Raw genomic sequence first — 127,583 nt, 5'->3', positions numbered from 1 at the left:
TGTTGGGATTAGAGGGATGCACCACCATGCCCAGCTCAGAGCTGCTGCCTCCTCCTCCTCCTCCTCCTCCTCTTCTTCTTCTTCTTTTTAGTTGTAGATGGACACAATACTTTTATTTTACTTGTTTATTTTTATGTGGTGCTGAGGAACGAACCCAGTACCCCACACATGCTAGGCAAGTGCTCTACTACTGAGCCACAACCCCAGTCCTCAAAGCTTCTTAATGTGTTGTGACCTTCGATAGAGAATGATGGAATATATACCTTCCCAATTGTTTTGGTCACACAATAGTCCCTGAGCAATGCTTGTTTGTTTCAGTGTTTAATTTTCTTTTCCAACATCCAGTAAATAATTCTACTTCTTAAAAATCTTTAAAATTTACTTCTTTGTATCCAAAGACACAACTGAGCTCACAGAATCCCTTGCTAATTGAGACCTTAATTGGTCCACTTGTGTATTAGTCAAGGTCCCAGGAGAAAACAGGTAGCACACTCAAACTCAGTAATTTAAGAGAAGTTCATTAAGAGATAGGGCAGGGATTAGGAACAACACAGTACCCGTGGGGCTAGTTATAGCAGGAATCATTAGTTCTCAAGCCTGAGGGGACTTGTAAGGGGACTGCTTGCTGCCATGAGGAGAAGTGATTGTTTGGAAGGAGCTGCCTGTAGGAGCAGGAGCAGCCACAGCTTTGGTAGAGAAAGGCAGTCAATTCAGAGACCTGGCAGAACAAGTCCTAACCTCCTCCAGTTTCTTGGTGGTGCCTCCCACTGGCCAAACCTAAGGGGAAGCTGGGGGGAGACAGTGATGCACTGTCCATGTGGCCAACTTCCCTGGGCCGAGGAGGGGGAGGTATAGAGTGAATCCTAAGGGACAGGATAACAATCTGTCTTAAGTTTTGACTCCTCACGCCCAATCCGTGTGTGTGTGTGTGTGTGTGTGTGTATCTCACTAGGGATTGAACTGAGCTACATCCTCCACCCTTTTGGTTGTTTTTTGAGACCAGATCTCACTAAGTTGCTGAGGCTGGCCTGGAACCTGCAATCCTCCAGCCTCAGCCTCCTGAGTCACTGGGAATAGGTGTATGCCACCATACCTGGCCCATGCTCTATATTTCTCTTTCTCTCTCTCTCTCTCTCTCTCTCTCTCTCTCTTTTTTTTTTTTTTTTAGAGAGAGAGAGAGAGAGAGAGAGAGAGAGAGAGAGAGAGAATTTTTTAATGTTTATTTTTTAGTTTTCGGCGGACACAACATCTTTATTTGTATGTGGTGCTGAGGATCCAACCCGGGCTGCACGCATGCCAGGCGAGTGCACTACTGATTGAGCCATATCCCCAGCCTCAATGCTGAACCTTTCTTGCTCTTTAAATTAATTTATCAATTGCTCCCCATTATCCTTGAAATAAAACCAGAAGTTTACTAGTTCTTAAAAACTGTCAGTAATCTCTTCCCAATTCTACTTTCAGTGAACAAACTGATCTGTTTGGTAGGTTAAAATCAGCTCTGGGCAAGAATTTACACTATAGACTTGGCAAAACTACCCATCAAGGCATTTTTTTTTCTTTTAATGAGCTGAATATATTGATTTTTCCCCCCAGGAGTAGTACTGGGGATTGAACCTGGCGATGCTCTACCACAAAGGTATATCCCTAGTCCTTTTTATTTTTAAACAGGGTCTCATTAATTTGCTGAGGCTGGCCTTGAACTTGTGATCCTCCTGCTTCAGCCTCCCAAGTAGATAGAATTAAATGTGAGCACCCTTGTGCACAGCTCCTATATTCTCTGAATACTATTTCCCACTAAAAGTAATCATTGCTCCTCAGAGAAATGGCTGATTCCAGGTCTGGGTGAGAAATAGAACATAGAATGAGATGAGCTGGTTCTTATATTGGAAAAGAAGGAAACTAAGATTTCCAGGGTCAGGTAAAAAGAACTCAAGAGTTACCATGTAGGTATTTCTGCTGACCAAAAAGTGCACAATTTGAACATTCAAAAATATGTGTTTAATATAAATAAACAAGAATATATATATTCATGTTTATATATATATATATAAACATGAATTGAAAAGCAGAAAAACATTAAACATATTAAATGTCTGGGAGCTCATAATGATTTTTAAAAAACAAAACCTCATTGGTTATCTTTGGAAGATGGATGCTAGGGAACCACTTATTCTGAAAACTAGTAAATAAAGAGAATCAAACATTTGCCATCTTTTTCTGTATGGATGTTTCACGAGATAATGAAATAGGTGATGAGAGGAAGGTTCTTTTTATAAGAATTCTGATCAATGAAGAAAGAATGACAGAGTTTCACCACTTTGCAAACCCTGATGAAATCAGAAATCTAGGTGGTCATTATTTGCTGAATCCATTTGATAAAAGATGAAAAGCTGATGAAAAATAAATATATATTTTTTACTTATTTTGCAGTATTGGGGAATCAAATCCAGGGCTTCATACTTCTATGTAGGCAGGCACTCAACTACTGAGCTCTAGCCCTGATGAGAATTTTTATAATGAACAGGTCAAACTGGCAATATCTAAATCCAATAAACAGTCTTTACATTACATACAAACTGTGGCTGAGTGCAGTGGTGTGTGCCTATAATCCCAGCAACCCGGGAAACTGAGGCAGAAGGATTGCAAGTTCAAGGCCAGCCTCAGCAATTTAGCGAGGCCCTGTCTGAAAAGAAAAAAAAAAAAAAAAAAAAAAAGGGCAGGGTAGGAGGGGCAGCACTGGGGATGTGGTTCAGTGGTGCTAGTTCAATCCCTAGTGCTGCAAATAAATAAATATAAAACCAAACAAAAACTGTTTAAACAATTTTAAGATAAATGGAAAAATCTCAACACTGACTGAATATTTGATATTTTTAATTTTTTAAAAAATGTATAATAGTATGAGGATTTTCCCTCATTTGTAGAGTGGAGCTTCAACACCAATCACTATTAACATTTTGAACTGGATAATTCTTTGCTGTGGGTGCTATCTGGTTGTACTCTAATGTTCAACATCATCCCTAAACCCTCTACCCACTAGGTATGCTAATAGCACTCCTTTGTGAGACCAGTGAAAGCTATCTCCAAACACTGCCAAATGTCTCTTGGGGAGTAAAACTGCTCCTTTTTTTTTTTTTTTTTTTTTAAATCTTGAGTCAGGGTCTTGCTAAACTGCTAAGGATCTCATTAAGTTGCAGAGGCTGGTCTTGAACTTGTCACCTTCCTGCCTCAGCCTCCAGAGTTGCTGGGATTACAGACAAAATTGCCCCTGTGTCAAGAAATAGTGTTAGAAATATATACAGAAGTATTTATGATTAAAATGATATTATACCTGGGATTGTCAAAATAACCCAAGAGGGTTATAGGCAGAAGTAGAAGTGAAATGAGTCTGACCATGTTGACAATTGTTGAGGCTAGATGGTGGACACATGGGAGTTCATTATACTGTTCCCTCTGTGTTTGTTATTAGTTTTCCACAATAAAAGTTAAAAAGTATAGTGCCAAAGGAGTATTATTTTCATTTCCCCAAAGCAGCATTAGCATATTGTATAAAACAAGCTGATTTTAAATCATATGTAACTAATTTTTAGTTACAGATTATGACAGAATGATAAAATGTTTTCCTCATGTAAAATTCATAGCCACTTTTCGCCAGTTATGGTAGCACATGCCCATAATCCCAGCAGTTCTGAAGGATGGGACAGGAGGAACTCAAGTTCAAGGGTAGCTTCAGCAACTTAGCAAGATGGTCTCAAAATTAAAAAAAATAAAAATGAAAAGTACTGGGGATGTAGTTCAGTGGTAAAGTCCCTGGCACCCCACCTCCAAAAGAAAAAAAAAAAAATCTTTTAAAAGTCTTGGTCAAGACCCTTGTCTACTGCTCAAGTCCAAGAAAGGAATAATGACTGGATAATAATTCCTTTTCCAATTCTGATAATTTTCTTTTTTCTTTTGTGGTGCTGGGGATAAAACCCAAGGCCCCACTTGTGCTAGGCAAGCACTGTGTCACAGAACTACAACCCAAACCTTCATTTTTGCTATCAACAAAATTGGGGATTCTAATCAGGCTATCCTTTTTTGTTATAAAAGTCATTAAGGGTCCCCCCCACCAAGGAGTCTTAAGAAATAAGTAACATTGCTATAATAAAACACCAACACCTCAATGTTTTTCAGGGCTTATATTTATAAACATGAAAAATTGGTCATAAACCTTATCTCATTCTAGTAAGAATATATTTATTCATAAATTTCTTAAACTTTTTTTTTTTTTTTCCAGTACTGGGAATTGAACCCAGGGCCCTCAGACATGCTAGGTTAAGTGCTGTACACTGCATTACAACTACAGACTTTTTTAAAAATATATTTTTAGTTGTAGTTGGATACAATACCTTTATTTTATTTATTTTTATGTGGTGCCGAGGATCGAACCCAGGGCCTCGCACGGTGCTAAGCAAGCCAAGCTAAGCAAGCCAAGCGTTCTACTGCTGAGCCACAACTCCAGCCCCTTAGTCCTTTTTATTTTTTTATATTTATTTATTTATTTATTTTAGAAAGAGTGAGAGAGTGAGAGATTGGGAGAGAGAGAATGTTAATATTTATTTTTTAGTATTTGGCGGACACAACATCTTTGTATGTGGTGCTGAGGATGGAACCGGGGCCCCACGCATGCCAGGCGAGCGTGCTACCGCTTGAGCCACATCCCCAGCGCCGCCTTAGTCCTTTTTAACAACTATTTTTTTGCTTGCCAAGTTGCTGAGGCTGGCCTCGGAACTTGGGATCCTCGTGCCTCAGACCCCCAAGTTGCTGGGATTACTTTTTTAAAAAAACATTTCACTTTTAAAAAACCATTTATCTCAAGAAATGAATTCCAAATACTTTTTAGAATCCTTTGTTAAGACAATACACTGTTACTATGATCAAACATGTACTAACAATAATTGTAATGATGCAAAATATTATGATCACAAAATAAGTTTTTAGCAATTATGACAAGATGATAAAAAATGGTTTTGAAATATTACATTAGGGGACTGGGAATATAGTTCAGTGGTCAAGTGCTTGTCTAACATGCTCAAGGACTTGAGTTCCATCTCTAGTACCCAAACAAAACTAGTATAATATGTTTGCAATGATACACTCATATTTTTTAAGTTGTCACACTTAAAATGTATAGAGAACATGTAAGTTTTCCCAAATTCTTTTCAGAGCTAAATGGGCAACAATTGTACAACCAGCACTGCTGTGATGGCACTGGGGAGCCCAAAGATTCTGATCTTCACTTCCTTTACCAGTGTCACTCCCAGGTTCCATGAAACCTTCCTATTTTGATCTTCCCTGTCTTGTTTTCCTTATTGAATGTTAGCCCTGGATAAACACCTCACTCCCTTGAAAGAAAATGTAGAGCACAAATCCTTAAAACCTTACCTGAATTTTCAATAACAAACATACCATGCAACACTATCTCGGTTCCAGAAAAAGAAAACCAAAGATAGGGATAAATTCCTAAAGGTCCCCCAGCAGGGAAAGACAGGCTCTTCCTCAGAGCTGTCAGGAGTCATTGCCAGCCACTCACACAAATCATCACCTCCCAACTCTTCACATAGGCCTACTTAAAGTGTGATTCAGTTTCCCTCTAATTTCATACTAATTTTCCAACAGTTTGGCTGGTGTTCAAAGACAACAGGATGCTTACATACATGCATTTTTATGTAAGGTTGCCTTTTAACTAGGCCATTTTTTCCTTTTTATTATTGCTGTTTACTTTTTGTCCCCAACAGCCCCCAGCCTTCTCTGGTGACTTGCTTTTAACTTAGCAGAAGCCCCCACCTGGAGAAGCGCACCATGACTGCATGCTCAACACCTGGTGTACTGCTGTCCGAAGAATAATGTAAGGTGGGCATGAGGGCACATGCCTATAATCCCAGGTACTCAGGTGACTGAGGCAGGATTTCAAATTCCAAGGCCAGCTTGGGCAACTTAGCAAGAATCTGTCTCAAAGAAAAAAATTTAAAAAGATGGTGGCGGTAGGGGATATAGCTCACTGGTATAGCACCTCTGGATTCAATCACTAGTACCTGCAAAAAAGGTAAAAACTTGCTGCAATTTAAACCTTTGGTCATTAATTAGCCAATCAGAATTTAAGTGGCATTAGTCTGCCCCCCACATTTTTTGACCTTTTTTTTTAGTTGTAGATGAGCACCATACCTTTATTTATTTATGTGATGCCTCACACATAAAGATAAGTGCTCTACCACTGAGCCACAACCCCAGCCCATCCCCACATTCCTTTTAAGACTACTTTAAGTGTAATAAAATTTAAAAGGCTAAATTTGCACATTAAAAATCACTTAAGGAGCTGGGCATTGTGGTACACATGCTTGAAAATCCTAGCTACTGGGAGGTAAAGACCAAAAATCCAAATTCAAGGCCAATTTGGGTAACTTTGCAAGACCCTAACTCAAAATAATGGAGGGCTGGGGATTTAGCTCAGTGGTAGAGTGCTTGCCTAGCATGTGTGAAGCCCTGGATCCTGGTAAACTTTACTTTGAAATCTAGTGCTCAATCTATAATCCCAGCTACTGGGGAGGCTGAGGCAGACAAATCAAAAGTTCAAGACCAGCTTCAGCAATTAAAAAAAAAAAAGGCTAAGGATGTAGAGGGGTTGCTTTTGTTGTGGTTTTTAATTATTAAATCTCACCCTAGTCAACACTGTTTAGCAGGAACTGCTAACAATGAAACCGAGAAAAATAAACATAAACAGGAACAAATGACCTTTTATTTCATACAGAGATACAAAGGCAATTGTGTGTAGCAACAATCTGATGGGCAGTTCAAATTCTTGGGAGGAAGTAAATTCATGGTAAATGTCATGATGGTTGGTCAAAGAGAAGGTCAAAGAAAAAGTGAGATGAGACAGGGAATGCTACCGCTAATAAAATAAAAGTGCTACATGGTGTCAGTGTTGCGACTTCAGAGCTTGTTGGAGTGATACCTGTGCTATTAAAACAGTAATTCTACACATCTGGCACCAAAACTCCTGAAGTGCATTTGGGTTACTTTGCATTAGAAATTGTTATTTTAGGAACAAAATATTTAAAATAATCAAGTTATCCTATTTTATTAAAGGAGTTGTAAACTTTGTTCATTCCTGTCTTGGAAGCAGGTTTTGGGACGTATTTGGGATGGGTATCCTCTTTTAAGGAAACAGGGTTGACACGCTTTTTTAGTTCCAGTTTTTGAGGTGATGCTGGTTGTAAGAGCATCTTCTTTTCATCTGAGGAAAACATCTGTTAAAAAAAATTGTCTTCCAAAAACAAGGACAGGGCAAGTGGCAGATCCTTCCACTTGACACTTCCCTGTGGGCTATACCCAGGCTGCACAGACCGTCTGTCATGCAAAACACTTATCCAAGACTTAACATTTGTCATAGGGACACACCATATAACTTTCTATTCATCAAAACAGTTTATTGGCCTTAAATATACATAAGTAAAAATTTAAATGTTAGTTCATAATATGTTTTATGATTAAAAAAAATACTGAACCAAAACTTCAGAAAAAATTGGGAGGCTCAGTAGCATGATTTCAATATTTTTTCAGGATAAACAGATTAAGTGGGGGCGGGTAGCACTTATGACTTTTTATCCAAGAACCAAAAGCTTCCTAAACTCAATGTTTAGAATTGAATTGGTTTTAACTAAGCCTAGAAAATTGGGGTTCATAAAATAAAGGCACAATTGTCAACAGCAAGAGAAGAGAAAGAAATGGGAAGAAAATTTTATTTGAATCTCAAGTATAATATAGTTTGCTGGTTTTTATTTTGGCTATTTAAGGCAGGATTATCTCTCTGCAATACTGCAGATAAAACCTAGTGTTTTAGCTATAAGAAAGTTTCAAGAGTTCAGATATACAGATAAAACGATTTTAAAAAACCTTTTCTCAAGAGTATTCCAAAGACTTTTGAAGCATTATATAAATCTTTAAAATTCCTATCACTCACATTTTAAGAAATAAATCTATGCTTTAATAAGGCACTCTGAAGACAAAACAGTTTAAAAAATAATTACCTTCTACCCTAAGGCTAACCCATTCCTTTTGGATGGAGAAGACTTTGAATTAGTTAATCTCTGCACATGGGTGTACAAAGGTGGGCACTCAGCCCACTCTGCATCTACTTAGACAGCTGAACATTATCAGTGGGACTCTCTCATCCAATGGAGAAGGGGTTGTACTAACAACATTGCCCAAATTTGATAGTGAAGTTTAAACACAATATTTTTTTTTTTCTAAACCTGTTTTATTTGAACAGAGAACAGTGATTTGTATTAGCTCCTGCCTACAAAGAAAAAAAGAATGGAAGAGAATTAATGATCCCCTATATCTTTTGATTTTACTGGTGGGACAGAAATATAAAGGAGCCTTACTTTTCTTTTTTTTGGTACTACTGGGGATCGAACCCAGGGGCACTTTACTACTGAGCCACAACCCCAGCCCTATTTTGTATATTATTTACAGACAGGGTTTCACTGAGTTGCTGAGGCTGTCCTCCAACTTGTGATCCTTCTGCCTTAGCCTTCCAAGTTGCTGGGATTACAGACGTGCACTGCCATGCCCAGGAGAGAGCTTCACTTTTAAATGACAACCTATAACTGTTTATAACCTGACATTTTGTGTATGTTATATGTACCTGTTATTGATGCTAATAACTTCCACTTCTAAATAACAGTAATTTGAACTCCACTATCCTTATTACTAAGTAAAACAAACACCAAAGCTTACAAAATAGTAATACCACTTCAAAGGCTATAACAACAGCAAGGGATTTTGGTGGAGTTTCCACTCTTTCCTAAATGATGAAAGAAAACAAAGGAAGCAGAAGGGTCATACTAAGTCTGAAATACAATTTCACTATAAAAAAATGGGCAACAAATGTCTCTTAGAGTGAAAGAAGATAAAATGGGGCATTGGGAGAGTACTGAAGTGGGCATCATTGTGGGGTGAGCCTCTGCTTCCAACGAGTAAAGAAGGATCCTAGAAAGAAGCGGTGAGGTGTTTCTTTCCTTCACCCTTCTGGGCTGGCAGCAAATGATCAATTACTTCCCGTAGAACTTTTTGTTGAGAAGGAAGATCAGGAGGTTGACATTTACTTTAGCTCTATCAAATAATTTCATGACGGCAACTCCTTCATACTGTAGCTGCAGCAGGTCCTAAAAACAAAACAAAACAACCATTTTGACAGTCAATCAAATCTGTGGAACAAGAAAGGACACAATGTAGTGAGGGATCCAGAAGGAATAAAGCATGCCTCGTGTGCCACATGCAAAGCGGGGTGAGATAGAAGTTTCTAGATACAGAACTATCTGTCCCCTGCATAGCTACCCTGGGAGCTGGAACATATAGACAAGTTGGCCAAGGGACCTTCTGGTTAATCTGGCAATAGGGAGACATTCTGTTTATATTTAAAACACACCAAACATGAAAAGAAAAAGTATGTTCAGTTATCACACATATACTTCTAAGCCCTTTTTATTTCAGGGGGCTAGGGATGTGGCTCAGTGGTACAGCACTTGCCTACCATGTGTAGGACCCTGGCTTCCATTCCCAGCATTGCAAAACTCTTTGTATTTCAGAAGTTAAAATGACATTTTCCCACTTCATTTCATTGTGGGTCACCAGGTTTAATAAATCTAGAAAAGGTAGAAGCATTGCAAGACATGATGAAATATACTAATCATTGAAAGTGAGGCAAGAGGGGCTGGGGTTATAGTTCAGTGGTAGAGCGCTTGCCTAGCGGATTGGAAACACTGGGTTCAATCCTCAGCACAACATAAAAATAAATAAATAAGTAAAGGTATTGTGTCCATCTACAACTAAAAAAAATATTTCAAAAGAAGAAAGTTAGAGGGGCTGAGGATATAACTCAGTTGGTAGAGTGCTTGCCTTGCATGCACAGGCCCTGGGTTCGATCCCCAGCACCAAAAAACAAACAAACAAACAAACAAAAAACAAAGAAAGTGAGACAAGGCTAGAATGTCTTCATAATATCTATCAGATTCTTTTTTTTTTTTTTTAACTAGGGATTGAACCCAAGGTCTCTTGCATGCTAATGTGTGCTCTACCACTGAGCTATGCCTCCTGCCCATTAGATTCTTAATTAATTTCTGTTTCACGTGAGCAATTTTTTCTGTCTTGAAGGCAAGAGATAAACATTTATTAAGGAGCCTACTCTGTGCTGGCATTGTTTAGGCACATTATATGGTATGTTTTTAAGTCCTCACAAAAATCCTACGAAGTGAGATCACACCAGGTTTGAAGATGATCTCCTAAGGCTCAGAGATGCTGAATGATGTGCTCAGCAGAACACAATTGGTCATGTTGACTCCAGACCTGATTACAAAGCTGCTGCTTTCACTACTATTGGTGTAGTCCTCCCACCTGTACACTGTAGAGGAGTGGGAATGCGAAAGCAAGGGTCAAAGGGCTCAAAGGAACCCAAAAGTTCAAAATTCATCTTTTGAATAAATCTTAGCAGTTCCAGAGAGTGGGGACCATTGTGTCACCTATGCCTAACATAACACCTGGCACCCCACATCAAGTCTGGAACTTGAGCAGGAATGAATAAACTACCTTAGGCAGACTGGTAGGCCTATCCTATATGCATTTGGTGAAAATGAGGGAAAAAGTGGATCCTTTTTGTGTGGAAACAGTTAGATATTTGTATTACAAAATCATTTCACATTTGTTTGGCCAATATACTTTGAGAGGCTACTGGCTTCTGAGAAAGAAACAAAGATGACTAAGATATACTACCTGTTCTTAAGGAGTGGCACAGTTTTGGGGGTTGGGAGGGAAATGCGTCAACATGTACTATAAACAAAGGATGTCTCTCAGGGCTACTAAGGCAAAGGGGTGACCAACTATTGCAGTATGGCTGGGGACAAGTATTCATTATTACATGGAGGAATACAAGGGATGGGAAGGGGAGGAAGGGCGCCCAAGTAAAGGGAGCAACATGTTCATGTGCATGTTTACAGCAAGGCACCCGCCCAGTTGACAGAGTGTAGCACTATGAGAAATGGGACAGTAACAGCCTATAGAGCCTGGGGTGCAGCTTGGTGGCAGAGAGCCTGACCAGGATGCATGAGGCTCTGGGTTCGATTTTCAGCACAGAAGGAAAACAAAACAAAACAAAATTTATGAAGTGTTACACACATTGCTAGAAATCCTCTCAATGCCCTAATATATTTTTTTAATATCTTTATTTTTATATGGTACCGAGAATTAAACCCAGTGCCTCACACATGCTAGGCAAGCATGCTACCACTTGAGCCACATCCCCAGCCCCCCTAATATTTTTTAAATGTGAAAATATTAGATTTTTAAAGTAAAAATCAGGGAATCCCTGCTGAGTTCTTTTTGAATTTAAAATGGGACCCAATTTACAAAGACACAATTTACACACACCTCATCAGAAAACATCTAACCCTACCTAGCAGGGTGCAGTGGTGCACGCCAGTAATCCCAGGGACTCAGAGGCTGAGTCAGGAGGATCACAAGTTCCAGTTCAGCCTCAGCAACTTAGTGAGACCCTGTCTCAAAATCAAAAATAAAAAGGACTGGGGATGTAGTTCAGTGGTAAAGAACCCTGAGTTCAATCCCCAGTACCAAAAAAAAAAAAAAAGACAAAAACTAAACTTTAAGTACTAATATCAAATCAAAGAAGAAAAAAAATTCAAACTATACTGTCAATCCTTACACCTAAGCCTTTCATTCAAGTCCAAGGTACCAGCTCAATTTATTGGCAACACTTAGGTGGAAGATTCCTTTAAACACTTCCTGAAGATTTACACATCTTGGAAAGCTCTGCAGAGTGCACAGGCCAAATTAGACACATTGAGACACTTGGCTTCTTTTGGCTCTTTCCCAAGCTCAGCTGAACAGAGACAGTTTTCCTCCAAAGGGGTCTTCTTTTTATCTCCTTCTCCCACCTTGATAAGAATATAACTTACCTCACAGAGAAGCTTTTGGTTCTACCTGTGCATACCCACCTGATAGTGTAGCATAAATGTCTCCATTTGAACTCCCATGAATTTGGCTTTCACTTCAAAGTCTCCAACTTCTTCTGTTGGATTGATTTCAAAGATAACATTTTTAAACCTGTTGAAACATAACATATGGGTATGCTTTTTATGTTCTCATAGAACAATATTCTGCGAACTGGGAAAAGGGATGAATTCAGTCTTCATGGGTGAAAAGGGGCAGAGGTACAGGTTCAAAGTCCTGCTACAGGTGAAGGAGCATGGACTGCCATTGCTCGGTACCCTTTGTTTTGGGACCTGGAGGGAAGAATGGTGACCTCTCTCCACAGCATTTGCATTCTACTCAAAGAGGAGCCACTGGGGAATACCACAAGAGACCTGTGAAAGGGTGACATCAGAGAATTCCTTTGGTCTTCCACATGGCCACTGCTGAAACTTGGTTGATAAATGGAAAACCAGGAGGAAAGTGGCTGGAGGGAGAGCATCTGTGTTTGGGTGCAGGATGCATGCACATTTGAGGATTGGGAGAATCGAGTAAGTAAAGCAAAAAGAGTTAGTAAAAGGAACAAGAGGAAGAGGAGGTTTTCTGGAAAGGGTAGGTGCTGTATATTTAAATGCACTGAGAATGACCAAAGTAAAACTGCTATTATTGTATTACTCAGTCTAAATACCCACAATTTTAAGGAGATATTTTTAACTATTAAAATAAAAAAAACATAAACTATTAAAATAAAAAAAAACATAAAAAATCATCTTATTCATTATTCAGTGGTGGCAAGGAAATAGTGAGAGAGGTACTCATATATACTTCAGACACTAATGGGAAATATTTTGGCAACATGTGTTAAGAGTTTATATTTTTCCTTCAACCTTATAAATGAAATCAGAGTGCACAGGCTAAATTAGACACACTGAAACACTTGGCTTCTTTCGGCTCTTTCCCAAGCTCAGCTGAACAGAGACAATTTTCCCCCAAAGGGGTCTTCTTTTTATCTCCTTCTCCCACCTTGATAAGAAAATAACTAGAAAACGGTATGACAGCTCCTCAAAAAATTTAAACTAGAACTGCCATCTGATATAGCAATCTCATTTTAGGGTACATATCCAAAGAATTAAAAGAAGGATCTCAAAGAGATATTTACATACCCACATTTGTTCCAACACTATTCACACTAGCCAAGAGGTGGAAACGACACATGCATCCATCAACGGATGAATGGATAAACAAAATGTGGTAATACATACAATAGAATATTAGTCAGCCTTAAAAAGGAAGGAAATCCTGTCACATGGATGAACCTTGAGACATTATGGTATGTGAAATAAGCCAGCAACGAAGATAAATAGTGTCTGATTTCATTTATGAGGTAACATGGTCAAATTCACAGAATAGAAACTAAAATGGTGATTGCCAGAGACTGGCAGGAGGAGTAAACAGGGAGATGCCATTTAATGGGTAGAATTTTGAAAGATGAAAAACTTCAGAGGTCTGTTGCACAACAATGTGAATACACTGAACACAGATAAACTGTACCCTTAAAAATGGTTGATAGCATTTTTTATAACAAAATAATTTTTTAAACTTATTTAACCAGAAATTCCATTTCTATACATCTACTATTTAAAACAAATACTAGAGTGGTGGCATGGGCCTCTAGTCCCAGTTAGAGGGGAGGACTGCTTGAGTCCTGAAACCTAAGATCAGCCTGGGCAGCATAGCAACTACTACTCCCCCCACCCAATATAACCAATTTAAGCAGTTTACAATAGGCTAAATTAGAGAATTTTATGTAGCCATTAAATGAGATGCTTTCAGTTGGTCACAGTGGTGCATGCCTATAATTTCAGCTACACAAGAGGCTGAGGCAAGAGGATCGAAAGTTCTGAGCCAGGGCTGGGGATGTGGCTCAAGAGGTAGCGCGCTAGCCTGGCATGCGTGAGGCCTGGGTTCGAGCCTCAGCACCACATACAAACAAAGATGTTGTGTCCGCTGAAAACTAAAAAATAAATATTAAAAAATTCTCTCTCTTGGGGCTGGGGATGTGGCTCAAACGGTAGCGCGCTCGCCTGGCATGCGTGCGGCCCGGGTTCTATCTTCAGCACCACATACAAACAAAGATGTTGTGTCCGCCAAAAACTAAAAAAATAAATAAATAAATATTAAAAAATTCTCTCTCTAGAAATAAAACAAAAATAAAAAAAGATTACTTGATAATAAACAATATCATATTAATTTACATTAAGAAAATAAGTAGGGGAATGTGGCTCACCTAGTATGAGTGAGGCACTGGGTTCATTCCTCAGTGCCACATTAAAATAAAATAGAGAATGTGTCCATCTACAACATACATATATATGTGTGTGTGTGTGTGTAGGTAGATTAAGTGGGGCAAAATAGATATTCTTCATGTGAACAGGGGAACAGAAGAAAATATACTAAAATGATTTTCAGTGGTTATCTCTCACTTATGGGAATAAAAATGCTTTTACTTTTCCTTTTTGCTTTATCATATTTTCAAAGTTCAATAATGAATATATATATATACACATACATATGTATGTATATATATATATATATATATATATATATATATATTTATTTATTTATTTATTTTTTTAGTTTCAGGTGGACACAATATCTTTATTTTACATTTATGTGGTGCTGAGGATCGAACCCAGTGCCTCGTACATGCTAGGCAAGCGCTCTACCACTGAGCCACAACCCCGGCCCCCTGAATATATATTTTAGAATAAAAAAAACATAAAAGTTTCAATTTTTTTTTTGTAGTTGTATATGGACAGCACACCTTTTATTTTATTTATTTACTTTTATGCAGCTAATGATTGAACCCAGTGCCTCATACATGCTAGACAAGTGCTCTGCCACTGAGCTATAGCCCCAGCCCAAGTTTCCTTTTGAATAGATACAAGAAGAAATAGCTCAGCAGTCTGAAGTCAATGGGGCTAACTAAGCAGATGCTCTCAATAAATAATAAATATTTGTGTTTGTGAATGATTCTGGACCTTCAGGAAGACATAGGGTCAGATCCACAAAGCAAGCTGGTGCTTCCCAGAAAAAAAAATGAAAATTCTACAAGTAGAATAAAGTGTTTTACTCTTGTTTGTTTGGTTTTTTGGTACTAGGGACTGAATCCAGGGCTTCATTCATGCTAGGCAAATATTCCACCACTGTTCTACATCTCCAATCCTTTTAATTTTGAAACAGGGTCTCCCTAAATTACTAAGATGCTGAGATTGACCTTAAACTTGAGATCCTCCTGCCTCAGCCTCCTGCGCAACTGGAATAACAGGCTGGTGTCAACAAGTAAATGCTTCTTATTATTGTTATCTTATTTTTGGTCTACACAGAAGAAATGGATTCCTGCTTTAAAAAGAAAAAATTAAGATGAGGCACACACAGAAAAAAGTGTGACTGTGCTCTGAGACAAATGTTCCAAAAGAAGAGAAATACATTTTCTTTTATGACAAATTAATTTTGTATGAGGCCAAACTTTGCACATAAAAAAATTAGGTGTATATATTTCTTTATACGTATATTTATTTGTATATGTATATGTGTATTAATACATAAAAATACAAAGCGGCCACCAGGAAAGAGAAATAAAAGCAAGAAGAAGTGATGAATGCAAAAATTTAAAAACCAACAAAGTAAAAGGGGGAAAAAAAAAAGATAAATACTCACTGATTCACTTGTAGGTCCTCAATCTCCAGAAGAACTCCTTTTTCATGAAGTCTGGCTGCTGTATATTTCAGAGAGATCTTTTTGCTTTTCTTTCCCTTCATTTCCCTAGGCTTTTTGGAGACTCTGTTTTTAGGTGGGGGGGGAAAAGTCTTTTTAAAAAAATATTATTTTTTAGTTGCAGTTGGACACAATACCTTTATTTATTTATTTTGTGGTGCTAGGGATTGAACCCAGGGCCTTGTACATGCAAAGCAAGCACTCTACTAACTGAGCTACAGCCCCAGCCCAATACCTCTATTTTTATTTATTTAGGATCAAACCTAGGACCCTGCACATGCGAGGTGAGCACTCTACCACTGAGCCACAACTCCAGCCCATATGTCACTTTTTTATAAGTAACTATTTTCTATGGGTCCTAGTCACTGGTAATTCAGAAATGAGGCCAGAAAACTCATTACATAAGCCTAAGTAACACAGCACTTGTAGAATGGTGAACAGTGTTAGGATTTGTCAGGGTGGTCTTGGGAGGGGAAATATTACTATACTGCTTCTGCTTTAGTTTAAGTTATACTTGAGAATACTGCGATGGATCCAACAGTATCTTAATGCTTCTGTGTCCTTCTTGGAACCTAGACATCTAACTAGCAAGTAAGCAAGCCTGAGGTAACCATAACAAGTCCCTGGGTTAAGGAGTAACTCCAAAACCCTAGGATATATAGGGAAAATTTTTCCACACAATAATTTTTAAGCATTTAAGCCAGCATAGCAATCACAGAAATGGGAGTAAGGAAAAACAAACAGGTATTAGAAGACTATTAAGATAATCAAGTTGTGATAATATCTTGATAATCAAGATATGAAGTTGATAAGTAAGCAAGGGAAGGAGAGACAAATGAGATCTATAGATTTGGGGCTCCCAAGGGGAAGGTTTTCAGAAATGTTGGTAGGAGTGCAAATGGGAACAATTACCATGAAAGGTATATAGAAATATCAAGATTATGGTTGTAGAGAAATCCTGACTTGGCAATTCCTCTTCTAGAAATCAATTTTCAGAAATAAAGATCACATTTGCAAAATGACAAACATACAAGTTTATCCAGAGAATCAATTAAATAAAGTGTTTTATCTGTCTACACAATGGATTAGTATGTAGTCATTAAAAAAAGAAATGAGGATCTGGCTATGTCTGCTTAGAAGATCTAAAAGCAGTGGCCACTTGGGCAATGAGCACATCTCATTGTTAGATATTTTTGGTTTCTAAACACCAGTAACTAGAATTGGTGATGATGCACAAATAATTTATTCCAAGTCCAGGGAGGCAAAGCTACAAGTTGAACTTGAAACACCATGTGCCAGACAGGCAGGAAATGTACAAGGAATGACAGACACATGTCAAAAAGACACAGAAGTCAGCTCAGCAAGCTAGGTTAGGTGAGTCTGGTTCCCATCCCTTAAATATCAGCCCTGCCTCATTCCAGAGAAAAAACGAAAAGTATACCTGTGTAAGAGTGAAGAAGTCACAGAGAAGCAGACGCAGCAAAACATGAAAAACTAGTGAATCTAGGTGAAGGATACATGGGTGCTTATTGTTCTATTCAATCAACCTTTCTGAAGTTCGAAAATTCTTTTATTTTTTTTTGTACCAGGGATTGAATCCAGAAGCATTTAACCACTGAGTGACATCCCTAGCCCTTTTTATTTTTTGAGTCAGGGTCTTACTTAGTTGCTTAGGGCCTTGCTAAGTTGCTGAGGCTGGCTTTGAACTTGTGATCCTCCTGCCTCACCCTCCCAAACCACTGGGATTTTCGACATGCAGTGCTGTGCTTGGCTGAAAATTCTTGAGGTTAGAGTTGAGGGTGAAAAGTAAACCAACCTCACAAGTAGAACCTGCACTCATCACCTCACCTCTCTGGGTGTTCAGTCTCTCCTTGTAATGAGTATGCTGATGGTTTGTGACTAGCTCTAGGAAAGCTGTACCAGATTTTCCTCAGATTCTGATCTTGTCCCCAGGGGTTAGGGAATCCAAATTTGTCTAATATTCCTTAAGAGACTTGCAAGCATACTTAGATTTTGCGACCACTAGATGACCAATCTTCATGATTCTCTAATTTTTATAAGCTTAAGGAGGTATTTTGGAACTAGGAATGCTCTGGTGTAAGCATCCTTGAAATTGCCCCCATCCTCTGCATTATTTCCATCATACACTAGTGAATGGAGGTAGCCAATTATGCAAATAACGAGAAGCAAAATAGAGAACTAATGTGATAAGCAGATCCAGGCTGTGTTAGGTAAAACTTTTCAATGTCATTTCAATAGCCTGTACTCTTTCCCCACTCAATCCTATTCTTTCCTTGGATTGATTTTTTTTTTTTTTTAATACTCACTTGCCCTTGCTGGCTAAGTTATCCAAGCAGGTTTTGATATAGCTTTTATAGTAATCCACCTGCTCCCCATAAAAGGTGGCTTTAGAATTCAGAGCAGCATATGTTTGTTGCAATTTCACCAGTTCAGCCTTTCTCCTTTGTCGGTATCTCCGCTGATTCCGAATGTCCTGAAACATAAGTATTAAGATTAAGAAAATAATGATACCATATGCTTCTTGAATCATTGTGGTTTATTCAGCACTAGACCCCAGCAATGTTTAACTCTGTCTTGAGCATGAACACACATTCCTAACAGGCAGCAATCTGGGTTCACAAATTAATATATATTGTCAAGAGAGAGAGAAAAGAAGAACATCAATCACTGAGTTCTTAGGTGTGCCTGGTATCCTTAGTGCAATAACAGAGAATGCCTAAAATTCTCAGCTTACATTAGAGCCCCTCACTTGAAATGAATCATACAAATCAAGGATCTGATGACCAACTTTATACTTCGTAGTAACTATGAAAAAGATCTGAAGAATTCTTTAAGGCCAAGGACAAGTTTAGACCCAGGAAACTCTAATATAGGATCCTCTCCCTGTTAATTTAGGCTATGGAATAAGCTACAACAGGACAAGCAAGGTCCTCAAGTCAGAGTCAGAAACAGTTTCTCAGAGGGGAAGATGATAATTCGTGAACTGAAGCTCTTCTCTGAGCAACTACTATCCCTTTATGAGCCCCTGAAATAACTTTAAACAAGGCAAGGCCATTACTGTCCCCCAAATTCAGTACCCTGGCAATGTCGTTAATCAGTTCCTGGTATTTGTTCTTTGGGTTCACAGTCCCAAGTTCCGTTAGCTTCTTTAAGCCTGTCTGGATCTTCTCTTTCTTCTCCTGGAGAGTGAGGTTGTTGTCTTCCTTCACAGTCTTTGACTTTTTCATCTTATCAGGAGTTTTAGCATCACGAATAGCCCGTCTCTGCATGGCCCTCTGATGTTCTGCTTCCTACAGATGAGAAAAACAAGTTCTTGGCAAGGTTGCCACACTGATTCTAAAATTGGATTTACATAGCTTATTTGTATCTGAATTTATACAGTTCTCAAATTTCATTCTAGAAACAGAGGGGAACAAGTTATGCCCCTCTACCAAATGACAAATGAAAAACTTCATGAAGCAGAGGAAGGTAATCATAGATACCATGTGCTTTTAAATTTTTCTAAATCTGGCTCCACAAATGTCATAACTATAATAACAACATCAGTGACCAGTAAAACCTTGCTAATCCTTTGGCCACCTTGTCCAGGCTGAATCAAGCCATCCCTCTGCTTTCAAACATACTGCAAATGACAATATCTTAAGAAGGGAAAAACCTTCCTTGGAGGGCTGAGGCTGTAGCTCAATGGCAGAGCACTTGCCAAGCACTCACGAGGCACTAGGTTTAATCCTTAGCACTAGGTTTAATCCTTAGCATAAAAATAAACAAATAAAATAAAGACATTCTGTCCATCTATAACTACAAAAAACAATAACAACAACAACAACAACAAAAAAACAACCTTCCTTCAATTCTGCCATCTTTCCTTGCTATCATTCATTTCTCAGTTACATCTCTGCCCAACAAATGATCTACACTTGCTATTCCAGTCTTTTAGCATTTTCTTCTTCAACAACTTCAGTATCTACAGCTCTCATCACCAATTACCATTCTCCCACCCCAAATCCAATAACTTTTCTTGGTTGTCACTTTGCTCATCTGCTCTGCATTTTTTCTGCATGGGTTTGATACTTCCAAGTGACCCATGACCATTTCTCTTTATATATTCTCAATACTTTAATGATCACCTTTATGGTGATAGAATCCAAATCTTTGCATAAAAGGCTATGGTGGTGCTCTTTGTTTTGTTGATACTGGGGATTTAACCCAGAGGCATTTTACCCCAGTTACATCCCCAGTTCTTTTTTTTTTTTTGAGACAGGGTCTAAGTTGCTTAGGGCTTTGATCTGCCTGCCTCAGCCTCCTGAGTCAGTTGGATTACAGGTGTGTGCCACCATGCCCAGCCAGAATGTTTTGAACTGCTTATAATGGGAAGTTATATTTGCAGTGGCTTGTAGTTCAAATTTGTAATTCCTCCCAAATAGAGTGATTCCCTTTCCCCTTTCCCACTATCCCTCTTTCTTCTAATGTCAAGACAACTGTGCATCCCATAATGCAAAAGAGTACAGCCTCTGAAGTCAGACAGAACTGGATCCAAGTCTGGTTTTTTTTTTTTCTTTTTTTTTGCAACAGGCTGGTGATCTTAACCTGTAAGGGTCTTGGTTTCCTAATTTGTAAAACAGGGATGAAAAGACTCACCTCATAGGGATAATGTGAGGAATAAATGAAAAACTAAAGATTAATAGAGGTACTAACAAATAATAGATTTTCAATAGAGGATGGTTCCTGCTTTCCTACTTCAAATTTCCTTCCAGATTAAAATGCTGCAGTTATTGGGCATACCTTTTCTTGTCCCTCATACACACCTAAGTAGTAATACATTGTAGTGTCTAAAAGCTGAGAATTCATTTAAAACAGTGATTTTCAAACAGTTCTCTGTAGCCTTGAGGATTTCCCAGAAGTACCATGAGTCCTGGAGGGCCAAGTTCCAGGTGCCCTGTTCTTGGAACTCCCAAAGTAACTCTAGTTTTACTTGCCCTACCCACCCCACCCTGGTACTAAGGATTAAACCTTTAAAAGGTCCTCTACTACTGAGCCACATCCCCAGGACTTTTAAAATAAGGTTTTTATCAATTTTGCCCAGGATGGCGTCAAACTTGTGATTTTTCTGCCTCAGTCTCCTGAGTAGCTCGGGTTTCAGATGTTCCCACCATGTTTGGTTTATCGGGGGCTTTCCCTACCTCTTCCCACATTTTCACTGGTGGATTGTAGTTGTATATAATAATGGGGTTTGTTACATATTTGTACATGCACATGATTTATCTATGTAATTTGATAATATCACTCCCCACTACCTCCCCCTCACTCAACTCTTCCCGTTCCCCCCTGGTCCTTTTCCTCTACCAATCTCCCTTTTATAGTGGGCTTCTAAGTAAGTTATCAACTTAATGAAGAAAATTCCCATGATTAAAACATGAAAAAAAAAATGACTTGACCAACTTTCTCATCTGACAAATGAGAAACAAGTTTTAAACATGAAGTGGACCCACCAACCCTTCCCAAAGCTTACCTCCCCATTCCACCCCTCACTCTGAGACTTTATCACACATTTAGATAATTCAACCACCATCTTCCCTGACAACTTTGCCCAATTAATCAATATTAAATGACCACAGGGTTTACAAACATGCTTTAGTCCTTATCTCTGCAGGGCTAAATTCCTGTCTAGCTTTTGGGTTCTAAATAATTTGGTCTTGTGTGATTTTTTTTTTCTCTGTGATTTTTTTTTCCTTCTTCTCACATCTTCATCCTAGATATGTAGTCTGATCACGTCACGCTCTTCCTCTCCTTTGCACCTTTGTTCATGTGGGCTCTCATGCACAGAATGCCTTCTCTTGACTTAAATGCACATCCAGATCCTGCCCATTCTGCAAGTTCCACTTTTTCATGGAGCCTTCCTGATGTCCTCCTCCTTATTCACCTCTTTCCTCAAACATATCATTTTTATACTCTGTATAGAGTTAACTTTAAATGGTTTTATCACTGTTTCCAGTATATAGGTCACATTTCCCCAAAAGAATCTGTTTCTTTTTTTTTCTTTCTTTTTTTTTTTTTTAGCTTTCGGCAGACACAACATCTTTATTTGTACGTGGTGCTGAGGATCGAACCCGGGCCGCATGCATGCCAGGCGAGCGCGCTACCGCTTGAGCCACATTCCCAGCCCCAGAATCTTAAAATCATTAAATTTAGGAGCCACCTTCTGTACTTTTCTTCTATATACCAAGGTTGATAGAATTCCAACTATAAAATACTCAATAAATTACTAAATGAACTCATTGACTCTGCCCCAGGTTAAAATGACTCACTCTCTGCATGTACGTGTCAGAGAGCTTTATGTCCTAAGAACATTTTCTGGATGTTCTGGAACTAACAACTTTCTCAAACTAGTCCTAATTACCACCATCCTCTGGTTAAATCCAGAGTCACCCTAGATCACAATCTCTTATCTGTGTCCACCTCCTTTAACCCTGGCATGCACTTACAGGAAAGCTTATCTACCTTAGGAAGATGTTAAGTTAAACCTAAAATTTTACCTGTTCACTGGTGGCTGGTATTTCTAGGATTTCAGTTAAGGTCTCTCCTGGCTGGAATCGGATGACATCCACGATTAAACGTTTTGTGCTAAAATGAGATGAGAAAGCATTTAAACATTATACTGTGTATTTTGCTTCCTTTTAAGTGAACCGAAGCAATAGCAATACAAATATCATTTCACAGAGATGCCAGCAGACAGCTAGTGATACAAGGTACTTGAGGCCCTGGGCTTATTTACGCAATTACAACACAGTAGGTACCAGGGTTATGATTTCTGAGATTTAAATTTTATTTTACAACATTAGCAAAGTAAGATAGACAAATACTTATACAAATAAGGTATTAAAATGCCATGCAAAACATAAGAGATAACCAGAATTATGATGGTTATGAAGGCCAGGATGATCATTTCAGGTACAATCCAGTTTGCTCTCTTATCAAAGGTCCAAGGATCTTTGAATTACATTCACTTCATTCTTCCTACTTTCAATACTCACTTCAATAAGATGGTCCGAGCATCCATTTCTGCATTCTCATCTCCAGGCACATCAAACTTATTAGTCAATGTGAGAGACACTTCTGTCTTAGCCAGTGCCTCCTTATTTGGGTCATTTAAATTGCCAGCGCTTTCCCCTGAAGGTTTAGGGGTAAGGGAGAGAAGAGAGTTAATATAATAAAAGAAGGAGATATTTGGGCGATAGTATACAAATAAAATATGCAAGTCTAAGATGATACTTGAATAAGACAACACAGTGTGTCAAGAATACTTTTTACTCAGAAATAAAAGAAAATATTATGCCAAAACTAAAAATGCAAAGGATCCATAATGCAATAATTTCATAAATAGCTGACAAATAATTTTAACACTGTAATATCACAATTCTCTCTCAAAATCTCTTCCTTACAGGACTTTCTAATAGTATGATTATTTATACTTAAAATGATCTCTTCCATTGGACTTCAACTTCTCACAGAAAGGGGCCACATTTGTTTTTGTTTCCCAATACATATCCAGAATTTGGTAAAGTGCAAAATCAGAGGAGGTGATGACAACACAACACTTTTCTGTCGTGTTCACCTCTCATCTTCTGGGCAGTTAAGTCAGAACATTACCTATCAGGGACTCAATGGTGGGCACCTCTCCAAGGTCGTCCAGCAGTTCATGGATTGGATCATTGTGCTCTGGAGCAATGGCATCCTGGTGGTCTAACAGGAGCTGAAAAGATTCTATTTTCAATGCCATTTTCATACCCAGCTGTCTAGCCCCCATCCCCACCCATGATGCCTACCAGTAATCTATACAAAGGAGGCCAGCCAACAAAGCTTGTATGTTCAAAACACTGACAAGCTAACCCTCAGCCAATTAAATCAAATAAAAACAAGAAATATTAAGTAGGCTCCATTGACTGACGTATGTTATGATGTATGGAGAAGAAACACTGATACTCTTTAAACCTCACGGCCCCAATGAAATCCATAGACTTCAATATCTAAATTCATCAATATAGCCTACTGCCAGTTCAAATAACTCACATTCAGACTGTAAATGCTTCCAGGGTAGAGTATCTTGTGGGCATCCCAACCCCCTCAGTGGGAGATCAAATGCAGCCAGTGTATAATATCGTTGGTTTTTTTTTTTTTTGTACCAGGGATTGAACCTAGGGGCACTTAGCTGGTTTTGAACTAGTGGTCCTCCAGCCTCAGCCTCCTGAGCTGCTGGGATTACAGGTGTGTGCCACCATGCCTGGCACAGTATCTTTTAATTCAGTAAAAAGCACACCAAATGAATATTTCATTATCAAGCCCTCAAGATGGTATTATCATAGGTTATGTCCTCAGAAATGACAGTCCCTGAAATTTCACTTATATTTCACATATATCCTCATTTCTTTTTCTGCATGTCCCCAAAGGGGAAAGAAATTATTTGAAAACTCTGCGGAAATAGGAGCTTCCAAGGGTGGGGGAGTCACTCCAAGGCTACAGAGAGGAAGAAATTGGTATTCTAGATAATGTTTTTAAAAATACAATTTTTTCAAGCCACTAGATAAGTGCTCACAATGTACATTTTGGACCCCAGGGATTCTGACTCACTCAGACCACCTGTGGTGGGGTCAGGCAACTAAGCATGCAAGAGGCTATAGTTTCGATACCCAGAATTGTCGGGGAGTAGGGGAGAGGCAAAGGAAGAAAGACAACAAGATTTGGTGTCATTAACATCACAGGATGCTGAGATAATTGACCACCAGACATAGTAAGCAGCAGCCAAGGAAGATAATTAATTAATGACAGAGTAATGAAATTAAGTAATTAAAGAAAAATACTTACAGTGTGGGTGTTGATGATTTCACCAATGGAAATGTAGATAACTGGTTTGGTGAGGGTTACTAAATCAGAATACTCATCCACATTAAATTTATCCTGCAGCTCTGGGACATCACAAGCAGTTTGGAAAAATCGTCTGAAAATAAACACAGGAGGCAGCCCCCCAACAAGTGACACACACATGAGAAGCTTGCAAGAAGATAGTCCACAAACCTTTCAAGCAATGAGTTCAGACAGAAGCTAGTGAAGAGAATTAATTCTAGAGAAACTACTGCATATTTGATGTAAAAACTGCTGCTTGATAGCTTTGGGATACTGGTTCAAATAATTCTGTTCTATATCTAGTTTTAGTTCTGCCCACAAGAACCACTCAACTACAATTTAAAATAGTTCTCAGACACCCATGCCATTTACCTGTAGGATAGTACTCTGAAGCAGTGAATCAAAAACTGTTAATTAATCAAAATTAAGAGCACTCAATTCTTCTTTGATTACAAAGAAACATGGGCCTAACCTATAACTACTGTTTTTATATTAAGTACTATCTATGTCATAAGAAAATCTTCTTCAAAATGAATGCGCCATCCTTTGGAGCCCTGAGTATATCAAACATGTATCTTGCGATATGGCAGCTCAGTCCAGGGAAAGCTAGAGGTGGTATTTAACCTTGTCTTTTCCCTCAGAGATTAAAATATGCTCATAGAATTTTCAGATATTTTGTGCCTTTCTCTTACCTGAATTTCTGGTAGGACTGGGAAAGATACTCATTAATGATGCTTAAGTGGGCATTATCTCCCAGGAACATCTTATTGGAAGCTGCATGTTGGAGCATCTTTGCAATGGAGCCCAGATTTCGGCGTTGGTCAGTGGTAAGTTGGCCTCCTGCCGACAGGTCAATGATGTCAAAGGCATCAGGAGCAACAATGGCTGGATTCATGTATCGGTAGTAAAGCAAGTTACCAATAATCTGGAAACAGATAAAAAATAATGCTGGCTATTAAAAACCATATTACCAAGTACACTACTAATGACTTTGCTAGCAAAGGAAACGAGAAAATGCAATCCTGTGAGGAAAAAAATAAAACACACACACACACGCACATGCACCATGCATAGATAAACTTTCTCTCAGGGCCTAGAATTAGAATAAAAATTATTTTGTTGGGTGTGGGGGAAAAAAGGGAGAACCACTACCAGTAACTGATGAAAGAAGAGATTCAGAAATAAAAATGATAGACTTAAGGGCATCTTTTGTTCACATATCATGGTAGCAAAGAAGGTTGCTGTCATCCACATGCACTTTTTTACTTTCACACAGGTGGGCTTTTCATTATAAGAAGCTAATAAACATAGTTAAGATAAGTACTTAAACACAATCTACTTAGCATAGTGCAAGCTGTCCAACCCCCATCATCCTCATGCTGCAGACTTCAAAGGCAAACTTTATGCCTCTGAAATGAAATCACTCAACATACATCTCTATTGCAGAAGAATTCAAGGACAGTCACAGCATTTCCCCTAGAGGTTTCATTCAGAAAAAATAAAATTAATTCACCTGAACAGAAAGTCTAGAATCGAGGCCTCACTGTAGAAAAGCACAGAACTAGGAGAGAGAAGAAAAAAGTGTTCAGATTAAAAAAAAGAAGAAGAAAAGAGTGTAGCTGAGTAAGAAAGTTTTTTCAGCAATAGCTTTAGCAGAAACAATTGTGCTTGCTATTTTTCACCTGGCCACCAGCAGAGGGAGCAATTCTTCAGCGAGAAGATAGAACTCAGAAATTTAATGAGACAGGAAAAAAAATCCATCTTCCTCTACTTGTATTTAAGGTACACTGAGTGCCATTCAAATTGAATAGGAACTGTTTCATACCAAGAGAGCCATGATTTACTATTTACAATTGCTTTCAAGAGTTCACAAGCAATGGTGAATTATGCCAGAAACTATGCTTAGGCACCCACTAATGGTCTGTCAGGACTAATTTTGTAACTTTTTCTTCAAAGGGCTATTAGAAGGGCAGGATTCTGTCGGTTTTCAGACTCTTACCTTCAGCAGCTCGTCCTCACCAGCATCAGGGAACTTCTCATGCAAGGAGTCCTTCAGCACTTTGGCAATGAAGCGCATCCCATAACTGTGGGATGGACAAACAGTGAGAAGGGTCAAACGAACAGGAAGACACTAACATTGGGCTATATTTGGGGTCATAAAAACTGATAGCACTCACGGGATTTTGTCAACAGAGCTGATGATGGCTGAGAGGAACTTGTCTGTCACAGCCCTCATGTTCCTAATAGAGTTGTCTAGCCGTGTCTTCACTTCTTCATGAGCCAGAGCCTGCTCAGGGGTCACATCATAGGGCAATTTGCTGGAAAAGCAGAAATTCCCCCCAACTATGTTAGACTGACAGCCAGGAACCATGACTTTTATATACTGAAAGATCTAGAAAGGTTAGGTAACTTACACTTATGCTCACAGAGCTGTTAAGTGGTAAGGCTAGAATTTTTTTTTTAATATTTATTTTTTAGTTGTAGTTGAGCACAATACCTTTATTTCACTTATTTATTTTTATGTGGAGCTGAGGATCGAACCCAGAGTCTTGCACATACAAGGCAAGCGGTCTACCGGTGAGCCACAACCCAGCCCAAGGCTAGAATTTTAACTCAGTTTTTCAAACTGTGAATTAGGTGTCATGAATTTTGTGCCAGCACTATGATAAACACTTAGGATTAAAGACAAGATATATCTTCTCTTGATAATCTTCCAGTCCCGTGGGAGACACAGACAGGGATCAGTATAAACAAACAGAAGTTGACCAGAAGTGCTGCAGGACTACAGACTACCACTCAGACTGCAGAAAGCAAAGGTGGCTTCCAAAAGGAAGAGACACCTGAACTCAGGAAAAAGAGAGAAGGGTCTTCCAGGAATGAAGATCAAATGCAAAGAAAGGGAGGAGGGACCTGCATATACACTAACAAAATCTGGACTTATTAGTAATCAGAAGCCAGTGGAAACTATCAAAAGTTAGGAGATATGCATTTTGAGGAAGACTGCTCTGGTAAGTAATGAATTAAATACAGATAGACACAGATGAAAGAGGCAGGAGATCAATGTCACAGCCTGATGAAGAAATTCTAAGCATGACCAAGGGTGCAGCAGTGGGGCCCAAGAGAAAAAAAATCTGATGGATATAAAGTAGATAAACAACATTTAATAGAATCTGAGGCCTTTTGGATGCTGAAGGGAGTAGACAGTTACATACAGGAATCGGAGCCAGAGGCACTAATGAGATTACTTAAGGAGAGGGCACTGAATGAGTAAGAACTGGCATGGGAACAGTAGATGTACTAGAATGGCTTAATCAGAATGGGAGAGAGGACAGAGGAAGTTGAAACACAAAATGAAATACAGAGATAATGGTTTTGGTACTTTCATAAAGTCAAAAAATAGTAACAATTATATTGGATTATCCAGATGAGCCCTAAGCCCTAGGGCCTTATGAGAGAAAGGCAGAGGCAGATTTCATATACCCAGAAGAGGAGGAGGCAATGTGACTAGAGAGGCAGAGACCAGCAATATGGCCACAAGTAATGGGATACTAACAGCCACCAAAAGCTGGAAGAAGCAAGGAACAGATTTCTAATCAGAGCCTCCAGAGGGAACACAGCCCCGCCAGTTCCTTGATTTCAGCACAGCAATATTGACATCAGATTTCTTGCCTCCAGAACAGTGAGAGAATAAATCCCCCACTTCCTTCCCATATAGTGGATTGAACTTTACCATGGAGATACATCCCTAGTCCTTTTTATTTTTTTAATTTTGAGACAGGTTCTGGTTAAGTTGCTGAGGCTGGCCTGGACCTTCTGACACTCTTGCCTCAGCCTCCTGAGTTGCTGGGATTACACCCAACAAACCAGGCAAATTTCTATTGTTTAAGAAATCTCTGGTGATTTGTTATAGCAACCCTAGGAAACTAATACAAGTAGATAGGGTTATGACTCTGTCATAGTGTCAAATACTCCACAGGTAGACTATAATACATGAATTCAGCTCAACAGTAACATTCAATGAGAAACAATAAGCAATTTGGAATTTATAAAAAATTGTACTATGTATCTTACTATTTAATATTAGTAAAATCTATAATAGCCTTATTATAGTGGGGCCAGAATGTAGCTCAGTGGTAAAGCACTTTCCTAACTATACACAAGGCCCTGGGTTCCATCCCTAGTACAGGAAAGAAAAAAAAAAAAAAAAAAAAATATATATATATATATATATATATCTCAAGTGCTCTGCCAATGAGCCACAAGCCCAGCACCCCAAAATATTTCTTTAATTAAAAAAATATAAACAAGGAAAACAAAGCAATGAGCAAAGGGAACAAAAGTACTAAAATCAATGGTTGTAGTCAGAGAAAAGATTAAACCTTTTAAGGTTTCAGAGGTGACCATTCTTCCCAAGAGGTGACAAGGTCATGGCCTGCTGTGTGGTAGCTGCAAGAGAAGAGGAAGGCTCTAGCCTTTGTGATGTCCACACACAGGATGGTTCCCACCATACCTCACAGTTACTGGTATCAAAAAAATATTAAAATCAATTTCCATTTTCTGAAAAGTAAAAGGAGACAAGAGTTTCTTACTGATAGCCATAAGAGAAAAAAATGGCCTTTGGAATTCTGATCTAAATAGCACTGACTCATGGACCATCAAGGGGAATAACTTAGTACCCTTGAGCCATCATTGTCCATGGGCTGTTAACCAGAGAAGCTCTAGGCTGCCAGCAAAACTTCCCAGACAAGGCTAGGGGTGTAGCTCAGGGCTACCATGTGTACCTAGTATGAATAAGGCTGAGTTCCTTCCATACCAGAAAGGAAAGGATAAGAGGGACAGAGAGGTGGTGAGGGAGAGAAGGAAGGAGAAAGAAAAGGGTCGAGAGGGAGACATAAAAGAGAATGAGAGGGAGAAGGAAGGAAAGAAAACTTCCCACACAAGTATTTCATCACACCAAGCAATGATCTGAATCCTGGTGAAAGACTAAAAGTACTGAGAACAAAATCAGATGCCAAATGATTCCCAGCAGGGATAAGTTCTTTCTAGGAGTCAGCATGTTCTGTTCTTCACGGAGGGTACACTTCCTCCTTTGCATGGCGTCCAGATACAAACAAAGTAGAATGATGTAGAACAGTGTTATTCAAATTGTGGATCAGTGCCAGTCTATAACCAGTGGAAGACAAGATGAGGAGATTGAGCCAGAATGAAAATCAATGTACAGTTTTCCTCATTGAGAAACGTCAGCTGAACTAAACTGTTACACACAAGATCTCCCATAACTGGCCTGCAAACCACACTTTGAATTGCAATGGTGTGGACTCCCAGGAGCTTTATGCATGAGCTAACCCTACTCTATAAGAAGAAAAACACCAGACATCAAGCTGCTCATATCTCCATTCCTCACTCAAGCTCAATAAAACCTGAAACATTTTCTCTTTCTTTAACTTTGTTTTACCAGTATTACCTATATTTGACTGACAAACCTGTGCTTTATGTAAGTTAACATTGGTGGTTAAACTATAGGCCTGGCACAGAAATCTCCTATAATAAATTAATTTAGTTAGACTCTCAGTGTACCAGGGCAGCTGGCCATTCACCCTATACCATTTTTAAAATTTTACTTTAATCAAATAGGATGGTCTCACCCATCTGCAGCCTTCCTTTTCATTCAACTGAATCTCTAGTTATATCAGGATCCTTTCAGGTCCTAGACCCTCCACTGTAGGGCACTGAGGTATGAACACTCTGTACCAAGGCCTCAGCCAAATGAAATTCCACCTCCTCAGTCAGAGTCTCCCTAACCACCCTATCTACACTGCTCTCTCTTATATTTTCTACTATAATACCCTACATTAAACCTCCCAAAACGTCCCTCGATTTATCATTATTTTTATGTATCTATTTGTTGTCTCTTATCTAATAAACTATAAAGAGAGGGCAAAAAGCATGTTTGTTTCTCTCATTATTGTATGTTTTACTATATGTGTATCTAACACAGTGCCTGGGACATAGTAAATACTCAATAAACATTTGTTAAACAAGCAAATTTGTTACCAGTTTAGCAGTTTAAAGAACAGGTTTTCTAAGGAAAAGCTATTTGAACCATTATTATTTTGTAAATCAAAGGTAACTACATTTGTAAAAAGGCAGAGAAAGTAATAAAAACAGGAAAGAAAAAGTGGTACAGCTATCATACCTTGCCTCTCCTGTCTGGGACTCCATCTGGTTAACCCAAGATTTGTAGATGTCCACAGGGTCAGTTTTGATGTTGAGAGATTTGTCATCCATAATCTCTTTCACGACAGGGGCCAAGATCTGTCTCAGTGCATTCTGGCCCCGGGCACCACGGTTGAAACTTACAACCATCTTAATAACTGTAGGATTTCCTGTCACAATCTCTTGAATCTGATCTACCTTTGACCTATAAAACATCAGATACAATTCAATTTAATCTCAGAATTTATCATCTTAAAGAGCATTCCTATTTACAGATTCCCATATCCTTGGGAACAGAGCAAGTTGAAAATATTTCCCAACACTCCTGGGACCTTCCTGCAGCTATATACTGACTCATGGAGTCATGATGAGGGCCTCTTAGACAGACATATGGGGCCATTATGTTTGGATCGGCTTTATTTGGAATTATATCTGACAATAAAATATTTCTAAAATTAATTTAGCAAATCTCTTATTCTCCCAGAAGCAAAACTTTATATTATATACTTTATATATAATTTTTAAAAAGTGGATGCTTCTTTAGAAAGTACTTCTCACAAATTAACTGAGATAAAGAAAAGGCCTGGGCAGGACTGATTCTGAAACTATGAGCATCTGTGATGGTTGGAAGGGGCGCCACTCTGCAGCAATCCCTGCATACTTGATCTCCTCCTGGAGAGCTGTCTTAAACAGTCGCAGTAGCAGGTACTCCTCTCGCTGATTGGATGCATAGTTGTAGAGTGTGAAGATTACAGAGTCCATGAACTTTGTGGACTTGTTCTGGGGCATCTGAAAAATCAGCTTGGCCAGATAGGTGGGGTTGGTCTGAAATAAAACCAAGGGATATGTAATTCCTAGATAACATGAAGACTGACAAAAAATATTCTTTTTTTTTTTTTTTTTTTTAATTTGAAGGGTTAGATAAGTAAAGAAAAATAAGACAGCCCTGCACATACCCTTGGTAGAAATCAGAAATACTTTCAAGAGATGTATGGGTACGATTTCCTTGTGGGAAAGTAAATGAACTAAATGTTGCAATACCAATTTGAGGAGCCACTCACCTGCAGTAAATAAAACAGGTGCTGATAAGCTTCTAACTTTTCTCTCTTCTCCTTGCTCAAAGCCTTGAGACCTCCCTTCTGTTTATTTATCATCATCATATCAGACAACTGTTCCTTATTTTTTTTGGTAAGTTTTTTACTGTGGGAAACCACATCCTATAAACAGAAAACAACACACAGATTGAAAAGTTTTCTAAAAGGAAACTCTGGGCATGTGAAAAGGTCTTTTAGTACCTGCACACTTACATGAAGATCTTCTATGCTGGCAGATCCCCACTAAATATTTTTGAACCACTAAAATATCCCATTTTAGCCTAGTATACCAATCAACTCCATTCCAACTTCTGCCTTCCTATAAGGAATATGAGCTATATGGGTGGTTTTTCATATAGGCTCAGGGATAACAAAAAAACAAAAAACAAAAAAAGAACAGTCCATGGAATCAGGAAACCACCTTCTAGGAATTTATCTTAAAAATATAGAGCACCTTGGTTCAATCCCCAGTAACCCCCCCAAAAAATAAAATAAAATAAAACAAAACCACCACCACCACCACCAACAACAAAGCATCTTAAGCCAGTCATGGTTAGTATATGCCTATAATCCCAGGTACTCAGAAGGTTGAAGCAGAATGGTCACAAGTTCATGGCCAACCAAGACAAATTAGCAAGATCCTGTCTCAAAGAAAGAAAAAGTCGGGAGGCCTGGGATGCGGCTCAATGGTAGAACACTTGCCTAGTATGTACAAGGCCCTAAGGGGAATCCTAGTACAGAAAACAAACAAGCAAGCAAAAACAAAACAAAACAAAACAAAAAACCCACACACAAAAAAGAAAAACAAATCTTGTACACAGTGATAGTCCCCGCTACTTGGGAGGATGAGAAAGGAGGATTATTTGAGTCTAAGAGTTCAAGGACAGCCTGGGCAGCATACTGTGATCCTATCTCAAAAAGAAAAATTCAAATACAATAAAAACATCATTTGAGATATTAACTGCTATTTTATTTATAATAAAAACTCGGAAACAACCTAAATGTCAAACAGTAGGGGAAAATGAGGCAAATCAAGTGTATCTTTTTTTTTTTTTTTTAAGAGAGAGAATATTTTAATATTTATTTTTTAGTTTTCAGTGGACACAACATCTTTGTTTTTATTTTTATGTGGTACTGAGGATCAAACCCAACACCCTGCCCATGCCAGGCGAGTGCGCTACCGCTTGAGCCACATCCCCAGCCCCTCAAAGTGTATCTTCTAATGAAGTATTATACTGCCTTTAGATTACTTATGATATTTATCACATGGAAAAAGAGTCTTATCCTCTAACATTAAAATGTAGGAGGACGTGTGAGGCACTGGGTTCGATCCTCAGCACCACATAAAAATAAAATATATTGTGTCCACCTACAACTAAAATAAATAAATAAATAAATATCTAGGAGGCCTGGGCATGTAGCTGAGTGGTAGGGTGCTTGCCTAGTATGTGTGAAGCCTTGGGTTGATCTCCAGCAGCACAAAAGCAAACAAAAACAAAACAAAAAGTAGGATAAAAAATGATTACAAAGTAGTGGAATTAGGGGAGGATTTTTTATTTTCTAAAATTCCATTATTTTACTTCATATGAAACTTTAAAAAAAAATGTCATTAGCTGAAAAAAGTTATAAGCCTCTATGCCCCCTGAGGGTCAGAAAAGGTAAAGCAGAGGTGACAAAGCAGGACACAAAGTGCTGTAGGGTCCCACGGGCATTGGGTCATACCTGCAATGTAATTTTATTTTTCACTAGCAGTCCAATTTTGATATCCATGAGATTGAGGTCATTCTCTAGTTGCTGGTTGGAACGAATGAGGGTGATGACTTCTTCCCGCATCTTCATAAGATCAAGTTCCTCCTGAAAATCCTGGTCACTTTGGTCCAGCAGGTGGACAAATTTTCGAACCACAATCATAGGAGGATCCTCAGCATTGACTGACAGAAGGAAAAACGTACATCACACAAAGAACAAGAGTTATCAAAAAAAGTTCTAAGGTCCAGGAAGTATCTGCATTATCTTGAAAATTTTTGAGACGTCTTAGATATATCAAGTGCAGTCTCCTCTATCATACTATTGCTATGTTACAACAATGGCTAACACAGCAAGCAACAAGACATCTAGCCACATTAGAAAAGGGGCTTAAATCCCAAGTAGTACCTTCCCATCAAGCCTTGCCTTCAGGACAACCAAAGAGATCTGTGGTGAACACCCAGAACCTGACGGCTCCCAAGCACTGCCTCAACTCCTCCCCCAAGTTACTCACTGAGAGTCTTGTAGTCATCACGAGCTTTGTTTGCCCGAATAAAAGCCTGGATTTTGATAATGTCATTTATCTGAGAAGCAAAGAAAAAGAAATGCCTTTGCTCATTCTTCTAACAAATATGTAGTAGAAGCAATATAACTGGCCCATGTTACCCAAGAGTACTTACATGGTCTCGGAAATACTGTAGGCGATCTCTATAGCGCTTTCTAGCTTGATGCATCCTTGCCAGGGACTGAATCTGTGGAAAAGGGATCCTGGAACTTAGAAGAGTCCTTCTTTAAACATGCCATGTTTGCACCCCACCTGGAGGAACCTCACTCAGGCTACCATACCTTCACAACTTCATCTTTATGGGAGCGCAGGTAAGCTAAACGATCTTGATATGCCTTCTTCTGCTTGTATCCTCTCCACTGTGACTGCAGTCATCAAATATTACAGGTGACATGTTATTTCCCAAGGATCAGTGGAAGTTAAAAAAAATCTCATCCTGACATATCATCCAAGTACAAGTTCATGATGAAGCTTTAGAAAGGATTGCTTCCAGCAGTGACACTAGAAGGAGGGCCTGGCCACACCTCCTCCAGGAGAACGGTGGCTACATTCCACTTCCTGGACATCTTTTAAAGTGCAGCATAAAGACTCACTGACTGGTTCCTTAACAATAAATCTATTAAGGAAGCTAAAAATTAGTATTCCCATTCTACAGATGAAGAAGCAAACTTAAGATTCACCAGTGTCTAGCATGAGTGGCACCATAATTCCTAAGAATCCTATCTCAGGATTCTTCCTGTGACGACACTGTGCTACCATGTTATTGAGCAAAACCAGTTTTTTCTCTCAAGATTCAAATTTTACACAAAGGCATAGTGTTAGAGAGAAGAAGAGGCCACCCAAGAACTGCCACTGTACCATCATTAAATGCTAAGCACATGTTAAACATTAAGCACACTGATTACAATGGTAGCAAAGAAAAGGTATTTGTTAAGAGGAGGAAAAAAGGTCAGAAGTTAAGAAACACACTCACACCTTTGATTTTAGGAGCTGACAGTTTATTGCCCCTGATCTAGAAGCCTTCTTGCTGTGTGTATAATACACTCTGAAATACCTGAATGCAGGTGATGGCAGGAATTTGTTTCTTCAGGAAATTCATTCTGGACCGGAATTCCTGTCGAACTAAGTAGCCACGGCAGCAAGCTTGCAGCTTGGTGATCAAGCCTTCATTGGCCAACCAAAGCTGTTCTCGGTTATATGCAGCAGTCACCCCAGAGATGGAACTCTGAAAAAACAGTGGTTCACATTCAAAGATATCCAAAATTGAGAATGGACACTAATTTTACCAAAGTTTCATTCAAAGCACAAATCTAACCCTCACTGCTTCCTAAATCTCTACTACAGGGCTGTGTACTGTGCACAGGTGGCCCCCAGGATGCCAAAGTGTGGCATCCCTACACAGACTGCAAATGATCTTAAAAAGCAATCTAGAGGTTTTGAACTGTTGCTGTAGGAACTGGAGAACCAGAAAACCTTGAAGCAAAGAAATTAACAATCAGATTTATTTTCAGAAAAATAATACTATTAGAAGAAAAGCTGACAGAATGGAGTGAGGAGAAACTTTAAGAAAGTGAGTGAATCAGAAAGCTGCCGTCAAAATGGAAGTGAGAGGACCTGGGCTTAAGCAGTGAGAATGGGGAGGAAGAACTTCTGGTTACCCATTTAATACCCACATTTTCCCTTTTCTGTGGTGTTAGAGTCTTCTCCCCTCTAGCATCCCCCACATCCCCGCAACACCATGAGCATTTAAACCACCCCTGCTTTGAGTAGGCATGGTTAGGTGAGACCTTTGGGAAAGCTCCTGAAGACAGGGAGCTGGCAGTATGCCCTTTAGCTTTTCTTCCCCTTCTTACATTCTGTTTGGACTGCTAACTTGATAGTCGGAGCACTAAGGTCATGTTCATAAAGCCAGGTAATATCACCCCATCTTTAAATTCTTAGGTCCTGACATACCTGCAAAACACTAGACATGCGTGTTTCTCTGGAGGTAAGATTCTCAAAGGCACATGACCCAGCAAGGGTTACACACTACTCTGGTAGAAGATGGAGCCTGGATTTCTCAGCATAGTGCCCATTAGACTGTCCCCCTCTGCCTCCTTTAATGCAGTAACATCAGTATGCCAGTCAACAACACTAATGTGTTAATCCTTAAATAGTCTATGTTCTTTCTCAGTGCCTTTCCCCACATGTCTTTTCTGCCCAAAAGGGCCTTTCCTCTTTTTCTGACCTGCTAAAATATTGCCTATAATATCTTTTTACAGCACAGAATTAACTTTTCCTTAACGTTTCCATCACTGTATTATTAGAGCCCCTACTTTTCCCTGCCTTACACTGTTGGACTCAGTTCTGTGTCAGCTGTTTTCACAATACTGTGACCAAATGAAAGGCAGATAATCTCTGGATCAATCAGATTTCCTTTAATAAGCACACAATTTATCTCACTAAATTCTACTATTCAGATGTTTTACCTTTAGTCGTCCCCTAAGCCACTAAAAAACATTATTCTGGGCCTAGGGTTGTGTAGCTCAGTGGTAGAGTGCTTGCCTAGCATGTGTGAGCCAATGGGTTTGATCCTCAGCACCACATACAAAAATATAAATAAACAAATATAAAAATAAAGGTATATATATAAAAATTACTCCAAAACATTATATAGCTGAAATTTAGTCTAAGACTTCTGACCACATGTCCTCCTCCCCTTAACTAATATTAGTTCTAAACACTTTCTATCAGACCCTTCTCAAATAAAGAAATGTGACTTACCTGGATCTCTTCCCGAGAAAGCTGCACAGAACTTTGCACAAAGTCTGAGGGTTCATCCCATCCTCCTTCCCGGGTCTCCAGATTGTGGTAATAATAATATCCGCCTTTCACCCAATGCTTCACCCACTTGCTATTATTATCTCCTGGCAGAAAATAAATGAAAGATAAGGAGTGGGGTTGTGGCTCAGTAAATCAGAGCTTGCATAGCACAAATGAGGCACTGGGTTCGATCAGAAGCACCACATTAAAAAAAAAATAATAATTAACAAAGTATTGTGTTCATCTACAACTAAAAATTAAAAAAAAATAAAGGAAAGATAAAAGAAACCCATAGCGCCACACACACACACCACATTTATATGTCTAATACTATAGGGTTATTCTAGTCAGGTTTTAACAATCTGAATGAAAACCATTCCCAAAACTAGCTCTTTGGATCTTTGCAAGTAAAGGTTCATTCTAAGACTACATTAAATAATGGTTATATAATATCTAATTTAGTTTATTCAGATCTGTATTATAAAAAGAAAATACCTATGAAGTCAAATTATGAAACTAACCATGATTGGCTGTCCTTTCCAATGTCTATGTCTAAGGCCTGTGTGCTGGAAAACTGTTCTGATAAAAGATTTGCAAATGCCAAGTGTGATGGCACATGCTATAATCCCAACAACTTGAAAGCCCGAGGCAGGAGGATCAAAAGTTCAAGGCCAGCCTCAGCAACTTAGCAAGACTCTGTCTCAAAATTAAAAAATAAAAAGGCTGGGGATGCAGCTCTATGGTAAAGCAGTCCTGGGTTCAATCTGCAGTACAAAAAAAATTTGCAACCATTCAACATATCCAGTTAAGAAACAAAGGGCCATAAAATTGTCTTATTTTTGTTTTCAGATGCACTATTGTTAACTGCCTATAAGTTAGAGATAACCAGAGGTATTGAAATCCTATAATAGATAAATGGTCAAAAATCCTTTCCACATTCTCATAAAAATAGCTAACAGCTCATTTGCAAGGAAAAGAAAGACTATTTTCAAAAATTGGGATAATATTTGCTCTAAAGTAAGACTAATCAGGTGTAGTGATGCACACCTGTTATCCCAGTGACTCAGGAGACTAAGGCAGGAGAATTTCAAGTTCAAGGCTAGCCTGGGCAACTTAGCGAAATCCTGTCTCAAAGTAAATATAAAAGGGTGGAGATGTAGCTCACTGGGTTCAATCCACACTGCTGCAAAAATAAACAAATACATAATAAAATGAGCCTAAACACTGTACTTCTACATTAAAACATCTTTCCATAAGATTGTTCCCTTCTTCTATATCTGTCTCTTCACATACTGAAGTTCTTAGCTTTAGGCACATATGCACTTTTCCATAACGCACCTGCTGACAGTTTTTTCTTCTTGACTTCAGCAAGGTCACTCTGGTAAGTTTCACCACACTCAGGAATGACTCCATACAAGCCAACATCAGGGGAACGAAGGGCACTCAGTGTTTTGCCAACATCACCACTTTCTACTGCCTCATTAATGGCAAAGATTCCTAAGGCAACTATCCCAGAAAAGAATTGTTAATAACCTGAAACTGTTTGAGTTCAAACACTAGTTCACCTAATAACACCTACTGGCCAACTACTGCCCCCATATCTATCTTGGTCAAGCTGAACATGGAGATATGGAATACCTCACCACCCATACCCTCCACAAAAAACAGAAATAAAATAGCTGATACATACACTTCTGTGCTTCTTGGGTGTCTTTGTTGGACTGCCAAATTCCACCTTGAATTTCATCCAACCATAACACAGCTGACTCATCCTGGGTTTCCTACATATCATTAAAAGCAAAACGAGAATCATGAAACCAATGTACAAGTGATGAGGGGGGCTTCTGAGACTCAATTAGATATGGAGGAAGAAGTTCCAAATATATTAGTCAGATGGAAGAAGACAGGCATCAAAAAACTGATAAAGGTTTTAAGGGGCAATGGCTCAGATGTAATGGAGGACAAATAAAAATGCACAGGGCTGAAGCTCAGTGGCAAAGCACTTGTGAGGTACTGGGTTCCATCCTTAGCACCACATAAAAATAAAAAAATAAACATGCTGTCCATCTAAAACTACAAATAAAAAATAATGAACTCAAGTGGTTGAAGAAGTCAAGAGCAGCTAGAAGGTGCAAAATGAGCAGAAAAACTGGGAAGGGACCCAGGGACTTTGACAAAGACCAAAGCAAGTATATGAATATATAGTACTTTCTTTAGAAAGTCTCCTTTGTTTAAAATATTCAGAGGAAGTTAATATTCTCTGTGATTACCAACGCCTGCCAAGTCTTAATTTAAACAGAACTTTTTAAATTACCACATTTGAAGAAATGAATTACTACAGGCAATCTAAACTTATCACCAGATTATATTCTAACATTTTCTTTTTTTTTTTTTTTTTTAAAGAGAGAGGGGTAGAGAGAGAATTTTAATATTTATTTTTAGTTACTGGCAGGCACAACATCTTTGTATGTGGTGCTGAGGATCGAACCCAGGCCGCACGCATTCCAGGCGAGGGCGCTACCGCTGGAGCCACATCCCCAGCCCATATTCTAACATTTTCATGTTAAATCAGTTCTTGGGAAATTAAAAACACATTTTCAGAGAAACATACCAATAAATGATGATTAGTTTCCTTGATATGCTCAACAAAAGCTCATTACCCCACAATGTAGTTTGAGTTGACTACTGGGAACAGAGGTGATGTCATAGAAATGACTTACTTCTGTCTTTCTAAATATAGCTTTAGACCTTTCTTTCTTTTTTTCATATGTATATGGTGCTGTGTATCAAACCCAAGGCCTTGTGCATGCTAGGCAAGTGCTTTGCCTAGTCCTCAGCTCACAGACAATGTGTTATGGGTATATTTTTTTTAAATAGGCTACTGGTGATCATGAAAGGCACTGGATTACCAGAAATATCTTGCTCTAATACCTGCCAATTTTCACAAATCTGGCTAACAAAGTACGATTTAGTAAAGTAGTAGGTAGTACTTCTGTTACTATTAGTTAGCACAATAGATATTCTATTGTCTACCTATTCTCAGTGTGAGAGTCAGAATTGGAAACCACCTCTGACACCTACTTAGATTTCAATGGTTGGACTTATAGTTATATAAGCTACCTATTCCAAAAGAGTGAGAGTCCTTTGTTTCATAAGACGTCTCTAAAATCTTTATACAGAGCATCAATTCATCAGATGACTGTGGCAGCCTTCTTCAGAATGGGCAAGACACCTCAGGTTTTTAAATGGCCAGGTTGTGAGATGCACATTTATGGTGATCTTGGCAGGCCTAACAAAATTACCATGCTCCTGAGGATTGTGCTAATAGCAATTGGGATAAACAGTAGTTCAAACAATCAGTGAAATTACTTGATGTGAATATAGTTTGCCAAGGCACCAGTGAGGCAGAATAAAGAACTTAGTCAATAATCTTGACTGTGTGGCTAGATGAGGCAGTGTCTGGGCTTTGGGGCAAAGTGGAAAATTGCACTGCCCAAAAGCTGAAGCCACAAAATGTTAGGGGAGACTGACTTTCTTCCTGTCTTATTGTAGAGAGTAACAGAACATTTCACTCAGTAGAGCAGAACAGCCATATCCCTGAAATCTATAAAGACTGTTGCTGAAAGGGTAACCCACACCCCACCAAATGTGAAATTGAGAGCATTGATATTTCTCAAATATGGAGTTTTAGAAAGAAAGATCATGGGGCTAGAAATGTGGCTCAGTGGTAGAGCACTTGTTTAGTATGCACAAAGCCCTAGATTCGAGCACCACAAAAAACAAAAACAAACAAAAACCCCAAAGTTACAGAGAAGATCATTTAACCAAATTATGTGGGTGGCAGCCCAGTCCCAATTTTAAAAAGTTCATAGTCTTGAGAAAGGAAAAAGAGTAGACTGATAAAGAGAAAGAAAAAAAAAAAATCACCGAATAGCTACTAGACTCTCCTACTCACTAGCCACCTTCTGTTACTGAAAATAGAAAATGACCACACACAATCCCCTAGAGTCTTAAAAGTAAGTGCTGGAAATGTGAAACAATAGATCCAATGTGAAACTACGATGAGTCAGGAACAGGCTTGTGAAACTGCAAATTGAGAAGTCATAAGCAACAGGCTAAACGTCCAGTCTCCAAGGGAAGCAGCCTAAAAACACTTGCATTAAACACACACACACACACACACACACACACACACACAGAGGCACTTCCACAGAATCAAGACACTTTTGGTTCACTTTTTGCCTGATCCCATAGTGATTATCCTTAAATAGAATGTGCTATAAGCAAAGCTCTTTCCCTCCCTTGCAGGGACAGGAAGGCAGAGCTTTGGAAGAATTCTAGCCATTTGGAATTCTGTCTTCCCTGCCCCATGCAAACTAAAGTAAAGTGACTAACGTAAATCTTCCATACATATTCCTCTAAGAAAGAAGCAATAGAGTGACACTATCAAAAGCAAGAAAAAGAGAATGGATTAGTATCTCAAGTATGTTCAGGAAACATGTTAGAAAAATATCTTTCAGCAGACTGAAGAGAAGAAAGACAGCATATTTCACCTCATCCCAGTGTAAAGGAAGAGCAGGTTCTTATTGCTCCAAGTACATTGAATAAGATCAAATAAGATCATAAAACTCACGATCAGTGAAGTTTGTTCTAAAGAGATAATCCAAGATTAACTCAAATTACTGAGGATGGCATTAAAACCCTGAGCTAGGTATCACAGAGAATACTGAGACAAAAAAAAGATTTAATGTGAAAATGCTATTCAAATTAAAATATAGCCCCCTAACAACTCTTATAGGCACTTAGGAACATGATTACATTTCAAAAGAGGTAAAGAGATAAGGACCAGGGGTGGGGTTGTGACTCAATGGAAGAGCACTTGCCTAGCACTTGTGAGGCACTGGGTTCAATCCTCAGCACCACATAAAAGTAAATAAATAAAGGCATTTAAAAAAAAAAAAAAGTTTGTACCTCTGGGGGTGGGGGTGGATGGATGGATAAGGACCAGAAATAAGAATTTTTAAAAAGGAGTGAGCAATAACTGGAGGTGAAAGAGGTAAAGGAGCCAAGCATGGTGGCACACACCTGTAATCTCAAGCTATTTGAGAGGCTGAGGCAGGAGGATGGTTAAGTTCAAGGCCAACCTGAACAACTTAGCAAAATCCTATGTCAATTTTTTTTTAAAGGGGAGGCTGGACACATAGTTCAGTGGTAGAGTGCCCCTGGGTTCGATCCCCAGCACTATCGGGAAGAAAAAGGGGTAAGAGAGCCAGAAAACATGGGGAAAGGAAAAGAGAAGGGTAAAAGAATGGCTATTTTATATATATATGTATATATATATATATATGGAAAGCACAAAAACACAACCCTATGGGGTACTTCTTATCCCTTAAAACTTTCTTTAAACCCTCTCTTTTATTATGTGACATGGTTTATGTGTGTGATAGTCAAAATATTACATATACACATGTACATAGCCACAGACCTGTACATAACACATACACATTAACACATATGTGACTCTACTTAACATTTATCAACTACACAACATAAACAATCAGAATAGAGCATAGCCCTTTTGGTTCCTGCTGGTTAGATATTAATCCGTTAGTTGCTGCATAGTGGAAGTTTAGAGAAAGAGGTATAAAAGGGACAAATACAAGGAGAGGAAAATAGAATCAAATTTTTAAAAAAACAACAGTGATTAATCAAAGGCTTGCAGCTATTGGGAGGGCTAACTCAAAATAGTAAATCTTGGTAAGAATATTCAGCTTTTAGTGGCGAGCTTTTAACTGTCATATTCCCACCTGTCCCCACCCTGACTTCAAAGCTCCCCCAGAGAACTGTCATTAATTGGCCTGTTTGGTGGTTCCCTGGAGGATCACACTTGCCTGTCTGTCCTTATCGACCTAACTAACTGTGCAGACTGATTTTCCTCCTGGGGCAGTAAGAGGTAAATTCAACATCATGGAGACCTGCAGCAATGGATAAGAATTTGGGCAAACATAGACTAACCAAAAAGCTTAGAAGGAAAAGCTTGAGAATAAGATATCCAGGGAGAACTTTAAAAATGTGACATATTCCTGGGATGGGAATCTAGAAGGTCACAGTGAATTTGTGGAATTTGCACATACTCAGAGAAGATATGATAAAGCTATAAGTCTCACCTTGGGCTGACCTTGAGCATCTGGGCAATATGAAGTGAAGGTTAAGACAGAATTACAAACTGGTTTAAGTGTTGAAGCTGTACTCCAATATGTGCACAGAGACCCTCTGCAACAGCTGGGAGCCTTATTGGCTTTGGGATTGAAGGAAATGATTTAACATTAGTTCACCACTAGCTAACCCAGCTGACATCAGGGACCCATGATAAGAATATGCCTTACAGAATTCAGAAAAGTCAGAAAAGTCACTGAACAAACCCTCAAGAAGGAGTGAAATTTGATTTCCAGGGTTGCCACATTTGATTAATAAATTGTCTAGTTTCCAAAAACATAAACAAAGGGAAAGCATCCTTAAGGAAGCCCAAAATTAGACTTACAAAGGCTTAATTCAGCTATTTTAAGTATGTTAGAGAACTAAAGGAAATCATGTCTAGAAAATTAAAGAAAAGTATGTCTCACCAAGAGAAATCAAACTACACTAAAACTGAAATTCTGGAATTGAAAAGTACAATAGCTGAAAGAAAAATTCACTAGAGAGGTTCAAAATAGATTTGAACAAGTGAAAGAAAAAATTAGCAAACTTGGACTGGGGTTGTAGCTCAGTGGTAGCACGCTTGCCTGGCATGTGTGAGACACTGGATTCAATCCTCACACCACATTAAAAAAATAAACAAATAAAACAAAGGTATTGTGTTCATATACAACTAATAATAATAATAATAATAAGAAGAAGAAGAAGAAGAAGAAGAAGAAGAAGAAGAAAACTTGAAATAGGTCAATCAAGATGATCTGAGAATCAGCAAGAAAAATAATAAAGAAAAATGGACAAAGTCTGAGATCTGGCCACCATTATGCTGAGGTGCGCACGATGAGATTCCCTGAAGACAAGAAGAAAAAGGGGCAGAAAGAATACTTCCAGATAATGTAAATTGACTGATGTCAAGCATAGAAGCAGAATTCATAATCAAACCCCACCCATCAACACCAAAAAAAAAAAAAAACCCTACAACCCCAGGGTCATATGGCTTTCCTGGTGAATTCTATCAAATGTTTAAAGATCAATTAACCAAACCTTTAGAAATACTTCCAAACTCTTTCTATAAGGAAACAATTCCTTATAGGATGATTTCCAAATCACTCTATAAGACCAGTATTACTCAATACCAAGAGTATACACAAAGATACTATAAGAAAACAAATGAAGGTATTTTGCTTACAAAATTTGGAATGCAGTGATATTTATTTTTAAAACCATTCCCAAAATGACTCATAGAAACTTGGAAGAAAAACTGAAGCTTCAGGGCTGGAGTTGTGGCTCAGAGGTAGAGTGCTCGCCTAGAATGATGAGGCCCTAGGTTCGATCCTCAGCACCACATAAAAAAAAAAATAATAATAATAAAATAAAGATATTGTGTCCACCTATAACTAAAAAATAAATTTTTAAAAAAATCCTGAAGCTTCAAAAAGACAATTCCACCTACAGTATAGTTGATGAAGCTGGGATCTGACAAAGTTAAGCAAATTTTTCTTCAACTCTACCCTTCCTCCACTTTGATGAACTCTGAAAAGTTATTCCACAGCAAAAGGAAATGCTTCAAACTCCACTCACATCCTCTTAAAGTTTAACTCCCATGATGCAAACAAAAGGAGTAGACAGAGCCAGGCAAAGTGAAGCAGACCTGTAATCCCAGGCTACTTTGAGGGGCTGAGACAAGAAGATTGTTAAGTTTGAAGCCAGTCTTGACAATTTAAGGAGACCCAAAAATAAAAAATAAAAAGGGATGAGGACATAGTTTGGTGGTAGAGAACCCCTGGGTTCAACCCTCAGTACCATTAAAAAAAGAGCAAACAGCCTTACAACATGAGTGAGGACTATGCACATTCTGTACTATCTACTTTCCTCTTTAGATATGGAGCTCAACCTAGTATATTCTCCCAAATTCCACTCTTCTGACAGTCCGATATAAGGTTCCTTTGGACATTCCTGAAAGCAAACACTATTACCTCCAAACTATACAGAATCACTGCAGCCAGGCCCCACAGCTGATATTCTAAATCAGTAGAATTAAAATTTAGAAATATGTATTTTTAAATTACTTTTCTGATGATTAGCCAAGTTCAATGAATAAATGAAAGATTGAGACCTCAGATTCTAGCTTCTCCAAAGCCAACTCCTTCTTACTCAAATACATGAAATCAGATGATCCCTTAGTCTCCATTTCTTGCCTGTGAAATAGGAGTTGATTCAACCCTCTGCATGGGATCAGGTGACATTCTGCATAATAATGTGCCTCTTAAAGAAAACCTACAACCACTACACTCACGTGATTAGGACATGTAAATTGTCAACTACTCTCATGGCAAGGGAATCAAAGGAGATCAGTTAACACTATAATATTAACCACAACTCCTTCACTCCAATCCAAATTTACAGTGCCTGCATGGTGTCAGTGTATAAGCAACTCTTCCCATACACTAGAGCCTTCAGCTATTTTTTTTTTTTTTTATCTCTGACTTCCCAGAAAGAATCTGACTCCTTGAATTAAAATTTCCTTTTAGCTTTTCAAGTCCCTCTAAGAATATCACTTGAGGGATTTTCTAAGACAGAAAAGGAAGCCATGGTTCTTCCTATTTAGCTGTTATTACTTAGAAAGAACTTAAAAAATCACAATTAGAAAAATAGATGTAATTATGTTTTAATCATGCAACTAATACATGAGGCCTACTACATACAAGGCAACTTCCTAGACAACAACAGCATAAAAAGAAGTATAAATTATTTTCAGTTTCCCCAACAAACTAGCTAGGAACCACAACCAATAAACTTTTTAAAAGATGGGTTTATACAATTAATTTTAAAAGCACTTTTATAGCAGCATTATTCCTAATAGAAATAAAGTAGAAATAACCTATACAGCCATTGACTTATCAATGAAAAAAAATAAAATGTCTGCAACAGAATATTATTCAGTAATAAAAAATGAAGTACTGATATATATTACGGTTGAATAAATTAAGCTACATCTAAGAAGCTGGTCACACAAGACAAAGTGGTGCATGCCTGTAAACCTAGCTTTTTGGGAGATTGAGGAAAGAGAATGGCAAGTTCAAGGCCAGCCTGGGCAACTTAGTAAGACCCTGTTTCATAATTGAAAAAAGGGCCTGATTGAAAAGAGTGGCCCTGAGTTCAATTCCCATTACAGGTGGTGGGGGAGAGCAGCCAGTCAGAAAGGAACATATATAGCATGATTTGGTTCCTTTTTAGGATGATGAAAGTTTGAAGCCAGCCTCCACAACTTAGGGACACCCTGTCTAAAAAAAGTGTCAGGCATGTTCACACATGCTTGTAATCCCAGCAATTCAGAAGGCTGAGGCAGAGGAGGATCATAAGTTCAAGGCCAGCCTGGACAATTCAGCAAGACTCTGTTTCAAAATAAAAAGGATTAAGGATGCAGTCAATGGTAAAGCACCCCTGGGTTCCATTTCTAGTATCAAAAAATAAAACCATAAAATAAATAAATAAAATGGCTGGAGAGAGAGCTCAGTGGTAGAGCATCCATAGGTTCAATCCCCAGTAATGGGGGAAAAAGAAAACAAAACAAAATTTCACCAATAATAGAATACATCATTGTACAATAGGATAGTACAAAACAATGAGAATGAATAAACTATTATTACATGTGACCACACAGATGAACATCACTAACATGTTGGGCAACAGAAGCTCAATACCAAAAGAATACATAGTGTATGGTTCAATTTAAATATAGTTTAAAAATGGGCAAAAATGAGCTATGGTGTTAAAAATCAGGATAGTGGTTACCACCAAATGGCAGAATGGACAGGGCAGCAGAGGACATTAAGGAGATTTGAGGGGTGCTGGTAATGCTTCCTATACTCTGTATACCAATTACACAGGCATGTTAAGTTTTAAAAATTTATGTAACTTGAATACTTATATAGTTTGTGCATTTTTCTGGATCTTATATTTCAATAAAGAATTTACCCTAAGAGAAATGTCTACAATAACAAAAACAAAACCCCAAATATGTAAAATAGCATGAACTTCAGGAAAGTAGAGTCTCTAATTCTCATAGCTCACTCTCTCCAGTGCTCTTAATCTATGGGGGACCAGAAAATTGTCAATAAATACATCAAAGAGACATCCCATCTTTACAAAGGATGAATTGTTCTAAACAAAAAGAATAAATCCAACACTGCTCACCTGGGCCTTTTCTCTCTTTGCTCTAATCAGTGTATCTTGGTAATGCTGGGCTACTTCTGCAAGAACTCCTTCAAGTTTAGCTGCAGGAATTTGCAGGGTCTGCAGAGTTTTTTGGGCATCACCTTCATCCAGGGCTTCATTAATTAAACCAATGGCCAAAATCCCTAGATATACAAAGAAAAAGGTTATTTTTTAAAATTACAAAATGTATAAACAAATGAATCCTATCCAAGCATGGTGGTGAACACTTGTAGTAGCAGTTACTCAGGTATCTGAGGGGGAAGGACCTCTTGAATCCACAAGCTCAAGATCAGCATATGCAATATAGTGAAACTCATTTTCCATTTTTCCCCATTTTTATCGGTGCATTATAATAGTATATAATGGTGGATTTGTTGTTACATATTAGCACAGGCACACAATAGAATAAAATTTGGCAAATTTGGCTGAGACCTCTTTCTAAAAATAAATCTTGAAACATGCTAATCCTATGTCCACCAGAGTAACCATGAATCAGACCACCATTTGTTACCCAGTAAGAAATACTTTTTAAAAATAATTTAGTGTGGGCTGGGATGGTGGCTCAGAAAGCACTTGCCTAGCACACGTGGGGCATTGGGTTTGATCCTCAGCACCACATATAAATAAATAAAATAAAGATATTGTGTCCATCTACAACTAAAAGAAAATGTTTCAAAAAATAATAATTTAGTTCTTATTTAAATATCTGGAGTCCCTCATACTCATTCCTATTGAAAGCCAAAGTTTTTTTTAGTTCTTCTAACTTAAAATTGACAGGGAATTTTAACGAAACTGGCTTTATAGCTTTCAGGAACATTCAAATATGTAATAGGGCTGGGGTTGTAACTCAGCCACACACACACACACACACACACACACACACTAAATAAATAAAATAAAGGTATTTTAAAAAAATTCAGTATTGTGAAATATTTGCATTTTAAAAAAAATATAATCAACTACTCCTGACTCATAAAAAGTCAGAGTTTAAGGGTTCTTAGTGCTAGGTGAGCACTTTACCACTGAGCCACAACCCCAGCCCCTAATTAAATATTTTTATAGAAGAAAAGAGAAAGTTTAAGAATCTTTTATCTTAAGATAATATATTAAACAAGAGGCAGATGGAAGATTTAAACCTAGCGCCCCCCCCCCCCACCACCACCACAACTGTGTATTTTTATAAGGACTCTTATACATGCAAAATTTGGCTGGTCTTTGTCCCTAGTTCCTGGGAGGGAGCCTCTAAAATCCTTAGAATAACCTGACAGGTGTATCTGTGTTCTTTATAGTGGATCCTCACACCAAAACTGCCTTTATGCTAACCAACAACTGCTAGTGGGCCTCTAGGTAATTTGAGGATGGGAAGTAGCCATGCTGGAAAGATCAAACACATTATTGTTAAGATTGGGGCTTAGAGTCATGTGATACCAGCCTGGCCTCCTGATTGCCAGGAAGAGAAAGCAGAATGGGTACTGAGTTTAATCACAAGGACAATTAATTCAGTCAACCATGTGTAAATAATGAAGCCCAAATAAAAACTGCTCAGGTGAGCTCCTCAAGTGGGTGATATACATCAATATCAGGAGGAAGACACGAACTGAAGGCACAGAGCCTTGTATTTGAGACCCTCCCAAATATTGCCCTATGGGTCTCTTCATTTGATTGCCCTAATTTATATCTTTATAATAAAACTATTATCATAAGTCTAGCACTTTTTCCAGTTCTCAATAGCAAACTATTGAGCCTGAGGGGACAGAAGGAACCCCCAAATTTATATCCAGTTGTTCACAAGTGCAGTGACCTAAGAACCCCGCCTGGAACTTAAGGCAGGTGTCTAAAGCAAGAGGATTCTAGTGGAGGATAGTGCCCTCTACCTGAGCAAAGCAACACACGTATGTGTATGTATGTATGTATGTATGTATATATATATATACACACACACAAAAAAAAAAAACCACCAAAAAACAGCACTTAACAGTAACATATCACATTCAATTCACCTCCTGAAAAATTTATTTTTTAAAAAATATTTATTGTTTTTAGTTGTAGTTGGACACAATACCTTTATTTTATTTATTTATTTTTATATGGTGCTGAGGATCGAACCCAGGGCCTTGCACGTGCTAGGCGAGTGCTCTACTGCTGAGCCACAAGCCCAGCCCCAAATTTCTTATTCTTATTGTTTTGTTTTGTTTCTTTGGCAGCAGTACTAGGGATTGAACTCAGGGCCCCATGCATGTTAAATAAGTGTCCTACCACTGGAACTACATCCCCAGTCCCTCAAACTTATTCATACCTAACTATAGCAATTGCCTAGTGTTTTGAAAACAGTATCCAATGTTAGCTTTTTTAAAAAAATATGGACCTTTATTTTATTTACTTATTTATATGTGGTGCTGAGAATTGAACCCAGTGCTTCGTACATGCTAGACAAGTGCTGTACCACTGAGCCACAACCCCAGCCCCCCAACCTTAGCTTTTTGAATTTTATAAATATTTTTCTCTCAAAAGTTATTCTAGGGGCTCAGTTGGTAGAGTGCTTGCCTTGCAAGCACAAGGCCCTAGGTTCAATCCCCAGCACTATACATACACACACACACACACACACACACGTTATTCTAGCAAGGTGTAGAGCACACGCCTGTTATCCCAGGAGCTTGGGAGGCTGAGGCAGGAGGATACAAGTTCAAAGCCAATCTCAGCAAAAGCGAGGCACTAAGCAACTCAGTGGGACTCTGTCCCTAAATAAAATATAAAATAGGGCTGGGGATGTGGCTCAGTGGTTGAGTGCCCCCAAGTTCAAGTTCAATCCCTGGTACCCCCCCCCCAAAAAAAAAAGTTATTTTAGCAAAGATATCTAGAACCAGTTCGTGGAAATTGCATCATCTTTAACAGTGACATTACTTGAGGGGCAGGATGATTACTCACGTTCATGTTCCTCTTGTACCACCAGGTTCACATGGTCCACACAAGCTTGGATATCATTCCATGTGATGAATTCATTATTCTCTGCATGTGCCTGAGCTTTCAGTTTCATCAACTCATCGAGATACCTGCCCCCAACCCCAATCAAGAACAAAAGACCTTCAGGATTATAACAGAAATGAGAAGACTAAGGAACAAAGTACTCAAAAAACAAAGGATTCTAGTGTACCCCAACTGTTTGATATAATCTATAGGCAAGTTTTGGGATTGAGGAGTTCCCTTAAACAAAATGTGAAAATGTAAGGAAGTCACTTATTCAATAGTTTGTTATATATAGAATCAAGGGCAACAACTGAAGCAATTCCTTTAATGACCAAAAAAAAAAAAAAAAAAAAAAAAACTGGGTGTGTAGCTCAATGGTAGAGCATCTGCCTAGCACACATGAGGCCTTGAGCTAAATTCCCAGCACCTCCTCAACCAGACACATGAGCTAATAAATGCAGAAGCAATAACAGATGAACAAATCATTATTCAGCAACTTTTAAAGTGCTGATTTAAGCAAAAATTCTCTATTGGATTAAAAAATATTCTGTGAACAGTTAATGGGAAAGGAGCACTTTGATGTTGTAAAAGGTTCAAAAAGAAATGATATCCTGGGGCTGGGGATGTGGCTCAAGCGGTAGCATGCTCGCCTGGCATGCGTGCAGCCTGGGTTCAATCCTCAGCACCACATACAAATAAAGATGTTGTGTCCACCGAAAACTAAATAAATATTTTAAAAATTCTCTCTCTCTCTCTCTCAAAAAAAGTTTTTTTTAAAAAAAGAAATGATATCCTATTGTTAAAGGAAAAAATATGCAATGGTGTTTAAACTGTCTCCCTGACCCAAGGATAAAATCTAAGAATCTCAAATAGAAGAAAAAATAGATCTTATATGTCTTTTGATATCATATCATATTCACATCACAAAAATGGTGAACTAAATCATGTTAAGCCTTTAGATCCAATTTCCAATTTATAAGAATAAGCAACATGAGAAAGCTCCTAGAACTATACATAAGATGAGAAATTTTATAGAACAACTAGCCCTATCTCATTAACAAGTCAGTGTCATGAAAAAGAGGACCTATTCTAGATTAAAAGAAACCTAAGGGACATAAGCCAGATGCCAAACATGGTCCTGGTCTAGATCCCGGTTTGAATAAACCAGTTATAAAGGACAGTTTTGGAACAACTGAACAAGAATGGAAAAAAAAAAACAAAAACAAAAACTAAGATTTAGAAGATATTAAAAGAAGTATTAATATTGCTGATAGTACAGTGTTATTTTGGCTATATAACAAATTTAGATAAGCACATGTATTTAGGAGAGGAACATCATGGTATCTGTAATGTACTGTAAATGCTTCAGCATAATACAGAATAAAAAGAATCAAAGCAGAACAACAACAACATCAACAAAAAAGAATGATTACACTATAGTCATAATGCCTGCAGAGAAAACAGAAGAGAAGATGGATGAAATGCAGGGATATCAGGTATGTAATGGACTCAATGCATTTACTGTGGGCACCCACCTCTGACAGTTTTCTTCCTCAATGTTGGTAAGGCCTGTAACTGAACTGCTCAATTGCTTCCACACTGTACTAATGTCTCCTGATTCCAGTGCCCTGTTGATTAGGGCCACTGATGATAGCATCTCCACAGCAACAGAGAGCTCTGGATGGGTGAGGTTATGCTGTACAGAAAGGGAGAAAGAAAACACAGTAAGTGGAGGTATTCTCCAATACCAAGAGAGACGGAAGTTTAAATAAACTATAAGAAAAGTTAAGTTTCTGGAAAAACATTCTACCTAAGCTTACTAAGATGTGGGTATTAAATTTACTTCCACCCCATTTGGCTTACAAACAAGAGAGGATTGACTAACTTACTTCAGGACTCTGTTGCTGCAGAGTAGCAAGTTCCTTCTGATAAAGATCAGCAGCAAATGGATACACCTGGGGCAGCTGTGCTTCATGATTCATTAGTTCCAAAACAGTCTTCTCAGCAACACCCTTCTGGATTGCAGCATTAATTGCTGCCACTGCTGCCAATCCTATGCAGAAAATAGGAGGTCAGAAATGCAGCAGGCTTAGACAGCCCTATGGGAAAGGAGGTAACAATTTTCACTGAAGCTATGAAATATCAGGCTATGAAGCTTGAAGTGGATCTTTCATCTTTTAAATGTTGCTTCTTTTGCATGATGTATGACATGTGAACCATATTTCAATAAGGGCAGCCTCCTAAGCATTCTCCTCATCTGTGTTTTCTTTCTACTCAACTCATCCTATATGCCACTATTATCTCCACCTAAAACATCTTTTCTTTCCCTTGGAGTCCAGCAAATACATCTTAGGCTACAATTCAAAGCATTCTAGTCTTTTCTAACACTTTGTCTGACTTTATTCAACCCAAAACACATATAAAAATTTTATTCTCACCACCATTTCCTTAAATGAATTGCTCACCTTTTGCACCCCTGCTCCCACTTTCTTCCTTATTTTCTCACATAAGGAACATTCTTCTTTTCCTCATTCACAATTCAAATTTTACCACTCTAGTATCTCCTCCTCTAGATAATTCCCTGACTATAAAGTGCTTATTGGCCAAAGTGAGCCTGCATTAACTCTACTTCTACTTTTAAAACTGGAAGAACCCATTAGGCACAGTGGTGCACGCCTGTAATCCCAGCAGCTCTGGAGGCGGAGGAAGGAGGATTGCCAGTTCAAAGCCAGCCTCAGCAAAAGCAAGGCACTAAGAAACTCGGTGAGACCCTGTCTTTAAATAAAATACAAAATAGGGTTGGGAATATGGCTCAGTGGTCAAATGCCCCTGAGATCAATCCCTGGTACCCACGCCAACACTTCCCACCCCACCAAAAAAAAAAAAAAAAAAAAATGGAAGAACCCTACAGCCTCCCAAAGTACTTGGTAGTTATTATGGCTAGTAGGCTTAGGGCAGAGGGTGAGGGGTAATAGATGCTAACCTCATACCCTTATTGACATAAAGCCACAAATTTCCTCCCTTCCTAAATATTTCAGGGGACACCCAGCTGAGAGGATTCTTACTTCTCTGATATTGCTGGGCAGCAATGTTTGCAGCATCTATTCCAGCCTGCAGCTCCTCTTTTTGCAGGGGATCAGTATGACCACTCTGAGAAAAGCAAAGAACATTTATGAAGACATTACTCATGCCTATGCCTCTAGACCTGATAGTTTTCATATCTTAGCAGCAGACACAGGGCGAACACAAGTGGCAGCTACGGGCTACATGGAGCCAAGTATCAGCTTGGCTAGAGACAAATCTGGACTAGAGTGACTTTCCAGATATCAGCACATTTTTTAAACTATTTTGTGAAAAGCATCAAAATGTTCTGAGAGAAAATGTTTATAGAATCATTAGAGCACATTAATGCTACTTTCTCTAACCAACATACAGAGAATTTGTAAAATGTATATTTGCCCTTATTTAGACAAAAAAGAAAGCCCTTCATGTTTGTTCTTTAAAAAAACAAAAACAAAACCCAAAACTCCACAAAATTTAATTCCACATAATCTACCCATAGAAAAAATTAAGTATTTTCCCAGTGTTGGCCAAGGCAAACTAGTGTGGGGTGTGTGTTTGTTTTAAAGTGGAAATTCCCAAGTAATAATGTAAAAAAATTCAGATTTTGTTTTCCTTCAAAGGCTTTTTCTCAGGGAGGAGCAGGAGAACTGAAGTGAAGAAGTGGTTAGATTCAGGGTATTAATTATTTTAAAAGAGGATTCACAGCTCTAAAAGCAAAAGAGGGCTGAAAATAATGTGTAATTTACCTAAGGAAAGTTTTTTTCAACCAATGATGGAAAAGAGACTAGGAATAAGAAAAGGCCATATCTTTAAATGACAGCATGAAATTCAAATGGATGTAATAGCTGGGTGCAGTGGTGCATGCCTGTAATTCCAGTAATTAGGGAGACTGAGGGAGGAGGATGGCAAATTCAATGCCAGCCTCAGCAACCTAGCGAGACCCTGTCTCAAAATAAAAAATAACAAGGGCTGGAGATGTGTCTCGATGGTTAATGCACCTGAGTTCAATGCCCAATATCAAAAGACAAACAAAAATCAAATGAATGTACAGGAACTCTTGCAGGTTCCACCCAGAGTATGTTCACCTGTCTCTTCTGCTGCTTATCACTCAGGAGCTGCTTGAAGTACCAGTCACTGTTCTGTTGCTGGAGTCCTCGAAGACCCAGAGCAGGAGACTGCAGAGCCTTGAATAAGGCCAGGGCATCTCCCTGCTCTAAAGCCAGGTCAATATTTGCTAATGCAGAAAATGCTGAGGAGGAAGAAAAAGACAAAAGGCTTTAAAAAGAGATACCATATTAGTATAATAGCCTCAAACTCAGTTCCAGATTAGGGGAATATTATTTGGCCTTTATCTGTAATATTTCAGATTTTAGGATTAGAAGATACTTTTTTTTTTTTTTTGCTTTTATTGGTGCATTATAGTTGTGCATAATAGCTAGCTTCATTTTAACATAATAATTTATGCATGGAATTTATATTTAGTCCATTTCAGTCCCCAGTGTCCCCCATTTTCCCTCTACCTACTCCCCTTCTTCTATTCTACTGGTCTATCTTCCACTCATTTATATATTTAATTGGCACTTTATAGATATACATATAGAATTCACCTTCCACTCATTTATATATTTAATTGGCACTTTATAGATATAACCTAATTTTGTGAAATTCATTCTGTATTTCCTCCCCTTTCCAGTTAATCTCCTACTCTGCTGATCTTGCCTCTGTCTTTATGATATCTGACTACCCATGCCCTTTTTTTTATTCCCCTTACTTTGCTCTAGCTTCTGAACGTGGGAAAGAACATCTGACCCTTGATTTTCTGAATCTGGTTTATTTCTTTTAGCACGATGTTCCCCAGTTTCATCCATTTACCAACAAATGCCATAATTTCTTTCTTCTTTATGGCTAAGTAAAATTCCATTGTGCATTAGAAGATAATCTTAAAGTTATCCAGTCCAGGGGGTCTTAACCAGGTTGTTCACCAAATTCCATACAGATTCCTAAGCCATACCCAAGCTTACTTAAAAGCTTCCAGATGTAGATAGCTTGGCACTAATAGAAACCACCAATCCAGAATTTCTAAAATGCCCAGTAGTTGAGCAGATCATGTTTATAGACTATTAAACAGATAAAAGTACAGAATATAGGGGAGGGAGGATAGTAGAGGATAGGAAAGGTAGCAGAATACAACAGTTACTAATAGGGCATTATGTAAAAATGTGGATGTGTAACCGATGTGATTCTGCAATCTGTATTTGGGGTAAAAATGGGAGTTCATAATCCATTTGAATCTAATGTATGAAATATGATATGTCAAGAGCTTTGTAACATTTTGAACAACCAATAAAAAAAAATAGGCCAGTTCAAAAAAAAGTACAGAATATGACAATTTACTACATTTTTGACAATTTTGTTTCAAAAACTTTTTAAAGTTCCCACCCTAGAGTTCACACAGAATGTATTTAACTCCTCTGGCTTCCTATGACAATGCATTCCTTACCAAGAGCCTGAGTTTCTTCAACCATTTCTTATATAGCATCATTTTGAATCCATTCATTATCCTGATATTTCCTGAACACTCTCAAGCCATGGTAGTCAGTGTCCAGACATCAAGTGCAGAGTGGAAGGAGCTGTCTTCCCCCTCTCAACCTCTACTTCTAGGGCTGGGGTTCTGGCTCAGTGGTAGAGTGCTTGCCTGGCATGCATGAAGCACTGGGTTCCATCCCGGTACCACATTGGGGAAAAAAAAAACAAAAAAACAAAAAACTAAATAAACACTTTCTACTTCTAGCTATAGACTCCAATGTCACACAAGTTCTTTAATGTAACATCTGACAATGGAAACCCAGATAGTCATTCATCTGAATGTGATAGTAAAGGGTGATTTTTTTTTTTTTAAAGACACAGTATCTCACTATGTTGCCCAGGCTATTTCAAACTCCTGGGTTCAAGCAATCCCCCTGCTTCAGCCTCCCAAGTACTGTGGAATATAAGCTCATGTCATCATGCTGAGCTGATAGGGTGATTTTTACGATTAAATGAAATACTCATGAAAGCCCTTCATATATTGTAAAATAAATAAGGTGTTATTAAGTTCAAAGTTAGAATAACTTCTGATTTCAGAAATTATACCCAGTCAGAAATCATACTTACTTTATTGTTTGTTTGTTTTGTGTGTGTGTGTGTGTGTATGTGTGTGTACTGTGGTGCTGGGGATTGAACCCAGTGTGTGTGTGTGTGTGTGTGTGTGTGTGTGTGTTTGTGTGTGTACTGTGGTGCTGGGGATTGAACCCAGGGCCTTGTGCATGCTAGGCAAGCACTAAACCACCTGAGCTATACCCCCAGCCCTCTTTTTTTCTTTTTTAGAAAAAAATGGACTATTACTCCACTACTCAGTGATGAACATCTGATTTTATCACCAATGAGCAAAAAGAAACCAATAAAACACAAAAATTCAAAATATCTAAGTCATAACAAAACTTATTAGTTTAAAATGATTTCATTAAAAAAATCAACTATTAATATAAGTTTTTAGAAAGACAAAACAACCCATGGGAAAATAAAGTCTTAAATAAAATGGAAAATGGCGGCCCTTCTCCCCTCTGAGAGGACCCAGTCTCTCCCCTGCAAGTGTCCCCTTTCCCTTTTCCTATTCCTTCAATAAACATATGCCTGTTACTATCGGGGTAGGGAGCAGGTACAACCAATAGGGGAGAAGCAGAACTAATAAAACCAAAAGGTAAAAGAAAGAAAAAACTGCTCTGGATTTATGATCTCATTGTAGGTTCTCGGGAGACTGCTTATTTCTTTCTAATGATTATGCCTGTAATTCAACTACCTGAGCCCTGCGCCAAGGTATACATAATCTTCTTGAATCACAGCTGAAGGTCTACATGGCCATTATTCCTTCCACAATATTCACCGAGGTCCTGCTATATGCTGTGAAAACAGCAGTTAACAAAACAAATATCCCCATCCTCACTGAGGTTTTTTAAAATTTTTATTATTTTTTTATAGTAGGGGCAGAAAATAAAATCAATTCAGAGAGCAACCAGATTTTGTCTAAGTATGAACTACAGAATCTGAGTATCTGCTACAAAAGTCTCTAGTCAATTATGCTTTCTCTGGAAGCATAAATTTACCATTTTCATATGTAAAAATGTGAATAGAACATTTAAATACTTTCTCTCACTAAACTTTAATTATTAACTTTAATTTTATTATCCTACTTAACAAAAAATAAAATATTTTCTGCCTTCTAACTACTCAGCCTGCAGATTTCCTCTGGGGCAGTGTTAATGAGCAGTGTTGCTGGTTCTCATACCCTAACAACAACAAAAAACCCTCTATCTATAATTACATTAAGATGAGAAAGTCCCTATATCTTCCTAAGAACATAATATTCCTCATACTTTCATAATATGCCACATACTTTCTCTAAAATTAGGAAAAGATTGTCCCTCTCTGTCTTATCCTCATCCTCTTATCTTTCCTAAGAATCTCAGTGAATATTCACATGCACTGAAAACTTACCCCAACCTTGAGACGTCACCATTCCCTCCTTTATGACTGCACCTCATATATCTTTGCTACCTTGTTATAATAAAGCTGTCCTGAAATTATTCATTTGCATGGCTACCTTCCCCACTATATTGAGTTTATTTGAAAGAACTTCTGTGACCATATCAGAACAATGTGCATAGAACACTGAGTACACACACTTATGATTATTTTCTTGCAAGTTTATAATTCTCATATAATTAGCAAGGTAAAGCAATAAAGGTTATAAAACCCTGAACAATATTGTAGGAAAAATTCCTTAGTAAAGCAAAAAAATATTTTATATACTCTATGCAACAGGAAACATGCTGGACTTTCTTCTCATACAGAGTACTAAGTATAAGTACAGTCTAGTTTATATTTGCTAACCTAAGTATTCAGAGAGATACAGCACAAGAAATCAATCATAGTTGAAGGGAACTATTACTCGGTTCAGAAGGTCATTATCCTAAATAAATGAACCATAATATAATAGAATACAAAGAATCTTGGTCAAAATTTAGACCTCTATATCAAATGGAGTTGATGAAATTCTTCCAAACTCCTCTCTAGTTATCAAGAGTATTATTAGTTCAAACAACAAATTAGGACCTCCAATAAATAAATGATTACTATATTATTATCTTGAGCAAAACAAATCAAAATGCAGTCTAATTGGTTATAATAAAAATTTTTGTTCTTTTGTTGAGTATAACACTATGCTGGGAATTATAAAAATTTCAAAAGAAGCAGAATAATCTCTAACTGAAGGAATTTACAAAGATGTTCAAAAAAATGAGGAGCTGGACATGGTAGTCCACACCTGTAATCACAGGTACCTGGAAGGTTAAGGCAGAAGGATTCCAAGTTCAAGGCATGCCTCATTAATTTAGTGATATCCTAACTCAAAATATTAAAAGTAAACAGCTGGGGGTGTGGCTCCATGACAGAAGTCACTTGCCCTCCAACTTGTGATTCGCCTTCCTTGGCCTCTAAATCCTCTGTTGGGATTACAAATATGCTCCACCATGCCTGGTCAGAAAACATGTTTTTAAAATATTTCTAACAGGATAAAATAATCAAAAAAGAGAGCCCAGAAGCCCTTGCAGGTATAAGAACAAGGGCCATCTGAGGGCAATGATAGTTCAAACAGACACAAGAATACACAATACTATAATAAATAATCATTCCTAAACAAATCCACTAATGTCTACAATTAAACCATGTCTTTTTCTTTTTCTTTCTTTTTTTTGGGGGGATGTGGGTGGGTGGGTGGGGGTACTGGAGATTGAACCAAGGGGCAGTTAACCACTGAGCCACATCCCCAGCCCTTTTTTGAATATTTTATTTAGAGACAGGGTCTTACTCAATTGCTTAGGGCCTCACTAAGTTGCTGAGGCTGGCTTTGAACTCCTGATCCTCCTGCCTCAGCCTCCCAAGCCACTGGGATTACAGGCATGCACCACTGCGCCCAGCTAAACCATGTCTTAAGTCCAAGAGTAGAACAACACAAACACTATTTTGTAATATCCCCTTAGGTGCTTATTCAAGAACATACTTACTGTTGACTTTATTTATATTGCCTTGAATTTCAGCTTGAGTGAGTAGCTCCTCATAAACGTCCCTTTCTCTCTCGGAGTTTTCTGTCTGAGGATGAGTAAAAAGTATAATTAAATTAGTTCAGGTCTCTAAGAAGACCACAGAAATACATTCGTATCTCTCTACCACCATTCAACACAATTAAGAACAAGTGTGTATGTGACTTCAATCCTTTGTAAAAAAAAAAAAAAAGAGCAGAATGCTGTGTGATTACAACTAAAAACCTGACTAGATCTACTTGTTAATAAGCACTGGGATGTTGCAGAGCTAGACAAGTGAAGGAAGCACTGGATAAACCCTGTGAGGTGGTGGGACTAATGACCCACATCTTGCCTCAGACGTGATCAGAATGGGCACACATGGGTACCAATCTTGGAGCTTCACTGGTGGCACAAACAGGGGCAGGGCTGCAATTACAAATCTGCAGATCAATCGGGCACCTGTTTTGGGGGTTGAAATCCCTGCTCAATGATAAGAGATTTAAAGAATATTCTGAGAGCAGAGTTGATTTCATTTTATCATCTGGATACTTTCCAAAGAACTGAAACATTTTAATCATTAATTTCAAGGGATGAATAAATTTGAGTGAAGTCTTATAAGACATTCTTAGACTTATTTTTCTTTTTCAAGTCAGAATCATTCAGCTAACTTCTACACAGTGATAAAATGGTTAAAAAAAAAAATTCACTCCAGAGGGGCTGGGAAAAATGATTTGGAAATCATCTTTCCAAAGGATATAAATTAATTTTTAATGGCCACAATCCAAAACTTCATTTGCACAAAATTCAAAAAGAAAACAAGAGGTCAAAATGGAACCTAATACCAAGACACTACATACTGTATAATTGCAATTCAATGAAATTCTAGAAATGGTATGATATAGTGAGAAAAACAGGTTGGTAGTTGTCTGGAGGAGGGAAGGGCAGATGGAGATTGACTGCAAAGGGGAGTCAGGGAACTCTTCAGTGCAATAGTTAAACGGCCACATACATTTGTAAAACTCAGATTATATACTTAAAATGCATGGATTTTATTGTATGTAAATTATACTTTAATAAAACTTTTTTAAAGTGGAGTCATACCGAATGATAGAAGAATATAAATTAATTATAAAAATATTCCATTTTTACCCTGTTTTTAGCATTTGTCATTTTGTCTTGCTTGGCCTGATAAAGTACGTCCTGGTAAGTAGAAGTCAGAGGCTCTTCAAGATTTACAAGCATTGCATTGGGGTTTTTCAAAGCTGCAAACGTGTCAGCTGGAATTCTACGATCAATAGCTTCATTAATAGCAATAACAGCAGCATGTACTAAAAAAAAAAAAAAATTCAAAGCATAGAATAATGAAATTACTAAAGGATATACACAGATACAAAACAACATTGCATCCCCTATTACAGAGAAAAACTTTTTTTTTTTTTTTTTTTTCCTGTACTGGGAATTGAACCCCCGTGTTCTTTGCCACAGAGCTATATCCCCAGCTCTTTTCTTTTTTCTTTTAGTTTTGAGACAGGGTCTCACTAAATTGCTTAGGCTGGCCATGAACTTGCAATTCTTCTGCCTCAAACTCACAAGTTGATGGGATTACAGGTGTGTGTGACCACACCCAGCAAAAGATTCCTTTGCATAAATAAGAGTAAAAACACTTGGAGCTAGAGGAGTAGCTCCCTAGATCCTGCAAACCTAGTCTCTGATGCACAAAGCCACAGCTCTGCCTATGATCCATGTTGAATTTACAGTCACACAGGGAAATACTCATGAGGGAACACTAGAAGGAACATTTATTTGGTATGGAAAATGTTCACCCTTAATGACCTAGTGAATACCATAAAGAAAAAAAAAAAAAAAAACCTTCAAAAGGCAATGAAATGGAGGCTGGGGCTGGGGCTGGGGCTGAGCAGTAGCACACTTGCCTGGCATCTATGAGGTACTGGGTTCAATTCTCAGCCCCGCATATAAATAAATAAAATAAAGATCTATCAATATCTTTAAAAAAAATTTTTTTAAAGAAAAAAAGGCAATGAAATGTAGAACTCACTTTCTAAATGTTTTTCTTTTAATCAAAATTGATAATTCATTTCCAAATAACAATAGCATGGAAGACTATAGCAATGTTTAAAATCCCATCTACAGACTTAAACTTGATAGCAGAATTCCTATTGTCCAAGATCATCACCATGGTATTAATCACTACAAGTTGTAGTAACAATACCACTTGAACCCAGAAAATCTCTCTTCTTACATGCAGCTTCATCCACAGACAGTTCATTAGCCAGGATGCCCCCAATCTTGCTGAAGGCAGGCATCTGGATCCCATACTTCTCTAGTTCAATCTTCATGTTGTTGATTTCTTCTTCTACAGAAAAGAATGAAGACCCAACCAAGCAAATTAAGTACCCTTTCACAACTCAGAGAAGGAAACAGATTCCTTAGCTATAAAATGAGAGAAAATGGCATCTACTCCTTAGGGTTATTAAAAGGATTTAATGAAATAATATATGGGAGCATGTAACAGTACCTATTATATAATTTGTAATCAATAAACATTAATTAGGCACTAAACATTAACTATAAAGTGAGAAGACCCTATGGGAAAGTTTTCAAAACTGCTACTTATGGCATTTCCTACAATTAACTTACAAATAGAAGCTTTAAAGGGAGCTCAAGAAGTGAATCACAGTTATCTCAGTCTTTAAAATTCAAATCAGTAGCTCCTACTCAATAACTTTGTTTCTAAGACAGAAAGCCAAATGATAAAGAAAAACAACATGTAAGGTTTGACCTTTGCCCCACATCTGATCAACAACTTCCCTGGAAGGAAAAATGTCACAGATAAAAGCTTTCTTATTAATTCTTAAACTCCCAGGCCTAAAAAATAATCACTAGTTCAAAAGACTTGAAGTCTCTTTTACCCCTAACCAATATTAACCTCTGTTCTTTTTCTCCCCAAGCATCCTCCTCAAGCACCTGACTACAGAAAATACACATAATGCTACCAGTTTGTCTAAGGGGTTTGTTAAAGGCTTAGTACTAGGTGCAATAATGTGTGAGATGGTGGAACCTTTAAGAGGTGGCATCTACTGGGAGGCTCTAGGGTCACTGGTGATACTGCTCTCAGGACGCAGGTAGATCTGGAACTAACCTTGAGTTAGTTCTCAGAAGACACTGTTATAAAAAATTCTGGCCCCACCTAGCTCTCTGGCGCCTCTCTTGCAAGGTGATCCCCTATTCACAGATATGCTTCTGCCATACCATCTGCCAGAGGCCAAACCAAATCAGTGGAGTCACCTGATCTTATATTTTCACCCTACAAAACTATGAGCTAAATAAGCCTTGTTTCTTGTGTGGGAGGGGTTGGCGGGTACGAGTAACTGATGTCTGAACTCAGCTCTTATCACTGAGCTACATCCCCAGCCCCCCCCCCTTTTTTTTTTAATTTGGAGACAGTCTCGCTGAATAACTAAATTGCCAAGGCTGGCCTTAAATTTGGGATCCTCCCTTAGCCTCTGGAGTTGCTGGAATTAAAGGTGTGCACCAATGTGCCTGGTAGCCTCTTTTCTTTATAAAGTGTCTCAGGTATTTTGTAACAGGAATAAAAGACTAATATGTATAAAAACACCCACCCAAAGATGGTTAAACTTTAAAATTACTAAAATGCTATCTTTGCATCTTTTCACTTCCTATTCATTTGCCTTTGCTTTGCCCACAATAGGAATGGGAAGGACTTATAAACTTTCTTTTTACCATACATGAACATTTAATGTTAGATGTTAATACAATTATATGTTTTATATATATTACATATTAAAATTACTCAATTTACATATGAGAAAACAGATTTACTAATCATACCTAGGTTGTAAGTGAAAGAACACAGCCTGAAATTCCAAGTTTAGTGTTCTGTCCATCACATTAAGAAAGGCAAGTTATTTATATTTCTTTCATCATTTTTTCCAGAGTATTTTTAAAGCCCTCGTTCTTTAAAATTGGTGCTGCTGACTTTCCAGCCTATTTCAAATAAATCAAACATTTCCTGCCAAGCATGTAGCTTCTTACCTGTGAAGTCAACTTTTCCATATAGGTCTTGAATCTGAGGAGCCAGGCCTAGTTTAAACAGGTACAAACTAGAAGACATAATATACAAGAGTTAGGCCTCCCAGCAGTACCTACCTGCTGCTCTTAAAGAAAACTGGCAGTCAGGGAAATCAGCAGATGTAAGTTCAAATCCAAGGTTTTGGCATAAACATAATGTATAATTAGGTGTTAGTATTAATTTTAACATAACTAATATTAGTGAGGTCTCTTGGTTTCTGTTTATCTTCCTATAATCAATAACTTTTAGGTGACACTTTAAAAACTGTCATGAAAAATTGTCATTCCAAGACAGTAAATCTTACACTGAATTCATATTACTGATATAAAAGTTTAATTCAGGTAATTCAAGAGTTTTAAATAAAGTACATATTATGTACCTTAATCTTTAAATTAAACAAACAAACAAACAAACCAAGAAAAGAAATTCATTAGACTCTAAGCTCCATGAAAGAAGGAACAATAAAAGTCTCATTCACTAATATCCACTCAGAGCCTATAGATCATAAACATGAATCAATATCTCACAGATATAGAAAGTGTCTGTAAACTTGGGTAAGGTTTGTGTATTATAACACTACAGCAGACTAGAATAGATAAGTTAGAAGAGATCAAATGGACAGTTCACAGACATTGAAAGTTAACAATAAGGGAGAAGACAAAAAAAATACATCAGAAACAAATCCTAGAAATTTAACTGTCTACAGTTTTTGCAAATTATCTATAAACTTCAGCATCATTTAAATATATATAGGCATCATGCACACTGCATTCACAGAACTCATCAAAACTTAAATTGTATACAATAAACCCAAATGTAGAACTGAAAACACACTGAATTTTCTGTTTATATATCCACAGCAGTTAAATATTTTCTCAGAGAAGTGCCATGTATATGATTAAGTGGTTTCCTTTGGGGCAAAACATTCAAAATGAAACCATATAAAGTTGCTCTCTCAGAAGATTTTATAACTACTCAAGAAGTTTTCCAGAGCAAAATAAAAATAATCAATAACTTTCTATAGATGTAATAGGTCCCTTATATATTTTCTCCACTAATATGCCTGACTTATATTCTAATTAATAACAGTATTTAATCTTTTTTTGTACTGGGGTTGAACCCAGAGGAGCTTTGCCACTGAGCTATATCCCTAGCCCTATCTATCTGTCTATCTAATCAATCTATCTATAGTACCAGGGATTGAACCCAAGGAGCCACATCCCCAGTCCTTTTTTACATTTTATTTAGAGACAGAGTCTCTGAATTGCTTAGGGCCTTTCTAAATTGTTGAGGCTGGCTTTGAACTTGTGATCCTCCTGCCTCAGCCTCCCAAGCCTCTGGGAGTACAGGTATGCACCACTGTGTCCAGTAGTAAGGGTATTTTCTCCAGGAATTTCTTCCCCTTTTATTCCCATTATAAAATAGAAAAATGGTTGCCACATTTTAAAAAACTTAAGGACATTACTTTCATAGCCCAAGAGGCATAAAATGTCACTTTTAATGTCATCTGATGGTAAATTAAAAGTGTACAAAGATACCACTGGCTGATGAAAAAAGTAGGAGTGTGGGCACCATCTTTCTTGTACCTTTCCTTACTTATTAGGAAGTGTTTAGGAGTATTTTATGGAAACACTGGAGCTATAAATAGAATCATAATAGCCACTCAAATACTCTAATCCAGCACAAAAACCACTTAGCTTCAAACCCAAAACTTAAAAACCCTAACACTGAACATTACTTTCCAACCTTCACTCCTGCTGCTTCATGCTTCTAACTAAAAACACCTGTATCTGGTCAGCCTGTCATTAAGCTTAGACTTTTCTTTTTCCCTATTTAAGATACACTTTTTTTTTTTAAAGAGAGAGTGAGAGAGGGGGAGAGAGAGAGAGAGAGAATTTCAATATTTTATTTTTTAGTTATCGGTGGACACAACATCTTTGTTTTGTATGTGGTGCTGAGGATTGAACCTAGGCCACACGCATGCCAGGCGAGCGCGCTACCGCTTGAGCCACATCCCCAGCCCCTTAAGATACACTTTGTAGCAATAGCAAGAAGCAAGCTGTGTTGGCTAATCTTGATTCCAATTATCTTTGCTGACACAGAGTAAAATAGAAATCAATAAACTAATCTCAAAGATTATTAATAAAAACTCTTATGACAGTTAATTAGCAAACAGAATCCATACACAGTCCTTTATCTAAATTCTTTGAGCCAGACATGCATCAATGTAGAAATGTTTCAAATATTAAAAAGATTCTATAGTGTCCATAGTATTAGAAGACATTCCCAGGATGTGCTGGGGCAGCACCCCTAATCAATACATTGCTTTTCTGCAGAGAAACATACAAGTATACATAAATATTCTAAATAACCTCAATTAATCCTTACCAGGTTTTGCCAACAAAAGAGCTTGCACTAAAACTTTATTTTCAGAAATATTAAGGTTTTTTTTGTTTTGTTTTTAAATTTCTTTTTTTTTTAGTTGCTGATAGATCTTTATTTTTTTAATACGCAGTGCTGAGAATCGAACCCAGTGCCTCACACATACCAGGCATGTGCATTACCACTGAGCCACAGGCCCAGCTCCAATATTAAGTTGTTTTTTTTAAAATTTGGGATTATGGGCCTATTTGACCCCCAAATGAATTCTTTTTTTGGCAATACTGGTGATCAAACTCAGGGCCTCCTGCATGCTAAGCAACTGCTCTACCACTAAGCTACACACCCCCAAGTCTCCAATGTATTTTCAGAATAGCAAAACTTAGGGGGAAATGGAAAGTATACAAATTAAGAATAATGAAGAATAGAGTGTTATCTTTAAAAATAACTATGACTGTGGGGAAAAAAAAAAAGCCATCTTCAACAAATGGTGCTGGGAAAACTGGAAATCCATATGCAACAAAATAAAATTAAACCCCTATCTCTAACCATGCACAAAATTTAACTCAAAATGGATTAAGGACCTAGGAATTAAACCAGAGACTCTGCGTCTAATAGAAGAAAAAGTAGGCCCAATCTTCATCATGTGGGATTAGGCCCCAACTTCCTTTTTTTTTTAAAAAAAAAAGAGAGAGAGAGAGTCAGAGAGAGAGAACTTTAACATTTATTTTTCAGTTATTGGCGGACACGCATGCCAGGTGAGCGCGCTACCGCTTGAGCTACATCCCCAGCCCCAACTTCCTTAATAAGACTCTTATAGCACAAAAATTAAAACCAAGATTCAATAAATGGAATGGAATCAAACTAAAAAATTTCTTCTCAGCAAACAATCTGTGAGGTGAACAGAAAGCCTACATCCTGGGAGCAAATTTTTACCCCTCACACATCACATAGAGCACTAATCTCTAGGGAATATAAAAAAGCTAGGGAACTCAAAATGCTAAACACCAAAAAAACAAATAACCCCAATCAACAAATGGGCCAAAGACCTGAACAGATACTTCTTAGACGAGGATATGCAATCAATCAACAAATATATGAAAAAATGCTCATCATTTCTAGCAATCAGAGAAATGTAAATCAAAACTATTCTAAGATTTCATCTCACTCCAGTCAGAATGGCAGCTATTATGAAGACAAACAACAATAAGTGTTGGCAAGGATGTGGGGGAAAAAGGTACACTCATACATTGCTGGTGGGACTGCAAATTAGTGCATCCAATATGGAAAGCAGTATGGAGATTCCTTGAAAATCTAGGAATGGAACCACCATTTGACCCAGCTATTCCTCTCCTCGGACTATACCCAAAGGATTTAAAAATAGCATACTACAGGGACACAGCCACATCAATGTTTATAGCAGCACAATTCACAATAGCTGAACTGTGGAACCCACCTAGATGCCCTTCAGTAGATTAATGGATTTTAAAAATGTGGCATATATACACAATGGAATTTTACTCAGCATTAAAAAAGAACAAAATCATGGCATTTGCAGGTAAATGAATGGTGTTGGAGAAGATAATGTTAAGTGAAGTTAGCCAATCCCCTAAAAAACAAATGTTTTCTCTGATATAAGGAGGCTGACTCATAGTGGGGTAGGGAGGGAGAGCATGGGAGGATTAGATGAATTCTAGATAGGGAAGAGGGGTGGGAGAAAAAGGGAGGGGGCAGGAAATTAGCAAGGATGGTGGAATGTGATGGACATCATTATACAAAGTACATGTATGAAGACTTGAATTGGGTGTCAACATACTTTATATACAAACAGAGATGAAAAATTGTGGTATATATGTGTATTAAGAATTGTAATACAAAAAAAGTACATGTATAAAGGCATAAATTGGCGTGAACATACTTTATATACAGAGATATGAAAAACTGTGCTCTATATGTAATAAGAATTGTAATGCATTCCACTGCTGTTGTGTATTTTTTAAAAAATCAATAAAAGAAAAAAAATAATTTATTTCCATTATAATGAAAAAAAAAATTTTTTTAAATAACTATGACTGAAGTACAATGACCATGCCTGGAATAATGCCTTAAAAAATGACTTTTAAAGGGGGAGGGCAGGGCAGAAAGAAAACAGAAATAATACTTCTTTATCACAGTTGATCCAAAGGGAGGTGATGCCACTCCCAATACGTGTGAGGTGAGGAACATGCCTGGAACACTGTTGTGTCTTATGGTAAAAGAAGAGGCTCTGAAAAATTACACACACTTCCTACTTAATCATCAAGTAGGAAGTGCCAACCCACTTTCAGGAAAAACACCAAATGAGAGGAAAGAAACTATAAATCTCAAAGCAGAACACACTGCTTTGTGTAGACTTTCTAAGCATAGACTGCATATGCAAGAGAAATGGAAAACAATAGTGGACCTCCCCATTTTGTCATTCTGACTCCATCATGAGAAAGGTACAGTTAATCCTCATCTGTATTTCAGAGAACTGAAGCCTGGGACCCTGGTTACATTACTGCTATAGTACTAGTAGAGAGAAATTCTGCCAATTTAGCCTCTGCATTTGCCAAGTTCAGAAAGTCATTATAGGTACAATTTTAATAAGGTTATTGACAAAAAATAAAATAAAAATTAAAATCATCAATACTGAGGACACTAAGCCAATCACAATCTCATAATTAATCTGATTTTGGCTTAGACACACGCACATATGAAATTGCTATATTCTCAATACAAGAGTACACTAGTCCTTAGCTGTATTCATTCTTTTGTGTGTTTCACATTGGTTCCAATGATACCAGCATTATGTGTGATCAACACACTGTAAATAGGCTGGAGTTGTAGCTCAGTGGTACAGTGTGTACTTGGCTTGTGTGAAGCCCTAGGTTCAATCTCTAGCACCAGGAATAAAAATGAAAGAAGAGAAACTCAGAAAAATAGATTTCTTTTTCTTTTTTTTTGGTAGCACCAGGGATTGAACCCAGGGTCTTGTGCATACTATGCAAGCACTCTACCACTAAGCTACACCCCCAGCCCTTTTTATTTAATTTTATTTTGAATCAGGGTCTCTCTTGGTTGCCCAGGCTGACCTCAAACTTATACACCTCCTATCTCAGCTTCCTGAAGAATAGCTAGGATTACAGAGTGCAGCACCCTATGGAGTGACAATAGGCTTCTTATAGATCAATATTATACAATACCTTCATTCATGTAATCAACATTTATTAAGCACACACATAAGATGCTATCTAAAAAGGTACAATCCAAACAAAGAAATCTTATATCCATGTCTCACTCACTTTTCCCATCTTCTCCTTTAGTCCTGTGGCCATCAAATAAGTCTACTAAAATACTACATTATTCTACATTACTGTAGTATATGATAGGCATCCCCTCTCTTCCCATTCCCCCCTCCCTTCAGAGATATCGCCTTTTCCTTCCAATCGAATACACCTGTTGATTCTAAGAATGAGGGATATGAAATTAAATCATGTTCCCAATTTACCATGAAGCTGTGCAAAAAATAATTTGTTTCAGTTCCTATTATCATATTTATGTTGGTATAAAAATTACTGAATGAGTGAACAAATAGCTTAATAAAGGCAAGGACCTAGATGACTAAACAAAAGACAGCACCCTCGTGAAATGTGGAGGTCACAGAGACACTAGATCAATAATGAAAGATTTTGCCGTGTTTTTACAACAAAACTATCTGTTATTCTGGGAATAAATAAATCCATTCTCTTTACTCCCTGGAAAAACACAGCTGTTTCTCACCACTGTGTGAGGTTAGCAGCTTTCTATCTTATTTGAAAATCCTGAAGCTAAAGAAAAAATGTGTTCACTCTTCCAATGGACAAAGACACACACTCAATTGAGATGTCATTCCTAAACTGCTTATTTTACCAAGAAAATCTAATTACCTGAGTGCATGAATACAGTAGATACATTTTGGCATGTTCTTTCGATCATAGATATCTGTGGTTTCTGGGTAAAAAATCTAGGAAGAAATAAAACAAGCAGAATAAGTTATCCATCCACTGATTTCATGTAATCATTCACCAATCATCGATAAAACAAATAAAACTATGGACAATTAGAAAACATTGTTGGCATTCAGCAAATCACTTCATTAGGTTGAACAAACATTTCATCATAAGCACTGCAAGGAGTAAGATATGGCAATACGTAATGAAAAGTATTTGGGGAATCCTTATTTGGTCAACCCACTGAATTTCATTAGATGTGTAAAAAGTGATTTAGTTACTTCAGACCCAGACACAGGTAAATGAAACCCAAGTTCTATTTCAGTTTAAATCAGTGGCAAGTGTATGAGGTGTTAAAGGACCACAATCTTTTTAGTTACTATGTCAGATTAATACTTCAACAACAAACATTACATGCTTTTTAGTTTTTGCAAACTACTATATTTAGACACTAAAAAAAAAAACATTAAATATGAAATGTACTATAATACTTTGAAGAAGTAGAAAGATAGAAAAATAAAGTATATATAGTAGAGGGTGGATATGGGAATGTAGAAGACAGGTATTTTTCCCTGAAAGTACTTAGTGCAATTAACTAATTACCTATGGTTCTCGGTAATGGCTACTCCTACAGACTAAAAGCCCCAGGAAGGCAGGGAACTAGGTCTATGTTACTGCTAATTTAATGTCAAATTCAGAGCCAGGGTCACTGAAGCACCTCTATATTTGACAGGTAATCAATGAGGTAGAATAACAACAACATTAGGTTTAGACTGGCAATAGCTTTGAATTTCAAGACCTATTCTCTCATAGAGTGGCACCATACAATCCAATCTGTGATTTAGAGAAATAAAGGGTAACAGAGGATAGGAAGCAAAAGACTGAATAATGAGTTGATTAGAAGAATCTGGAGAGTAATAAAGACCTCTAGGAAAACAGACTATGAAGTCCTAAACTAATGAGTGAATCATAATAGACAGCAAAAGATTTTCCAACCAAGAGAAACTATAAGAACAAATGAAGCAGAGTTGGGTGTAATGGTGCATGCCTATAATCCCAATTACACAGGAGACTGAGGCAGGAGGATCACATGTTAGAGGCCAGCCTCAGTAACTTAATAAAAAATAAAAGTAACTTAATGAGACCCTAAACAACTCAGACCCTGCCTCAAAATAAAAAATAAAAGGACTGGGGGTATAGTTCAATGGTAAAGTGCCCCTGGGTTCAATCCCTGATACCAAGAAAAAAAGAATAAGTTAAAGCAAGAATAACCATATTTGTGAGTAAGAAATATATAGCCCATTGCTTTCAAGAATATACAGAATATCTTCTAGAAAATAATAGAAAAATAAGGTTGGGTCAGTATGATGGAATCAGATTACTATGAGCAACTTAAAAGCCAGACAATTTTGATCTTGATAAGCAGGACATAAAGAAACCCCTAGCTTTGGAACTAAGGAAAAGGATAAAAACAGCTTTAGGAAGATCTGACTGGAGACAGGACATAGGATATATTGAATAATGAAAAGACTGGAGCTACAGAGGCAGGCCGGGGAGTTCTTATATATATAAAACAGTGGATGGATAAAAGAGATAATCTCACATAAATGAAGAAGGTTTTGGAAATGATTGGTTAGACTAAAATCTCACCAAGGTTCTAACTTGGATGACTGTAATAATGATGACATGGTCTCACCTATCATAGAGAAGGGCACGTTTACTTGGGGAAAAGAAAGGTTTAGTTTTAGATATAAAAAATTCTAGGTGATAAAAAGCTATCCAAGGAGAAATGATCACAACCAACTGAAGGTACCATGTTCTTCTTATAGCAAATGAATCTTAATAACGGAACCCACAAAAATGGGAGAAATAGCTTTAAAAAGATTGCATCTTTAAAAATGCCCATTGACAGAGTTAAACAAAAGTGGAAGAGTTCAAGTAAGTTGGGCAAATTAAAAACAATTTAAAAATTCAAAATCAGAAAAGATTTCAGGGAGAAGGTGGCCAACAATATCAATTACAATAAAAAATCAGAAAGGACAGGAAGAGGGGCTGGGGTTGTGGCTCAATGGTAGAGCACTTGCTTAGCATGTGTGAGGCCCTGGGTTTGATCCTCAGCACCACATGAAAATAAAATAAAGATATTGTGTTCACCTATAACTAAAAAAAAAATATATTTTTTTAAAAAAAGAAAGGACGGGAAGCAAAAGATCATTGTATTAATTTTCTATACTTATCATAAGGAGATTAAGAAAGACATCCCAAAACACTACATATGCACTGTAAATTACACACCATACATTATTTTATGAGTACCAATATATTTTTAGGCTGAAGTATCTTAAGTTCATGTTACTCAGAAGCCTTCTGGACCTACATCATGTAAGGTAGATATTCCAAGGCTACAGACATGATTACCATGCTGTCCCTGAAAGCCTTTGGGGAACTCTATGTTTGTTACTACTGTTAGTAAACAAACAAACAAAAAAGTAATTAAAATTACATCAATAAGAAGGCATCTTATAGTAATAACACTACCAGCAGTAGCAAATATTAAAAAAGCTCTTATACCATTCAACAGAAGTTAAATTGTCATTGACCACTGGCGATACACTATATAAAAAAACAGGAACAGGAAGTTACAGGTGCACAGAAAGGCCAAGCAGCTGTAAACATTTTGACACATTGCATTTCCTGACATTTGTAGGGCCTAATTCTCAAACATACCAGTGGCAAGGAACAGAATTTCAGCACTCTGCTCTGAAAAAAAGAGGATAAAAGCTGGTCTTTTACAAAGACTCAGCTCTGCATTTAACTCATTTCAACAGACATGAGCTAACAGTGAGCTCAGCAGTACACTAAATATCAAATATTCATTTCCAAGTGGTGTAAGCCACTTTCTGATACTTCACACATCACTATTCTTATTCTTTCTTTAGTTATAAACATTTGGACTCCACAGCTACATATAATGAAAATAAAAACCACCTCTTAATCCCAACTCACAAAAATGAGTTAGCCGGACACAAGCTCTTATAACCATAAACTGGTTTCCTTCCCCCTACTTAATACGTGAAGACAGCTCCTTTGTCTACATAAGCGGACATATAATGGCACCCATATTTGACTTTAACACCAATAGTATCCCTAGTGAAGGAACAAGTGATTTGCTATCAATTTTTCTATTATAAGCAGGCTGGAAAATCCTTACAAATACATCTTTTGTGTTTTTCTAATTGTTTGAGGGGAAATAAATTCTTAAAAGTAGGTCAAAGACAAACTTAACCATGCTTCTAAGGACGACATGGCCTTTATGGGTATCTAGTGAGTAGCAATTTCAATAATAGCAGCACAAAAATAAACTCCTGAGAAAAAATGCAGAATATGCATACTGCTATACAACCACCACCAAAAACAGACACAGGGAGAAATGTCATTATATTGCCTTGACAATTTGAAATATAAAATAACCTATGGATTTTGGTTACTCTGAAGCTGGAAAATGACATCTCTAAAATACTTCCACGTGTGTGTGTGTGTGTGTGTGTGTGTGTGTGTATATATATATATATATTTTTTTTTTTTTTTTTAATTTTGGGGGGATGGGTACCGGATATATAATCCAGGGGTGTTTTATCTCTGAGTTATGACCACAGCCTTTTTTCTTTTTAATTTGAGACAGAGCCTCACTAAGTTGCTTAGGGCCTTGCTAAATTGCTGAGGCTGGCCTTGAACTTTTAATCCTTCTGTCTTAGCCTCCTAAGCTGCTAGGATTATAGATGTGCACGACCACACCTGGCCTAACTTCATATTTTTAATGTAATAACTTCTGAATAAATAAAAGCCACTATCTGTACACTTTAAAATGATGAAGTTTAGAGTATGTAAATTCTATTTAAGAAAAAACACTTTAATATAAGTCTTAAAACTAATGTAGTAAAAGTAATTATCATCATAGGGAATTTCACTAGAGTAAAACAAAACAGGTATAAGGAAATTAAAAAAAAGAACAAATTGAAAAGAAAAAAAGAATCTTTAGCATTAAACAAAAAATTAACCACCAGTAAGGAGACACATTCCCATAATCCCCACCTACTCAGGAGGCTGAGGCAGGAGAACTGAAAGTTTAAGGCAAGAGGCTATCTCAAAATAAAAAAGGCTGGGTATGAAGGTTAATGGTAGAGCACCCCTGGATTCAATCTCTAGTAGCACAAAACAAACATCCTGAGAATAATTTTATAGGTAGAATGAGAACTATTTTACTGAAACAGGCAGAACTATGAATATCAGGCAAGTTACCTTAGGCAATCCAATATCATCCATGGCATTCAACCACTGAATTACATTATCAGTGTGTCTAAAGTGTAGGCCAGTTGCCTAGAAGAAATAAAAGACCATTAAGTACTATTGGCAAATACTAAATAAAAACTCTCCTGACAGAAGTTTCCTCCTGAGAGTTTACAAGCTCCCCTCAAATTTAAAGTCACTATATTCACATTCTAATACCAAGAAGCCAATTTATACATCAGCTCCTCTCTCTTAGGAATCACTCAGAAAACCATCCTGTATACAATGTGCTTGACAGAATACAGGCTTTGGAGTTTCACAATCCTGGATTCAATTTATGGCATCAATTGGTGACATAAACAAGTCACTTCACCCTTTCAGTCTGTGGTTCCCCCTCTATAACACCTACCTTATATATTTATTGAAAAGATTATGAGATAAAGTACATAAAGCAATTATTGTGTCATATAAAAAATAGAAGTTACCAATAAAATGACAAATATTATAATACATCAATCAGGGTTTTCACATTACACATAAAAATACCCTCTTCTAAACATCTTTTTCTTTTGAAGTAGTATGGTTTGAACTCAGGGCTGAGAGTACATTAGTCAAGTGCTTTAGGATGGAGCTACATACACCCACTGTCCCCATGTCTGCTGTTTCTGAACAAGATTTACTTTCAAGAGGGGTACAAAGATAGGATATTTTTTTAAAAACCATTGCTGTGAAGTTTCTACTCTCCTTTATTATCCTTCTATTTTGTCTAAAGAACAGCTCCAGAGTTGTCTTCAGAATAACTGCTTACTTAAAACTCAACGTGTTTTCTTTGTTTTTTGACTAAGTTTCTGTTTAAGATATTAATTTTGGTTTAGGGTCTATACCTTCTCTATTTTCACCTGAATTTCAACACACAATGTAAAAATCTTTCTTCACATCATCTGTAGTCTGAGCTCATTGTGATGTATGGCCCAATTCTGAGAGTTGACCACTCTTACATTCACCATTAGCTATGCTGTCCTCCGCCATTTTTTTTTCATACTCATGCTGTTACAAGTAAGAGCTGATAAGCAAAGTCCCTTTAGGAGTTCTGTAGACGACAAAATTTGCTCCTTGTCAATATTCCAATTTAGTTTAATAGTCTTTTTCAGGGCCCTGAGTCACAGAAATCAAACCATTTTATTAATTTTAATTTTCTGAAATTGAGTCATTTTTGCATTTAACCTTGCATATTACCTGATATTACAGAGTAATGCTTTTGCCTGAAGTTGCTATGGATTTCTATTTGCCAATAAATCTCAGCACTTGGTTAAAATTAGATTTAAAGAGTAATATCCTTCTGGGCACAGTGGTACATACCTGTAATACCACCAGTGGCTAGGGAGGCTGAGACAGGAGGATTGCAAGTTCAAAGCCAGCCTAAGAAAGGTCATGTTTCAAAATTAAAATAAATAAATAATAAAATAGGGCTAGAGATGTGGTTCACTTTTTCAGTGCCCCTGGGTTCAATCCCTGGTACCTAAATAAATAAAAGTAATTTCCCTAATTACTTCCTCTACTTTCCAAGAATGAAAAATCTCATCTAGGATTAGTATTATGAAAATTTCTGGACACACAGCAACATAAGAATTCTACTGGGGCCAAGGTATATTGTCCAGCATGAGTGAAGACACAGGTTCAATTCCTAGCACCAAAAAGAGAATTCTAACAGAAACACAGAGAGACAAAGTTCTTTTACTACTATATATTTCTTTTGCACTATTTCCTCCATTCTTCCAGGTATTTTAAAGGCCATACTTTATTGGAGCAAACACATCTTACACATACTTCTCAACTGCTCTCAGAATACAGTTTGCTAGCCTTCTTTCTCAACTTTATAGAAAAATCTAAGCACCAAGTAAAGTAGAACTCACCTTGTATCTGGTCTGCTCTCGATCATAGATTTTTTTCAAAGACACCACTTTCGGAGAGAAGAAGTTTCCTAGTTTGGCAAGGTAGACTCCATTCCGAAGCCCTTCCTCCAGTTCTGTGGTGGGTGGCAAACCCTCTCCTAGGCATGCTTCCATCCACCTGCACAAAAAGCAGGAGAGCACATGAAAAAAGAGAAGGCAAGTCAGAAATCTTTCTTAAGAAAGTTTATGCTTAACTTCCACTTTCTCTGAAGTTTTAAATTCAGTATATCAACACTCTCTGGTTTTTGAGTTTGTTTTTTTATCTGTTGCAATGCTGTAGATTGAACCCAGGGCCTCACAAAAACCTTGTTAGACAAGAGATCTGCCACTCAGCTACACACTCAGTTCTAGCAACTCCTTTAAGACCCATTTCCACAAAGAGCCATGAACCATTCAGATCTATGAAACAGAGCCAGGTACAACAGTCAGCAACTCTGGCAGCTGAGAGAGGAGGATCACAAGTTCCAGGCTAGCCTCAGTAACTTATCAAGACCCTGTCTCAAAATTTAAAGGTGGGGGGGGGGGAGTGGCTAAAGATGCAGCTCAGTGGTAAAGTGACCCTGGGTTGATCCCCAGTACCAAAAAAAAAAAGGAAATCTGCAAGGCAGAGAACTTAGGAAATGCCTGATCACCAATGCCATCTTCTCTACTTTCACTTTCCCCTGCTACACCAATAGAGCCATTGACTCCCCATATCCTTACTATCCCATGAATGGCAGACTCTTTCCTGAACCTTTATGTTACTGCCTGAAGAAGTTCTTTAAAAAAAAAAAAAAAAAAGTATGACTGAAACCACCGTTCTAACTGTTCAAAATCTCCTGTCTGTTGCTTATGTTCTTTTTCAGTTTCAGAATTCAGAATCCAAACAGTGAATTTCTCAGTTCAGATTTTGAGGTGGCTTAAGGATTATCAAAACAGACAATTAGCTAAAATACCGAAAGAAATTCCTATGGAAGCAGTAAACAATTTTTGAAGATGATTTTAAAGGCAGAAAAAAAAGGTTGTAAAGAAGAAAGAAAACAAAACTTTATCTTTTCCACTCAAATATTCAGAAAAGCCTAAGATAAAACAAAGGGAGGTTTAGGTACACCTATCTATTTTTTTTTAATATTTATTTTTTAGTTATAGGTGGGCACAACATCTTTATTTTACTATTTTATTTTTATGTGGTGCTGAGGATTGAACTCGGTGTCCCAAGCACGCCAGATGAGTGTTCTACCACTGAGCCACAGCCCCAGCCCCAATACCTATCTATTTTCTAACAACAGAAATGTAGGTAACTAAAATTCCTTTACAGCAATGGTTTTAAACCACTTTTTAAGCCACATTATCCTATGAATATCTGAGGAAAGCTATAGACTGTTCTGCAGAAAAATGTTCATACAATTAAATTTTACAAATAATTTCAGACATTTCATTGACTTTATGAAACCCAGATTAAGAACTCCTAATTTAGGGAAGAATGAAGGAACTTTGGTTTGTGTAGAGGAGAGTCAGGTGAGGGGTGGGGCTGTGGGGATGGGAAGAACAGTAGAAAGAGACAAACATTATTACCCTATATACATGTATGATTATAATAGTGGAGTGACTCTGAACCGTGTATAGCCAGAGGAATGAGATGTGCTCCATTTGTGCACTTCATGTCAAAATGCATTCTACTGTAAAATAAATAAATAAACCCCTAATTTAAAAAAAATTCCACTCAAATTTTATAAGGTTAATATTATCCTCACATTCTTTACCATACTAGGAAAAATGTTTCCAAAACACTGTGTTTAGACTTTGGACTGTTTGACCACTATAATAAAACTTTGAAAGCCAAATGAAAAAAACTCAAGTGGCTCAATGGTAGAATGCTTGCTTGCCTACCATGTGCTAAGCCTTGGGTTCAATCTCCACCAAAAAAAAAAAAAAATAATAATAATAATAATAATAATAATAATTACTGCCACATAAAAATGAAACATTTATAATGTTTACTGATACACAGATGTTCCCTGTTTTTGTTTTTGCAGTGCTGGGGACTGGAGCATGCACTCTCTACCACTGAGCCACACATATCCCCAGCTCTAGAATTTTAAATTATAAAGCAAATAAAACTGAAAAAAAAAAAAATCTAAACATGTCATAATCTCCGCCTTCACAAAAATTTGTAAAACACCAACGAGCCAATAGAAATACAGGCCAAATAACATGAAAATGCATTTATTATTCCATTTATGTTTTACATATTCTTTGTATTAATAAATTATAGGACTATAGAATATGAATTCATGACACTTTTATTATAAGTTGTTACACTTCAATTCAGAATTCAATTTCCTTTATCAATTCTACCTTTTCAAATTGAAAAAAAAAGTTCAGAATCTTAAAGAAAAGCAACAACTTCCATACTTTTCTCAAATTCTATAGAACAATTACTCAATTTCATTTTCAAATCTATTTTACCCTTAAGGCAGCTAGTATACTGCCAGAAACACAGTAGATACTTTTGCGGGGTACCAGTGATTTAACCTAGGGGCACTTAGCCACTGAGACACATCCCCAGTCCTTTTTAAAAATTTTGAGACAGAGTCTCATTAAGTTGCTTAAGCCCTTGCTACACTACTGAGGCTGGTTTGAACTTGTGATCCTCCTGCTTCAGTCTCCCAAACCACTGGGATTACAGGTGTGCACCACCACACCCTCCATCCCACGCCCCCTCAACCATTTTAACTTTGAGATAAGGTGTCATTAAGTTGCTGAAGCTGGCTACTGGTAGGTACTTTAATAAAGGCTGGATAGACCTGTGAATAGAACTGATACTTTTTTAGTAGTTTCCTATACCCAATGTCAGAAAGGGGAGGGAAAAGAAACAAGTTTTCCAGAGGAGCTGCCAGAGTAACTAAATTATATACCAATTTGCAACAGCTTCAAAATCTGAACTATCCCACTTCAAGAGCCTAAAGACCAGAAGGGCAGTATTAAAACAATGGCAGTTGTTGGTAAGAAAAACAGCAGTAATCCAAGGACATGTATCATATAATTTTCTTTCCAATATTTTACTGCTAAAAAGGTTATGGATAAAATCATTCTAGCAAACAACTGCTGGCAACCCCACATCTCAGGGGACAATCAATTCAGGTTCCTATTAACCTGAATGATAGTCTAAGCCAAAAACAGCCCTCCAGCATATAAACATACAAAGAAAAAATTATTTTTTTCTCAAAATGAGAATATGTAGGGAAGACTATGGTAAAAGGCACAATATTTTGTCTTGAATCAGTGCCAGAAAGAGTTACCAGCGAGACCCCCAGCAACACAGATCCTGTCTCAAAATAAAAGGGCTGGAGATGTAGAAAGTAGTTAGGTTCTTCTCTGAAATTATCAGATTAAAATTAAAAAAAAAAAAAAAAAAAAAAAAGGAAGCAACCCAGATGCTCTTCAATAGAGAATGGATAAAGAAATTGTGATACATATACACAATGGAATATTACTCAACACTAAAACAGAATAAAATTATGGCATTTGCAGGTAAACAGATGGAGTTGGAGAATATCATACTAAGCGAAGTAAGCCAATCCCAAAAAAACAAAAGTGAATGTTCTTACTGATAAGTAGATACAGATCCTTAATGGATTGGGGGGGGGGGGCATGGCGTAGGGGGAGAATGAAGCAATTTTGATTGGGCAAAGAGGAGAGAGTGAAGGGGAGGGGGCATGGGAGTAGGAAAGATGGTGGAATGAGATGAACATCATTACCCTAGGTACATGTATGACTGCATATGTGGTACGACTCTACATCGTGTACAACCGGAGAAAAAGTTGTACTCCAGTTGTGTACAATGAATTGACATGCATTCTGCTATCGTGTAAAACTAATAAGAATTTTAAAAAAGAAGAAGGCAGTCATTTCTTCTGAAAAACATTATTAATTAAAAAATTATTAGTCTGATTGCTATTTTATAGCAATCAGATTAATAATTTGACTTGTAACTTTTCTATAGAGAGGTAGAATTCTTTGCACATCACATAAAAATCAGATCAGAACTGTGACCTGATGGAAGTAGATAAGCAGAGGAAGAAAGCTAGAATAAACAAGCAAAATACAGAAGGTGGCCTCCAAGTCACCACAAGTGTGGCTCACCTTCCAGTAAAAATGCCTCACAATGGAGTACCACCTGGCTTGTTTATAAAAATAAGTTAAATCAGGATGGAATACTTAGAAAAAGTAGGGTGCCGTACTATATAACTTCAATGTTAACTTAATCACATAATCACAAAGTACAAGACCCAGAAACCAAATGCACTTCTAGGGTAAATCCCTTTGATTTTATTTCTTCATTTTTGTTTTTAAATATAATACAAACTCATTAAAAAATTATTTAATATTTCTCAAAATTGTATGATTATTTCCCATGTTATTATCTAGTTTCTGAAGAGTTTTAAATTACATGAAAATCCCACCAAGTGCATAATCAGTCACCCTTTGTTGGCCATTTATGTCATTCACAAATGTTTTAAACCATTAAATAATCAATATTGCAAGGAATATCGTTGTGTACAATGTTCTTCTATATTTAGAGTTAATTCCTTAGGAGAGGCCCTAAGAAGTATAACTCAGCTGGGGAAGAGGGGGTGTAAGCTCAGTGGTAGAGCACATGTGTGTGGGTCTTCCAGTACTAAAAAATACATACAAATATGAATTATTAACTTTTCTTTTTAGAGAGAGAGAATTTTAATATTTATTTTTTAGTTTTTGGCAGACACAACATCTTTGTTTGTATGTGGTGCTGAGGATCGAACCTGGGCCGCACACATGCCAGGCGAGCGCACTACCGCTTGAGCCACATCCCCAGCCCCAAATTATTAACTTTTAAAAGTGCTTTTTTATTGCTCCAAAGCCTACCCCAAAGCTGTACCTCATTTGCACAATCTCATTTACAAACAAGAATGAAGTTTATTCAAGGCTACCTGCTAGTTAAATGGCAAACGTGGAGTAAGAAGACAGATTTCTCCTTTAAAAACCTCCTCACTATACCAGTGTGGTTCTTACCTTATCACGGTAAGTCCCTAACAGACTGCATTCCACAGGGTTGATTAAATGGAACAAATTTTCAGACAACCCATGCAGAAAAAGGCTGCTCCACATTCTGTCCACTTACTGGGGTTTTAAGCATTTTAGCTTAATTATGAATATACCACCAATTCTTAACCCAGATGCAAAACCATCTTATAAAACATAAGCATTTAATTCAGTTTTATAAATACATTTAAAAATAAATCTCAGCTGGGCATGGTAGTACACACCATAATCCCAGTGGCTCAGGAGGCTAAGGCAGGAGGGTCAAGAATTGAAAGCCAGCCTCAGCCAAGGTGAGGCACTAAGAAACTCAGTGACACCCTGTCTCTAAATAAAATACAAAATAGAGCTGGGGATGTGGCTCAGGGGGCTGAGTTCAATCCCTGGTACAATCAATCAATCAATCAATCAATCAATATCTCCACAAAAGAAAAAAAAATCATTGGCCAATCCAACTTTTTTTTAAATAACCATATTAAAAACCATTTTTTTAATAACGTATGAACCAAGGATATAATGTGACCAGCACTGGCCATAAACTTAGAAAGACCTAGATTTATATTCTGTCTCTGGCACCTATAAAGACAGCAAGCCACCTACCCATCTCTTCATTTGTTAAAAGAGGATAACACCACCTTCCAAACAGTTTGCTGATGAAAATTAACACTGCAAGTAAAGCAGAAGGTAGTACAGTGCTTAATTGGTTATTGAAAAACTACTTATCCAGTCCCTCCTCCTCTATGATGCAGGCACTTCTGTCAAGTACAATAATTTCAGATCCTTCAAGTAGTCTTCAAAACTAATAGTAGCATTTCCCCACAGAATATTTAGGAGAATTAAGGAGAACACAACAATGTACTGAGAACAGTGCCTGATGCTCAAAAGTAGTGGTGTATGCCTGCAATTCCAGCAGCTTGGGAGGCTGAGACAGGAGGATCACAAGTTCAAACCCAGCCTCAGCAATGGCAAGGCACCAAGCAACTCAGTGAGACCCTTTCTCTAAATAAAATACAAAATAGGGCTGGGGATGTGGTTCAGTGGCCAAGTGCCCCTGAGTTCAATCCCTGGTACCAAAAAAAAAAAAAAAAAAAAAAAAGGTTACCTGGTGCTGGGAGCCACAGCCAATTAATATGATGCATGGCATTTTTGATTGAAAGGTGATGCCAGCTAGCCATTGAGATGATATGATTATGTTAAAAATTACATTCATATGGATACCGGACTCCTGCTGCGGGACTCCTGGAGAGTTCCCATTGGTTGGGAAAGTGCAGTAGGAGGGAATTCCGGAGGAGGCGCTTGCGCTGGAGTTCCGGGAAGGAACCAGCAGAACGCCGCGTGTGTGGATCGGGAAGCTTCCCGGGCAAGGACGTGGTGTTGGCGGTTTTTTCAAATAAAGTTTGTTCCTGTTTGAGTGGCTCGTGATCTTGTGCCCAGCCAGACAGCGGCAACTGGTGGCCCGTACGGGGAGCGCCTGAAGCTTGGAGGTGAGTAAAATTGCTCGCCCCTGAGGGAAGGCGACAGAATGGGTGACCATTTCAAAAAACAATGTGTTCTTCTTTTGATTTATTTTGTTTTTGTTTCAAGCTGCCTATCCCTAGAATTTTCTCAGGCAAACTGGGAAAAATGGTTGGCTCAAGGCTTGAAGTTGTTTGGCCCGGAGAAAGAAAATTGATACAACTATTCTTTGCTCCGTTTTTGTTTCATTCTGTTTCGGTTTTGTTTTATGCTACCTTATCGGGTTGCGTTACCTTTATAGTAGATTAGAAACTAGTAAAAAACAAACCGAAAAACTGTTAAGTAAATTGTTAGAGGTCCAAACTGTGGTAGAAAACATGTCAGGTCAAGCAAAAGAGAAGGTCTCTCCAGCTAGTCAGACAGAGGAAAATTTGAAGAAAGAAAGCTTAGAGGAAAAACGACCATCAGTTGGGAAGTTACAACAGGAGGCTGCTACTAACTCCGTTCTATCACCAGAGGGCGTAATTCAACCAACAGCTCCACCTACAGCTGAGCTGCCCTCAACTCTCGTAGTTGATGCACAAAATCCTAAGGCAAAATCCCAAAGACTACCATGCCCTGTACTTGAGCAGACAGGAGGGCAACGAATTCACCGTGCTTTAGATTTCAAAACAGTAAAGCAATTAAAGGAGGCTGTAACAACCTATGGCCCGCAAGCACCCTTCACCATAAACATGGTCGAATCTATTACCAACTTAGACATGACACCAGCAGATTGGGCTAACATGTGTCGACCTGTGCTAAATGGAGGACAATATTTGTTATGGAAGGTTGCCAATGAGGAATTCTGCATGGAGACAGCTAGGCGAAATACAGCAGCCGGTTACCCTCAAAGAAATCTGGAGATGTTGTTAGGAAAGGGACCTTATGAGGGTCAACGGCAACAAATTGAATATGATCCTGGTGTATACGCACAAATTGCTGCAGATGCAGTTAGGGCATGGAAAACTTTACAGGGGCATGGAGATTTACAAGGATAGTTATCTAAGGTAATACAAGGAACTAACGAACCTTACGCTGAATTTGTAGATAGGCTTATTCAGACAGCTTCTAGAATATTTGGAGATGTAGAACAGGCAATGCCATTTATAAAACAACTGGCTTATGACCAAGCAAATCGTTGCTGCAGAGAGGTCATTAGACCATGGAAACATGAAGATTTAAACACATATATTAAATTATGTAGAGACATTAATGAACAAGGACAAGTCTTAGCAGCAGTACAACAGGCTTTAGATGCCAGGCCAAAAACATGCTACAATTGTGATCAGACAGGACATTTTAAAAGGAATTGCCCCATAGGAGGAGGGTTTAACAAAGCTAGGTATCAAAGGAATAGAATACCAGGTATTTGCCCACGATGCCGTAGAGGGAGTCATTGGGCTAATGAATGCCGTTCTCAAACCACCATAGAGGGCACTCCGTTATCAAAAAACGGACAAGGATCAAGTGTTTACCCTCGATATCGTGGAGAAAGGCATCAGGCTCCATTGCCAAAAAACGGACTGGAGGGCCCAATGCTCCGGGGCCCAAAACCACAAATATACGGGGCAATGGAGGAACCCAAAAGCACCATCAAGGTAGTGCCCAGGACACATTATCCATTAAATCCCTCATCAGACAAACTAGAGGGAGCGCAGGGCTGGACATCTGCGCCTCTGCAAGAGCAGTACTAACTCCAGAGATGGGAATTCAAATCATTCCCACAGGAGTAAAAGGACCTCTTCCCCAAGGAACGGTAGGCTTATTATTGGGACGCAGTTCTTCTACACTAAAAGAACTTATGATAAGTCCCGGGGTAATTGATCCCGATTATAAAGGTGAAATAAAAATTATAGCTAGTTCTCCAAGAGGCATATCAGTTATCTCACCAGGGGATAGAATAGCACAGTTACTAATAATACCCAGCCTACATGATAAATTTTCCAGTCGTACTGTAGAAAGAGGTACCAGGGGATTGGGCTCCACAGGTGTAGATTGGGCGATGCTGTCTTTAAATTTAGATTCTCGCCCCATGCTAAAACTAAATATTCAAGGACATGACTTTAATGGGCTACTGGACACAGGTGCAGACCTTAGCATCATATCTAGTCAGGAATGGCCAAAACATTGGCCATTACAACAAGCCACTCAAACGCTTCGAGGCCTAGGAGTGGCTACTAATCCCCATAGAAGTGCAATGGTATTAGATTGGAAGGATCCTGAAGGATGTGAGGGAACTATACAGCCATATGTATTGGATCATCTTCCTATAAATTTATGGGGACGAGATGTCCTAGATCAATTAGGTTTGACGTTAACAAATAACATCAATCCTAATGCGCCCACTACTAGGGCTAGACAAGGTTTTAAAAAAGAAAAAAGATTAGGAAAACAAGGACAAAATATAGCAGCACCAATTCAAATAGATCAAGGAACAGACAGACATGGGTTGGATTTTCAGAAAGGGCCACTGAGACAATAAAAATTACTTGGAAATCAGAAAGACCAGTGTGGGTTCCTCAGTGGCCCCTAACTAAAGAAAAGATACAAGTAGCCCATGATCTGGTCAAACAACAATTAGCGAAAGGACATATACAACCTTCCATATCTCCCCATAATACTCCCATTTTTGTCATTAAAAAAAAAAAATCTGGTAAATGGAGATTATTACAAGATTTAAGAGCCATTAATAATGAGATGGTTATTATGGGACCTGCTCAATCAGGGATTCCAAAATTGTCTGCTTTACCAAAAACCTGGTATGTTTTAGCTATAGACATTAAAGATTGTTTTTTTTTCAATTCCAATTCATCCTGAGGATAGTCCACATTTTGCATTTACTATCCCTGCACTAAATCATGAAGGTCCTGATCAGAGATATGAATGGAAAGTACTCCCTCAGGGGATGGCTAATAGTCCAACTATGTGTCAAATTTATGTTAACAAAGCAATCCAACCACTTAGAAATCAAAATCCTGAACTACAAATATTTCACTATATGGATGATATGTTATTGGCACATAAAGATAAAAACACACTGCTAGAATGTTATGCCACACTTACAAATTTATTAAAAGGTTATAATCTAGAGATAGCAATAGATAAAGTACAATTAAATCTTCCAATTAATTATCTAGGAGTCCTGTTATCCTGAACCATGGTCCGTCCACCAAAAATTCAAATACGAGTAGATCAACTCAAATCACTTAATGACTTTCAAAAGTTATTGGGAGACATAAATTGGATAAGGCCTTATCTAGGCATACCAACAGGAGAGTTAGGACCTTTATTTGATATCCTAAAAGGTCCATCAGATCCAAATTCACCCCGCATGTTAACGCCTGAAGCAAGAAAGGCATTAAAAATCATTGAAACATATATGGAAAATATGCACTTGGATAGAATTGATATAAGTTTGCCTTTATTATTTATTGTACTACCAACAAAAAATATTCCTACAGGAGTATTTTGGCAAGAAGGTCCATTATTGTGGATACATTTATCTTATTCTCCTAATACTATTCTTACTAGATATCCTGAGGCTGTAGGACAATTAATACTCAAAGGAATAAAAGCAGCAAAGGGAGTGTTTGGGATTTCTCCCAATAAAATTATTACTCCATATACTATGGATCAAATTGATGAGTTAGCCAATGAGTTAAATACTTGGGCAATAATCATGTGTAAATCTAATGTTTCATTTGATAATCACTTGCCATCTAATCCTTTGTTGTCTTTTTGGTCTAAGCATCCTGTAGTTTTTCCAAAAATGACAAGAAAGACCCCTATCATGAATGCTCCAAATATATTCACTGATGGGTCAAATAATGGTACAGCAGTAGTAGTTACCCCTGATCAAACTTTTACATTTTTAGTACCCAAACAATCAGCTCAAAAGGTAGAGCTTAATGCAGTATTACAAGCTTTTATGATGTTTAAAGATTCTGTATTTAATTTATTTTCTGATAGTCAATATGTAGTTAATGCTATAGTATCCCTTGAAGATGCTGGTAGGATTTCCCCTTCTTCTACTGTTTTCTCTTTGTTTTCCACTATACAAAGTCTAATCTGGGACAGAAAAGATCCATTCTTTATAGGACATATCAGGGCACATACAGGATTGCCTGGAGCCCTTAGTTTGGGCAATGAATTAGCAGATAAATCTACACATGACATACATATTTTCTCCACAATAGAAGAAGCTATAAATTTTCATAAAAGGTTCCATGTCAATGCTAATACTTTACAAAAACGTTTTAAAATAACTAAAGAACAAGCCAGACATATAATAAAACAATGTCAAAATTGTGTGACATTTTTACCACAAGTTAATCTTGGAGTCAATCCTAGAGGACTGATACCTAACCATATTTGGCAGATGGACGTCACACACTTGCCAAAATTTGGAAAATTAAAATATTTGCATGTTACAGTTGATACTTCTTCTGGATTTTTGATGGGCTCCCTTCATGCCGGAGAAAAAACTAAAGATGTTATAGCTCATTGCTTACAAAATTTTGCCACTGTGGGTGTTCCTAAACAGTTTAAAACTGATAACGGTCCTGGCTATACCTCTACCTCTTTTAAACAATTTTGCTCATCATTTGGTATTACTCATATAACAGGAATTCCATACAATCCACAGGGACAAGACATAGTTGAAAAAGCTCATCAAACTATTAAAATGTACTTATTAAAACAAAAGGAGGGAATTGGAAAGGGGTATATATCCCCCAAAGATAAACTTAAAATAACCCTTTTTACTCTAAACTTTTTAAATTTGGATTCATCAGGACTTAGTGCTGCGGAAAGGCATATGTATCCAAAAAATGTGCATAAGCCTAAAGTTCTTTGGAAAGACATTCTAACAGGACAATGGAAAGGTCCCGACCCAGTAATTGTCTGGAGTCGGGGCTCTGTTTGCGTGTTTCCACAGGGAGAACAGCAGCCGATTTGGATTCCAGAAAGACTAACCAAAACGATTTCTACAGATAGAAAAGAAGATGATTTGACTCAAATCCATAACAGCTGATATCCAGAACTCCAGCTTGGCCATTCTTACATCTGCGACAGTGATTAACCAGGATGCTTTTTTCAATATCTATTTTATTATTGCTTTTTCCCACATCATAAAGTTCTATTTTATTTTTGAGCTCATACAGACCTAGGTTGATGTTTTTCTGATCAGTTTTATTTTTTGACTGTAGAGTTTTTAACATTGCAATGGAGATTTCACCTAGGTGAAACTACAAGGCCTTTACTATTGTCTTATGTGTTGTATGTTATATGTGCACACTTCTGTTTTGTGTTATACGTCTATATGTGCGTATGTCCATAGATCATATATGAGGAGTGCTCATAAAAAAATGGATCCAAGTACTTTTTATTATTCACGTAATTTTAATGGTTTAAGTTAAATTGGGTAAACAGCTGTTAAAAATTATTTTAATATGTGTACAAATAAGCAGGTTAACAAATCTGTTTGTTTATTTTCATCTTTCCTTTTCATTATATTTAATAATTCTGTTCAAGATAATGTAAATTGTTCTAAAAAAAAAAATGTTTTCTTAGTACCTGTTAAAATGTTACATTTTTTTTTCTTTTCTTTCTCTCTTTAACATCATTGTCAGAATTCCTATTTTTCATCCCAGTGCCGATAAAGACAAAGATGAAACCAAACTACAACTTCTTCGATAATTATCACAACAAACTGTATAAACTGATACATCAATGATCTTGGGAGGAAATGGACATATTGATAGATTCCTCCACTTTGAACTGCTTACAAAACTTGCCTGGACTATGTATCACTTGTATGCACTGTGATCTATCTGTTGATACAACAAATTATGGTAATGCTGGCGTATCTTTGCTGATGTGTCACCAGTGATGCAATTTTCCCTAGGAGTCGTCAATTGATTTGGTGTTGTGGCATTTCTGTATCCCCCTCCCCTCTACTAGTGATGGTCTAATTTTGGGGGCCAACAGAGGTGAGGCAAAGAACCTCACCCCCCCACTGGCACCAAGGCCAAATCTGGGGGCCAACAGAGGTGAAGCAAAGAACCTCATCCCCACACTGGTGCATAGGCCTATCCACAAGTATGGCTATATGCTGGACCGGTAGTCAGTGACGGGTATGATCCAATTGCAGTGGTATCAACCTAAGACAGGAGGCTGACGCCTAAAGGTCAGTTTTCCAATGACGGGTAAGAACCATATGTTGAATTGGACAAACCTAACAGGCACGGTCCCTAGCCACATTACTTGTTGCTTAATTAAACAGAAGGGGGGAGATGCTGGGAGCCACAGCCAATTAATATGATGCATGGCATTTTTGATTGAAAGGTGATGCCAGCTAGCCATTGAGATGATATGATTATGTTAAAAATTACATTCATATGGATACCGGACTCCTGCTGCGGGACTCCTGGAGAGTTCCCATTGGTTGGAAAAGTGCAGTAAGAGGGAATTCCGGAGGAGGCGCTTGCGCTGGAGTTCCGGGAAGGAACGGGCAGAACGCCGCGTGTGTGGATCAGGAAGCTTCCCGGGCAAGGACGTGGTGTTGGCGGTTTTTTCAAATAAAGTTTGTTCCTGTTTGAGTGGCTCGTGATCTTGTGCCCAGCCAGACAGCGGCAACCTGGTACTACCAGGACTGCAGGACATGACTCCCTGATCCTCATGTCTTTCTAACTCATCTCTGAACATTCTCTGACTGAACCCCAAGTTCCAAGTATGGTCCAACCAGCCCAAAACGGAAGGGGACTATCACCTTCTTCATTCTAAACACTCCAGAATAACAAACGAATCCTCAGATCAAATTATTTTATTAGACTTTTCCACTCAACAGAAATTCTTATTTTTTCCAAATAAGAGCTGCTATAATTCTATATTAAAACCTCACTTGTAGCCAGGTTCTGTGGTACACACCTTAATCCCAGCTACCCAAAGGCTGAGGCAGGAGGACCATAAGTTCAAGGCCAGCCTCAGCAATTTAGGAAGGAATTAAGTAACTGAGGGAGACCCTGTCTTAAAATTAAAAAAAATAAAAAGGGTTGGGGAAATAACTCAGTGACAAAGTAACTCTGGGTTCAACTTCCAATACCTGCCTCCTCCAGAAAATGTTCTTATTCAGAATATCATACAGAGTGATGACATCAGAACACTTACATGTAACTAGGACTCTCAGCCACTGCCAGAAATAGAGCTTAGTGCAAAACTCATACTTGTGAATAAAGTGGAGAGTAGAGTTCTTAGTTCTTCCCACAAAGGATATAAACACTCAACAATTTCTCCTCCTGAGTTTAACCCCAAAACTGTTTTAGCAAATCTAACTAAAATGCAAATTATTTTTTAAAGTGATATAAGATCTGAAACAATTACTGAACAGGAAAACAGCAACATCTGAATAGTTCATTTTCAACATAAATAAAACTTCAAACAAATTTTTTTTTTAGCCAGCACAGTGGCACATATCTTCCAGCTACTAGGATAGCTTAAGGTAGGAGGATCAAAAGTGTAGTCAGCCTGGTACACTTAGGGGGACTCTGTTCTCCAAATCAAATAAAAAGGGCAGATACACAATTCAGTGGTAGAGCACTTGTCTAGCATGTGATCCGGAGTTTGAACCCAGAACTGGGGGGGAAAAAAATCTAACACCATATAGCAGATATAATGCTACATATACACATTATCTCACTTGATCTTTGCAAGTAGTATCATTCTTATTTTACAGATAACTGGAGTTCAAAAAGTAAAATAACCTGTCCAATATTACTCAACTAGTAAGCTCACCCTGGAACCTAAGTTGATTTAATATAATACTATATATAATAATATAATATATAATAATGTAATACTACATATAATAATATAACAATATAATTTGCTATAATACACCACCTTCTTTAAAAATATTAACAGCTACCACCTACAGAAAGCTCAATAACAAAAGCTCAAGCTCTAAAAGAGGGTTCCTGAGGTATCCCACAGTGCAGCATATGACCACATTGACAACCCTCACTCTACCAAGCAGAGAGAGAGAGAGAGAGAGAGAGAGAGAGAGAAGCCTATTAATAGGTTGAGCTGACAGAATCAGTGTGAAAAATGAGTGCCTAAACAAAAGCCTATCTTTAATATAATTATCTAAGAATCTTATTTTCCTTTTATATTTGGTCTGTTTTTATAAAGTTTTGTTTATTTATACATATTCTAAATCAATTCTCAAAAAAATAAAATAAAATCCAGTGACACATATTCACTCAGGAAACATTTGTGACTCCTCTGGGCAACACTTATCAGTGAAGTGATATGTGCTAAATAGCAGTCCCTTATCTTCAAGGAATGTACTCACTGGGAACAGAGATGCTTAAACAACTAGTTACAATAGAAGATATTTGAAATCGACTTTGCAAGTTAGATAAAAAATAGGGAAAGGAGACATCTAAGACAATAACAGCATAAACAAAGAGCAAAAAAGTATGAAATCAAACAGCATACTCTGGGAATGACAAATCAATGTAGTAGGGGACTAGGTGAAGATGTATGAAGATGTATGAAGATGTATTTGGACTATCAGTATTTTATCCTGCAGGCAGCAGGAACCACCAGAAGTTTTCCAGATTAGTGGCCTGGTCAGATCTGAGAATTAGAAGTTTAACTAGGACAGAAACATGAAAGACAGATTCAAAGGAGAAATATTATACAACTATTTCATAAACTCAAAAAATAATGTCTTTGAGGCAACTACAGGAACAAAAAAAAAAGGATAAGGAACAATTACAAAGTTAGAATTCACTCCAACTGACGGTCTGATAGGTGGAAAAGAAGGAGGGTAGTGAGGAAAATGGTTTCATAGACAACTGGAAAGGTGTGGGGTTTAGCTAACTCTTGATCTCACATTTTGCAATTAACATGAGCACTAAGTGGATTAGAGATTTAAATATAATAGAAGTGTGTATTTGTATATATGAATAGTTGTGGGAAAGAAATTTATTAAACACTGGAAATCAGAAAGAAAAAGATAAATAAAATGTCTATTTAAATTTCTGTAAGGCAAGTTTTATTTATTTATTTATTGGGGGGGGGGGTACCAGGGATTGAACCCAAGGGCACTTAACCACTGAGCCACATCCCTAGCACCCCTCCCCCAACTGCCATGGCTTTATTTTAGTTGTAGATGGACACAATACCTTTACTTATTTATTTTTATGTGACACGGAGGATCAAATCCAGGACCTCACACATGCTAGACAAGCCACAACTCCAGCCACCCCACCAGCCCTTTTTTATACTTTATTTAGAGACGGGTCTTGCAAGTTGCTTAGGCCCTCACTAAGTTGCCAGGGCTGGTTTTGCCTCTCCGCCTGTAATTAAAGCAAGTTTTAAAAACTAAAACTTTTAAAGAACTGGGCTAGGGATGCAACTCAGTGAGAGAGCCCTTGTCTAGTGTGAGGTAGACCTTGGTTCAATTCCCATCACCACAAAAAAATAATAATAATAATAATTAATTAAATAAATAAAAGGCAAGGAAAAGAAAGAAACTGAAGAGGGGTAGGCAACATACAACAAAGAGCTAACAAACTCCTATAACCTTTTATGTAGGCTATACATATTTTAAAACTTTTATATGTATTTTTAAACATTTTTAAATATTCAAAATAAATGAAAAGACAAGGGCTGGAGATGTGGCTTAGTGGTGGAGTACTTGCCTAGCAGGCATAAGGCCCTGGGGTCCACTTCCCAGCACCACTCATTAAATAAATAAATACTAAAAAAAAAAAACCCAATGACAAATAAAATCACAAATATTTCCTTTGAAAAATGGTCTAGAAACAAATAGACAACTCATAAAAGAAGAAACAAATAATCACATGAAAATGTCTCAATCTCACTACAAATCAGAGACATGCAAATTAAAATAACAATATAACTATCTTCAGCTATCAGATTACCAAAGGTTTTTAAAAGAATACTTTATTATCCAGTGTGTGTGGAAAACACAAATTCTTACACTTCCAGAAAAAAAAATCTGGCACCACATACCATCTACAGCAAAATTACAGAAATTTCTATATAAGGAAAAGGAAAACGTTTTATTTTTAAAAACTGACTTGGTGGCTGGGGGCATGGATGACTAAATAAAAGATAATGCCATTAAACAAGACTGGGACACCCACAGAAGAAGATGATGCCATTGAACAAGACTGGGACACCCACAGAAGTAGAGGATGATAAATTCATGACTGAAACATATTCAGCTTGAAATGTCAAAAAGATATCTGGGTAATAACATCCTGCAGGCAGTTGGAAATACAAGTGTGAAACTCAAGAGGAAAACCTGAGTTGGAAAAATGGCACCATTTTCAAATCTGGAAAGGAGATGAGATCCTCAGGGAAACAAGTTAAAGAGAAAAATATCAAAGACGAAAGACTGTGTCTCAAAGACACCAACATTTGACAGATGAAAGTCACTGTGGTAGGTAAAATGAGAATCAGAGGACAGTCACATAATGGCAATCAAGGAAGGAAAAAATTTCAAGAATCTGGAGGACAGTCATCATCTTTGAATGCTGCAGAAAGACAGGTAACAAAAAGAAAAGAATGTGGCAAATATAATGGCCTTAGCTTCAAGGAAGCAACATACACACAGGTCCTCTAAATAAAATTGAAGAAATATGAAAAATAAATAAAATGAGAAAAAGGATGTGGCAAATAGGAAGTTCATTTGTAACCTCTGTAAGGGGAGCCTCAGTGGAGTGGTGAGGGAGGAATCAGAGTACAGTAACTAGACAAGTGATCCTAAGTAGAAAAATAACTAGATGTGGGGAAGGAGAGAGAGCAAGTACAGTCTTCTTTTTCAAGTTTAAGAAGGGAAGAAGAGTTTTCTGGTATGCCATCTGAAGTAGTACTGCAACCACAATGTAGAGTTTCATAAAAAGCTCATTGGGGATAAGCACATCTGTAATTCCAACCACACAGGAGGCTACGGCAGGAGGATCACAAGTTTGAGGCCAGCCTCAGCAATTTAGCGAAGCCCTAAGTAAGTTAGCAAGACCCTGTCTCAAAATTTTTTAAATAATAATACACAAAAAAGACTGGGGATGAAGTTCAGTGGTAAAGCACCCTTATTCAATCTCCAATAACAAAACAAAAACAAAAACCTTACTGAGAAGCAGGGTTTGGTGATGTACTCCTATAATTGCAGCTGCTCAGGAGGCTGAGGCAGGAGGATTCCAAGTTTGAGGCCAGCCTGGGCAATTTAGTGAGATCTTGTCTCAAAATAAAAAGGGCTGGTATGTAGTTCCATGGTAGAGGACTTGCCTAGCATGTACAAGACTTTGGGTTTAAACCCCAGTACTGGGGTGGAAGGTGGGGTACACACCCTTACTGAGAAGACCAATAAGAAAGCTCAAGGCTTAACTCTCAAATACTATAGAAAATGTAAAGGCCAAGACCCAGGATATAAAAGGCATTCCTCCTCATCAGCAAAGGCTAATCTTTGCTGGCAGGAAACTAGAAGATGGATGCACTTTGTCTCACTACAACATTCAAAAGGAGTCCACTCTTTACCTTATGTTGAGACTTCGTGATAACACTAAAAAAAGGAAAAAAGTCTTATACCACTCCCAAGAATGAGTATTTGAGAAAAAAGGTTAAGCTGACTATCCTAAAACACTACAAGGAAGATGATAATTGCAAAATTAATCACCTTGTCAGGAGCACCCGTCAGAAGAATGCTGATAGAGTTTTTATGGCCAGTCACTTTGACACACATTATTATGAAAAATGTCTGGCTTATTGTTTCAACAAACCAAAAGACAAGTAATTGTGCATGAGTTAATAAAAGATATGACCTTAAAAAAAAAAAAAAAAAAGAAGAGAAATTAGGGGAATGGAGAATGGGTTAGTCTGAGATGGTGGCATGTCCAAGGGAAGGTGTTTTTTTTTTTTTTTTCTTAAGTACTTATTTTTTAGTTTTAAGTGTACACAATATCTTTATTGTACATTTATGTGGTACTGAGGATCGAACTCAGTGCCTCAAACATGCTGGGCGAGCACTCTACCACTGAGCCACAATCCTAGCCCTGTTTTTGTTTTTAATGGCTGTAGAAGAAGCACATATTTGTACAGCCCGTAAAAAAAGAATAAGTAAAGGTGGTACCTAAAATACAAGAATAAAAAACAGGGTTGGGGTAGAGCGCTTGCCTAGCATATGTGAATCACTGGGTTCAATCCTCAGCACCACATTAAAAAAAAAAAAATAGTGAATAAAATAAAGGCATTGTTTCCTTCTACAACTAAAAATATTAAAAAAAAAAAAAAAGAAGATGACGACGACAAGGTTCTGATGAGCAGAGAGGTGGCAGCTTGCTACAGAAAGAAACATACCCCTACTACTTCCCTGAGAAAAGAGGGAAGGAAATAAAAATGAGCAAGAATGACATGTTATCTAACTGACCCCTCTGACCTTCCATTTCCTGACTGTAATTCAGTACCAGGGTAACACCTAACTTCATAAAGCTGTAAGGATTAAATGAGATATGTGAAGCACTAGAAGGCTCTAAACAATGTTAGTCGTATATATATATGTGCATGTATACATGAGTGTGTGTGCCAGATCCCCAGAAATAAACCTACCTCTAGAGTCTGACACACAGAAATTTACATAATACCTGTCTACCTTGTCCTGCTGATAACATTTCTCAAAGGGAGTAAAAACAGAGCCCTACCCACTCTGCCTCAGCAAAACAAAGAAATAACTATACTGAGAACTCTACCGTGGTAAGCCTTAAAACAAGCCTAGGCCAAAGGCATATGTAGAAAAAAACAGGGTGGGAATCTGAATTAGGGGTCTGTGAAGAGGAAACCAGCTGAACGAGTTTTGCAGAGCACATGACTTGAGCGGTTTCCCTGCTCTGCAATACAGAAGCGGAACATACCAATGCCGGAACTGACTCTCCAAGCCGCTGAGATTCAGTTCCTCCAGGAACAGCTCCTCAGCTACCACACCCATCCCTCAGTGCTTTCACCCTTCCCCCAACGTCAGGGTTACTCTCTGATAAAAAACTCCCAAATTTGGCTGTCTTCTCCCACAACTGGGACTCCACTAAACCACTAACACACCCGAGCACCACCTAGGTGGTGGTGCTAGCGATTTCAATATTGTGTGCAAAGTGCAAGTCTTGAGAGGAAGAAATGCAGAATACTCATTCTTCATCATACGATTCTTCATCATACCAGAGAGAATGGCATTTAGGCCTGGAGGGACTTTATGGTGGTGACAGAGGAGAACACGTCACTCCAAAGAAGAATGTGTAGACCCTTTGGGGATTTGAAACAGGAAGAAACGCATAGCTTTGAGTTAAAAGATCATTCTGAGCTGTATGGATTAGAAGGAGCCAGTGGGGAGAAGAGGCACTAAAGAAAGTACTGCAGATAAAAGAGAGGCAAGAGAAGATAAAAGCTTCTATTTCAACCCATCTAGCAAAATGAAAACTCTCAATAACATCAATTTTAAAAGAAATTTCTAAGTATCAATTAAACAGATTTGAAAAGCTATAGGGGGACAGGTTGTGGCTCAGTGGTAGAGCACTAGCCTAGCACGGGTGAGGCACTAGTTCAATCCTCAGCACCACATAAAAATAAATAAATAAAACACAGGTATTATGTCCATCTACAACTAAAAATATTTTTTTTAAAAAAACTACAGGAATAAGTAAAAAAACAAAACAAACAAACAAAACCCCAAAAACAGTCTTTCTTCTCTTAGGTAATATAACTTCTGTGTTTATTTACACCTAATACAGGCCCATCCCTGAGCAAACCATTTCATTACTAGCTGAATTAGGTAAGGGTAAGTCTTCTTGCCAAAATTAATGTCTAGTTATTATCCAATTTCAATAGAGTCCCTGAACAATAGAATGAGACAGAAATTATTACCCTATATACATGGATGATTACACTACTGGAATGACTGCACCATGTACAGCCAGAGGAATGAGAAGTTGTGCTCCATTTGTATATAGTATATCAAAATGCATTCTACTGTAAAATAAATTAATTAATTTTAAAAATAGGGTCCCTGATCTTATTAATCACTAGACTTTGGTAATGTGAACTGTACATTAAAAACAGTTGAATTTTGTGATATGCAAATTAGGTCAATAAAGTTTTTAAAATGTTAACAGTTAATAGGATTAACAACTTACACCCAGATCAAGACTTACAGATCCAGAGCCTAGCAAAACATTACCATGTCCATCTGTCTACCTATCCATCTCTGTCTCATTTAATATACATTATAAAACATGAAAGATCTTTTAATCCTAAGTGGAAAAAGAAACTGCTGAAATCTAGATGATAGCTAAGTCTCTGCAGATCCAGACTGGTCATTTTGAGCAGCTCTTATAAAAGAGGTAAGTCCTCTACAAAATGGAAGACAGGTACACAGGTCTTTGCAAAGGCAATCCTCTGCTAGAGCCCTGAGGGGAATCTCTTGACATGCAAGTATACATCAAAAATTTAATTTCAGATCCATTACTTAGACTGTATTAGGCAAGCCCTCCAAGGGTCACAGCATATTAGGAGAAAAAAATATGTATAAGACACTTACACTATGAAAAATTATAATAAAGATAAATAGAGGGGGTTATAGAACACAAGAGAGGAGCATCTAACTCAGAGCTGGAGTAAGGGCCGGTATCCAGTTAAGTTTCTTGAAGTAATACTAACTAAATTATCATCACAGGTCAATATTTCAATATACAGTTCAAACTTTAAAAAGTATGAAAAGATATTCACCTAAAGGAAGAAAATAGGACTGGGGATGTAACTGAATGGTAGAGCATTTGCCTAGCATGTGCAAGGTCCTGGATTCATTGCCCACACTTCAAAAAAAAAAAAAAAAAGAAAGAAAGAAAGAAAGAAAGTGGAAGTCAGGGAGACTTCACAGAGTGAACAAGAGTGGCACACACAGCAGATATTAACTGACAACTGAAAAAGTCCTACAAAGCAATTAGTGGACAAAGCAATTAGTGATCAGGGTGAGAAATTTCACTGAGTGAAAGAAAGGTACAAGAGTCACACCCATGTGGATGAAGAAGTGAATATAGGAAGTTTTCCTTGAAGGAAGACATGAGTCAATAATCAGAACAGTTTAGAATTAACAGAGTATATCTTTAAAAAAAATTTTTTTTTAGCTGTCAATGGACCTTTATTTTATTTATTTATATGTGGTGCTGAGAACTGAACTCATGCTAGGCAAGCGCTCTGCCAATGAGCCACAATCTCAGTCCAACAGAGTATATATCTTAAATGGACGAGAATGTTTACATGCTGAGAAGAAACAGCCAAACAACATGTATGTTAAGTCACACTGGAAAAGAACCCTAGAAGACAAGAAGGACCACAAATAGAAAGCCGAGTATTAAAAGGAAAGAGATTTCTCCCACTGCTAGAGGGAAGGAGACCAAGATGGCATGTTAAATAAATTGTGATATATATATTTTAGGGCCCAAATTTGAAGAAGTTTGTAGAGAAAATTAGGTCAATGAGCCATTGACCTTATCACTGTAGGAAGCTAAGGATGGAGTTGTATATTTAATAAAAGTAGACATTGCTTATCAATTCAAATATTACCTTCAAAAATCACCTCCTCCATGAAATCTTTCATTATTTACCCCTGGAAATAATCCCTTCTTTCCCCAAAACTTTCTATAAATTTTCCTATGGCAAGTATTTCTTTACCTCCTAAAACAGCAATATGTCAACATATGGGTGAAATTATTTTCTAATTTATTTTTGAAGCATGGTGCTCTAACTTGGAAAGATACAAGCCATCATTCTCTCTCTTTTTATTTTTATTTATTTTTTTGCTCTTAATACTAGTTTTATCATTGCTCATTGAGGTATTATAAAATGTTTTAAAATAATATAATTGAGTTATTAGTGTTTCACAAACACAGATTTATTGAAATATTAATTCATAGAATTAACTATGGGATTAGCTATTGGGAAAATATGTGTGGAAATTATCATGTAAAGGATAACATTATGAAAAAAAATCTTGAACCACCTATACATTACCATCGTTCTCTCTCAAAGAACATACATTGGTCTCAATTCTAATCAAAGAAGAAGAAAAATAATCATAAAATTATGCCAAGTTCTTATCACTTTACTACTGCAGTTTTCTAACCCACCACAATACCCACATTTCATACAACTTTGTGCTAATTCAACGGAACAATATTCCTGAGCATCTACTTTGTGAAAAGCACTGTGGTAAGAGTTGCTATTGGGCCTAGCCCCATGGTACAGAAAGGCTGAGGGAGAAAGGTTCAAAGTTCTAGGCCAGCCTGGGCAACTTAGCAAGACCCTGATTCAAAACAAATTAGAAAGACACTACAAATAAATAGAAGACCAGTAGAGTAAAGGGAAGAGAAGGGGTGGGGGAGGAGGTGAGGGAAAGGGGAAGTACTAGGCACTGAACTTGAACAAATTATAATCCATGCTTGTACGTCAAAATAAATCCCGATATCATGTATAACTATTATACATTAATTTTTTAAAACCTTTTTTTTAATACAAAGAGCTGGGGATATATCTCAGCAGTAAAACACCTGTACCCAAAAGGAGAGGGTGGGGTGAGAGATACTATTGGGTACCAAGAAATAGAAAAAGATAGTCCCAACTCTTAAAGAACACAAAAGAATATGTAAGGTAGGCTTTTGCTTTCTCTCCCATACAATTTCAGCTTCTCTTGCAAAACCCAGTCATAAAATAATCTTTTCCTCATCTAAACTCTCACACAGTGACAGTTTGCATCACTTCTTTAGCAATCATATATATTGCCTTGTGGCATTTTTTTACTTTTCATTCTTTACTGCTAGGTAAATTTTCTAAAGTTTATGCCCCATCTGTCCAATTAATCTGGAAACCTCCCAATGGCAGGACTAGGATATAGTTTTGCATCTTTTCCAGTTCTACCAGGATATTCTGAATAATAGAGAAACTCCAAAGTGTTTTTACTTGTCTTAAAAATAGTAATTTGTTTCACTGAAGGCATTTTCCCCAATTATTTAATCACATCAGAAAAAAATGAATATCATTCAAATTAAAAATAGCTATTAACTATGCAGGAAAAAAAAGAAAATATAAAAACTTATTTTTAAATAACTTGAGAAAATACTTAAAACATAATAATAACTTCCCATTAAAACTACAGTCAGTTCTGCTACATGGATTTTCCCAAAGCAGCTCACTTTTTGGCAATTTCTTGTTGTTATTAAGTTCTTCCTCATATTAAGCATATTCATATTACCTAGTTTTGTTTGCCTGGTACCACACAGATGATAAACTGAATCTCTCTTACATTCCACAGTAATTTTAAATATTAAAGAACAAGTGAAAAAATTCTTATACTGGCTGAGAGACTGAACTTCTGAGATTCAGATTCTATGTTCCCTCTAAATCTTGTTTTCTCATTAAATAGCCTCAGTCCTTTCGATTATTCCTTATAAATCACAATTTATAGACTCTTCATCATCAGGATATGCTCATCCAACATGCTCTCATTTCTAGAGCAATAGTCAGGTCTCAACTAGCGGACCAACACCTGATTAGATCACTGAACAGAAGTGGCTCTTCTGGTTCTATGTTGAAAAGGACCCTGATCTATCAGCAGTGTTGGCTGCAGGTAGAAGGAACCAACCTCAGATCCACCAGTCCTGCTCTAGATTATCAAATTCCCCTTTGTGTGTATGGTACTAGGGATGAAACCCAGAGCCTCCCAGCATGAGGCAAGTATTCTACCACATGCCCAGCCTTCAAGTTCCCTCTTAAAAGTATGGCCTCCAGAATTGAACAACAATTTCAGTCAGTTTTCTCATGAATACAGAAGGCACTGAAAACATCTCTTTCTTTGCTGCAAATATCACATTTCTATTCGTGGTAAATAAACATACCAGATGTCTTTCATTTTCTTTTCCCATTAGTGCTACTTATCCTGTAATTAGACATTTTTGAACCCCAATGTAGGAATTCACATTTATCATAATACCTTTAAAACTATCCATTTTAGGGTATTTAAAAGCAGAATCTGTGGGCTGGGGTTGTGGCTCAGCAGTAGAGCACTCGCCTAGCACTTGTGAGGCCCTGGGTTCAATCCTCAGCACCACATAAAAATAAATAAATAAAGGTATTGCATCCAATTACAATAAAAAATAAATATTTTAAAAAATAAAAACAGAATTTGTCATGCAATTTATTAACGATCTCTTCAGCATCCCAAAGTCAAGTCCCACCTGGATCAACATATCACTGATGTCTTCATATTTCCCAACGTTTTATATATAACAACATATCATGTGCCAAAGATCTTTTTCTTGAATTAAAAACCTAATACTTCTTTTTGAAAATAAAATTCAAGTTCACCTTTTTAAACCATTTTAAAGCATGCAATAGTGACTTTTAGTATATTCACAATGTTGTAAAATCATTACAAATTCCAGAACACTTTCACCACTCCCATTAAGCAATCCTTCCACCTAGCAGCTTTATTTGAATCTAGTTTATTCAGCCAGTTATAATTATCATTATTGTTGTTGTTGTTTTTATTATTATTGTTTTGGCAGTACTAGGGAGTGAATCCAAGGCCTTATGCATGCTAAGCAAATGCTCTACCATTGAGCTGTATCCCTAGCCAGTTATGAATCTTAATTGTAATCTAGTTCATATTTATCCAACACTATCTGCAACAGTATCATAAGACATGCTTTCAAATGCCTTGTTACAATCTAGACAGTACTGTGTTTTTCTCTTGACTCACAAATCTAATGACCATGTTCAAAAATAAATAATAATGTGACATGGTTTCTTAAGGAGTCCACGTTTTCTCCTAAGCATCATTTCTTTTCTCCTTAAGTGCTCATAAATTATATATTTGACCATACTCTAAAATTTTGCCAAGTTTTTGTTTTGTTTTGTTTTTGTACTAGGGATTTGCCAGGGGTCCTTTACCACTGACCTATATCCCAGTCCTTTTTAATTCTTTTATTTTGAGACAGAGTCGTGCTAAACTGCTTAGGGCCTCACTAAATTGCTGAAGTGAGCCTCAAACTTGCAATCCTCCTGCCTCAGCCTCCCAAGTCACTGTGATAATAGGTGTGCACCACTGCATCCAGCTTTTGACAGAAATTATTAAAAAAGAAAAGATAGATGTCAGAATTTGTAATGTCTATTTTTCCTTTTAAATAATTACTAATTTGTATTCTGTTTAAAAAAATACTCCTATACTTTAGAGTGGGTTTTTTTAAGTTTTTAAAAATATTTATTTTTTAGTTGTAATTGGACACAATACCTTTATTTTATTATTTTTACATGGTGCTGAGGATCGAGACCAGGGCTCTGCATGTGCTAAGTGAGCATTCCACTGCTGAGCCACAACCCTAGCCCCTGTACAGTGTTTTAATTAAAGATCACTGACTACATTTAGCAATTACATCTAACAAATTAGGGCTTTAATATAAGCTATGAAACCCAGAAAATATGAGAACTCAGTGGAGAATTTTAAGAAATTACAAAACACTGAGCATGGTGACACATGCCTATGATCCCAGAGACTTGGAAGGCTGAAGAAGGAGGATGCCAGCCTGCACTACCTAATAAGATCCTCAGCAATTAAGAGAGACCCCAGCCAGGTGTAGTGACACATACCTATGATCCCAGCAGCTCAGGAGGCTAAAACAGGAGGATCACGAGTTCAAAGCCAGCAACAGCGAAGCATTAAGCAACTCAGTGAGACCTTGTCTCTAAATCAATTACAAAATAAAGCTGGGGATGTGACTCAGTGTTTATGTGCCCCTGAGTTCAATCCCCAGTACCCAAAAGAGAGAGAGACCCTGTTTCAAAATAAAAATAAAAAGGCCTAGGGAGGGCTGGGGATGTGGCTCAAGCAGTAGGGCATTCGCCTGGCATGCGCCGGGTGCTGGGTTCGATCCTCAGCACCACATACAAATAAAATAAAGACGTTGTGTCCACCGAAAACTAACAAATAAATATTTAAAAAAAAAAGGCCTAGGGATATATTCAGTCATAAAGCACCCCTGAAATCTACCCTAACACTGAAGAGAGAGAGAGCACATGTGCCAGTTGAGAGAGAACAGCATTTCCCAGCTTGGAACACTAGTACTAAGAGAGGCAATCTGTGAGAAAAGAGTCTGACAGCTAAGTTTGAGGAATATTTACCTCTCCCTTAGAATTCAGAATGAATCCATCCATGATAAAGAGTTTTAGTAACCTGTCAGTAAAATAATCATCTTATCTGGTATATTCCAGTATTTCTGAAATTTATTTTATCACTAAATTCTTTCTTCTTTAATACTGAAGCATTCATTAACACAACATACCTCAAGCCAGGTCTGGTGGCACACACCTGTAATCCCAGCCATGAGGGAGGCTGAGGCAGGAGATCACATGTTGTATGCCAGCCTCTGCAGCTTAACTGAGGTCTGGTTTCAAGAAAAAGAAAAAACTTTTTTAAAGGGTTAGGGATGGGGATGTAGCTCAATGGTAAAAGTGTCCCTGGGTTCAATCCCCAGTACTGCCAAAAGAAAACTGAGGCTATGGCAATTTAGTAAGACCCTGACTCAAAATAAATAAATAAAAAGGGGTATATAGTTCAGTTACAGACCTGTTGTCTAGAAAGTCAGTCACAGTTTCTTAAAGTCCAAACTTGTATTCTCCTTTAGCACAAAAGGTTCTGTTCTGTTGGTTTGGCAAGTCTGCTCATCTCTTCAAGGTCTTCAAAAACTTTTAATCCCAAACCAGTTTCCTCAAGGCCAACTTCATTCCACACTATTAATCTGTTTAACATCACAATACAACTTGCTTGAAAGCATTCTAGAAAACTCTGGCCAATTTCCCTCAAAGGATGTGTAAACCATTTGTTTCAAAAATCTCAACAGTTGAAGTTGCCTTGTTGGGGGGAGCGGGGGAGTTAAGATATCAGTTCACACACCATACATAAGTTCACATATATACTGCACTCCAGACTTGCATTTCATAAGAAAGTCATCACTGATGCTAAAAATTTTATATTGCCAGGTGTAGCAGCACAGGCCTGAACTCCCAGCAACTTGGGAGGCTGAGGCTGGAGAATGGTAAATTCAAAGCCAACCTCAGAAATTTAGCAAGGCCTTGAGTAACTTAAGGAGAAACCATCTCAACATAAAAAATCAAAAAGGGGCAGGGATACAGTTCAGTGGTAAAGCACCCCAGATTTGATCCCCAGTGAAAATAAATAGAGAAGTCTAAGATATTATCCAAAAATTATCTGGAAAAAAGTTAAACAATAGGCTCTCTACCCCACTCCTCACATAAAAATAAATTCTAAATGGCTCACTGAGTGAAATGCTGAAACTCTTTTTTTTTTTTTTGGTACCAGGAATTAAACCCAGCGGCACCTAACCACTGAGCCACATTCCCAGCCCTTTTTTGTATTTTGTTTAGAGACAGGGTCTTGCTAAATTGCTTAAGGCCTCATTAAGATACTAGAGGCTGGCTTTGAACTAGTGGTCCTCCTGCCTCAGGCTCCTGAGCCTTTGGGATTATAGGTGTATGCCACTATGCCCAGCAAAATGCTAAAACTTTTTCTATCCTAGAAGAAAACTGAAAACATATGTCAGAAAAAAAAAAAAAAAAAAAAGCAAATTTTTGGTTTTTGTTTTCTTTGGAGGGGCACCAGGAATTGAACTCAGGGGTACTCAACCACTGAGCCACATCCCCAGCCCTATTTTATTTAGAGACAGGGTCTCAACTGAGTTTCTTAGCGCCTCCCTTTTGCTGAGGCTGGCTTTGAATTCATGATCCTCCTGCCTCAGCCTCCTGAGTCACTGGGATTATAGACATGTTCCAGTGCACCTAGCATAGTTGCAGTTTTGATAAATATTCTCTAAAAATTACCTCTCCCCCTCCAAAAAATAAAAAATAAAAAAATCCCAAATGCAAAACTAAAAGATTAATAAATTCAAATATTTAAGAATTCCTCATTATTTCAAACAGCTTACACAAAATCAAGATTTAAAGAATAGACTAGAATATTTACAACACATATGACATAAAGGGCAATTTCCTCAATATATAAAAAGTTCTTACTAATCAATACAAAATATTTAAGAATCCATTAGAAAAATAAGCAAAGAATTCTGCCAAAAGTTCACAGAAAAGGATATTCAAATGACCTTTAAACATATGCTAAGCTTCACTCATAAATAGATAATCTAAAAATGAAACTACTCAGGCCCAGTAGGGCAAGCCTATAAACCCAGCAGCTCTGGAGGCTGAGGCACAAGGATCCTGAGTTCAAAGCCAGCCTCAGCAATGGCAAGGCACTAAGCAATTCAGTGAGACCCTGTCTCTAAATAAATATAGGACTGAGGATGTGGCTCAGTGGCTGCGTGCCTCCCCAGTACCAAAGAAAAAGAATAATAATAATAACAATAAGGAAACTACAATGAAGCAACCGTTTTCACCTATGAAACTGTCAGCTATTAAAAAAAAAACTATAATACTCTGGGTTGGTGAAATTATGTGAACTATAGTTATTTTATACATTATTGACAGAGAAACATGTAAACCAGTACAACCTCCAAGAAGTGCAAATTGGCAGTATACATATTCTCTTTGCCCTGGAAATCGCAGGTTTAGCTTACACATGAACAATGGTACATAAACAAAGCTACTAATCACAGTATTGTTCATAATAACAAAAATTAAGGGAGAAAATATCCATTGATGTTTAAATCCAAAACTAAAAACTAAGCAACTGTGAAAAATAAAAATGAGGCACGACACTGCATTCATGTAGAATGAGTTTCAAGATAACAAGCAAAATGTGTAGTGTGCTTCCACTTCTAAACAAAGAAAAAAAGTGATTTGTATGTACATGCACAGAACCTCTCTGGAAGAGAGAGTAACATAATCATAACAGTGGTGCCATATGGGGAAGATAACTGAGAGACTTTAGAGAACTAAGAATACAGACTTTTGGATGTATGTGGTGATGGGAATCAAATCAAGGGCCTCTTGCATGATAGGCAAGCATTTTACCACTGAGCTATACCCTGCCTTGGAAGATAGATATTTTTACACTCTAGATAGATATTTTTACACTGTAGATAGATATTTTAACGCTGTATATCCTTACATAGCTTCTGAATTACATGTCATGTCCGGTTATTTATTTGTTTGTTTGTTTATTTATTTATGGTGCTGGGGATTGAACTCAGGGCCTTGTGCCTTCCACTGAGCTATGGCCCCAGCCCCATCTAGGGATTGAATCCAGGGGTGCTATCCCCAGTCCTTTTTTTTTTTTTTTTTAATTTTGATACAAGGTCTTGCTAAGTTGAGGAGGCTAGCCTCGAACTTGTGATCCTTCTACCTCAGTCTTCCTCATCTGTTTTTTGTTTGTTTATTTATTTGTTAAGGTTTTTTTTGGCACTAGATACTGAACCTAGAAGCACTTAACCACTGAGCCACATCCCCAGCCCACTGTAATTTCTATTTTGCGACAGAGTCTCACTAAGTTGCTTAGGGACTCACTAAGTTGCTGAGTCTGGTCTGGACCTTGCAATCCTCCTGTTTCAGCCTCTTGAGTTGCTGGGATTACAGAAGTGTACCACCATGCCCAGCTACTCATATGTTTTTAATTAAGAAAAAAATGCTTTAAATAAAATATTTTTTATTAAGACCAAATTAATCTAAAAAAAATTGCAGGGATTCTGAAATTTTTTAAGGAAATCCCCAAATCTTTATTAAGTACTACTCTTTACAAATTACTAATGTCCAAATATGTATCACCCAAGACACAGCATGTCTTCAAGGCAGAAAAATATTTCCTTGTGAATCAGTTAAGTAGAAGGTAATTTTTATTTGATTATAGCTATTTTAAGAATCATCTGAAATATGTACATGTTATGAAATGACCTGTTATTAGTGACAACTGCATATCTGTGAGACTTTTTCTATTTACATTTTGTCATTTTCCTATCTTTAATGATCCTATTTTTTCCTTTCCAACTTTTCTTTTTCTAAACTTCCCCATTCCTCTGTTATTCCTCTGTTTCTCCTATCTGATAGTCAATTAAACCCAATCAAGAAAATTTTTTGTTTCTTATGTTGCTGATCAATGATTCCAAGCAACAGTTTGATACTTTTTAACGTTATGGACAAAAACCTATCACAATAATAGTATTTCTTTCAACTACAAAAATCTCACAATTCTTAGAGCCCAGCATTCTCTCAGTCCCCAAATATCTGTCACAACAGCAGCCAAGCCCTGGGCTGGCAGCTACCTCTTCAGTGTTCCTTCTGCTTTTCATTATGATTTCCAATGAGTCAACAGGAAGGTATTCTCTGAGTAAAGAAGAAATACAGGCCTTTAGACAAGTCTTTCCTCCACCCACAATGCCTCCCCCCCAATACAGTTCTTGCCAAATGATCCAAGGCAATTTCCAATACAATTTGCCACTCCTGTCTGTATGAGGTCATTATTCAACAAATGAGAAAGTGATAGAAAGGAAAAGTCTAAGCGGAATCCAATGCAGTCAACTGGTTATGAAGAAGAAAAACAATCAGGAAAAGTCCAAAAATCTAATTAGACACAAAAATACATGAGACAAATTGGAGACTTGCCCTCATGCAGAGTGGTAGGTTGGGAGATTCTGTAATAAGAGGCAGGAAACAGCTCTAATTCCATCAGTCACTTGACAGCTAGACCAATTACTAATGTCTCTGGGTAACAGCTAACTTGATTGGACTTAAATCTTTCCCCTTCCATGCCTACAGAGGTTAAAAGCACTAGCATTGGTGTTACACAGTCCTGGGTTTGGATTCCTCGGATATTATATAACCTTGGGATAAATGACATTAACTCATTTTTTCCTTTTAAAATAAAATGAGGAGGCTGGAGATGTGGCTCAAGCGGTAGCGCGCTTGCCTAGCATGCGCAAGGCGCTGGGTTTGATCCTCAGCACCACATAAAAATAAAAATAAAGATTTTGTGTCCACCAAAAAATAAATATTAAAAAAAAAATTCTCTCTCTCTTTAAAAAAATAAAATGAGGGGCTAGGGTTGTGGCTCAGTGGTAGAGCGCTTGCCTAGCACAAGTGACATACTGGGTTCGATCCTCAGCACACATATAAATGAATAAAACAAAGGTCCATCAACAATTTTCCTGCCTTTTATAAAAAATATATTTATATATATAATTTATATATATATATATGTGTGTGTATATATATACATATGTATGTGTATATATATATACACACATATATATGGCGGGGAGAGAGAGAGGAGCTCAATGGTAGGGCAGCTGCCTCGCATGCTTAAGGCCTGGGTTCAATCCCCAATACAGCATAACATCACATAAAAATCATGTGTATTCCACAGTACCGTTCTATGTACATTTATCATTCTGCCTAATTAATGATAATTACTACTGTTGTCATTATTTGTAGAAACAGAAGCATTACTACAATAGCAGCAAATTGACATGGTAGTTAAGAGCATGGGCTTTGGAGTGCTTGCCAAACCTGAAATCTGGATCCACCACTTATGAGATGGGTGACTAACCTCTGAGCTTTGCTTTCCCATTTGTTAAATGTAAATAAGAAGCACCTCATGGCATATCAAGAGCAACTAATCATATAAAAGCATATAAAGTGTTTAGCACAGGGCCTAGTACATTGTAAGTACTCAATAAATGGTGCTAATGATGACAATGAGGAAGAGGGGAGAAGCAAGAGGAAAACATTGACTTTGGATCATGGGACATATTTTCAGTCTTGATGGCCATGTAAATGACACATTCGGGTGGTATTTGACTTTGGAGGGAACTCTGGCTTCCTTTTAACTACCTTAAAGGTAGAGGATTAAGGTTTCTATAAAAAAAAAAAAAAAAAGTCATACTGAAATAGCCAATTCTTCCTAATATACAGTTATAAGAATTTTTTTAATCAAACTTAAATAAGTAAACTCTTACTTTTCAAAATAAACCACTAACCAGATTTTTTACTTAAGTTTAATTATTTTTTTTTTTACTTGAAACACTATCAAGCCACTGTTAAGAGCCTTGCAGAAGAAAAATATCAAGCAGTAGAGGTCTAACTTGATCAGGTAGGCTAAGAGCCCTAAGCATATTCAACTGGTACTTCACTCAGCTTGCTCAAAGATATGGTCTCTAAGCAACCAAGTCCCAAACTAAACAAACAGCCGCAGGAATATGAATCACTTCCGGAAGGTCTCATTTTGCCTACCAGCAAATACTTGTCAAGAGGTTTATTTAGGCAGCCCTGACTGGAAACAACCAAAAGTCCACCACATAGCTTAAAATGTTCAAAACAAGACCTGCTCCCAACAGGTAGTTATTCCTCCATTGCTACATTGTGAAGCAGAAGAAATTATACAAAAATCAGAGACAAGTCCAAGTCCGAAAATGAAATTCTTAGAACTTGGCAAATTTGGACTTCAAATATATTTTCATTATTTTGTCATTAGGGATTTGAAAATATCTGATCACAATTACTACTTAGATCTCTTAAGACCAGAAAACATATTTGCCAAATTAGGTTAAACTAATGAGCCACTTAGCACAGGAAGACTTTCCCAACCTTGACTGGTGGACAATCCATACACTCAACTGGCCAGTTAATAGTAGTGTCTTGTGGTCAAATCAATCTTAACTCCTACTGATTGTAAGGAGAACTGATAAAGTACTGAACCTAACACCCTTGATAAGCCACTCCTTCTTTCTACCTCAAATAGGATTTTTTATGTATCACACTATTCTTCATAAACTAAACAAAGTCACCTATTCTATTTACCAGAGTAGAGAGGGAAAAGGACTTAATAGTTCAAAATGAAAATTACAATAGGAAAAAGCAACTACCAATAACAGTACCAAGAAAAAAAGACTATAGAAAATCAAATCAGTGAAACAAAAGATATATGTGAAACACACATCTAGAATGAATGTTCTACCCAGCAACTCAGGAGGCAGAGGCAGGAAGATCACAAGTTGAAGCTGGCCTTGGGAACTTAGCAAAACCTTATCTTAAAATAAAAAATAAAACGGGGCTTAGTAGCACATGTCTGGAATCCCAGGGAGAAGGGAAGCTGAGGCAAGAGGATTGCAAGTTTAAAGCCAGCCTCAGTAACTTAGCAAGACCCTGTCTCAAAATAAAAAATAAAATGGGCTGAGGATGTGGTTCAGTGGTTAAGCACTTCTGGGTTCAATCCTTGATACCAAAAATAAAAAATAAAAAGTACTTTGAAAAAAGAAAAAAAAAAAAAAAAAGAATGTTCTAGATGATGGTTTATGTTAAATCATCATTGTTATGATTTAACATAAGCAAAGAAATGAAGAAACATAAAAGAAACAATGCAGACCTCACACCCAAGACAGAAATAATGAGTCAAAACCAATTATTATAGGTATAATGAATAAATTCCTAGAATGAAAATAAACAAAAGATACTATAAATCAAGAAAGATCTTTGGTTGGGGATATAGCTCAGTGGTAGAGCACTTGCCTAGCATGCATGAGGCCTTGAGGTCAAACCCCAGCATCAACACACACACACACACACACACACACACACACACACAGTAAACGCCATAAAATTTTAAGTCATAATGAAACAAATAAAATGGAAAATCAAGGAACAATGTTTGCAACAAATATCAGAAAGTTAACATGCATATTATAAGAGAGATCACAACAGTTAATATGACCCTGGAAGAAGGAAATTTGCCTAAGAAAATAAAATTGGTAAACAAATATGTAGGAAAATGCTTAATTTCTCCAGTAACCAAAGCAATAGAATTTTAAACTGAAATAAACCTAAACGAATTATAGATATTAAATAGACATTGCAAAGAATAATTAAGCAGTGCATGGTGGCACATGTCAGAAATGCCAGCTACTCAGGAGCCTGAATAGGAGAATCAAAAATTAGAAGACGGTCTCAGCAATTTAGGAAAGCCCTAAGCTGCAAGATCCTGTGAGACTCTGTCTCAAATAAAATAACAATAATAAATAAAAAAGGAATGGAGATGTGGCTCAGTGGTTAAATTCACCTTTGGGTTCAAACCCCAGTACCAAAAAATAAAAATTAAGAAACAGCAATTTAGCCAGGCATGTAGAGCACAAACCCATAATCCCAGCAACTCAGAAGGCTGAGGCCAGAGGATTGCAAATTTGAGGCCAGTCTCAGCAATTTAGCAAGGCCCTAAACAACTTAGTGAGACCTTGTCTCAAAATCAAAAGGGCTGTATATGTGGGTGAATGGTTAAGCACTGCTGGATTCAATCCCAGATACCAAAAAATAAATAAATGAAACAATAATAATTAAAATGTTTGAATTTGTGAATTTGTGATTATATTTTTAAATTATGTACTTACAGGTTTTTTCTTAATCCCTTCCCTTTTTCTTTATTATAACATTAATTATCATTGTAAAAAGCATTTTTACATAATAAATAAAAAGTAAAAGTCTTGGGATGGGGACTTGGTTCAGTGGTAGAGCACTTGCCTAGCACTGGGAGGTCAGGCATTCAATTCCTAATACTGCCAAAAAAGGAAGTCTTCTCACACCCTCCACCCCCATTCTACTCCTTAGAGGTATCCTGTTTCTGGTGCTTCCTTTCAGACTAAAGTTTAATTAAAGTCTGAAGTGAAAAAACTAGGACTACCAACTTTTAGGATCTTGAAAATACACAGACTATTCCCCCCAAAAGTATACTAACACCTCATTATCTTAATATTAAATCTGCTTTTGCCAATAAATGTGTATAAAAAACACACTTATTGGGCTGGGGATGTGGCTCAAGTGGTAGCACACTCGCCTGGCATGCATGCGACCCGGGTTCGATCCTCAGCACCACATACAAAAACAAAGATGTTGTGTCTGCCGAAAACTAAAAAATAAATATTAAAATTCTCTCTCTCTCTCAAAAAAAAAAAAAAAAAAAAAAAAAAAAAAAAAAAAAACATTTATTGAATATTTCTGTATTAAACCATGCCAGACACCTAAAAACCCTGCAGCAACTCTATAAAATACATAGCATTCCCATTTTGCAAAGTACAAATGTAAGCTTACTCTTTGAGGTTAAGTAGCTTGCAAAACCAGAATCAGAAGGCACACCTGCCAAAACTGAAAGTCTGATTCTTTTCATTTAACCAAAATATCCCAATATTCAAGATTTGCAAGGACATTTTATTTAACTTTTTTGAATTTCTGTTTTAACTAATTATATGAGTGTAGTCACATGACTTTTGTTAGTAATAATGGTATCTACCAGCTAACTGACTGCCTTTTACCAGACTACTCTCCACCTTTTTGTGAGGAGGAAGAGAGGATTCAATCTAGGGCCTCTATACTAAGCATGTGCTCTACCCCTGAGCCACACCCCCAGCTCCACATTTCTTTCTTTTAAGTTTTAGATCCACATTTCTTAACCAAATTTTGCAAAATGTTTCAGCTATGACTTGGGGTAAAAAGCTTTTGATGACCACACTAAGAACTAATACTTATATTTGTTACATTGTTACTATGTGAGAAAGCACTTAAGTTTCAAGAACTTTAACAAATAACACTTTTAAATGCAACCCATTTCTTGGGGTGGAGTTTGTTCAAGGCAACTGAACTAAAATGTTTCAAAAAAAAAAAAAAAAAAAAGAATGGTGGTTTCCTTCTACAACACAATTTTAAGAATTAAGGATAAATGCTACTCCATCTCTCTCTTTGCGAGTGATGACTACATAAATGCATCCAGTTCCTAGTCTCAAAAAGGGCCATTAAGTAGTATATGCCATAGATTCTGAATCACACTACTTCTGTAGAAATGACTAGTTTTCTCGCCTATGAAAGGAGAATTTGGGTCAATCTCCTAAAAATGATCTCCCTCAATATTTGCCCCCCACCCACCCACACACACACATTATACTGGGGATAGGGCATCACACATAATAGTCAAACACTCTACTGAGCTATATTTCCAGCTCTCATTCCCCCCTCCCTTTTTTTTTTTTTTTTGTATTAGGGATTGAACCCGCAGGCACTTTACCAATTAGCTACATCCCCAGCCCTTTTTATTATTTTATTTTGAGACAAGTCTCTCTCTGTAAATTGTTAAGGCTGGCCTATAACTTGTGATCCTCCTGCCTCAGCCTCCCTGATTGCTGAGATTACAGGAGTACACCACTGTGCTTGGCCCCACCCCTTTTTATTTGAGACTGGGTATCACTAAATTGACAAGGTTGGCCTCCATTTGCAATCCTCCTGCCTCAGCCTCCCAATTAGCTAGGCTTACAGGGGTGCAACTCGATCAATCTTTAAGTGATGCTTCTCATCTGAAAATCCTAGAAGGTGGTGTCCATGGTATTCTTCCTAGTTACCTCACCTATTCATGTGTTCTTGCCTCTTAAATGTCTTAACTTCTGTTTCCATGATCACTGGGTGCCATCAGAGAAATATCAGATATACTGGATTCTAATACCATTTAGAGGGAGAGGAGATCTGAAGAACACAACCCAGAAAATGTTCTATGCCAATAAAGATATGTACACAAAAGAGAATTTGTTCTCAAGAACTGATTTCTTTCCAAGATACTTTTTCAATTTCACTTAATTACAGAGGCAAAAATGCTTGTATTTAGCACTAAATTCTGTTAACTCTGTAGTTTCTGACACTCTCCAAAAAACCATAAGTCTGTACTTTCCTTTCTACAAGGGGAAGAAAGTAGAAGAATCCATAACTGCAAAGCAGGAGAAAGGTGATCCAAAACAGACATACCAAGTCTCTGAAAGAGGGAACCCTAAATGAACCAGCACAGCAGGTGTTATAATAAACTTTATCCCAACGACCTTTATCCTAACTGAATTTTTTTCCATTTCTAGAACCATTCATACGTCCTCCACACCTTCAGTCTTCCCTATTCTGCTTTCCTGATGTGTTCTCCTCTTGGTTTTTTTCTTTTCACTGAACCTTCTTCTTCTGATCTTTCTCTATTACTTTTCTCCTATCTGAGATCTGAGCACCTACATACCTCACATATTTAAAGATCACCTCTTTCAACTGGGCAAAAGTGGTATTCATCTCTCTCATACAACTGCTCCATGGCCAAACCAAATGTAAAGTTCAATCAGAACAAGCAAAAGAGGGGCTGAGGATGTGGCTCAAGCGGTAGCGCGCTCGCTTGGAATTTGATCCTCAGCACCACAAAGAAAGATGTTGTGTCCGCCGAAAACTAAAGAATAAAAAATATTAAAAATTCTCTCTCTCTCCCTCTCTCACTCTCTCTTTAAAAAAAAAAAAAAAGAACAAGCAAAAGAAGGAAAGCAAATTTATGTACATTTAAGCATAAATAACAACTTAAGATGTCTCTTTTAAGTCCTTGTTCCACAGTACAGCCCTTAGTAAAAAGCCTTAAATCTTAGAACAGCTTAATTTCTGTATTGAAACTACTTTTCAAACAATAAAGAAACAGAAATATCTATATATTCTATTTCCCAACCATTCCCAGTATATACTTTTATGAAATAACCATTAAATTTTCCCACTTAACCCATACCCACAGCCTCCACATGCTCATACTCAACTCTACATTCTCTCCTCTCTCTTTCTCAAGAAAGAGCTCTATTAAAGGTACAGGGGGGGAATTAAATTAAAGGTGAGTGCCCAGGATACACAATGGGGCCACTGTACTAAAAGGTGGAATTTTTAGTGGGAGGAGTAGAGACATTATAAATAGAACTGAAGAAGGAAACCTTTTCTCCCTTGTATTTCTTTGATCTTTATTTCTGCCTTTGGAGCCACTATAAATTCCAGGCCTTGGGGCTCCTTCAACTTGAGAGAAAACTAGACCAGGCCAACCCAAAAAGGCAACTTTAGGCCTTGTGCTAAAGAGGAAAGAGGAGCCCTAGGAACACATAATATGTGCAGCCCAGCTCCTCAGGGCAAACAACTAGGAGATGAAGCCCTAGCTAATAACAAAAAGCATGCCATTCACCAGTGGGCACCCAGAAAATTTTTTAGAGTAGCAGCAACCACGTTAGGTGGCTCATAGGGCTCCTACTCCCCCTTTTCTCACCACAAAATTCCCAGACTTCCTGGTACTATTTAGTTGTAAAATCTAAAAAGGTGATTTTCTAATCAAAGTTTTAAGCAAAAACAAACAAAAATCACATCCAGATTTTTATGATTGCCTACATAAAATAAAGCGGGGGCATTTCCACAATTCTAGGCCAAGAGCAAAGTGTGCCAGAGCAATATTGCAAGTATTATGACCTCCCTTTTAACCCAAAGTATAAAAAACAAAGACTATCATAAATGTCTCCACTACTTGAATCACTTCCATGTCTCCACTACTTGAATCACTTCCTAAACACCCAACTAAAAAACACACCACAGGATAATAGCCCTTAGATGGATTTTTTTAAAGCAAATGGGCCACTTTTCTATACTGGAAAAAAAAAAAAAAACTGACAGAAAAGAACATACTCTGGAGTAGATACAAATGAAATGCCTTGCAGCACCTGAGGAGGGGAAATATGCTGAAGAGTATCATTCTATCCTGGCTAACATATCTCAGTATGAGGCAGAGCTCTAAATAAATAAATATATATATATATATATATATATATACACACACACACACACACACACACATATATATATATATATATATATTTTTTTTTTTTTTTTTTTTTTTTTGAGACAAGATCTTACTATGTTACCCAGGCTGGCATCAAACTTACAACCCTCAGCCAGGCACAGTGATGCATGCCTGTAATCTCAACAACTCAGGAAGCTGAGGCAGGAGAATCAAGTTTGAGGACAGTCTTGGCAACTTAGCCAGAACCTGTCTCAAAATAAAAATTAAAAAAAAAAAAAAAAACTGGGGAAGTGACTCAGTAAAGCACCCCTGGGTTCAGTCCCCAGTACTAAAAATGAACTTGCAACTCCTTTTCTTCAGACTCCCAAGTAGCTGGGATGGCAGGCATGCATCACCACACCCAGCTCTAAAAACATTTTAAATTCTGTTTCTCAATGAGGAGGAGGACCATCAGAACCACCAGAGGCTTTTAAAACACACAGATGTGGAGCTGGGAATATAGTTCAGTGGTATAACACGCTTGCCTAGCATGCACAAGGGCCTGGGTTCAATTCCTAGCATGCAAACACAAAACAACAACAAATAAAATATATGAGTATAACCCACTCCAGACCCACTGAACCAGAATCTCCATGGTTAGACCCAGATATCTGTATTTTTTTAATTATTTTTTTAGTTGTCAATGGATCTTTATTTTTTACTTGTGGTGCTGAGAATCAAACCCAGTGCCTCACTTCTAGGCAAGTGCTCTACCACTGAGCTACAATCCCAGCCCTCTGTATTTGTTTTAAAATTCTCCAGGTGATTTGAATGCACATACCTAAATAATTACTGCACAAAATGATGGAAACTATTCCCTGATCAAGAAACTACAAGTAGACCAAGAAAACTCAGCCTCAGTTTTCTAAACTTCCATTTAGAAAAGTAAGCATCAATATCACTTATCCCAAGTTAAATCATTACTAATACTCCTACCCTGATTTCCTAGAAGGACTTTAAACTCAGAAAAGCAACCTATATTCAAGAAGGCCCACCCAAATGCATGTTGGTGGTTACCACACAAAGGGAAGAAGAATAGGACTAAAGAGGGGGACAAAAGACTATTACTTTTTTCTTATTTTTTCATTTTTTTAGAGGAAGGGAAAGATCTGAAGGGTTAACAGGTTAGTCCTAAGATACAAATATGTTTGGTATCTTGTTCTCTGGACTATCCTGTAATATTTTATTTTCAGAATTAGCCAGGAGCAGTGGAGCACTCCTGAAATCCCAGCAACTCAAGAAGCTAAGGCTAGAGGATTGCAAATGTTGAGGTCAACCTGGGCAACTAAAAAGAGACTGTCTCAAAATAATGGGAATGTAGCCCAGCAAGAGAATGCTTACACAAAACCCTAGGTTTATTCCCTAGAACCATAAAAAGAAAAAGAAAAATTTTTTCAGAATTATTAAAACAAAATATCCATCACCGCTCTTGTTCATTAACCCCATTTGAAACATCCTTGATTTTCATTAAACTATGGTGACAAATAACTTTTATTATTCCTCACTAGACTTCCACCAAAGCTCACTTAAAGAATACATAATCTGAAATTACTTCTCCTGGGACATTACAAAGGAACATAAGAACCAGAACAAAAGAAATGAATTACTGATAGTAAATTGACACCTTTAACACAGGTCTTGGGCATCTGAAAATGAAAAACTGCAGTTGTACATTCACTTCACAAAGAATAGAGATGATGTTGTGTGGACCAATATCCACAACACTACCCTCTTAAGCCTCCCAAATCTAATACCCACTCCATAAGACATGGTGGGAGGAGACTCATTCATATATAAATCAAAACCAGTGAAGAATCAGAAAAACATTAAGATCAAGAACTTCCAAATTCTAAAAATGCTATTTCTCTCAGATAGCTGACAATACCCAAAACAAGCACCATAAGCATAAATGCAAACAGCAAAATATAGAAAATGTTCAGGAAACATAAATGTTCATCACAGTGTTTCATGATAAGCTACCATCAAGGCGACTTGCTCCCACAAATAAATGCCCTATCTGTACTTATCCATCAACTAGAAGCCTCCCAAAATCCCACATACAAAATACAGAGAAATCTTTATCTCTGTTTACACCATATCAGTTCCCTTCTCCCAATCTTTTCTCCAGCCAGCCCATCTTTACCTTTTGGCTTCTTCCAAATGACAAAGGTACTCATAAGCCACATTTTGACGTCTCCTTTCATCCATCTCCTCTGCAGTGAGTCTCTCATTATCCAGGACAGCTAAAACATGAAAGAAAGAATGTAAATACCAGGATCTGTAATCTTCCTCAGTGATAAAAGAATGCCACAGCCATCAAATTCCTGCTAGTCACCTTGAAGGTCAGGTGGTTGTGTGGATAGCCAGGTGTACAATGACTTTCCTAAAAAGAGACCTATGGGAGTTGTATGCAATAGTGCACACCTGTAATCCCAGCTACTCAACGTGGCTAAGGTAGGAGGATCACAAGTTCAAGGACAGACTTGGAAATTGAGCCAGATCCTGTCGCAAAATAGAAAAAGGTTGGGGATATAGCTCAGTGCCCAAGGTCCCAGCATGCCAAAAAAAAAAAAAAAAAATTACAGAAAGACGGGGAGAGACCTATAGAGTTTCAACTACATTCACCTTGCCCTTTATTAAAAATGTATAGTAATATGAAAATACAGACTTGAGATTTGGGCCTGCTTTTGTTCTTGTGTCAGAGCTCATTCTAAATACAGATCTCATCATATTTCCCCCTTTTATTAATAACTAAAACCAGCAGTTATTGAGAACTAAGTGGTAGTAATTGTGCTAAGCATTTTACATGCATTCTCTTCCTGAAGCCCACAACAATCCTGTGATTATCTGCTCTTATTTTACAGATGAGGAAATTGAGGCCTGGGAGCTCAGCCCCAGGGCTAATTAAGAAGAGGGCCCTGGGTTCAAATGCAGACAGCCTTCTATACCCAAGGGCTTAACCTTGAAGCTACCTGCCTCCTACACTGGAATCCAGGGTATTAAATTCCTAACTCCTTGGGAAGGCAATCAAGGCCTTTCGAATCTGACCACCACTACTTTTAAAAACTTTTCCCATTCGTCCTATCACTGTGCACTCCACACCACTCAGTTCCACACACAACACACACAGTGTACCTGTACTCTTCCACACCCTACCTGGAGTCTGGTCTCTTGCCCCATCTGTCAAACTTTTCTGTACAGTTTCATTCAAGAAAATTCAAATGTCACCACCTATGTTTACAATGACTACTCTAAACCCATTTTCACATTACTCTGTATGCCTGTTATCGAACCTCTTGTCTTTATTGCACCTTATTATCACTAGCTTGTACACCTATCTGATTAAAAAATTCTTTGAAGGCAGGGCCTGGTCTTACTCATGCCCAATTTCACAAACGTGGCACTGCATTATAACTGTGATAAATAAAATCACCATTTAAAAAAAATACCATTATTTCCATAATGTAAAATAAAAATAGAAAACTTCGAGACCCCAAAGTAGATTCCAGTAGCCAATGGTAACCACCCCACCTGCAGTTCATTGATATCCCAAGGATGACGACAGAAAATAAAGAAGTCAGAGGTTTTCGGTGGCTTTTTTTTTTTTTTTTTCTTTAACTTTTGAAATCCTGACGAAGGAACTAAGCCCGAGAAAGCCGAAGTGACTTGCTCAGGACCGTACTGCACCTCGCCTAGCATGGAGCCAGGGAGGTCTGGACCCTGAGTAGGCTCGCAGGCACCACTCGGGGCATACCTTTCCAAGAAGCCAGAGCAGAGCCCCAGTCTCCGGTCCCGGGACACGCCCTGCCCCGTCCTTCTGCCACCTCACCCCAGGCCATCTCCCCCAATCTCGGCCGAGCTGGGTGGCGAGAGGGGCCGGGTGGGATCCTTCTGCCGCAGTGGGGGCCGAGGCAGTGAGACCTCCGGGGTCCTAACCACCTCCAAGCCGGAGGGGGCGCGGGCCCGGGCCTCCAGCCCTCCACCCAGCCAAGCCGGCTCTTCCGGGTCCGCGCAGCCGACAGCCGCCCTGCCCCACCCGCCTGGCCGAGCCACCGGGAAAACCTCGCCTAGGAGGCAGGGAGCCCATACCCAAAGCCCTCGCGCAGCAAAGCCCCGCACTCACAGCCATAGTGCGGCCGAGCCACGCCCAGTCCATCAACCTCGTCCGCGACGGACATGGCGGCCGAGCCCGGGTCTCTGCGGAACGAGCGGTGAGACCTTGAAGACACAGGCGTCGGCAGCTGCAGCTCCAGCCGAGTTCGCGGGCTGTAGGGAACCTGAGGCCTCGCCCGGCGCTGTCAGCCCCGCCCCGTAGGCCCCGCCCCGTAGGCCCCGCCCAGCCGCGCTGCCCTGAGCTGTCCGGGAGGCGTGGCCAGAGCCTCTAGGCCCCGCCCTATATACGCCCCCCCTCACCTCGACCCTCCCCCGCATCCCGCAGCACCCTCGGCTGCCGGAAGGAAGGAGGCGGGGTCCGCCCGCCCGGCCCGCGCTTCTGGGGGCTCTGCCAGGAAGGCTGCCCAGGCCTGCAGCCCCGCCCTGCCGGCCACCGCCCCATCCCCAACTCAGATTTTAAGACCGCGAAGTCAATAGCTTGAAATCAAAACCTTGGGCCGCCTCCCTTGCCCTGCCAGCGAAGTTAACTTCCGCTACAACACGGATCATGGAAGGCGTCTTTACAGATGGCTCAGGGTGTGTTCTTGTTGGACACACTACCGTAAGGGATTCCAACCCCAGTCAGCACAGTCTGTCAATCTGGCCTCAGTCCGCCCAGATTTGCCAGTAGTCTCCAGAGTAGAACTGTTCGGTCTCTCACGTATTTGAAACGTTGATTCTTAAAGCAGAAACATGTTTACCCAAACTTTCTTTTGATTCCCTGCCGTTTTTCTTTGCAAGTTCTTGTTTGAAGGGGGTCTTTGCCCTACTGGGGATGCCTCTTTCCCCTGCACCTTGTAAACCTCCCTGAAAGCATGGTAATGCCCTGCACCTTGTAAACCTCCCTGAAAGCATGGTAATCGAAGGAAAAATTCTTTCTTTCTTCCTCTCTTCCTTCCTTTCTTTTTTGTTAATATTTATTTATTTATTAGTTGTAGTTGGGCACAATATCTTTATTTTATTTTATTTTTATGTGGTGCTGAGGATCAAACCCAGGGCCTCACACGTGCTAGGCGAGCGCTCTACCGCTGAGCTACAACCCCAGCCCTTTCCTTCCTTCCTTCCTTCCTTCCTTTTCTTTCTTTGTTTCTTTCTTTCTTTTTCTTTTCTTTCTTTCTTTTTTTCCTTTTCTTTTCTTCCTCTCTTTCTTCCTGTCTTCCTCTCTTTCTTCCTCCCTTTCTTTCTCTTTCTTTTTCTTTCTTTCTCCTTTCTTTCTCCCTTTCTCTCTTTCTTTCTTTCTCTTTCTTTCTTTCTCCCTTTCTTTCTCTCTTTCTTTCTTTCTCCCTTTCTCTCTTTCTTTCTTTCTCCCTTTCTTTCTCCCATTCTTTCTCTCTTTCTTTCTCTCTTTCTTTCTTTCTTTCTTTCTCTCTCTCTTTCTTTCTCTCTTTCTCTCTTTCTTTCTTTCTTTTTTTCTTTCCTTAAGTATCTATCACCAGACCAGACTGTCTGGAAGCCCCTCCATATATTCAACTGTCTAATGAGCACTTTTATCTGTTTATCCTGCAGACACTTCAAATTCCATGTGTCAAAAATTGATCAGCTTTTGCTATAGTCTCCATTAATGGAAGTACTCAATTCTCAGTGGGACACACCAGGCTCCTTCTCTTCATGCCCTACATCTAACATGTGTAATTTCTGAAATGTCTAGCTTTTGTCTCTATACCCCTATGATTACACTGTTTAGATTATCATCATCTCTATTTCCCTTCTGCCAACTAGACCCTCAAAGTTATCACAGTGTTCTTTCCAAAGTGCAAATGCAATGTGTTCATCTTTCAAATCTATTCTTTTCCTATTACTTCAGTCACAATATGGTCCAAGTTCCTTAGCATACCAAATAAACCTCTTTACAAGCTGACCAGTCTTTTTGCTTCAGCCATTTTCAATTTGTTCACTCTTCCTTTAATTTTTTTGTTAGTGCTGGGAATTCAACCCATGACCTCACACATGCCAAGCAAGCACTCTACCACTAAGCTATACCCCAGCCCTCAAACTATGGAAATGAAATACTTAAAATCCTATAAGAACAAAACATCCCCATAGAAAAAAAGGGACAAGGGTTTAATTTATTATAGCTACAAAATCAAAAGTTATTTATTTATTAAGGTTTTTTTGTTTTATTTTGGTGGGGATTTTGTTAGTTGTTTTGTTTGTTTTTTAAGATGGGTCTTGCTATATTACCCAGGCTGGTCTATCTCTTGGGCTCAAGCAAGCCTCCTGACTCAGCATCTGGAGCAGCTGGGACTACAAGCATGTGCCAGAGAGCCTGGAGCATTCTTCTTAGGCTTTTAGATTAAGCTTACAAGTTTTATTATTCTATTTATAAGTCTAGCACTATTTACTAATCACTGTTTAGAAACCCAATAATTTTTATCCCATTCATTAACTTAACCCAGCATCATCAAACATTTAAAATTATGTTTATAACCTAAATGTAATTTTAACCTAAACCTAAAAATATTAGATTTTCTTTTTAATTCCTTCACTTGTCTGACCTAGAAACTTTTCAAAGTTTTGTAATCCTTATAAATCAAATATACTTACAAATATAATGAAACTAGGCAAGTGAGGTAGCACATGCCTATAATCACAGCAACTTTGGAGGTTAAGGCAGGGGATTGCAAGCTCAAAGCCACCCTCAGCAATTTAGTAAGACCCTGTTTCAACATAAAAAATAAAAGGAGTTAGAGATGTAGATCAGTGATAAAGACTGTCTCAATGTAAAAAATAAATAGAGTCAGAGATGAAGCTTAGTGGTAAAACACCACTGGGTTCAATCTCTAGTAGCTCCCCACCCCCACCCCTACCCACCCACCCACCCACTCCCCCCCCAAAAAAAAAATATATATATATATAAAGATAATGACGTTAGCCGGACACATGCCTGTAATCCCACCGGCTTGGGAGGCTAAAGCAAGAGGATCACGAATTCAAAGCCAGCTTCAGCAACTTAGTGAGACCCTGTCTCTAAATAAAATATAAAAAGAGGTGGGGATGTGGCTTAGTCGTTAAACGCACCCGAATTCAATCTCCAGTACAAAAAAAAAAAAATATATATATATATATATATATATATATATATATATATATATATATATATATGAAATTTAGATGATCCACTTCCATGCATAAACTTGGTAAGGTTTCAACTCAAAAAACCAAGTCTGAAACTATGTATTTAAAATAGGTCTTGGGGCTGAGGTTGTGGCTCAGTGGCACAGTGCTTGCCTAGCATGTATGAGGCACTGGGTTCCATTCTCAGTGCCACATCTGAAGCTGCAGACTTTGAGAGCCATTATTTTTTTTTCCCTTTGGATGGGGGTCAGGGGGTGGATACTGGGGATTAAATCCAGGGGTGCTTTTTATTTTGAGATAGTCTGACTAAATTGGGAAGAGGCTGGCCTATAAACTTGTGATCCTCCTGCCTCAGCCTCCCCAGTCACTGGGATTACAGGTGTGCTATAATCCACCACACCCAGCCCAGAATCTTCTTTTCATTATGCCAGTTGTTTGGTTTGTTGTTTGTTTTGAGTACCAGGGATTGAATTCTGGGGCACTTGACCACTGAGCCACTGAGCCACATCGCTATCCCTATTTGGTATTTTTTTAGAGACAAAGTCTTACTGAGTTCCTTAGCATTCCCCTAAATTTCTGAGGCTGGCTTTAAACTTGCAATCCTCCTGCCTCCTCCTCCGGAGCTGCTGGGATTACAGGCGTGGGCCACCACGCCCAGCCCCAGATGTCATTTTAAGCTCCTCTTTATATTATGTTATGGACTTCAAAACTCACTGCATTTCCAGATGCCATAGTGCTCTAACTATTCTAACTTGAGATACTTCTTCAACTCAGCTCAGGAAGATGAGGCAGGAGGATGGCAACTTCAAAGCCAGCCTCAGAAACTCAGTGAGACCCTAAGCAATTAGCAAAACACTGTCTCAAATAAAAAAATTTAAAAAGCAGGGGGTTGGTGGGGAGGCAGGGGCTAGGTATATGGCTCAGGGTTAAGTGCCGTGGGTTCAATCCCTGATACTAAAAACAAACAAACAACTTCATTGCCTCGGCCTCTGAGTACTGCCAGAAATTTGTGTGGAGTGGTGTTTGCCTCTTTGTATTTACCAGTTTTTTACAATGAGCTACGAGAAATACTGTTTTTTCAGTAAATATAAATATGAATAAAATTAATAAATATGAAATGAACTAGTAAAAAAATGGCAAAATAACAAGCTATATGGTCATTTTGGGAAATCAAATTTGTTCTTGATCTCAAAGAATTTACAAGCTGGTGGGAGTGGAGCAATATACAGAATAGATTGAGATAAGCACCATAATAGAGGTTTCCCTTGGCTTGGAATACCCTTTAGCCTCTTATCTGCATGGGAAACTCCTACACAACTTCCCATACTAGACTCAAATGTCACCTTGTCATCCAGACAAAATTAATCACTTCCTCATGTGTTTCCCAGTAGCATTTTAAAAACCATATGTCTTCAAATATAAGTCTCAAGTTTTTTCACATTTAAATGCTTCTGAAATCAGGATAGGCCTTCTTGTAATCAATATTTTAAAAACCTAGAACTTAGAAAAATAGATAAAGAAGTAATATACAGTGACTTGGGAGGTTGACTTAGGAGGATCCCAAGTTCAAGGCTAGTCTCAGAAATTTAATGACTTAGCCTCAGAAACTTAATGAAACCCTAAGAAACGGTCTTAAAATAAAAAAAATAAAAAGGGCTAAGGATGTGGCTCAGTGGCTAAGTGCCCTTGGTTTCAATTCCCAGTACCAACATAGAAGAAGAAGAAGAAGAAGGAGAAGAAAGAAGAAGGAGGAGAAGGAGGAAAGGAGGAGGAGAAAACCAATTGACATTGCTTGCAAATGTGTGAACTTAGGGAACTTTCAGAGTTAGAATTAATATCAGATTCCCAGTTTAGGAGTAACCGAATTGAAGTAGAATTAGGTTCTTCACAAAAACTTTGGGTGCTGGCTGGGGTTGTGGCTCAGTGGTAGAGTGCTCACCTAGCACGTGTAAGGCATTGGGTTTGATTCCCAGCACCACATAGAAATAAGTAAATCAAAATAAAGGTCTATTGACAAGTAAAAAAATATTTTTAAAAAAACAATTTTGGGGCTGGTATTGTGGCTCAGCAGTAGAGCGCTCACCTAGCATGGGCAGGACCCTGGTTCAATCCTCAGCACCACATAAAAAAATAAATAAATAAAGGCATTGCGTTATGTCCATCTACACCAAAAAATAAATTAAAAAAAAAAAATAAAACTCATAAAAGTAAAAAAAAAACCTTGGGTGCAACTTCAAAAGAAGAGGCTGATAAATAATTCCTGTAATAAATATAGGCTGATAAGTAATTCAATCAAGTACTTTTGCTGTTGTTGTTTTGGAGTTTGTTTGTTTGGGGAGCTGGAGATGGAATCCAGAGGTACTTTACCACTGGCCTACATTCCTGGTTCTTTTTATTTTTTATTTCGAGACAGAGTCTCCCTAAGCTGCTAAGGGTAGCCTTGAATTTATGTTCCTGCTGCCTCAGCCTCCTGCACTTCCCAGTTGTCTCTGGAAATCTCCAACGAACATTTACAAATACTCATGTCCTGACCTAGAGACAACTTACAAAAACAGAGAGGTAGAAGTTGCAGGAGGAAGCAAGGAAGTCACCCATAATGGAACTAGGGTATTAGTTTCATGATTGGGGTTAAAACAGCCCGCAAGTTCCTATTGATGTCTCTAAGCTAAAGACACAAATCAAATCTATGATCCACCAAGAAACATGGTTAGGAATTGTGAGCTCAGGGGATGGTCAGACCAAAGTATAAAGAAAAGAGAGGTTGGGGACTGGGGATATGGCTCAGTTGGTAGAGTGCTTGCCTCAAATGCACAAAGCCCTGGGTTGAATCCCTAGTACCACCAAAAAGAAAAAAGAAAAGAAAAGAAAAAAGAGGTAGGTGGGACAAGAAAAATCAAACTCCACATTAAGATTTGATCTGGAGATAAGCCTGCAAAGGCAGGGTCCCCCATGGCATGCCTCTTAAACATCTATAGGAATGACAATAGGTCACAAGTAACAGTAGCTAACTAGGCACTCCGGTGCATGGTATAATACCAACAACTTGGGAGGCTGAAGCAAGAGGATCACAAGTTCAAGGCCAGCCTCAGCAATTTAGTGAAGCCCTAAGCAACTTAGTGAGACCCTGTCTACGAATAAAAAATAAAGAGAGGCCAGGCACAGTGGCAAATGCCTGTAATCCCAGCAGCTCAGGAGGCTGAGGCAGGAGGATTGAGAGTTCAAAGCAAGCTTCAGCAACAGGGAGGCACTAAGCAACTCAGTGAAACTCTGTCTCTAAATAAAAAAGGGCTGGGGATGTGGTTCAGTGGTTGAGTGCCCCTGAATTCAATCCCTGGTACCAAAAAAAAAAATAAAATAAAATAATAAAAGGGGTTGGAATGTGGCTCAGTGTTAAGTGCCCGGGCTCAATCCCTAGTACCAAACAAACAAGAAAGCAAGTAACAGTAGCTAACTTGTAATGAGTGCCCTGTAAACTCAGTTCTAAGTATGTGCATCACCTCATTTGACCTTCATGATAGGTCTTTGAAGTAGAATTCTGTAATTCAAAGATAAGTCCTTAAGATTCAGAAAGGCTAACTAATTTTCCAAAGATTATAAAGTAGTTAGTGAATTAGCCAGCATTAAAACTGCACTTGACCCAAAGCCCATGTCTGTGAACATTACTCTCCACTGATGTGACACCTCCATCCAGGTATTAGCTACCTAGAAAGCCAAGTTGAAAGATTTGAGAAGCCACATCCACCAAAGAATGTAATGGACACAAAGATGACAAAGCAATCTCCAGGAGCTTTCAGACATCAGGACATAGATCTGAAAGCACAGATAAGAGAACAGTTGATGCATGACTATAATCCCAGCAACTCAGGAAGCTAAGGCAGGTGGAATGCAAGCGTGAGGCCAGCCTTAATGAGTTAGCAAGACCCTGTTTCAAAATAAAAAATAAAAGGTTGTGGGGCTGTAGCTCAGTGGTAGAACCCATGGGGTCAAGACTCAGTGCCCCTCCAACCAAAAAAAAAAAAAAAAAAGGAAAGAAAGAAAACGGTCAATTTTTACTGGATCATACAAGGTTTCCTAGAAGAAGTATTATTTAAACAAGTCCTCCAGGGACAACCAAAGAAAAGGGTGAGAAAGGGCACAAATTGGGGAAACAGTATAAACAAAGCCAGGAAGTCATGAAGAGGTATTTTGTGTGGGTGTGTGCTCATGTGATTGTGCCTTCTCTCTGCCTAGCTCCCTTCTCTCCAGCCTTCTCAAAGAGCGGAAACCAAACAACAATCCAAAAGTTCAAGTGGAACCTCTTTGGAAAAATGCCCCATCCTTGATAGAGGATGGAACCTCCTCTTTCCTTAGGAGGATGGAGAATGGGTGAACACTTGGGGTGAGAGGGGTTATAAACACCTTTCCTCATTGTTACTTCTCACTTTCTTTAGGATTGGAATTTGGATGACAACGGATATCCCTGTGGAGTGCCACTTTCCTATAGGTTCCTCCAGGTATAGAGTAAAGAAAAAATCTTACTGGGTCTCTCTCAGGAGATTACAGACAACTGGGGACATTTCTGCCATCACTAATATTGCCAGAACAAGGCAATGTAGAATACTGCAAGACTTTATTCACCATTGAGATATGTAAAGACCAACACACACA

The 127,583-nt window shown here is 37.9% G+C and overlaps 1 protein-coding gene across 1 annotated transcript; it reads right to left on the bottom strand.

Moving 5' to 3' along the window:
* Positions 1–6,752: 6,752 nt before the first annotated feature.
* Iqgap1 (IQ motif containing GTPase activating protein 1) lies at positions 6,753–119,990 on the bottom strand. The gene is made up of 38 exons (XM_076851297.2): positions 119,833–119,990; positions 117,853–117,952; positions 76,397–76,553; positions 74,496–74,573; positions 70,134–70,210; positions 63,771–63,838; positions 61,957–62,070; positions 60,846–61,024; positions 59,679–59,763; positions 54,663–54,826; positions 53,580–53,664; positions 52,404–52,567; positions 52,050–52,210; positions 50,476–50,600; positions 47,527–47,690; positions 38,828–38,918; positions 38,476–38,643; positions 37,099–37,241; positions 35,390–35,560; positions 34,617–34,700; positions 34,451–34,522; positions 34,285–34,354; positions 33,747–33,955; positions 31,992–32,147; positions 31,592–31,755; positions 30,911–31,135; positions 26,892–27,032; positions 26,714–26,798; positions 25,407–25,639; positions 24,676–24,808; positions 23,464–23,566; positions 22,848–22,983; positions 22,350–22,437; positions 18,894–19,106; positions 18,123–18,289; positions 15,739–15,861; positions 12,045–12,153; positions 6,753–9,203 (listed from the first exon to the last, which is right to left on the bottom strand). The coding sequence occupies exons 1-38, from the start codon at positions 119,885–119,887 to the stop codon at positions 9,090–9,092; spliced, it is 4,974 nt and encodes a 1,657-aa protein (XP_076707412.1). The 5' UTR covers positions 119,888–119,990; the 3' UTR covers positions 6,753–9,089.
* Positions 119,991–127,583: the final 7,593 nt, after the last annotated feature.

The sequence above is a fragment of the Callospermophilus lateralis genome, chromosome 3, assembly GCF_048772815.1.
Source record: "Callospermophilus lateralis isolate mCalLat2 chromosome 3, mCalLat2.hap1, whole genome shotgun sequence".
In the NCBI taxonomy this organism is placed as follows: domain Eukaryota; kingdom Metazoa; phylum Chordata; class Mammalia; order Rodentia; family Sciuridae; genus Callospermophilus; species Callospermophilus lateralis.
The sequence above is the reverse complement of the archived record's forward strand: the minus strand, read 5'-3'. Positions and strand labels throughout refer to the sequence as shown.

Excerpts from the sequence above, each read along its gene's own strand:
- Iqgap1 (XM_076851297.2), bottom strand. The coding sequence starts at position 119,887 with ATGTCCGTCGCGGACGAGGTTGATGGACTGGGCGTGGCTCGGCCGCAC. Across the intron at positions 37,242-38,475 it reads GAAGAAAAAACTGTCAGCAG|GAGATAATAATAGCAAGTGG; the intron begins GTGCGTTATGGA and ends ATTTTCTGCCAG. Across the intron at positions 12,154-15,738 it reads GAGGACCTACAAGTGAATCA|GTTTAAAAATGTTATCTTTG; the intron begins GTGAGTATTTAT and ends ATGTTTCAACAG.